At 46.7% G+C, this 121,900-nt stretch overlaps 1 protein-coding gene, 1 long non-coding RNA gene and 2 pseudogenes across 2 annotated transcripts; 2 read left to right on the forward strand and 2 right to left on the reverse strand.

Moving 5' to 3' along the window:
• The first annotated feature begins 20,250 nt into the window (after positions 1-20,250).
• Positions 20,251-21,864, forward strand: LOC146172275 (uncharacterized). Its single transcript, XM_084585877.1, has one exon. It carries the CDS (start codon positions 20,414-20,416, stop codon positions 21,614-21,616), a length of 1,203 nt encoding a protein of 400 aa, XP_084442003.1. The 5' UTR covers positions 20,251-20,413; the 3' UTR covers positions 21,617-21,864.
• Positions 21,865-36,833: 14,969 nt separating this feature from the next.
• Positions 36,834-40,610, forward strand: LOC146172276 (uncharacterized; annotated as a pseudogene).
• A 997-nt stretch (positions 40,611-41,607) lies between these two features.
• LOC146172277 (uncharacterized) lies at positions 41,608-79,652 on the reverse strand (annotated as a pseudogene).
• A 20,270-nt stretch (positions 79,653-99,922) lies between these two features.
• Positions 99,923-104,177, reverse strand: LOC146172278 (uncharacterized). Its single transcript, XR_014702438.1, has 3 exons — positions 103,486-104,177; positions 100,280-100,360; positions 99,923-100,211 (listed from the first exon to the last, which is right to left on the reverse strand). It is a non-coding gene; the product is annotated as an uncharacterized LOC146172278 (long non-coding RNA).
• Between the last annotated feature and the right edge of the window lie 17,723 nt (positions 104,178-121,900).

Here is a 121,900-nt window from a genome sequence, read left to right on the forward strand (position 1 = left end):
GTGAAACGCCCATCACAATTCCCCTTGTCTACCGTGAGGACAGCGGGATTCCGCGTGTGAAAGATACTGCGCCTTTCCTTTCCGGTAAACTAATTATCGAACGCCGGTGAACTTTGGTGCGTTCAATGGAATGCTGGTTGTGTTCGACAAGGGGCGCACGTTGTACCGTCACCATTGGTCATGATTCATGCATATACGATGCACCAGGCGATTCATGCATATACGAAGCTGACCCCGCTGGGCGTCCGATCCAGGCGTCCGTGCGGCGCCTTTCATTTGGCGCTTCCTCGAACGCCGCACCATAGAGCAAACAGACCCAGATGTCTAGGAAGCGTTAGTACGGAAGGCATCAGCGGCGTTTCAAAGGGATTTACAGGATAGGAAAGGCGCAGTATCTGTCACAATTCTCCGCAGACACATTTACCACGCCGTAAAGGAAGGGAGGAAGGTGGGAGTGAAAGAAGAGAGGGAGATAGAGGTGCCGTAGTGGAGGGCTACGATCCACCGCGCTATAATGGCTTTCGTCTCATCGCACTTTAATGGTCCAAGGCGCCCTCTACAATTTTTCGGACTCTTTCGTACGATAAATGCAAGCAAATGATGGGACGTTACTCCGTGTGTCGCATCAGCGCTTTTAGTTCACCTAATGAAAGCACGAACGCAAGTTGCAGTGGCAACAACTAGTGTTAAAACGACAAAACAGTCATTCTTTTTTTTTACCCAGAATCTAGAACTAGCCAAGTCGCGCCGACACTTTTGCCAGGGTTTTTGTTCCTGTGTTGAACACTGAGCTAGCACAAATAATTACACACTGATTTTACTCTGCGTCAAGTTTTGCACTGTCCTTATGGTGCGTACCGTTCACAACATATGCTCACGAAGACAAACGCATAAGCAGTCGAGCCAAAGAGATCCACGTTATAGCGTTGCGATGCCAACAAAACAACGCCAATTGCCGGGCTTGGGAACTGCTCAGCCGCCGCGCAAAACGAAAACAAACAAATAGAACGTATAAATCACTAACTGTTTATGCTGAGGTTACATGCGGCAAAGCGAAAGGTCCGTGTACCATTTATAGACATGAGCGCACCCAAGAACACTGTTGTGAAAGGGGCTCCAGCCGAAGTTTGGAGCAGATTATCCAGCAGCTGAAGACCGAGACGGGTCTAGCGGCCGCCGGCGTGCGACCGCTGCCAAATGCGTTGAAGCGGCTGCGACGGCGGTGGAGTGACGCTTTGTTTCCGGCTGCAGCGACCAACCCTTCCCGCCTTCCATCCTTCGGGATAGAGACGAGTTGCCTTTCAGGCCTTAATCCCCTTGGCGCCACGGCGACGACAGAAGGGAACCTATCGTTGTGCTGAATAGGCCAGAGGCGCGCCACGAAGCAGACTTGGCTGTTGACCCCGCTCGCCGAATTCTTGAAGATGGCGGGTGACCTTCCTGAAATTACGCGGGGGAAATGACCGCTGCCAGCGGGCGACTTCGCGGGATGTTTCACCTTGGTGCAGAAACTCCATCGCCCACACAAGATCGTCATCGACATCGAAAAATTTGCCCTCGCCACCGAAAGATGTGCAAGGAGGTTCGAGCACCAGCCTCGGCAGTGGGCGACACCTCCAGTGACCTCTTGTGCTCACTGATTGGACTGCACCGATTCAGCTTTGTTTCCCCAGCTAGGGAAGTGGGAACAACCGAACGTATTTAAGCCGTGGAAATTGCCTCCACAGAGAGCTCCGTTTTACTCTCTTGATCTGTACATATCCCATCATGTAAAAAGTTGTATAAAACGCTCTTCCTTGCCTCTCCTCCCTGGCTCCTTCTGCTCCTTCATCTCGGCTCTTCATGGTTCGACGGCGGTAAACCCTAGGCCCCCGAGTCCCAGCTACATCAACATGCTAACAAAGACGAATTTACACTGGAGCAGGAGGAATGAACGCGGTCATCCTGTCAACGCTAATTCTCCATCGTACGTAAGAGCCCGGCACGACAAACTCAAAATTTAGCGTACGCTTGCCGATCGTACGCGAAAGCTCGTTCTCGGCTATCGTATAGCCTGCGCAGTGTGCAGCACGATATTTTTGGAATGTGCTATATCGCTGCGTGTGTTTGTGCACTCTATACTAATGGTCTCTACTGTCAGTTGTCTGTGGATATTTTTTACGTGATATGGACAGTGAACGGTATGCAAGCAAGCTATATACGGGGCAGATCTTGCAAACGCTTCGGATCCGTAGAGGCACATTGACGGCGCAGAAGACCGCATGAATGCAGCCAGACGTGCGAAGAAAGCGACGCTCTCTGCTAACAAAGCGTGTCTCAGTTCGAACGCCTTGTCCATCAGATCTCCGAGACAATGCGGCAAAATTGGAGCCCAGGACGAAGCATAGCGACAAAGGCAGGCGCAGGCAATGCGGCAATGGCAAGATGAGGGCGAAGAACACCGACGAAAAATAAATACGTACAAAATAAATTTGCAGATATTTTGTACCGGGAACATTTCGCATTGTCACACGTAGGCGGTCTTAAGTGACTCTACTGATTTTGTTCTCAAATTTTATATGTAGTCCTAGTACGTGGGCAAGCTATCCCTTTTTACTTTCGATGGAATCAAGGATAAACACTCTCGCGAGAAAGCCCAGCGTTCAGGAACGCGTCGAAGAGCCTGACGAGGCTTGTGCAGCTCACTTCTCGAGACATTCGCGTTCCTCCGCTGCATCTGTACCGTACTAATAAACGCGAGCAGTGTCTCAGCGCTTCCGACCGTCTCAGTTTACCCTTGCCTCATGTGCGTGAGCAAAGGTGGATTTCTAGGCCCTAAAATTGCGTGCGTCAGGCGCCATTAAGAGGCAGTCAATATTACATTTTAGGCACCAAACGGAGAAAAACAGGCACTTCATACTTTATCAAGAGCGCACATTATATCCAATACAACCGCGAAGTAAAGAAAAAGGAGAGGTGGGTGGTTCGGGATTTTCACAAAGGCGCACCAGAAGAGGTTTTTATAAGGAGTCCCACAGCATATCATACAATTCATATGCATCACCAGAGTCGCGTTGGCAGAGCAGGTAACTGGTCGCTTTCTGGCATAAGAAATTGTTGTAGATAGAGATAACAACCCTATAACCTACGCTTGACCCACCCAGAGGCAAGCAATAAAATACACCCACGTTTAGAAAACACTTTTCCTTGCTTATAGATGGTTTGGTTTATGGAGTTAACGCCCGAAAGTGAATCAGGCTGTCAGGGCCGCCTTAATGGATGGCTCCGGAAATTTTGGCTACCGGGGTTTTTTAGCGTGCACTGAATCTTACAATGGGCGCCTTTCTTTTTGTTTCCATTAAAAAGCGAGTGCCGCGGCCAGTATTTCATTCGCATCCTTGGAGTCGAGTGCCCTAACCACTGCACCAAGGAGCGGGGCACGTATTAATATAATACGAGATGACCCACGTTTTGCGCGAGGAAAACACAAGTAAGAAATGCAATAAATACAAGCCATACTTTTAGTAAAATATAACAGTTACCGTGCATTTAAATGGTCTGAAATATGAGCTCGAAGTCTTCACTCGCATGCATATTAAACATTTTACTACGAAATACTCAATGCTTCAACATTAAAAATACGTTGTCATGCTTGCAAAACATGTTTACAGTAAGTAAACATGTTTTTTAGTTAGTGGCTTAAAGTGTGTAGAACTTCCCGTTTTTTATGATACCTTTGAACGGTCGGGACATCATAAATTTGCACTGTGAGAAAATGCAGCCGTACTGTGCTTATTGACATGCTTACAGTATGTGCTGCGCTTCTGCAAGTTCGTCCGTGTTGTGGATTCCTAATTGAGGAGCTCTGTGTTTGCCGATTCTAGACGGTCCATAATTTTTAAAAGAATGGTAACTGCATTTATCCTAATTTTAACCCTAGGGCTGTAGTGGGGACTACGGTGGACACCAGGGAAGACTCAGAAGGTTTCAATTACTTCGCTAATAAACTAAATGCGTTAATTAACGGTTCGAATTTTCGTTTTGTATGTTGTATTTGCAGAATTGTATCCCGTTTTTCAAATAGTATTGCCGCGAAAAATGACCTTGTTGAAAATTTTTAGCGCGCGTTACGAGATCCCCAAGCTTGACACCAATTAGTCAGCGTTAATTAGTATTAGGGTCTCACCTAAATTAAATAGCATTACGATTTTACCCGTTCACACAGCGCCAACGTCGCGTCCGGCGTGGATCGCGCGGCCTAGGCGCGATTTCAGGCCCGACTGCAAGCGCAAGGACTGCGCGCATTGGGTACCGACGCGGCGGCTATCAGCGAGGCCGCGGTCAGAACGAAACTTAATTACCACGAACCGTGGTGCCAGCAGAGTGACAAAATTTTTGGGTGGAGCGATCTATGTCACAGGCGCTGTGCTAGTGTGTGAAACTGCCTACCAGAGTGATATTTTAGGTCCTTTATAACGCGCGCTCTAATTATTGCATTGAAATCGTTTTTTTTTTTTTTTTTTTCACTGCTTTACACTATGTGGAGGAAGAGCTCTAAGTCTGCAAATACAACATATCCACTAAAATTAAAATTTGGAAATAAACAACGCGTTTCATTAAATAACGAACTAATTGAAACAGTTTGCCTGCGGTTCCCTTTTCTGTCACTGCTCTTCTTTGCACATGAAAGCTTTGATGCCTTCTCCATTGTTATTACGCTATAAAGAAAATTATCTATTTCAGTACAGTTAGGCATGTCGAGTTTATTTTAAGCATTAAAAGCCTGCTCTGTCCTATACACTTCTTTTCATTTCTTTGCTAGGCGTCCAACCTCCATTTTAAGAGCTAACAGGTCCCGGGTTGCACCTCCGCCCATATAAGCGGCTCGAATGCAACTCCAGCACTATGAACTTCTGCTGGTGACAATTAGCCTCTGGCTTCATTAAGGCTTTAAAATGCCAGCGGCACAGCTAGAGCTCCGGTTTCTACAAGCAGGAGACATCTTTTCAGATATTCCGGAAAAAGTACTTTCATTCCTGGTCATGATGATGAATGCCTTTATTTACACCCATCAACGAATCTTCCCTTTCAGCAGGCTAGAATTCCTTGAGATTCGGCGGCATCCATGGCCAGATGGATGACTTTCTTTTGGACGTCTTTGTTCTGGCTGATCATTGAAGCCTCCCAGGACACCAAATTCCTGTCTGGTTCACTGTATCTAGGGCATGTCCACACCATGTGTATCATGCCTGCAATTTCTTTACAGTGTTTGCACCGCGGGTGCTGTATCGCCAGATGCCATCTGCTTAGTGAGAGTAGGTTGGGAAAAACCTCCGCCAGCAACTTTCTCCATATAACCTCTTCCTTTCTGCTTAGAATTTTGTCTGCTCGAGGCAGTGTCTGTCTTTCTAATCTGTAATGATTGAGAATATCATGATGTTTTCAGCTCCTAGCCCTGAAGAGGCTCTGCTCGACGAGACCGCACTGATATTCTGGTATGTAAGTCCACGGGCCAGTGAGTGCACTGTCTCATTTCCTGCAGGCCCTCATGAGCCGGAGTCTAGACGAGGTTAATTAGCCCCACCGGTGGCAATCTGGCAGCCAGAATTTTAACTGCTTTGGCAGATACCCTGCCTGCATTGTAGTTTCGGACAGCCGATTGGGAATCGGTTACAATCACCCTTAAATTCTGTAGAATAAGGGCTGGCGCAATGGCCACTTTCTCAGCTGATGTTGCGTCCCTCTGTCGAATGCTGCAGCACGAAACCCTGTCCCCGTCCTCCCTGGTAGCGAGGGTTACAAAATCGGTTCTGCGTTCGTATTCCATCAAGTCCATGTAGATCACGTCCTGTTTGCTAGTTTTGTTTTTTTTTTTCTAGAGCGTTTGCTCTGGGGGGGGGGGGGGGGGGGGGGGGGGGGGTCTTTCTACTATCATGGTGCACCGGGTGCATGTTCTTCGGGAGTGGTGGGATGCTTATTTAGTTCCTTACGTTTGTTGGGATATCCTCAGTGAGCTTGAGCCTTGCTAGAGGTTCGAAACCTAGCTTTTTTAGCATTTTTAGTCCCGATCGGCTGCATAGAAGTCGCTGCTGTACTACTCTGGTAGCCTCACTGAGCCCGTCTAGTGTTTGAAATCCCCATGTTAAGAATTTGCTGGGTAGATAGATGTATACGGAGGGAGTCCCAGGGCTGTTTTGACATTTTCTAATTAGAATTTCAACCTTGTTCTTTTCTGCTTTTGCTAGCTGTAGGCATGGTGCCACGTATGTGATCCTAGTGATTTCGAATGAATGAATTAGTCTCAATAGATTCGTCTTTTTCATTCCCCCATTTGTTATTCTCTTGATTAGCCGATGGTAGGGGTAAATTAAGAGATAGGAAGCGTGCAGAGTGGGTCAGAGAAATAACTCAGGTTACCGACATTCTAGTGGAAATTAAGAAGAATAAATGGAGATGGGCAGGACATGTAGTCCGAAGAGAGGATAACCGATGGTCGCTTAGGTTAACAAACTGGATTCCAAGGGAAGGAAAGCGTAGCAGGGGGCGGCAGAAAGTTCGGTGGACGGATGAGATTGAGAAGTTCGCAGGGGTTAAGTGGATGCAGCTAGCACAGAACCGGGTTAACTGGAGAAATATGTGAGAGGCCTTTGCCCTGCAGTGGGTATAGTCAGGCTGATGATGATTATGATGATGATGATGATGATGATGATGATGATGATGATTAGCCGACACGTCTGGTCACCGACACCCATGAACAGTGCAACCTATGATATAGTGTGGTCCTACAGGGAAGTATGTATGATGCTGAGCTATAAACCTCTCCAGACTACACCACCCAATTCCCCTCTGGTTCTGATGCAGGCAACAATTAACAGAAATGAGTCAGTCAGCCTAGCCCGCCGGCAAATTCCGTGCCAGCAGGGCTACACTGGGAATTTCGGCGAGCACGTTCAAAAAGGAGTTGACATCGGAATTACGATATTCTCAGGAAAAACCACGGCCACAGCAGATATCATTTACCCTAATGAACTTTTCTATTTACAAAGTTGTGGGAAGGTATACATCGCCCCTCCTGGCTACACCGTGGCGGCGAGGGAGAGGCTCACAGCCTCTCCTTTCCAGATCAAGTGGCAGCCTTCTTCCCCCTCTCTCGACTGCTGTGGCGAGGGGGCGCGCGCTGTGTGTGTTAGCTGGGTGTGGAGACTGTGAGTGAGTGCGTGTGTGGTGCGTGCCCCGAGAGCAGTGCGGACCGGAAGGAACAAGTGATCGGACGCGTCCAGGGAGAGCCTGACTGCTCAGGTGAACACAGCGTTGCTTGATCGCGCACGCGCGGCCGAGGCAGCCCATTAAACGGTTAACCCTTTGGTCTTCGGTGTTCGTGTTGTTCTTGGGGCCATCACTGTGGTCTGAGCTAGCGGAGCGTTGTTTGCTCTGAGAGCGGAGCCGCAGCCCCGTAGAGAATCCCACAAAGTAAATTAACCATAACTCAGGGGTGGAAATGCTGCTTCATTTGCTCAATTCTGCTCCAAACTGCTTTTTAACTGGAGAAGCATGGAGCATAATATTTGGAAGTAAATTTAAAACGATCCACATCCATTGGTGGGAATGTTGAAAAAAAAATATTCTGTGCAATATTAGCAACTTCACCCATCCTTTTGACTCATTGATGGTGAGAGTAGCGAATGCAGCAGACACCACACACTGCGTTAGAAAACTTGTCCAGCTACAAAGAGCTACACAAATTGTTCTAAAGCTTTTGATGTCAAAACAATTCAGCGAGGTACCTCACCATAGTCTCTTTGTCAATAACGAGCATGTGCACCCGAGTGCCTTGCACGTGTCCGGTAATTCATATATATATGTAGTGATGCAAAATTGTATGTCTATAAGATAAGTACCATCTTGTATAATTTCACAGCTTAATTCCAAACATCAACGTTTACACGCAAGGTGGGCTCTCATGCAGTTGAAGTTATTTGCCACTACAAAGCTGCATGTTTGTGGGCGCGCGTGTGTGCAAATAGCTCATCCGCAGGTACTCAATGTATCTGCGGCCCCGCATAAGGTCAGTACTCTTGCACGTTTAGTGAGGAAGCAAACAATCCCTGCAGCACACTGCGAAGAAGCAGACTCGCGACTCGAAGTCCCTGCGTCGCTTCGATTATTATTATTTGAAACTTTAATGCCGCCGATGCAGGAAATTCCCCTACTCCCCCACCCAGGTAAGCAGACCGGAACAGGGGGCTGGGACTCCGCGACTAGAAGCGCGCAAGGATACATTGATTCTTCGCGGCTTCAGCCGCCAGGCGGACGACTTCTTTTTGGGTCTCAAGGGTTTCGCTTTGGAGAAGGGATTCCCAAGCTTCCGTGTCATGAATGTTGGCCACTGCCCCAGGCGAAAAGAGGCATTGCCAGATTATGTGATCTAGTGTACCTCTCCGTCCGCAGTGTTTACAGTTTTCGTGTTATCTGTCATCTACTTTTAAATGATGCAGCCATACCGGGTTGGGGTAATTTCCGGCCTGTAGTCTGCGAAGACTTTTGGCCTCTTCGTTGTTTAGCTCTTTATGTGGAGTGGAGAATGTTTTTCTGTTTAGTTTGTGGCATTCAAGGATCTCGTGGTAGGTGTTTAACCCAAGGAAGTTATACAGAACTTCTGGAGTGGCGGTCCCCCATGGACGCCAATGCAAGCGGGTGAAGCCGGCCAAGCCAGCGGCGGCCATGTTGCAAGGGGCAAAAAGCACGCGGCGCCGGCCAGCGCAAGCGCATCGCGCGCATTTCGCGAGCACTTGCTGGCATGTGTATTTAAGAAAATCTTAATGAAAACATCTTGTCGTCAAAATCCATTGTTTAGACTGCCAATTTCTTGTTTCGTACGTCTTACATTGTGATAAGAGTGGATGTAATCGGGGCCGAGCTATTGTAATGTTCTCCAGATTTTTTCACTGCTTCTTGGACCAAAAAACACTCTTGCGCTGCGGCGCACATAGCACATCCGTAAACTGAGTTTCAAAATTAGAGCACACAGTTGACGAACACTGTTTCGGGATGAGAATATGCCCTTAAATCTGCATTGCGGCACGTATGCTTCGCTGACAGTATGAAAATTTTTAGTCCAAATGAGCGGCATTCGTTGCCTGCATTAACAATGTTGAAGCAACTAAGTCTGTTACTTTAATGATATTAATAGCATTTCAAAACTATATTAACACTGCGACTTCTAGAACTAGTGCGACATCTTTCAAACTGTTTTTGGTAGCACGGTGAGAAAAAATGACAGCCTTTTAATAAAAATGTTTCAAGCTGCAAAAGTGTTATGATGCTACAGAAATTATCAAGTGCAGAAAAGAAACGAATGATCGTGTCTTCTTTCAGATGTTTCTGCCAATAGCTAACCGAGGGGACGCGCGTGCAAACGCCAGATGTTGGTTTCTTTCAAGCGGTCAAAAAAATATATATATGTCGGAAGCCCTTAGCACTCCTTACGTGCTGTGAATCTGTAAACATTGAGACAGTTTCGCTTCTATCACGCGTTTATTTTAACCGAGTCAGACACGCGTTAGTTTGGTTTTACATCGTTTTGCGTAGTTTACCATTTGATGTTGAATTCTACTCGTAGAGACCTTTTAAACGATATATGACTTGATGGTCAAATATAACACGTGGTGGAGGTGCGCTTTGATTTCCCCGCTGCTTCGTCACCTGCATCCACCTGGAGCTTCGTTCTGGCCGCCGTTTGACCCCGCACCTCCACCACGTGTAAGGTAACGCGAAGGTCGGACTTGGGGGATCAGGCTTTATTGCAGACCTGAAGCCTTGGTCGCACACTGCAGCCAAACACACTCCGCGATGACGATGGGTATCTACAAGAGGGAGCAGGATGAAGATGAAGCAGCACGTTCAGCCATGTGGAAGATGAAGCGCCACACAGTGCTCACACTATGATGTTGATCATCTCGAGTTATAGATCAATTCGCTCTCGCCCTGCCATCTGATTTGCTGACCGTCCTGGTTAGCTCAGTCGGTAGAGCGACTGCCCCGGAAAGGCGGTGGTGCCGGGTTCGATGCTGTTGTGCCAGTGGATCCCGCAGCTGCCACCAATGTTGTGCCGGTGGGGTTATCACACAGTAGCCCACCGTCAACAGGGTTGTGCCAAGGAGTTGGTAACGCAGCGCTCGTCACCCGTTTCGTGAACGAGGGCTGTCAGCTCCCTGGGCGGTAGCGATGAATCCGAGTCGGCGTTGGTGAGATGAAGAAAAGGCTTTATACACTATTTACAGGTATTTACACAACAAGATCGGCTCTGGGGCCGAAAGCTAACATAGCCATACGCGACTGTTCTCGCGCAGCGACAGCCGGGGAGATTCCGCCGCGTCCGCACTGTCAGGGGGCGAACTGCTCCCGATGGACGCTCGTGACGAACTCACACTCGGAGTCTGGAACGGAAGCACTTGAGACTCCGTCGCCGAGAACCGTTGACGCTCAAAATGGTCCAATCCGACGGCAGCACTCTCGCAGGGCCAATGGGAGAGCTTGCTGCACTCTCGCTTCAAATATGCCGCGGGGCGAGAAAGGGTTCACCGTCAGGGCCACGGCGCCGTGCTGTCTGGACGCTCAGCTCATGTTGAAACACGTCGCCTCTCTCCCTTTGGTACGGCTTGCCTCCAGTGCACTGCTGCTTTGCTGAGAAGTATCCAGAGTTTGTGAAGGAGGCGTTCGCCGAAGAAGTTTGGCGTCCGGCTGAATTTCTGGGCGGCTTTGGCCAGGCACAACAATGCCCGGATCAGGACGACATTTTCTTTATCTACGAAGTTTCTGAAAAAGCTGTATAGCTTTCCTTTGTAGCCGTATGGCTGCGCTTGGGTGGATGCCAATGAGTAATTGCTCTCTTATTAGAGAGATTTAGTTTACCGTGATCCGCGACCGCCACCGTGACTCTCTACCGCGCGTGGGCGGGGCGCTCAAGCTGATTGGCCCCGACACGGCAGGTCTGTGTGCCGACATCCAGTATGTGGCGCAATCTATCGGCGTCAAGGGGGGTCTGGCATGCGCATGGAACACGCGGTGGCGGATCACGGTAAGCTAAAACTCTATTATGACTTGATGTTGTAGCCTGAAGTTCAATTTTAAATGAAATCACCTAATAAGCTCATTAGCTAATACCAACAAATCATATAGTGCAATATCTCGTTCTCGATACCAGCTATTTAACGATATATGACTTGATGCTGTAGCGGAAAGTTGAATTTATTACAGAGAACTAATTTATTTTTGTTTATTTTATTTTATTATTCATAGCAATTAAGTCCAGTGCAATTATACTCGACATAAACTATTCAACGGCATAACACTTCAGGCTCCCATACTCGACAAAATCAACAGAGCCCATTTATACACATGGTATAAATGTGCTGTGCCATAGGATCCATTAATGCTGCTCATTAATATACACTTTTTTTTTCCAGAATTTTTTTGCTGAAGTTTTATCCCATGGGATCCAAAAGAGCGTGAAGATATCCAGACAAATGCAAAGTAGCGTAGAGCCGCAAATGGGACGCTATATATGGAAGCGCCCCTTGGCGATACCTCCTTCTTGCCCCTTGCAAGATGGCGGACGACGGCTCCACTTTTCACGCACCGTCTCCACTCCAGAAGTTCTATATAACCTCCTTGGTTTAACCTCTCCTCGGGTTCTGGGTTGTCGACCTGCTCGACGTTCGTCCGGTGGTAGATATCTCGGGCGAGTGCGTGAGCGGATTCGTTTCCAAACACCGATTCGTGGCCTGGGGTCCATTTTATTGTGATCCTCCGTGAGATCTCCCTGGATTCGAGAATTTTCTTAGCCGCGGGTGACACTCTTCCTTTTATCAAGTTCCAGAATACCAGCTGTAACCCCCCCAGACCACCGGAAGAAAGAGAACGGAAGCAAAAGACTGCGAACGCACAGAATCTGCACTCACTCATTCCCGGGGGGAGGAAAATTCTGTTTTTCTGCTGCCCATAGTCATGTCAATACTACTTGGAGCCATGGGTATAGTGCCCAAAACTGATTGATTTATACGAAGGGATAGGCGCGGTAACTGTCTCACTTGTTTTCTGTGGACACCTCAACCGCGCCGTAAGGGAAGGGAGGAAGGTAGGAGTGAAAGTAGAAAAAGAGAAAGAGGAGCCGTAGTGGAGGGCTACGGAGTAATTTCGACCACTTGGGGATCTTTAACGTGCGCTGACATCGAACAGCACACGGACGCCTCTTCGTTTCGCCGCCATCGAAACGCAGCCGCCGAGGCCGGATTCGAACCCGGGTAGTAGCGCCTAGATGCTATGGGGGAGGGACGAAGACTGAGCTGGAGGAGGAGCCATGGCGTGGACAAAACAAACAGCCGCGAGCGCCTCTTAAAAGAGGAAAAAAAAAAACTCCGCAGGATACGCGTACGTGACGTGTAGGCTACGTCACCCATGTGTCACGTGATTGCGCATCGACGATCTGCAGCACGGCTGGTCTCGAGGGAGAGCGCGCTTCTCTTCTCTTACGGCATCTCCAATGAGGGGAGGATATTTTTGCAGGTCCCGAGTGCGTAATCACGTGACACAAAAGTGACGAAGGGCCTACATAATTCCTGCGCGCCCTATGGGTGTTCTTTTTTTGTGTGTGTTTTACTGGAGGTTACTGGAGGGAATGAGAGGGTGGCTGAGGATGCAAGGAGGCACTTGGTCGTCGGAGCAGGGCTTCGAGCTGGAGGATGGGGAGCGCTTAGCCGTCATGCAAGCAAAGCACACAGCAACACGCACGCTTTCTGAAACGATGAAAGGAGAAGCGGGCAGGCTAGCCAACGTAGACAGCGCGGTTTCAAACCAGTGACGGCTTGGAGCTGCCCTCGGCAAAACACAGAGCAGTCCTATCGTTTATTTTATCCTAGCAGTTAGGTATGGGCTGATTTGGCCTGAGCGGCAGCTTTGGTCGCGCTAAAGAATTGACTGCTTCTGTGCGCGCGTATAGTTCTCAATGGGATGTTTTTGCATTTAAAGGAACCAACTACAGAGTCGAAAAATTGTCTGTCCATAAGTTAAGCAACATATTGTATAATTTCACAACGTAATTCCAAACGTCAACATTTACGCGCCCTTGGAAGATGTTCTCAATCTCGACAGTTATTTCATTTCTGCCACGACAAAACTGCATATTTGCGGACGCGCGCGCGCGTATGTGCAGATAACCCATGCTCGGGTACTCAAGATATGTGCGGCCCCGCATACGGTCAGTGCTCTTCAAGTTTTGATTACAATGAGGAAAGCAAACACACGATCCGTGCAGCACGCTGCGAAGACGCGGACTCACGACTCCGAGTGCTCCGAGTCCCTGCGTCGCCTCGAATACCAGCCATCCCACCAAACCACCGGAGGAAAAAGAACGAAAGAAAAAGATTGCGAACGCACAGCACCGGCGCTCTGGCTAGCCTGCCCGCTTCTCCTTTCATCCTTTCAGAAAGCCTGCGTGCGTGTTGCTGTGTGCTTTCTTTGCTCACAGAACGTGAGCAAAGAAAGCACTCCTCCTTCACCTCCGTCTCCAGCTCGAAGCCCCGCTGCGACGACCAAGCGCCTCCTTTCATCTTTCCCGCGCATTGGACTTAACACAACGCAACAGCTTGCAGCCACCCTCTCGCTCCCTCCGGTAAAACTAAAAAAAAAAATGAACACCCATAGGGCGCGCAAGTGACGTGTAGACCCTACGTCACTTTTGTGTCATGTGATTGCACACTCAGGATCTGCAATAACAGCTTCCCCTTGCCACGCCGGGGAGGGTATTTTTGCAGATAGTAATCGCGCAATCACGTGACACAAAAGTGACGTGGAGCTACTACGTCACTTCTGCGTGTCCTGTCGACGTTTTTGTTTTTGTTTTATTCTACTGGGGCAGTGAGAAAAGCGCTTGGCCGTCGGAGCGCGGCTTCAAGCTGGCGGAGGGAGAGCATCTAGCCGTCCGCACGCTTTCTTCTGTATTTTTTTTCCTAATTAGTAGGGACAGGTTGAAAGGAGGGGCGGGTAAAGCCCCTCAATAAAGGGGCTTTAGGGGCGGGCAGGCTAGCCAACATGGACAGGGGGGTTTCAAACGAGTGACGGCTTGGAGCTGCCCTCGGTAAAGCAGTATGCACACTTGCTTCCTTTCTTCTTTTTCGCTAGCTGTGAGGTATGGGCTGGTTTGGCTTGAGAGGCAGTGGAGGGAGTGCTGAAGATTTGCTGTGTCGTTTACTTGGCTCAATCAGCCACTTTTGCACCTATATATATATATATATATATATATATATATATATATATATGTGTGTGTGTGTGTAGTGACGTAAGCTAAGTAAGAGCTTGTATAATTTCACAGCTTAATTCCAAACATCAACGTTTACACGCCGCAAGATGCTGTAAAGTTATTTGCTTTTTGCCACTAAAAAACTGCATGTGTGGGGGCGCGCGTGTGTGCAAATAACTCATGCGCAGGTACTCAATATATTTGAGGCCCCGCATAAGGTCAGTACTCTTGCACGTTTTCATTGCAGTGAGGAAGCAATCACAATCCCTGCAGCGCGCTGCGAAGAAGCAGACTCGCGACTCGAGTCCCTGCGTCGCTTCGAATACCAGCTCGAACCCCGCCAGACCACCGGAAGTTAGAGAACGAAAGCAAAAGACTGCGAACGCACAAAATCTGCGCTCACTCATTCCCCCAGGGGAGGAAAATTCTGTTTACTGCTTGGAGCCATGGGGAAGGGGAGAAGACTGTGTTGGAGGAGGAGCCATGGCGTGGACAAAACTAACTGCCGCGAGCGCTTCCTCTTACAAGGAAAAAAAAGGAAAGACTCCGCGAGAACGCGTACGTGACGTGCAGGCTACGTCACCTGTGTGTCACGTGATTGCGCATCGTCGATCTGCAAAAAGATTCTCCCTTGCCATGCCGCAGACGACGGTGATGATGATGACCTCAGACAAAATGGCACATACTCACGGCGGGAGATTGGCCAGGGTCATTGTAGATTCTAATTATATGTGGTCAAGGACTAGTGATGTACATGACTGTTTAACTAGAATTTAGAAAAAAGGAAAAGAAAGAGTAATGAAGTCTCACCCGGCATAAGAATGTGCCTGGTGATGCCGTTGTCGTCGTCTTCTCTACATTCTTTAGGAGGTAGAGAAAAAGACATGCTCCTCGAGCATGTCCTCGAGACATGCGCCGCGCGTGACCAACGCGACGACGCGACCTCGAGGAGAAATTGAGCTAGAGCACAGCTCCCGAAGTGTTCAGAAGCCTCCATCCTGCTCTGAGAGTACGTACGTGGCACGGCTCTTCTGTCCAGCTCAGGAATTTCGGTCCAAGTAGTGCATGAGTCCCCGGGCGGGATCTCTCAGGACCGCCCAAGCATGGATCCCCAGGATGTCGTGATGGCAAGCGACAGCAGTCAGTTTTGGGAGGGGCGGCTACATGGTGCCGAAGCCTTGTGAGCGAGTTCCCAGTGACACGTCATCGCCCATTGCCACGGCTCTCATCAAATTTCCGTCCTTCGGAACCAGGAACTGCGCTGTGAGATTTTCTCCCACACAAGAAGAATCTGAATACCTTGTATTTCATCTGCCCTACTTTACGGAGAAGGGCAGCCATGAGCAGAGGTGGGCAAATGCCCTCATTTTGGCCTTTCCTCCCTCGCCCTCAATTTACAATCGGCAGCCCTCCCTCACCCTCACCCTCACTTAAAAAAAAATTATTCGCCTTCCCTCGCCCTCATCCTCACTTAAAAAATATTGCTGGTCCTCACTCACCCTCACCCTCATCTCATTTGCCCTCCCTCACCCTCAACCTCATGCCCAGCAGTTTGAATATTTTAGTTATTTTTCATTATTTTCGATCCATGGCAACGTTACAGCGAGTCAAAGTAGACGCAAACTATTCTTATCTGCGTCTGTTTTCGGCAGTGTCAAGCCGCGTTGATCATTAGCAATCCGAATTTTTCGAAGCTAACAATGCACTTAAATAAATGACGGGGCTGCGTTCATGCTGTAGCGTATCACTGGCAAGAGCCATCTGGTACTTGTTCCGACAGTTGCTGAGATTAAGATATGCACTGCACATGGAAACCAGAGACTGTGAAATGTGCAAAGAACAATTCTTGCAGTGCCCTAAGCAGGCCAATCAAGGGCGAAATTTCGAGGAGGAAGGAAAATAACCACTGCCATAGTTTACCGGGCAAACCTGCCCACCGGTTCACACTCCATGTGTTTGAAGAAGATAGAGTGATAAAATGCGTTTACACCGCGCATGAGGAAGGAGGAGGTTCTAACTTCTAACCAGCCGCAGACGGAAGGCATGAGGCATATACGGCATATTAGACAACAGAACAATGTAATCCAATTCAATTAACAGAAAAACGCTATCACACAGAAGCGTAAATTTCGAGGGAGTCAGGGGGTCATGACCCTCGATCGCTTCGCAGAGGGGGTTGGGATGGGGGGATATAGCATGCGAGCCCGGGACCGTGCGCGATAATTCCAGACATGTATATGTAGTGTCATTTGGGAAACTCCGCGTAAAAATGCTGTTGTTAGGACACAGCGCCGTATCGCATCCCGCTTTCGTCCAAGAACAAACCGAAAACGCAAAGTGAAACACGTACCTCTGTTGCGCTTCTGGTTTTCACGAACGCCGCCTCAGTATTGCGTAAAATCTTTTTTTTTTTTTCAATTTCTATTAAAGCTATACGAGAATAGGACCAGACAGCGCCTAACTAGAACAGTACGATGTGCAAAGTGAACAGGCCAGAATTTCATGCATAAGGTTTGATTATGCTTCCTGAATAGTGTGCTTAAATCTAGGATCACTTATGAAAAAAGCAGTGCTTATAGGACGGGAACAGAAGAGCAACACATATGCTCCAACTAGCCGAAATCAGCACTCTGCATTAATTCGCCTAAGTTCACATCTCCATAGCTGATCTGCTTCATTCCGGACAAACCCGCATATGCAAAAGCCGGGAAACGGATTGTCTGCATTGTGAAGGCAAGAGTGGCAAAAAAAAAATGACTCACCCGGAACCTGCATGACGTCCTACACACCTTTCACTTGGACCGCGCATTTCCCAATAATATCCGAGTACACTGTCACAATGGAAACTTATTCGCGCACATAGTACACAGACGTCCTTGAGCATATAGAATTTGCAACAGCGCACCAAAGTGTTGTTTCAACAAGCGTCAACAACTTGAGCGGTTCGATCGAAAGGACACAGCAACACAAACTGAAGTGCTTCCCCAGCCATTCCTGCAGTTCGCTGTTTCTTTTCTTTCCTTTTTTTTTTTTTTTTTTTTTGGGGGGGGGGGGGGGGACTGAGCTGAAGGAAGACACTTTCTTTGGACAGAGAGCGGGAAAGGACCGCTCGGGAAAGGACCGCGCGGTGGTGGACGCATGTGTATCCTTGCGAGAGCAATGCTGCCACGTCCATCCATGTCTCCACCCGGTGCCTCAGGGAGATCTGATAAGATCAGCCACAGCCGCCTTTTGAGCCCAGCCGTGGACCAGCGTGCGTGGTCTGCCCACCGCTCTGATATTTTTTTTTCTTTTTTAACAGCTTTCCTAATGACAGCTGCCCTCGCTATGGGAAGGGGGGGGGGGGGGGGGAGTCAAGCGCCTGTCGTCGGCGCATTGCCACAGGGTGCAAAGCTAGGCGCACACTGATTGTTTTGTGCGTTATCTGTCGCCCTCCCAAGAGGTCTTCAAACGAAGCGCCGCTAACCAAACCTCTCGGGCATGCAGGCTGAGGTGCACCCCGGCTAACAACGTTCCGGCTTACAGCCTTGTAGAATACTGTAGCCCGCCGAATGGAACATCTTCCCGCGGCCTAGTATGAGCAGTGGCGTTCGTTGCTTCGTTCACACTTCGCACTGCTTCGAACCCATTCTCGAACCCGTTCACTGCTTCACACGAGAAGCAATCAACCGCTTGCACAACAACATGGGAAATCCGCGGAAGAGAGGAGGCCTCTTTCCTTCCACAGAAATGGCTGAGCACAATCAGGTGCACAAAAATCAGGGCTGCCATAATTTCAACCTGCCAGCTGGAGATCCTAGGACATACCACGACTACGCGGAATTGGGCTTACTTTTATCTCAGCTGTCTGGTTTATTAATATTGAGTCAGTCTTAGAGTGAATGTGGGGCGCTGAAGATGAGAGGTAGTGTTGAGCGTTCGAGAGCAGGTATCACGCAAACCCTCGAAGCCTTCTTCCCAAAAGTCTTCCTTTTCTTCCGACCTGGTAGACGTTTTAACAGTATGCGAGACAGGTGCTCTCTGGTGCGAAATTAGCCTTAGCGGCATGCATCTCAGCTGGTCATCTTTATGTTAAGAAAATGTAGGGACACTTATTAAAACGTTCTCATAAAGTCCGAAGCTTTGGCTTTGAGGCAGTGGGTCTTACTCGAGGTCTAAGCGTCCTGGAGGGCTGGAATTCGGCGTCACCCTCTCATCGCATGGGTCAAAAGCACTCAGTGCGGACCTCTATAACCAAATGTGAATTGATGTTTTGTAGCTTTCCTGAAATCTAAAACCCCGCTTTACGTCCGTTAAAAATTCCAGTTCAGCGGTTGCCCTATAGACCCCTTGCAAAAATACGCCCCTTGTGGCGGCCACTGGCACTAAAGCGCGCCGCCGCCATGTTGAGGGCACGCCGGATTACGGAGGAAGGTGCGTTTCGGTGACCGCACGGATAAACAACGAAACGCCGCGCTTGGCTGTCGAAATCGCTGGAATCCGCTGGCTTTCACTCCATATCAGAATGGTCAACTCCTGCTGTGTTCCGCAATGTCACCAGCGTGGATATCAAGACGAAAATGGCGAAAAGGTACGTACTACGTCTGCGTTTTTCCTGCCGCTGTCAACCGATGTCAGTTTCCGGATATTGTGCTTCGTCGCGGATAACGATGTCGACTCACGTCGCTTTGTTTTCTGATCTACTGCAACGAAAGTTCTGGATTTGTGTGCCCCGAAAATGAAACAAATGCACCTGATTCGCGAAAGCATCAAAGATACCGAAAATAAACGGCTGACGCACATTGCCAACTGGCTGTGCAGGAACGTATTAGGAAGCAGCCATGCGGTACTTCACAGAAACATTAATTTGCATTTTAAACATAGCACACCATTGCGGTGCCGATGGAAACGCCGACTGAACGACCCTGCGCTCGTGCGCAGCCGAGTATACACATCGATGAAATCGCGCGCGTGACCTCTCGATGCGATGGTGTTTTGTTAAAGCATCCTCCTGTCTCGGGCGTCTCTCATAGCCTGAGTCGCTTTGGGACGTTAAACCCCATAAAAGAAAGAAAAAGAAATGTCTATGGACTCGCATCACATAACACTCTTGTTTACGTCTCGCTCGAATCGGCATGCGGTAACTGCAGGAAATATTGCCGAGGCTGCCCGGAGATTGCAGCAAGACGCTTTTGCCACACCATCGCCGCATGTGCTCAAGCGCGATTTCGTTTATGGTACTGGGTTTTAACATCCCAAAGCGACCCAGGCTACGAAGGACGCTGTAGTAGGGGGGGGGGGGGGGGGGGGCTCTGAATAATTTCGAACACCTGGTGTTCTCTAACGTGCACTGTATTTCTCCTTCATCGAAACGCGGCCGGGTTGGAACCTGGGTACTCCAGTTCAGTAGTTAGCGCCCTAACCACTGAGCCACTGCGGCGGGTACGGCCGATTTCATCGGTCTGCATTTATCAGCGTGATCGATCGAGTTAACTTGTCATAACCCATTTAACCATTCATATGAAGCCAGCAGTCATTGAAACTAAGGAAAGCATAAGAAATGCTCTTTTATTCATTAACATTTCTACCTGAAATATTTTAGGAAAATTGTTGCACTGCCAATGAATGACCCGTTGGCGAGCACCATAAATAAAAAAACACATTGCCTTACGCTTTCCTTCGTTAAGGGCTGACTTCTGTCATAACACTCTTTTGTCTACCATTGTCTGCATACCAGCTAACAAGCCAAGTCACTCACAGTGTCATTCATACCACCTTTTGCAGATCTCTTACCACAAGTTCCCAAGAGACAAGCTGCTTCTCAAGAAGTGGATAGTGGCTATAAAGAGAGATCCAGGCCCTAATTTTGTTGTAGATCAGTCGACTAAGGTGTGCTCCAGACACTTTAATCCAGATGATTTTGTCAACAACGTGGCAAGTGGAAGGCGTTTCCTGAAAGAAAATGCTGCTCCTTCTGAATTCCCATTTTCCAGGGCAGTGACCAAACGGCGGCCACCAAAGCAGCGCGTTCTGCGCGTCAACAGTGACCAGTCGCCTAGCACAAGCATTGCACAGTCAGAAGAAACCTGTGCTCATGGGAGTACTCAAGATGAGGATCTGACAAGCCATGACAACACTGCGGACTGTGACTCTGTACCCATGGAATTGGGAGAGAAACCACTGGACTCTCAAGATTGTTCTGCATGCCCCAACATAAGAGCAGAGCTTCAGGCCAAGTGTGAGGAGCTGAAGGGCCTCTATGCTTATGTAACACACCTCATGAAGTGTCTAAAAGAGGTGAAATGTGAACTTCAGGAAGAAAAAAAGAAGAGTTCTGAGCTATCAAAAGCGAATGAAAATCTCCAGCAGCAGTGCGAAATGGCCGTGCAGCAAGTGGAAGAACTTCGAGCACTGAACGAAAAACATCAGCCAAGAATATTCACTCTCGACAGGTTCAAGAATGACGACACCAGTATGCAGTTCTATACGGGACTGCTCAGCTACCAGCATTTCCAGAAGTTGCTGATACTGTTAAAACCGGGGGAAAATGCATGCAATGTGTATAACAAGAAGCAATGCCTGTCCAATGATGTCAGAGGTCGTCCTCGCAAGCTTTCTCCAGAGGAAGAGCTATTCCTCACACTGATGAAACTCAGGACAGGATTTTTCCACCCACACCTTGGGCACATTTTTGGCATCTCTGTTAGTACGGTGTCAAGAGTGTTTTCTAGCTGGGTGAGCCTCATGTATGTGCAGCTGGGAAAAATTCCTTTGTGGGTGCCTCGAAGTGTGATCGACAACCACATGCCTGCTGTTTTCCGTGACCGCTACCCCTCTACAAGAGTGATTATTGACGCCACCGAGATTAGGTGCGAGGTATCAAGTTCTCTCGTAACACAGTCAGGAACATATTCAAACTATAAATCCGCCAACACTTTCAAGGCGCTTGTTGGTGTAGCACCGGATGGTCTGTTGACTTTTGCATCAGAACTTTTTATGGGATCTCTGTCCGATAGAGAAGTAGTGATAAGAAGTGGATTTCTGGACCAAACATTTTCTTCTGGGGACTCTGTTATGGCCGACAAAGGCTTCAAAATCAACGACCTGCTTGAAGAAAAAGGCGTTGGCCTGAACATTCCCCCATTCCTGAGAAAGGGCCAGTTTGAAAAAAAAGATGTTCAAGAAACACAGGATATTGCATCCTGTCGCATCCACGTCGAGCGAAGAATACAGCGCATTAAGTGTTACCACATCTTTGACCGCCCCATTCCGCTATCCCTTGGTCCACTGGTAAATCAGATATGGGGAGTCTGTGCAGTGCTAAGCAACATGCAAAGTCCTTTGATTATTGAATGTGAATGATTTTTTTTCAAGTGTTTACTTCAAGGATATGCCTTAAGTAGATGCATTTATTCAGTCCTTCAGCTTCTTTACGTAGAAAGGCAGCAGAATGTTGAAATAGAAATTGTCCAGCACACTTGCCATACTCGTCCACTTGTGCTCACAGAAACGTAACCGTTGCACAATGAGGAAGTGTGGGCCAAACACCACAAAGTCTGCCCATTGTGTATGGGTTACACCCATTTGACCGTGAACCTGCATGAAGTAGTTGTGGTCCTCCTTGAGAGCAGGTGTGCCGTTTTCGTCAAACGTCATGAAAAAATCTTCACGCAGAAGGTCCTCCTCCTTGGCATCTCGCAGCGAATAAAGGCATTTGACTTCAACAGTGCCCCACGGGAAGGGCTCATGGGGGTCGAAGGCAATGGCATCAGGTGATGCACCAAGCCACGGTTTGCCTGGGTCAACGAAAATGCCGCAGTTCATCAGTTCCACTGGATGGCCTGCTGAAGCCACTGTTTCCTTGTATCGAAGCAGTGCGTCGCTTTCGTTTGCGATTCCATACCTGAAATAAAGCAGACAGGTTACATTACGAATGCAAACATCTTTCTCAGGCTACTTATGTTAACAGCTGCATAGGGCACATGCTCTGATAAGTTAATTTCAACATATACACATACCTGACAGCCCTAACACGAGACAAGTCCTTTACAGCAGTCAGATTGGCCAGCCCCTTCTCGGTCCACTGTTTTCGGTTCATCACCACTCCAAAATTGGATGCTGTCAAACGGAAGGAGCGTGCATGCATCCATGTTGGGCTTAGCCGTTGCTTTCTTGACGCCTTCTCCAGTTGCTGGGCCTCGGCTGGCGTTACAACTATTCTCTAAAAAATAAAAGAAAACTCTTAGCATGCTGTGTAAATACTACAGAGAAACCGCATGCCACAAATACTCTATTATGTGCCACATGTTTAAAAAATAGTGTCCAGTTTTTGAGAGACGGGACATTTTTATGTCAAGAAACGAAACAGAGGTCATAAGAAAAGTTACCTCGAGTACTGTTGCAGTAGGCCCATCCACTCCGCCAGGAACCACCCAAGGTATGACGTCTCGGAAACACTCAAAAGGTTGCGGCGTCTCCCACAGTTGTTCTCGTTTCTTCAGGTCTCCCGACATGAGAACCGAAAAGCCATGTGGTACCAACGACTGCTGGTAGCTCAGCAGTGAGCCTTTTACTCGTTTGCCATATTTCGTATCACTGGTCTCACTGTATTCGGCAGCCTGCAGAACAGCTGCAAAGTGTTCCATCCCATCCAATGTGCTAAGGGCGTCGGCAAATTCTTTGATGTCTCTCTGCTGCTGGTCGATAGGTTCACTGGCAGCATGGCCCTCGTAAATCTTCGAGCTGCGGGGAACAGTTTGCCCACCTTCTGTAACTTTCCTCCAGTCTATCCTCTGTATACTGGTTCCCCGCAGAGGATTTCGCCTCGGCACTCGCCATTGCTGAGGCAAATCGGTCGGAGACAGATGCTGTGGTGCTTCCAAGAACCCATTTTCTTGCAGCAGCGCCACAACCCTCAACACAGCTTGCAAGTGGTTGCAGGCATATTTTCCAGCAGCACACTCGCACTGCCCACCAAGCACGTCACCTTGCCGTGACAAGGCTGCAGAAACAGTATAGGGTGGCTCTGTTTTTCTCTGGCTCCTGTGGCAGCTGGCCCTCACGAATACCATGTTGTTTCTGAAACAAAGAGAATGGTACCTGCATCAACATTTGTTGTGTGACTAAAACAGCCTCATCTGAGAAGAGTCTCAAAAAATAAAAACTGAGCAACAGAACGGTGAGAACTAAGGGACGACTGCGCAGCTCGCAGTAATAGCTGCTTCGCGTTCTCGTCATGTTGCCTCTTACACTCGTTTTAATGCACTACCTGCTGCACGGAGCTTACGCTGGTCATACGTTATATAGAACGATCATCAGGACGTCGCAGAGCGCCTGATTTAGCAAGCATAGTGAGCCGATAGCGCTGCGGCGGAGTGTCGGAAAACAAATCAAGTGACATCGCAGCTGTTTCACTAGAGGTGCCGCGCGTGCGCCCGGTTCTCGTGCCCATTCGGCCACGTTTGAACGGATGTATCGGCAAAAGTCAGTCGTACCTGTTTCAGAACGTCGTTATATTTTCTACCCCCAGCGACACTCGATCGCTTTATGGGCAAGCATTACCGGGTCAGTACTCTATGGGGGCATGCTCTCGATAACTGCCCTTCACGGCGGGGCTACACAACGTTAGTACACGGCTCATTCCTCGTTGGCGTAACTTAACCGCGCCCCCAGCGACTCCGCGGTTCGTCGAGCTTTTCGCAGAAAAGAACTCGAAGCTTTCCAGAGCCGCGGTTGGCTTTCGAGAGTCGCAGCGTTTCGCTGGTCGACTTAAGTAGCCGCAACTCCTTGGTGGCCTCCAAATCATGCCGAACATCAAGCACTACGAGCACGAGCTTTACGCGCAGCTTGAAAACCCAGAGAATAGGAAAGAAACGCATACGACGCAGGCAAAACAAGTCAGCAACACCGCCAGCTTAATCGTATTCAATCTTGCATGTGCTTTTTTCTGCCACTCAAACAAACACGTAGGGAAAAAAAGGCAAACAAAACAGTCATACATTGCAACTGGTACAGAAACACGGCACGTGTTTCAGGGCCCCTCATCTGTTCGGTTTTAACAGCCGTTAACGCGCCAAAACAAAAGACAGGTTACTTACGTTGTGCTCGAATAGTTTGCCAACACAGAAGACGCGACGACGTAGCTCTCGGTGAGAAGCTTGTAGGCCCTTCGTTGACATTTCGTCGTCGCCGTCAACCGAGACACATACGCATCAATATGCGCACGGCGAAGCGGCGGCAAGTCCGCGAGGTTTTTTTCCCACGCACACACTGGATACACAATGTCGCTCATGGTGATGGACACATTCACAAAGTATCTTATTCGCAGCAGCAGCGGCTTAGCGCTAACAGCGGGCGGTGTATTCGACTCGGCAATCAGCAACCGGCGCGCGCAGGGCTAACAAGAGAAATGAGAGGCTGCCCCTAACATGGCGGAAGTCTTCCCAGAGTGCTTTTCGAATCGAAACCGAAACCGGAAATCACGGGTTGGTGACGTATTTTTGCAAGGGGTCTATTCTGCAGCATTGAGCCTACATCACGTTTTCGCTTTATATCGCGACGTACCAAGCACAGTAAATCATGCTTTGGATAAGGAGGTGCTGAAAGCCGACATAAGCGTGGTCCACCCCTCGAGTGAAGCTGATCTTGGCAAATTAAGTAATGGCAAAATAAGAACACTGGCACGTTGCCGTACGTGCGACTCCTTAAGTTATCGGATAAGGCGACGGAGGCTTCAATTGCTAACACAAGTGGTGAATTCCATCTTAATGTATAGTATGCTTCGTGTACTTTTCTGCTTGTTTCGAACGCGAACTTCTTCAAGATTGTCGTTTCGCAGAATGAAGGTGCACGCTTTTGGAACAGAACCACGACACTGACGACATAGACGGCCAGTTCCCCCCCACCCCGCCAGTGCGTCTAATCCTGCGTGGAGCTCTGAAGTGCGACGTTTCTGCAACATCCAATTTGTTCTGTGTAGCTTCTGACACGGGAGATTGGTATATGGTAAATGACGGCACTCTCCCTCGGCACGAACCTGCCTAAGTGTTTGATATTGCATCCTTAGCTGCTTGTGCTTTCCTTGCACTATATTGCACAAGCTAGCCAGTTTTTCGTGTACAGTGATGACTACCAATACGTCACCTTTCTGAGTCATGTTTTTTAAGCGGTGGTAAATTTGATAGTTATATGGAATGACAACGGATCTTGCACCTTGCGCTTCTTCAGCGCAGCAGTGCTGCTCTACATCCCTAGCATCCCTGGCAAGGTCCTCTAAAACAAAGGTGACCACCTCAGAGGCAAATCTTGCACTGGTCAGAGTTTGCAGCCAGACATCCACGCTATATGTGCCATTCCCCGTAGGCAGGATTTGTCAAGAGCGGCATACAGGTAGTTTTTAGCAATGCTCTTCTTAGGAACCTTTTAATGAGCTAACTGCTGGCTTAAAATACCTTCTTTTTTTATAGCGAGGCTGATACCTCAAGCATGGTTTGATTTTGCGAACAGCAACACATGTATCTAAGAACTGCAAGCACCCTTGCACACCCAATCCGAAAGCGCATTCGGCAAAGAATTAAACCTGGTACAGTATTGTCATATCCCCGTCATGCGTGAGTCTATACCAGCATTCAGCCTTACGATCGTCGGGCATTCCGATGCATTAAACTTATTCTGAATACAGAACAGATGCTAAAATCAAAGAATATTAAAGAACCTTCTCCGGTGCAGGACTTCAACAGGTTAGCACGAAATGAGAACACTCTATAGACTTTGAATATTGGAAAGGAAACAACTCTTTCGCGAAATTGTGCTCAATGCTCACACGCTGTAGTTATTACTTTCAAATCGATGCAATGTTAACATCCATCTCAAGAAAACTGTCTTAAGAAAATAGAAAAAGTAAAACTTAATGCTATTGAAATTGCGGAAAAAACAATGCGCTGTAATTACCGCACATATTAATGAACGATTTGACAATTTTGATAATTCACAACAAGGAGAAAATCGATAAAATAAACAAGAAAATTTTTCTTGTTCTTGCAAACACATGAGAAAGATTGCAACAGATATTGAACTGCGGTTTATTTTATTGCAACTATTATCAGCACAAATTCAATGCTGTTTGTTTATTTCCGTTGGTTTTGTTGCGAATTGTAATTTACACAACTTATGAAAGCTTTATGTAAAACCAAACAGTCAAGTAACACTGTCAAGAAACACTTCTCATACGTCGACTACTCATGCAAGCTATCTGGACGAGAAAAAAAAAAACATGTGGCAGGGTCCTAGCAGATAAGATCACCCCACCTCGCTCTTTTGTGTTCAACGTTTCTCTACGCGTCCCCTCTACTTTAGACGCGCTTTTTTTCTTTTTTTTCTGGGCGTGTTTTTCCTAAATGGCAAAGAAACGTTAGCAGTTAGAAACAGGGGTCCTGTGTATTTTGCCGGTCCTGTCGTGTTCTGTGAGGCTGGAAAAGGCGACATCGTTCTCGGTGACTTCCTGGAGCTTCCTAGGGTCGTTTTTAGACTTTTCTTCACCACGAGCGCCGGGGCAATTTTGTGGCTTTCGTTCCGGCATCTTCTATAGCTGCAGCGCCTGTGCCCCGTTCCATTACATCTGTTTTCTATACAACACATGCCCAGTGGAGGAGAAAGTGTGTTGCCCCTCATGCCTTTCGGGTTGCCGCGTGTTTTTTCTTACTGCAGAAACTACGCCTTTCGTGGAACATTTGCCCTCGCCCCTCAAACTCTGTATCTTTCCCTCCCTCACCCTCCCCTCACTGCCTCTGGCCTCCCTCACCCTCGTCCTCACGAATTTTTCAGCGCCGATCCTCCCTCGCCCTCACCTCACCGAGTCAGATCCTCACGAGGTGAGGGTGAGGACGCCCTCATGAGGGTTCACCCTCGTGAGGATGCCCATGTCTGGCCATGAGACATCAGCCTGTTGCCTGCTGTTTGGAGGCCCCGCTGTCCTTCCTCCATGCCCCGCTGCTACCGCGCTCAGCCATAGCGAATTCCCGCTTGTGCCGTTTACTGCTGGAAGGACCCAGGATCCGAGTGGGCCCTCACTTAGTGCAACGCCAACCTCCGCTGGATACTGAACCAACTTGGCATTAATTAGTCGGCGAGGTGATGGGCGCGCTGTGCAAACATTTGACGCATATCGCATCGAGATGTCGGACGAAGTTAAACGGGACTAATCCGTATAGTGGCCGTGTTTCTTTTTAAATTTGGTCAGACATAAACTTGTGTTTCTGTAATAAACCTTGTTGATAACGAGCACATGAGTTGTTGTAGCTGCTTCTTTCACTGTGTATTGTTTTCCTATTTCTGCGGTATTGATACGCCGGCTTCAAATATGTCGAGTTTGCAGGGCACAACCGCAGTGCGGGGAAACAATTTGGCAGGGGACGAAAAGGCAGGTGGAACGTACAAAACATAGGCACTGGAGGAAACTACAAAAACTGGAAGGGGAACGGAGAAGAGCGTACGCGGCCACGCACACAGGTCAGGTCTCGTGCTACTTTCGTTGTCCTCTTATGGGCAAGCGCGATCTTCTGATCACACTGTGCACGCGACCCTCTGCCTTGTGTCTATGTGCGACTCGCTGACATGGTTGGGGACCTGCGCTCGTATGATGTTTTCAAACACTTCCAAACGCCTCCCGGACATTTAGCACAGGCGGGAGGCAAGAGTTTGAAGCATGCGAGGAATTGTACCAAAACGTTCTGGGCTGAACACAAGATGGAAGCGCTCGCGACGCTGGGTGAAAACACGCTGCTCGATAATATATGAAAGTCTGTACATGCAAAATAACGGCTTGAGGGGCTAGTTGGTGCTGCATAATATTCAGAAATGTGGCGCAACAAACACAAACACAAGAGAAGAGACACAACACACGTGTGTTGTACGTGTCTCTTCTCTTGTGTTTGTGTTTGTTGCGCCACATTTCTGAATAGTCTGTACCTGCGCAGCACTGCACAGCCTACAAGGTACGTTTTTGATACAAGTCTCCAGATGATTCTATCCATGCTCTTGCTTTCCGCCTGTGCGAAGTGTCCGAGTGGCGTTTCGAAGCGTTTGAAAACGTCATACGAGCGCCATTATAGCGCTATCGCGCATTACTCTTGCAGGCACCGCTAAACACAATCAGCTGTCGGTTCAGACCGAACCACCATGTAACCCGCTTAAACAAATCTCCCCTCTTCGGCGAACACTAACTTGGGCACCTGAATCTAAACCGATGGGGCTAACACCCACCGCAATGCACTAGATATATGCTGCTCCACAACTACGAATGCACACAATGATTCGCAGGCTACTGCCTCTCTGTGAGCGACAATTGTGGCAGTCCTGCCCTGCCTGTATGTATGTGGCTCTAATTTTTTCGCACTGGTTTCGCAATGGGTTACCTACTCGTGCAGCATCATAACCAATAGTGCCCAGAACTGCGGTACAACGTACACAAACACAACACAAGCACACGCTACTGACTATATGAAACTGAACATGCACTTCCTCTTCAACACTCATCCACAACTTCCTCTTCTATTCCCAGGTACATCACACTCGCACTTCTCTCTGTCTGCTTGGGAAAGGAGAGGTGTGGGAGTGTGATGTACTTAGGAGTAGAAGAGGAAGGTGTGGCTGAATGTTGAAGAGGAAGTGCATGTTCAGTTTCATATTACAGTTGGTATGTTGTGTTTCTACCAACGTGTTTGTGTACGTCGCGCCGCATTTCGGGGTACCATGCAGCACTTACTCGCCTCTAAGGCTGTCATTTTATTATAACGGATCACTATTGCCACCGTGGTGGCATTCAGGGCGATCCTCTCTATCAAATCTACTACGGCGATCGCCTGCATGCTTAATATGTTATTATATTAGGCCGACAAAATGATCGTACACCCAAGCACGTTAGAGCTGCGAATTTTTTACATAGGGGATTAGTGCTCTCCTGTTGCCGAACGCAAATAGTTTCGATGGTTGTGGTGGTAAAACATTAATATCCAACAGATATATGAGGCGTTGGCCTATATGCACCTAGGCGTGCAGAAGTCTGGATCCCGGCGCCGTGTTCAGCCAGTAGGATTAGACCTAGCCGAGTTTGAGGGTGTGAGCTAAACAATAGTCTACCAAATCTTTTTTTGTCTTGATCTATATTTTGGATTTCTGTACATGTCCATAACACATGCGCCAGATCAGCATATATCTGAACTGTTCTTGGGGCCATTGGCTAAGGGTAACTGGATTCATAAAAGTCCTTGTGTATAATCACCTCCCAGAGCATACTTGGCTCTTAATTTTGTTGGCCTATCTGCTGGTGGGTATTCTACCTGCTTACCCGGTAGTTCTCAGTAATCTCTTTACAGCTTACTAGCCTACCCCTGGATCAGAGCCTCCCTAGGAGGTGAGAGGGCCTGCAAGCTTATCAGCTACATTTCCCTGAGGCTAGAAGTGGGCTGGGGCCTATTTTTTTTATCTGTGCAGATCTTTCCAAGAAAACAACCTCGTCACATTTTCTTTCATCCAAAATGTGATTCCAACCACGGCTTCTCGTATGCCTGCCACAAACATTAATGTCCCGAGTTTTTTTTAGCTCCGCGCCTTAGTTTATCGGTGTTATGGTTATGAATTAATCTTGCATGCGATGAACTCATTAGAGCTTTATTGCACTCCATATATATATTGCAGACTAGTATGTACACGGTTAAGAGAATCACCTCCTTGCACTTTTGATTTTTGCTTTATTGTGGCAATTTTTCCCACACTGGCAGCATTACCTCATTCATAAATTCAGGTAAAGTTGAGAGTGCACAGTGATTTATAATTTTATAAGTATTACTTGAGCCCCGCTTGCCCATGATATCACAGCACAGTAGAAATCACGATGGCCGCCACCGGCGACACAGCAACTTCTATGAATGCCACGACTTTATTTAGTTATCCCCGTGCTGGCCCATTGAGACCGCAGTTTGATTGATGAGCAGCTCTTATGCACAGTTTCGGAGATGGATGTCACTTTTAAAAGTGGCTTCAGTTGCTGCGGCATCTTTTATCACAAACTGTCCGCGCATGCAACGTGGCATAAAGAGAAGGTGAACGTTCTTTCCGGCGGTCTCTTAAGTGAGAAATGGCATCCAGGGTGAATAAACAGGCTTGAATTTTCTAAGGAAATCCGTCGTCAGCATTGCGAGCAAAATACCAAGAAAATGCCTCTGGCAAATGCTTAGATTACTTAACCTAGCGCTTATTGGTCGTAGGGTGGTGTGACGTCACAAGACCACATGACACATCCGAGTTTGTGGGAGCTGTTCACGGAGGATCAGAGGGAAACCGAACTTGGCACCCATGGATTCCGAGCCGTGCAAGGGGACCTTAAATTTCGTTTCGGGTGGTTCTTCACCTAATGCAGTAGCCTAAGGCTGTATTTCTTCCCGCATGAAGTTTGTTGTACGTGGGCAAATGCCCTCATTTTTGCCTTTCCTCCCTCGCCCTCACTTTCCAATCGGCGGCCCTTCCCCACCGAAACATTAAAAAATTTCCTGGCCCTCCCTCGCCCTCACCCTTACTTAAAATTATTGCTGGTCTTCACTCACCCTCACCCTCATTTCGTCTGCCCTCCCTCATCCTCAACCTCATGTTCAGCAGTTTTAATATTCCAGTTATTTTCATTATTTTCTATCTGTGGCAATGTTATTGAGTCGAAGTAGGCGCAAAATATTATCTGCGCCCGCGCTTTTGGTGGTGTCAAGCCGCGTTGATCATTTAGCAATCCAAATATCTCGAAGAATGGACTTAAATGAAAGACGGGGCTGCGTTCATCCTGTAGAGTATCACTGGCGAGAGCCATCTGGTTCTTGTTCCGACAGCTGCTGAGAATGAGATATACTCTCCACGAAGAAACCAGGAGCTGTGAAAAGTGAAATACCTTTTCTGACAGTGCCCTAGGCATGCCAATCAAAGGCGAAACTTCGAGGAGGAAGGAAAATAACCATTGCCATAGTTTATCGGGCAAACCTGCCCACCGGTTTACACTCCATAAGTTTGAAGGAGATAGAGTAACGAAATACTCTACACCGCATGAGGAAGGAGAAAATTCAAATTTCTAGCCAGTCGCAGACGGAAAACATGAGGCATATACAGCATAGTGGCAACAGAACAATGTAATTCAAGTAACAGGAAAACGCTATCACACAGAAGCATAAATTTCGAGGAGGTCAGGGGGTCTTGACCTTCGTTCGCTTCGCCGAGGGGAGTGGGATGGGGGGGGGGGCATAGCATGCAAGCTTAGGGCCATGCGCGACAATTTCAGACCGACATACGTGTCGTGTCATTTGGGAGACGCCGCGTAAAAATGCTGTTGTTTGGACACGGCGCCGCAGGTGCCACCGATAATGTGCCCCGATGCCATCCCCACTTCCCCCAGGAACAACCAGAAAAAGCAAAGTGAAACACGTAACTCTGTTGCGCCTCTGATTTTCGCGAACGTCACCTCAATATAGGGTCTAATTCGCTTTTTTTCAATATCTATTGAAGTTTGTGGGGCCCTGCGCCACATATCTCTAGGGCCCGTGGCGCGCCGCGCATTCAAAGGCCGCGCCACTTCCCAATACTCCCTGCGTGCTGCCTGTTTCCCTCTCCCCGCTCGTTCGGGGATAACCGGTCCCGCGCGAGGGGGCTATAAAGGAAGGCACGCGCCGCCGTGATCGCTCTCTTCGTTCCGGCTTTTCGTACCTGCTTCTTCGCTCCTGGCGCTTCTGGAGACGACCCGCAGCCCCCCGGACAACGACCCCGCACCGCCTTGAACGACCCCCGCGCTGACGTGAAATTAAAGATATTTGTTACACGGCCCGCTGTGTATTTGTCGTGCGCGTCCCTCGGGCAGAGGAATCGCCTATACTGAGAGAAATCGTCCACATGGGTGCTAATTCAGCCTCAGTTGGGTGCCAGTTGTGGGCGATTCCTCTGCCCAAGAGATGCGCACGACAAATACACAGCGGGCCGTGTAACAAACATATTTAATCTCACGTCAGCGCAGGGGTCGTCCAAGGCGGTGCGGGGTCGTCGTCCGGGGGGCTGCGGGTCGTCTCCATGGAGAAGCGCCAGGAGCGAAGAAGCCGGAACGAAGAGAGCGATCACAGCGGCGCGTGCCTTGCTTTATAGCCCCCTCGCGAGGGACCGGTTATCCCCGAACGAGCGGGGAGAGGGAAACAGGCCGCGCGCAGCGAGTATTGAGAAGTGGCGCGGCCTTTGAATGCGCGGCGCGCCACGGGCCCTAGAGATATGTGACGCAGGGCCCCACAAGTTATACGAGAACAGAACGAGACAGCGCCTATCAAGAGCAGTACGACGTGCAAAGTGAGCATGCCAGCAGTTCGTGCATAAGGTTTGATTATGCTTTCTCGGTAGTGGTGCTTAATTCTAGGTTTCCTTAAAAAAAGCAGCACTTAGAACGGGGACAGAAAAGCAACACATACGCGCCAACTCTGTATCAGTTCACCTAAGTCCACATCTCCTAGTTGATCTTCTTAGTTCCGGACAATAAGTACCCGCATATGCAAAAGCCGAAAACCAGATTGCCTGCACTGAAAAGGCAAGACCCGCAAAGGAATGAAACTCACGTCGAACCTGCATGAACAAACATTTCACTTGGACCGCGCATTTGCCCAAAATATCCGAGGACACTGCCGCAATGGAAACTTATTCGCACACATTGTACACAGACGTCCTTGAGCATATATAAGTTGCAACACAACGCACCAAAATGTTTTCAACATAATCAACAACTTGTGTGGTCTGATCGAATGCACACAGCAACACAAACTGAAGGGCTTCCCCAGCCGTTCCTGCCATTGGCTGGTGTTGTTTTTTTTTTGAAGACTGGACTGGAAGAAAGTCCCTTTGGATAGAGAGAGCGGGAAAGGAACGAACGGTGGTGGACGCGTGTGCACCCTCTTGCTAGCACTGCTGCCACATGAACCATTGTCTCCACCCGGTGCCTCAGGGAGATTTGATAGGACCATCCACAGCCGCCGCTTAAGGGCTATGGACCAACGCGCGTGGTCCGCCCGCCGCGCAGAAGTTTTTAGAAAGCAGCTCTTTGGCGCCCGTTTCTTAGTTTTGCGTCGAAGTCGTCGGCGTCGGCATCGTAACCAGCTCCGCCCCCTTTTAGCCCCCCTCCCCCCCAGTTCGAGCCGGCGCTTCGGGAACCGGAGCCTCGAAGGAAGAGGGGGGGGGGGGGTACACTCAGCGGCGAACGAGGGGGGTAGGAGTGCGCGCAGCAATCGGGAGGCAGCGCGTGGGCCCATAGGAATGTTGCGCGGTGAAGAGATATCAGCGACTGACTGATGCCGCTGACGCTGCTAGCGAGTCAAGACAACGTGACTACGTTTCGGCTGGTGATGCACGCACCGTGATTGGCTGATATAGAGCCGGCGCTGCGGCAACCGTAGAACACCATCGCCGCGCATGGCGGCGAGGGTGCCGAAACGCCGGCTCGCTATCATCGGATCACGATGCGTGCATCCCAAGCCGAAACGCTTAGAATAGGGGGACCCAAGGCTTGGGGCCCCCAAGGAAATAGCGTGCGGCGGCGCAACGTGCTAGCCGAGTGGCGTGTTTTAGAATAGGGGTTTTCCCGACGCAGCGGAACCAGGCTTGCGTTCGTCGATTGCAGCGCCACGACGGTAAACCAAGGAAAAGCATTTAAATATATAAAAGCTAACAACGCTAATTTATTCATCAGAAGTATTATTATTGTGCGAAACCTATCTTAAAACTACCAGTTATATAAACTGTTTTCGTCAGACAAGCCGAAATCGGCCAATTGTCAATCCAGGCCGAGGCTGGGAAACCTCATTTGAACCTTCCGCGCTTTCCGCCGTCTGGTCCCAATGGCAACCAAAGGAGGCGAACTCGCTGAGCCTAGCAGCTCGGTAAATCCGGAAGCAACCAGAAAATACTAAAAGTTCGTAGTGCGGGCATCATGAGACATAGCATAAGCTTCGTTGGCCTTTCGTTTGCCATGAACGCGTGACACCATGGAGCGGTGACGACGAATGTGTGCCGAGGCGAGCGGCCGCCGCATGGCCGAACGCCGCCAAGCTGCCGTAACCCAAGCGACCCAACGGCGGCTTGGGGCGAACGCTATTTCCGAAAAATAGGGGCCGCCTCTAGCGTTAACCCAAGACCCCAAGCGTGGCTTACGTTCTGCGCATGCGCATTTCGACGCCCCAAGCTCTTTGGGGGCCCCAAAGCTTGGGGCCCCCTATTCTAAAACTCTCTATCTTCTTTTCTCCGACCACAAAGCTTTTCATGACAGCCAAGAACGGTTAGTGGAGTGTTTCTTGAAGGAATACGTGTGAGAAATGAAAAACAAAGTTGTCTGTAATTGTACATACGTGTCTTGCTCGAAATCTTTGCCTCAATCTATCGAAAAGGTAAAACTGTTGATGAGCTGCGCTCAAATTTCGCATTAGAAAGTAACGTAATCGTCGGAAATTTTTTTTTCTTTTTCCAAACAGCTTTGCTACTGATAGCTGCCCTCACTGTGAAGGGAGTCTAGCCTGTTGTCAGCGCATTGCCGCAGGGGGCAAAGCCCGGTGCACACTTGCTTGCTGCTTTATCTGTCGCCTCCCATTCAGCGCCTAGTCAGTCTTCAAACGAAGCGCCGCCACCCAAAGCTCTCGTGTGTGCAGGCTGAGGTGCGCCCCGGCTAACAACGTTCCAGCTACAGCCTTCTAGAACACTGTAGCCCGATGAATGAAACATGTTCCCGGCCTATATAGTACGAGTAGTGGCTTTCGTTGCTTCTTTTTTAGTTTGTTTAGCAACATAGTCATGGTGTTTGCATGTGTTTGGCACAAGGCAGAAAAAGGGACCGGACGCCATCTGAAAGCAGTCATCTCGCTCACACAACAACACGGGAAATCCGCGGAAGACAGAAGGTCTCTTTCCCTCCACAGAAATGGCTAAGCAGAATCAGGTGTACAAAAAGCAGTGCTGTCATAATTTCAACCTGCCAGCTAGAGATCCAAGGAAATACCATGACTACGCGAAATTGGATTTAATTTCGCCTACGCTGTCTGCTTTATTGAGTCAGTCTTAGAGTGAGTGTGAGGCGCTAAAGGGTAGCGTTCGAGATATCACGCAAACCCTCGAAGCTTTCTTCTCGAAGTCTTCCTTTTCTTCAGACTTGGTAGACCTTTTAACAGTATGCAAGACAGGTGCTCTCTGGTGCGACTCTAGCCTTGGCAGCATGCATAAAGGTACTTCATCTCCTCGGGTCATCTATACAAGATTTTATAAAGGGCTGAAGGGTGCTGCTATATTGGGGAGCTGGGCTGCTCTCGATGCACAGGAAAGTGTTCACTTCCCCCCTTAGCAGCCCAGTCAAACCGGTTTCTCCAATGGTCGTCAAGAAATTATAGGGACACTTATTAAAACGATCTCATAAAGTCGTAAGCTAAAATTACAGCCCGTTTTAGCCAAACCCAACGAGCAGCGGGTCGCATTCAAGGTCCAAACGTCCTGGAGGGCTGGACTTCGATGTCACCCTCTCATCTCAATAGGTAAGAAACACTCCACGGCGGGTCGGGCCCAGCCCGTGCGGACTTCAATCACCGAGTGTGAAGAGACGCTTTGTAGCTTTCCTCGATATAAACCCTACTTTGTGTCAGTTAAAAATTTCAGTTTAGTGGTTGCGTTATTTCTGCAGCGTTGAACCAGCATCACTTTTTCGTTTTATATCGTGACGTATCAAACACAGGAAACTATGCTTTGGATAAGAAGCCGTTGAAAGCCGACATAAACATATGGTCCACCCCCCTACACTGAAGCTGATCTTGGCAAAGTAATGGCAAAGTAAGAACACTGGCACGCTGACTTGTGTGGGATATTTAAATTCCTTAAGTTATCGGATAAGGTGACCGAGGTCTCAATTGCTAACACAAGTGGTGAATTCCATCTTAATGCAGGATGCTTTGTATTCTTTTCTGCTAAGTTTGGACGCGAACTTCTAGATTGTCGTTTCACTGAATCGAGGCGCACTTCTCGGTTCTGCGGCTGTAGCGACAATATAGGTGCCCAGCGCCCCCCCCCCCCCCCCCCCCTCGCCAGTGCGTCTATACTCCTGCGTGCAGCTTTTAAAGTGTGCTGTTTGTGCAATATCCAATTTGTTCCATGTAGCTTTTGGCACAGGACAACGGTGTACAGTAAACGAAGGCCCTCTCCCTCGGGACGAACCTGCCTACGTGCTTGATGCTAAATCCCTGCTTATGCTTACCCTGCCCCACATTGCACACACCAGCCAGTTTTTTTGGTGCAGTGATGACTATCAGGACGTCACCTTTCTGAGCCACGTTTTTTAAGCGGTGGGAGATTTGATAGTAATATGAAATGGCAACGGGTCTTGTACTTAGCGCTTCTTCAGCTCAGCGGGGCTCCTCTACAATAGCATCATTAGCAAGGTCCTTTAAAACAGGGTGACCACCTCACAGGGCAATCCTGCACTAATCGTTTACATTGAAACATCCATGCTATGTGTCATTTTATGTAGACAGGATTTGTCAAGAGCGGCATGCAGGTAGGTTTTAGCAAATACCCTTCGAAGCTTAGAAGGAGCATGACTGGTGGTTTAAAATACCTTCTTTTTTAGCGAGGCTAATACCACCAGCACACTTTGATTTTTCGAACAGCAACAACTGTATTTAAGAACTAACTGTAAGCACCCTTGTGCTGGCACCTCATAACTGAAGCCAACAGGAAAGTGCATTCGGCAAAGATTCATAGAACCCGGTTCGGCATTATCATACACCCGTCATGCGTGGGTCTGTCATAACAAACGGCCTTACAATCGTCGGGCATTACCATGAATGAAACTTATTCTGACTACAGAACGGTGTTAAAATCAAATAAATGATATTAAAGAACCTTACTCCGGTACATGACTTCAACAGGTTAACACGAAATGCTAACACACCCTTTGGATATTGAAAATGAAACAACTCTTTTGTGAAATTGTGCTCGGTGCTCACACGCTATTACTTCACCAATGATATTAAAACCCATCTAAAAAGAACTATCTTAAGAACATAGATAAACTAAAAGTTAATGTTATAGAAGAAAAACAATGCATTGTAATTACGTGCCGCACATATTAATGCACGATATGATTGTGCTAATTCGCAACAAAGAAAAAAATGATAAAAGAAATACGAAAATTCTGCTTGTTTCTGCAAACACATGACAAAGATTGAACCGGGCCCTTGAACTGCGGTTTATTTTATTGGAGCTCTTATCAGCACAAATTCATTGCTGTTTGCTTATTTTCCTTTGGTTTTGTTGCGAATTGTGATTTACACTTTTTATGAAAATTTTATGTAAAATCTTGCTAACCAGATAGTCACGAAACACTGTCAAGAAACACTCCTCATGCGTCGACTACTCATGGAAGCTACTCTGAAGAAGAAAAAAATAATAAACGTGTGGCAGGGTCGCAGCAGACCACCCCACCTCGGTCTTTTGTGTTCAACATTTCTACTGCGCGTCCAATCTCTTTTGGACGCACTTTTTTTTTTCTGGACCTGATTTTGCTTGAATGGCAAAGAAACGTTAGCAGTTAGAAACGGCCGTCCTGTGTATTGCGCTGGTCCCATCGTGTTCTGTGAGGCTGGAAACAGCGACATCGCTCTCGGTGACTCCCTGCAGCTCTATAGTGTTGTTTTTAGACTTTTCTTCACCACGAGCGCCTGGGAATTTTGTGGCTTTCGTTCCTGCTTCTTTTAGCTGCTACGCCTGTGCCCCGTTCCATTACATCTGTTTTCTATACAACACATGCTCAGTGGAGGAGAAAGTGTGTGGTCACTCGTGCATTTCGTGTTTCCGCGTGCTTTTTCTTACCACAGAAACTATGCCTTTGGTGGCAGGTTTGCCCTCGCCCCTCAAACTCTGTATCTTTCCCTCCCTCACCTCACCTCCTCTGCCTTCTCTCACCCTCGCCCTCCCGAATTTTTCAGCGCCGATTCTTCCTCGCCCTCACCTCATTGAACCAAATCCTCACTAGTTGAGGGTGAGGACGCCCTCATGAGGGTTCACCCTCGTGAGAATGCTCGTGTCGGTTGTCAGCATAAAAAGACGCACGCGTTTGTGTGACTGCTCCTCACCTTGTGATGCCCAGTAATAGCTGCTATCGCGCTATTTGTGCCAGTGCATATCCTCCCATACCCAGTAGCTGGCCCGCCGGCACCAAATGAGTTCCATTCCTCCAGCCGAAGGCGGTTGACGTACGGCGAATGGCGCAAGATGCAGCACTATAGAATTAGGGTGCCTCGATGCGCGCCCGCTCTCAGCGCATCGAGGCACCCTAACTAGAATTGAGCGCGAGCGCCATCTGGAGCGAAAGGCGCTAGTGTCGACCTAGGGGAGCAAGTGGGATCACGTGACTCCTCTTACTGCTGCTGAAGCAGACGCTCGACTGAATTTTGGCGTTTTAAAAGCTAATAGTCGCGTTTATTTCTATAGTTTGGGTTTATAAAGAGTTCCAGCCTCGCACTTTTTGATCTTGCATCATTACTGAGGCTGCTGAAGTTTATTTAGGCTGTTGGTACGGTCTGTTACTGCTCTGTACCCGGACGTAAGCGAGGGAACCCGGCGCAGCTCCCATTGCTACCCGAAACATATATAAGCTCACAGAATCTTCCTTAATCAAGATTTGAATGGGCAAAGAAGGGAGTAATCCTTCCCATGATGTGCGCAGTAGATATTTCAGCGAGCAAGATTTCGTCTATGGAATTGGCCCTAAACAGTTCGGCGAACGGGAGAAGAAATGGCGCGCGCGTTTTAATTTGCACTTATCACTTGTGAAGCTAACGATACTATTGCTGCAAGGATGGAAAAGATCCTGGCTTCTGCATGGAACAGTACGCTCCCAAAGAAAGGAAGGATCGTGTGAAAGCCAGGGTCTCAAATTATTCTAAATGAACGCGTTGACACGGAAATTCCACTGTGAACTAGAAGACTCTGCCACCTCGGGCAGCGGTGAGCATTGTGAGAAATGACAGTCTGTGAATAAACGAAAGATAATGCATTGCACGCATGTTGTGATGTGCTGATCGAGGTATTCGTAAAAAAAAAAGAAAAAAAAACTACTGCGCGCGGGGAAACCAAATATCAGCTCTACACAGTGCCACTGCCGGTAGTCAGTGAGCAGGAATTCGCTGTGTGGAATGCACGTCTTCACACTTGCTATAAAAATTAATCAACGTCATCCCCACAGTCAAAGTTGTCGGCTCTACTCCACCAGATGTGTAACAGTTGTGACACAGAAACAACTACTGTGGCCGCTGAGCGAGAGCACTGAGACAGCTGAACCAGCGAACGAGGGCACCAGGAACGGGGCCCACACTTCAACGTCGTCTACTTCGTCCCATTTCGCTCCTTCTTCTTCTAGCTCTACACGGGTCAATACGTTCTATATTTATATTAAAAGTTCTTCGCAAGTGGAAACAGCTACCAGTTCCTGGCGTACAGCTTCAGGGTTGGGAGATCAACCATATCACAGCTGGTTCGTGAAGTGTGCATTGCTATATGAAAGGTGCTCAAACCAATGGTGCTGAGGCGGCCAGATCATAGACAACTGAAGATTATTGCCGATGGATTTATGTGGAAGTGGAATTTTCCAAACTGTGTTGGTGATATCGATGGGAAACCTATTCATTTGGATGCAACGCCAAATTCTGGCTCTGTGTATTTCAACTATAAGCGCAGCTTTAGCGTCAACCTCATGGCATCCTGCGATGCTGGCTACAGATTCACAAGTGTTTATATAGGGGTATTTGGCAGCGAAAGCGGCGGTGGTGTTTTTTCAGCGTGCGCGCTTGGCGAAATCGTTGAAAACGTACCCCAAGCTGCCTTGTCCAATGATGGCGCTGAGCTCCCGTTTGTAATGGTAGCAGAAGACGCATTTCCCTTAAAACATAACCTAATGAAGGCTGGTGTCCAACCACTAAACACACTGAAAAGGGTGCACAACTTCGAGCACGGCGGTGCGTCGAAAATGTTTCCGGAATTTTGTGTGCACGTTGGAGGGAGTCTGAGAATGCGGTTGCAGTCTCAGCTGCTTGCTGTTGTCTGCACAATTACCTGATGCAGGAAGGGAGGCAGCCAGCTGGCTATTGTCTACCGCAGTTTGGAAATACTACGAACAGTGCAGGTGCAGTCATCCCAGGAGAAACAGCACTGAACCCATGCCACAAATAACTATACAAGGCTCTAATGATTATTCCAAGAAAGCGTCGGAGACTGCTTTGGTGCTTATTTTCATGGGCAGCGTTCCGTGAGCTGGCAATGGGTTTAAATGCAAGTTGAGCCGCTTTTTTTTTTTTTTTCTGTGGCATCCAGTTCAAGCGACATATGCCTTGACAACATCGTGATTTGCCTTAATTGTGCGCTGTACTTTTGCTATGACTGTATTGCATAAGTGTTGATGCATCACTAATAATGATGTAGATGTTTTGCGAACGCAAGCGTCGTTTTGATAAGGATTACTTCGGTCGCAAAGGAAATTTGCACTGCATAAAATTTTTGTAACAAGATTGCTCGGTAATTTACGTGAAATAATAATAAACAGAAAATTTTCACTTCAATTATTTTCTCGATCTTATGAACCTGAGGGGCACTGTGTACAGATCGAGAGGTAGAGTAAACATATGGAACGTTTCTGGGATATGCTAGGAAAAAAGAGCAAAATACAGCACGAAAAGACAATAGCAAAATGAGCAAAATTACAGCACGATGCAAACATAAATCAAGTGATATAACAGCAAACAACATATAACAACATGTAAAGCAGAAAGTAAAGCAAAAGTTGCATCTAGTAGAAGGGCATGAAGTGTTCAACAATTTCACTTTCATACATTATCTGGCGACGAGCTTGATTTTTGTGCTGTCCTCCTACGTTGAAAAAAAAAATAAGACAAATGCACTCATTTAATCCAGGCTCTTATAGGAACTATTACCTATATATGTAAAAAAACAAAAAGAAATCTTCCCAGCATATTGTTTTCAATCTGTCCCACAAGCTGTTTGCACAACACATGGGAAGCATGGCCCAATGAGGATCATGCACACTGCAATAGTTAATTGGGCTGCTGCTGTCGCTCCAGCCATTTAGTGGAGAGGGTGATGCTTGTAGGCGTTATAGTAACTGCACAATTATCTTTTGTAGTGCATATGATCGTCATTGGGCCAAGTTTCCCCTGTTATGGCAGTGCTGCCAACCGCCTCCGAGACGGAGTATATTGCATCACACGGAAGAAAAAAACACATTCCAAAACTTTAGAGCTTCTCCTCCTTTAAACATCTGTATCATTCAGCGGGAATGCTTCCTCAACCAATAGTGTGTGGATTTTGAGTTTTAGATGCTCTTTTGTACGCTCATCCACCTAACCGAGGAGGCCTTTCAAACTAAATGGGAAGTATTCGTCCTCATCTCCTAACACGGCAGTTGTTTTTAGATCATTTAGCCGATAGCGATTCGCTTGGAGCATTGACAACATTAAATCATCCAAGTCGCTCTTCTTGTGCGCTTGTTTTTAGCCGATGCAGCCGTTTCTCCTGAACAGGAAGATGCACTTGCGGCAGACCTACTATCTCCCTCGTTACTTGGCTCTCTTGATGCTTATGGAGGGGGCGACACTTGCATAATATCGTCAGGAAGTGAAGTCTCCTCCTGAGTGCTGTCAACGTAGAACGTGCGGCATAGTCCAACAGATGCAACCTCAAGTGGCTGCAGAGTCAGAGGAACTACAGCTGCAGTTTCGTCTCTTTTCGCCAGGCTGCATTCAGTAATGACAAAAACTCATTAGACGCCCATATTCACACAAACTAAGGGATGATTGAAATTACGAAGAGAACAGTGCAACGCAAATCTGTATCACATAGGGCTGTCTTTAAACTTGCTGTTAACATTGACAAGCCAATGTGCCCAACTGTACAGGCTGGTTTTAGCTTGTCAATATTCCACTCTTGGTCGCCGTTTGTAACCGTACAACTGAGCATAAATGCTAGAAATTTTCTCTTGAATTAATTAGGCTCCGATGAAAAAAAAAATTCTCCGGCACTACATGTGACGGTACATACTGTTTTTTTTTTTTCCTTCAATAAAAACTATAAACTACAGCAGAGCAAGGAACTCGAAATGTGAAGGGATTGGGTTCGAGCGCATGCCTGTCCACCGCAGGCAGTGTGACAGTGGCCTTGCACGCCAGTTTGCGTCCTCACTCTTCCCCAATACTCTGTCGGCAAACGTTGGATGCTGCCGCTCACAAGGGTTCCCCAACATTCGGTCAAAGGAGCAAGGCGGTGCGTGATGCCCGCGGGGAGTTCCCATCTGGCCCGTAGCGGAGGGAGTCTTTTTGTTTCGAGGCGAAGGCCCCATCTCAGTCGGTACATCCTTCTTTTTCGACAACCTCCGTTCGCACGTACTCCTGGCGCGCGGTCCTTCAGTAGCGCCTCTCACGTGAACCACTTTACGAATGTCGAAAAGGGATCTTCGAGACGTTTCGGTGCGGCGACTGAAAAGGTCGTGCAGCTGTCTCTAAACAATGAGTCAAGACAAACTATCCACGGAACGTGTCCCATTAATCCCCCTCCCTTCGGCAGATGCTGTTTTCATTTCCTCTTTTACAGCGGTCTTCTTAAAAACACCAGTGGTCCGCGCCAGCTCGGTTCTACGGTCCGACCACAACCTTGCCAAGCATCGGCATTTTGCTGCAGGGCAACACTGTTGTCAACTTGTTGTCAACGAAGAAAGTCCTACAAATGCCTGGACGCGTCCGACAAAGCACTAAAAATATCTAAAACCAAAACGGAACAGCGGGAGCGGAACAGTTGCTTCAATGTGCTGCCCTCCTGCAGCCCAGCGCTTAACTGCCTGCATTTCTTCGTCAAAATACGCCCGCTGCATCTAAAATTATCAACCCATGCTTAGCAGCAAAATTCCACAGCTACTGAGTAGAAATAAAGCTAATAATTCGCTCTTACCTTAGGTGGTGTAGCACGTTTCCCCGTGTGGCGGTTTCCGCGTGTCGGAGGCAATGGGCCATCTATCCCCGTAATGCCGAAATCCCGTGAAGTAAGCGCCACGCGTGTGTTTCCCCGTGGACGAGCTTGTGCGCGTTTCCTTCTTCTTTCTTTTTGTGAAGGGCGCTGGACCAGGCGACTGGGTTCTGCGAAAAGGGGGAAAATGGCCTTTTCTTCCCCATTCTTTCTTCGAGCGTTGTACAAATAATCTCTATGCTTAAGAAACAGCAAAGCCTTTGATTTTGACAACATTTTTTGCTATGTCGAAAACAGCAGCTGGTGGTTGTTAACCAACTAAGTGCATATAAGTAGTGGTGGTCCATGGCGTGTGAATACTGCAACAGAAGATACGGGAACATATCATGCGGCTACTACAGGTGTCTAATAAGCCTCCCGGCATGTCAAATTTCAACACGCTTTGTTTTTGTTTGTTTTTTAGAGAGAGTGCAACTGGATAAAAAGCAAAATAGCAAAGCCCAAGGTTTTTGTCTAATCTTTACGGCACTGTCCGCTGCAATGAATAGAAGCTATCTTGAGGCCAAGTTAAGAGGTTTCTTTTTTGTTTCGAAAAGCGCCAAATGCACCTTGGCAGAAACAAAGCAAAAGGCAGCGTTAATTTTTTTTTTTTTTTTATCCACAGGAACACATTGGAAGGCTATAAGTGACAGCTTCGAAGATCTTTGAGCAAACTAAAAATTGCAGCTGAACTTCACCTAATTCTGTGCCCAGATTTGGCTCTTTTCAGGAAAAAGAAATGCGTTCTTAGTAGGGTCTTTCTATTTTTTTCCTTGCTTTTCTTCGCGCTTTAAAATTACAGACAACTCGCTTTGCGAACACTTTTGCTTGGGAACAAAACTGTGTATCTTAGGAAATGACAATTATATACGAATCGCATATTTGACGATTCACATTCCTTGAACATTGGATTAAAGCGCTTGTTGAAAAGTAGCTACCGCTTTCTTGAGTGTGACATGGACACCAGGCCATCATACAGCCGCACCAATGGGCGCTGCAGGCTCTCCTCCGCGAGCGCTCTACGGCCGCATGATCGAAAACAAACCAAGGCTAACAAAAGGCAAAAAAGAGTAGCACGCCCTCCTTACCCTCCCTCCTTCTCTCCCCACCCATCCTCTTTCAACCCTCTCCAATGTTCCAAGAAGTGAGGAGGGGTGCCTTGTCAAGAGAGGTTGTCCGCAGTGGGAGAAGGACAAAAGGATTCTAAAAGCGGGGGGACTCGAAGTCGGGGGAGAAAGTGACAGTGACCTGGGTTTCGACACTTTCTTTTTCGTGCACACCCCGCGTCAACCAGGAACATCCATAAGAATCCATGCTTTCTTCACGTCCGCTGCGCCACTTCCAGACTTTACGTACACCTTTCGTAGTCGGAGGAACCTCTGTCCGAGATAGTTCCAGCGGTGCTGTGACACTGCCGCTGCATTGAGCATAGAAAAAGAACGTGTTTACACAATACAAACAACACATTGCACACGCTTAAAACGGCGTACGCCTAAAGGAAGCTGGCTGCTGCCGTATTTCTAGCCGAGCATGATGTTTATATCTACACCGACGTAGAAGTGAGCTATATGAACGTTAATTACGGCCTGCCAGTTGGGCAGGGTAAAACCCTTCTATCTGGAAAGTAGCGAAACTCTCCTCCCTTCGGCTGCTTTCCTCCTCAATTCTCCTCTGATTTCACTCTCCCACCGGCGGGAGCGCTGCGCACGGCACGCTGAACCTGCCTGCGCTCGAGGGGCGCCGCGGAAGGGTCAATGACAGTGAATGGCGGGGGCTTTTTGCGCTGCCCTTTAAAGCGTTCTTTTAAATCTGCTTTGCACAGGTAACTACTAATCGATTTGAAAATGTTATGTTTTGTTTTAGCGGCACATATTGTTCGCAATAACAAAGAAGGAAGGAGAAGACATGCTCAAAACGGCAAGAAATGTTTGCACTCAGCATCGCGCTCGGGTACTCTGAAGAATCAAGAACGGGAAATAAACTGAGCAGGCAATTATGGTGTCATCTGTGTTGGGTGACAGATAGATGACCCTGAATGAGAGCCAATGGCCCCTTCAGAAATCTTCTGCATCTTTGCGCGTGAGCGGCAAACCGGCGAATTCTAACATCGATCGCTTCTGGCTAACCTATAAGCAAAAGCGCCGATTGTTGTATGCTTTCATTTTCAAATCACATCTTTAAGAAAACGATGAAGCAGTGTTCCTACAGCTGCTAACCAGAGGCAGTGTAGGTGAAAAAAGTAGCTTTTATTTCTTCGCAAAATAAATTGATCGGCAAAGTGACTCAGGCAAAATAGGGTCTTATTTTATTGTCACAATACTGGTTTGCTTTAAAGGTCGTATGATGTGGCACATACAAAATACACAGTTCCAAATACAGAAGAAATGTAGCGATAAACACTGTTGCACATTGGAACCAAGTAGCATCTTTGATTGTACTGACAAGCACTGGTCGCTTTGAAGAGGGTCCTAAGACTGGCGCAGGCACATTAATTGAAAACACACATTTTCAAATAAAAATAAATGCACAGAAAAACACTGTTAGACAATTGGAAGATGCTGAGAAACCTTGACGAAATGAAAAGATATGAAAACGAAGTGCAAACAAATAATTTTCGTAGAAACATTTTTCACACACGCTACAATCCAATTTTAATTTCGATGATTATAAGCTTCAGATATGCACGAGAATATCTTTAAAAAATGCAAGCAGTTACCAGAAATTTTTAACAATTTACAGATTCATTCAGGCGACAGGTAAAATATTAATTGTATGCAGATTTTCAAACCACAACTTTCACAAATGTTTCAAATTAATGAAACATGAAATTACGAATGTATATTGTCACCGAAACTGAGCTGCAGCGACCCGCATGCCTACGCCTTTGCTACCGCATTTACTACTATTCACTGGAGATATTTTGGAGGCTTCATCTCGGACAAAAATCTGGATCCGTACTTTCACGAAAACACTCACAATCTCTTTTACAACATCGTGGCAGGCTGGGAAGCAAGATACCAATGAAATGCTATCTTTTATCCGGGCCTGCAGTTGTGCAGTACTGATTGAATTTTTGAGGAGACCCTCTCTCTTACTGCGGAAAAAGTTCTCAGGAATTTTTACAGTTTCGATTACGGCTGGCGATGGGTTCGTCAGTGACATATGAGACTGTGAAAAGTTCTTCAACTCAATTAACCTTGCCGGTGCCGTGTTGGTAATCAGCGAAGCGCGGCAGTTGTTCTGTTCTACTATTTTATGTTCTGTTTCTGTTCTACTTGAACACTGAAACGCGCAGCAGCACGGCATCGCGTGCTCGAAACTGCACGCGCGCAAGCCACAGGAATGGTACGACGAGGCAGTTTAATGGCGGCAGCGAGAAAATAAAAAACAAGCAAAACAAGATTTTGCGCGCGCTGATGACGTGTTTGTCACGTCAGGGGGCCCGGCAGCAAACGACAAACCAGAAAACCCGCCCTCACTCTCTCTTTGGAGAGGGGAGCGTAGAGGAGCGAAGAGGAAAGCGCTGGGAGAGGGAAACGGCGGCAAAGATCTTACAATTTCGCTACTTTCCAGAGATAGAGGGGCTTTAGGGCAGGGTGGTGACAGAATCAAAAGAGGGCAATGGCTGATTATGTGTTACAAAGTGATAGCATAGTCCGTCCTCATGCATAGACACTCCTGCAGACTCATAGTACGAACCGTTCCCATAGACAGCCTTGAATGTGTTGGTTTACGGTTCGACTCTACACCGACGGTTGTCACATGTTGCGAATATCACTTCTGGGCTACATCTCATGCTGATTTAAACCAAACCAATGACGCACTCGTGCGAGATTTCGGGAGCCCACCTCTGTACCAGAAATCGCCGCTTCACAGAGTGTGATAGCGACACAGCAACAACGCCCTGAAAACACCTTGGCAGGGTCCTTATCCCACAACATAAAAGCCTTATTGCAGACACATCGGTAATTAATGGCACGCCGGTATATCCGATGGGCTGCGAAAATGCACTGCAACAAACGGGCAGCCCATTACCGTCAACATTATCAACACGACAAGGCATTCGATCGTTGACAGTTTGTCCACAAATTAAAAATCGAAGATCACTTACTGGTTTGATTCAGTGCACAGGCTATTTACAACCATGCATCATTTTGCAGTTGCTTGTCACGGTGCGACTTCAGCCGCTGATCATAAAGAACCGGCCTCTGCCGTACTTCTTCGATGAGCAGCTCATCATTGCACAGCGAAGACACTTCTGCACTGCACAGTGTACGTCAAGTTGTGGACAGAATCACTGACACAAGACGAACACTGGCAAACGAAACAATCTAGCAGTGTTGAAACGTCGAATGGTATCCGTATGCGCGCGAAGTCTGGGAGGACCGGAAGCCTCATGACCGGAAAGGGAAAACCGAAACGACTGTGCTCATTGGTCGCGCGGTAACAGACGCATATGTAATAAGTCCAGCCCACTTATAACGAACTTGATCGTCACGCGGCATTTGTTCGTTGTATACAAAGTTCGTAGTGGACCACCTATAATACGGGCAAAAAGAGCAAGCGAGACGAAAGTTAACTTTATTTTTGAAAAAAGTCCGTGATGCATGTCTGCTTCTTCAAAGCTGATCGCATCACTGCCGTTTCTAATTTTTCCAGCACGGTAATATAATCATCGCCAAGGCATCTGCTGCGCACGAGTTCCTTAAGCGACGCGATGTAACCGATCACGGTTGAAGCGTTCACAGCGACCGGCGGTAGAGCAGCATCCTCGTCATCGTCCTCGTCGGCCTCTGGGCAGTCAGGAAGGGCTCGCACTTCACGCACAATAGCTTCGTCAGTGCATGGCTCCGCAATGTCGGCGTCGGCATCAGCAGAAACGAAATCGTCCCAGGCAACGTCAGGTCTGGCCATCTGCGTGTCAACGACGCGTTGCCACAAGTCCTTGTGCGACCGGCCTTCCGGTGGATGATCTATGGCGTCCTCGGTGCCTGGGCCCATAAAACCCGCCTTGCGGAAGCAATTTGCTATGCACTATCTATGCACTCCGCGGTGAGTTCCATCCACGCCGCTTTCAACATCTCCACGGCGGCAAGCAAGCTGATGCGAACTGGCATGGCAGCATCAATCGCGATCAACAGGCGTTGGATGACGCGCCGCCGGTAGCACACCTTGAACGCATGAATGATGCCCATATCCAGCGGCTGAATTTTGCCGGTTGCATTGGGAAGCAAGAAGAGCACTGTCACCGCACTCAAGGAAGGCTGCACATGGTGCGCCGCACAGTTATCCAGCACGAGCAGGACCTTCCTGTTTTTTCGTGCCATGTCGCGGTCGAACTCGACAAGCCACTCGGCAAATAAGTCACGACTCATCCAGGCTTTTGTATTGCTCCTGTAGCGTACGGGCACGTAGCTTCCAAAGCATCGCGGCTTACGTGACTTGCCAATGACAAAAGGCAGCCGCCGGTCACTGCCGTCCATATTGACACACAGAAGAACGGTTATGCGCAACTTGCTGTTCTCCCCTCCTGCGCACTTGTCACCCCTCAAGGCATGCGTTTTAGATGACAACATCTGATAAAAAAACGCAGTCTCGTCGGAATTGTAAACGTCCCGTGGAGCATAGCTCGTGATTGTTGGGAGGTTGTCGGAAAGCCACGCATCGACGTCCTCGTTGTTCACAGACGCGGCCTCGCCGACGACCGCCTTGAAAACAATTCCGTGGCGAGCCTTAAACCGGTAGAGTCATCCACTGCCTGGGCTGAAATCGGGAAAGTCCAAAAGGGAGGCGAAGTCTTTAGCCTTGGAGAGCATCAGCGGTCCACTGATCGGAAAGTTACGAGACCGGGCGTCAGCGAACCACTTCAGCAGTGCGTCCTCAACGTCCGCGTAGGTCGCCTTCCGAAGGCGATTTCTAGTCGTCGGGTCGGCATTCACGGTAGCACCAAGAATCTTTTCCTTGCCCTTAGCATAGGCTGAAATGGTCGATTTCGACAGTCCGTGCTTCTTGACCAGTTCGCAGTTTTTTTCACCTTGAGCAAGTTCATTAACAATGGCCATCTTCGTTGCGATGTCGACAGCTTTCCTTTTAGCACCTGAAGAGGTCGGCTTACAGTCCTCCATCGCACCAGGCGCAAGTCAAGCCCTTGGGCTCACGCGTTGAAGCAGCCTTCAATTCCCCGATCTGGGAAAGGCACGGATGCGGCAACGATGTCAACGCAGTGCCATCGCACAGAAAGAATCGACGGCGCAATGCGCTCAGCGCGGGGTTACGGGGTGGCAACGGAGCAACAAATGGAGAACCGGTTTGAGCCGGTAGAGCAGGGGCCAGATCCCGCGACGGTTCCGTTCGGGAACTGGTTCCTTTCGCCGCTCCAAATTGGTTGCTGCGTCACGTCCGGCGTGACCCCCAAAACTTCCGGAGGCGGCTCCACGTTTTTCGCCTACGTCACGGAGCGGCACGGGGCGGGGCCACCGCTCCGAAAGGAACCTTTTTGCCGGCCGGCGCAGGAACCGCGACGAGTTGATCTGCTTCGAGATGGAACCGCTCTGCGCTCGCTGTGGCGCCTCATGGCCGTAGTCGAGCGATGGCGCGCGCCGCGCAGCTGCTTGAGTACGGCCGTGGTATCCTTTTTTTCTTTGTGTGTGTGTTTTTTTTTTTGGTCAGCGCTTTGCGGGTTTAGTAAACTGACGCAGTAAAAAAAAGAAAAAAAGAAAAACGAGACAACGCCAACAACGCCTTCTACATGTCTCAGGAGGTTTTGCGGCAACACTGGCTAAGGCTGCGTGCCGATCGCGAAGCGAAGTGGGGACGAAGGGGTATGCCGGGCTGCCGTCAGAAGCAAAGGTGCTCTACGCGCTTCGATCGCTACTTTACGATCGGGAGCTCTCGGCCAACAGCAGTGCGACCATTTGAATCCGGCAGTCGTAGAGACAAATAATTCGCGTCCGTAAGTGCGGGCTGAGTTTTCCCTCCTTCTACATCAGCGGAAGGGGAGCAGACGGTGGCTGACTGGGTTGAGTGCAGTCGGAATCCATGTGTCATCGGCTGCGTCCTACATTGACAGCTATTCACTGAAAGGTCGCGCATACTCACGACGCTTGAGCGGCCGATAAGGCTACGGACGCTGCCCCGCTACATAGGCAGGCGCGGACGCGCCGGCGCGGTGCCGGTATCAAGCAGCTCGTTCGTACTCGCAACGGCGGCAGCAACTCCTCCGTCAAAGAGCTAGCGTGATTCGGACTGCATACTACGGGCGTTTTAGACATCGTTATTAGGATATTTGCCACTCTGTGCGAAAGGCAGAACTTACAAAAACTTCACAGCGAGCGAGAAAGCAGACGACGACGCCGCGCGCGCAACACTATCTAGCGGCGAAGAAAGGTACTCATGAGCCAAGATAATTGCTTGGCAGTTGTTAACAGGATGCTTCTAAGAATATTTCAGTCTATTATTCACTAGTTTGCATTACTATGTAATTATTAGATTTATTTCGTGCTTAACACCACTTTGGTACAAGTATTTGGTACCAGAAAAAGCCACATGCATGGCCACATGCTCGTGATGGACACGCCTACAATCTGGGGCCATCGCTAATTGGCCGCTGTCTTTCCCGTCTTCGCCGTGAGGTGGCACCCGCTGCCTTGCTGACGTCAAATTGACGTCATCTTGAAAGATAACGGTTCCCGAAAGGAACCTCCGCTGGATACGGCCCCAGGCGCCTGACTTTCCGGATTGGCCGACGCAGATCACGTGGATGCATCACAGCTACGCGGGCGGCGCCACTTTCTCTTTCGTCACCGCGCGCGCGCGCTTTATCGTTTTCATTTTTCAACGCGCGCTTTTTCTTTTTTTACTTTATTTTACCCTCAAAGGAGCGCCGGGGGACGCTTTGTGCGCTCTGTGTTCGGGTCGTGTCAGGGGAACACAAAGTGCGCGAAATTCGCCTGCCGCGGGTTCGCAGTCGAGCGAAACCGAGTGTTGAGGCCACAACAGTTCGTTCTATGTGAGACACTGTGCCATTGCCCCAATATATATTTTGACGGTAGCACCGCCCTCGTTCGTACTAAGAGAGCGTTCGTTATATCTGCGGCTGTTATAAGTGGGCTGGACTAGTGCGTCTCCTCTTCTTTTTAGTTCTTTCAGTCCTCTTGCCCACCCCTATTTTTCTTTTCTTGTTTTCGTTGTTTGTCGTCATTTACCAGTGCCCCCTTTCGCGCTCGTGCACCCGTTTACTCGCAACCACTGTGATGTGCCCGCTTTTCTGTGGTACGGCCGATCGTCACCCCCCACTCCCCATCCTAGAAAAACAAAAACAAAAGAAACAACTCTCAGATTCTTCCTCTTGCGACGTTTTTCCTTTCTATTTTTTCGTCTCCTCTTCTTATTAGTTCTTTCAGTCCTCTTGCCCACCCCTATTTTTCTTTTCTTATTTTCGTTGTTTGTCGTCTTTGACCAATGCCCCCTTTTGCGCTCGTGCACCCGTTTACTCACAACCACTGTGATCTGGCCGCTTTTCTGTGGTACGGCCGATCGTCACCCCCCACTCCCCCTCCTAGAAAAACAAAAGAAACAACTCTCAGATTCTTCCTCTTGCGACGTTTCTCCTTTCTTTCTTTTTTTTTTTCTTATTTGGTTTTTAGTTGCGCTTTTCCCTGCGTCTGGCGTATTCCTATTCGTCTAAAGAAATATAAATATAAGCCCATTTCGCTTCTCGGAATGCCGCCGCCGCAGCGCGGTCTTTTGCCGCTTGTCGACCATGCAGGCATCTCATCGTTTTCAGGGCTAAGGGAGCCTGCGCTGGAGTTTTCCGCGTACCGCCAGCGCCGCCTAGAGGCAGTCGCACCAGTATCTCGGTAGGACGGCTTAGACTGCTGCGGCTGGAGGCGCATAAGAGCGGCTAATTTATCGCGAAACCAGACATACTGTTACGTTTAGAAGCTCTCGGTTGCGACACAAAGATTGCTTTGTATTCTATATTCCACCGCAGCCGTACAAAACACAGTGGCGGTAGAACTCAGCTGGATTCAGGAGGCTGGATGAGTACGGAGGATGAGCTTCTCGTTTAACGCTACTTATTGCGCTTCATGACGTGGCTTCGCCTGCCGTAGCTTACATATGGAGATCTATATATTCGCTTTCATCATTTACGCAGTCTGATGAGAACGTGTCGTGAAGGGCGCCTTTCATAGTGGGCGTGAGCTTGAGGTTTACGCGCGGGTATCGGATCGTTGAGCGTTACTCGTGCACTTGAGGGGGGCCGTTACAAAGTGGACGGCAACTCAAAGTCAATAAAGGACAAAAGTAAGTGGAACCCTGGTGTGCATATTGTGATCATCTATAGATGAAAACCCCAGAGAGTTAACGACCTAACCGAATACGCAGTATTTTGTAGGAAGCGCAGAGTCAGGTAATGTCCTGACCGGCATGCTTTCAGACTTCTTCCTGATTTAAACTATCGCAAATGCATATTGACCCTCCAATAATTTCCCGATGGGTAATTAAAGTAGCCGTGCTGGAAAAGAACTCCAAAATTAGAGAACTAATTCATTCGTTGTTTGCTTCAAATAAAAAATGTATTCCTTCATGAGCCCAGAAAGCGCTTTTTGCGTTTAAGTTGGATATTTTAGTTTGGTGGCTGACGCATCGCTGAAAACATTCGTTCCATATATTTGGTATAGCACATGTACAAATATTCAGGTAGATATTCTTCATGTTCAATCCAGAACAACTTACCTATTGTAAATATCCCGCTGTACGACCTATCTGCTTCACGATTATTGATTGTTGTATAGCACGTATGCTGCGAACTCACCGTGATTGCTTGAGTCTTTTATTTGGCCACGAAATAGGTACGAAATAGACAGGCCGATAGTCGCAGTCGGCGCACAGAGTGGCTGAAGTGGATGGAGGGGCGGAGAGGGGAGGGGTACGTCAATGTAATCACACACATCACACCGTGAAATGGTGCCTGCTGTAATTTTCATACTGTGTAAGGAACAAAGCATATATCAACTTTTTTTTCAAGCTCGCACTGATTTTCTTTTTTGCATTGACCATCATCGATACATACACCATTATTCGATGTAGTTCATTCCTGACTCTTAGGATAAAGAGCGCGAGTTTAGACTAAGGAAATTTAAGGTATGGCAACTCTCCTACACGCTCTCACATTTTAGGGCATCGATAATTTCCGCCCAACATTGATCAACGGAACAATTGTGGACACTTAACTATTTACAGTCGTAGCAGTGTTAGACTTTACATCTGTGTTTCGCAGCGAATCTCGGTGTTATTCGCTTCGAAGAATGAACAAAATACACTTAAAATCACCAATTGCTAGTCGCTCGCTGTCGTAAACAGGCAAGTGTCGAAACGCTACTGCAGGCCTTTGTTTATCTATAGATGCGTTCAACAGCATCACCTATTATATTTCGCGACACACGAGGCACTTTTTTGGTCGACAAATTTTGCCATCATGAAGCTGTTGAATCATAACTGTTCCTCAAAAGGGCAGTATGTAAGTACAGCACGAGTTCAATAACGCGCACAGTATTTCCAAATCCTACCGAATATTAATTTAGCAGGGAGGTCGTTTAATATCGCTGTGATGTATTTACCCGCTACTGGCGACGCTTCAACGCAGGTGAATCTGAATTGCTAGAAAAACGCACGTAATTCACAGTGCAGGGACGCTCCACTCTGCAAGCGCCCCATACAATAAAAAAATTGGAAGGTTTCAACGCTGCTGAACCGACTGTTGAGCGAAAGCATTAGCTGCGGGTGACCGCGAGCGTTCTTCTTCTTCTTCTTCTTTCACACACACGGACACGGCACACAGCGACGAGCGGTTAGACCTGGCGTAGTATTGCTTTCGCAATAAAAACAAAATAAAATGAGGAGGGTTCAACGCTGCTGAACCGAATGTTGAGCGAAAGCATTAGCTGCGGGTGACCGAGCGTTCTTCTTCTTCTACTTTCACACACACGGACACGGCACACAGCGACGAGCGGTTAGACCTGGCGTAGTATTGCTTTCGCAATAAAAACAAAATAAAATGAGGAGGGTTCAACGTTGCTGAACCGAATGTTGAGCGAAAGCATTAGCTGCGGGTGACCGAGCGTTCTTCTTCTTCTTCTTCTTTCACACACACGGACACGGCACACTGCGACGAGCAGTTAGACCTGGCGTAGTATTGCTTTCGCAATAAAAACAAAATAAAATGAGGAGGGTTCAACGCTGCTGAACCGAATGTTGAGCGAAAGCATTAGCTGCGGGTGACCGAGCGTTCTTCTTCTTCTTCTTTCACACACACGGACACGGCACACAGCGACGAGCGGTTAGACCTGGCGTAGTATTGCTTTCGCAATAAAAACAAAATAAAATGAGGAGGGTTCAACGCTGCTGAACCGAATGTTGAGCGAAAGCATTAGCTGCGGGTGACCGAGCGTTCTTCTTCTTCTTTCACACACACGGACACGGCACACAGCGACGAGCGGTTAGACCTGGCGTAGTATTGCTTTCGCAATAAAAACAAAATAAAATGAGGAGGGTTCAACGCTGCTGAACCGAATGTTGAGCGAAAGCATTAGCTGCGGGTGACCGAGCGTTCTTCTTCTTCTTCTTTCACACACACGGACACGGCACACAGCGACGAGCGGTTAGACCTGGCGTAGTATTGCTTTCGCAATAAAAACAAAATAAAATGAGGAGGGTTCAATGCTGCTGAACCGAATGTTGAGCGAAAGCATTAGCTGCGGGTGACCGAGCGTTCTTCTTCTTCTTTCACACACACGGACACGGCACACAGCGACGAGCAGTTAGACCTGGCGTAGTATTGCTTTCGCAATAAAAACAAAATAAAATGAGGAGGGTTCAACGCTGCTGAACCGAATGTTGAGCGAAAGCATTAGCTGCGGGTGACCGAGCGTTCTTCTTCTTCTTCTTTCACACACACGGACACGGCACACAGCGACGAGCGGTTACACCTGGCGTAGTATTGCTTTCGCAATAAAAACAAAATAAAATGAGGAGGGTTCAACGCTGCTGAACCGAATGTTGAGCGAAAGCATTAGCTGCGGGTGACCGAGCGTTCTTCTTCTTCTTCTTCTTTCACACACACGGACACGGCGAACAGCGACGAGCAGTTAGACCTGGCGTAGTATTGCTTTCGCAATAAAAACAAAATAAAATGAGGAGGGTTCAACGCTGCTGAACCGAATGTTGAGCGAAAGCATTAGCTGCGGGTGACCGAGCATTCTTCTTCTTCTTCTTTCACACACACGGACACGGCACACAGCGACGAGCAGTTAGACCTGGCGTAGTATTGCTTTCGCAATAAAAACAAAATAAAATGAGGAGGGTTCAACGCTGCTGAACCGAATGTTGAGCGAAAGCATAAGCTGCGGGTGACCGAACGTTCTTCTTCTTTCACACACACGGATACGGCACACAGCGACGAGCAGTTAGACCTGGCGTAGTATTGCTTTCGCAATAAAAACAAAATAAAATGAGGAGGGTTCAACGCTGCTGAACCGAATGTTGAGCGGAAGCATAAGCTGCGGGTGACCGAGCATTCTTCTTCTTTTTCTTTCACACACACGGACACGGCACACAGCGACAAGCAGTTAGACCTGGCGTAGTATTGCTTTCGCAATAAAAACAAAATAAAATGAGGAGGGTTCAACGCTCCTGAACCGAATGTTGAGCGAAAGCATAAGCTGCGGGTGACCGAGCTTTCTTCTTCTTCTTCTTTCACACACACGGACACGGCACACAGCGACGAGCGGTTAGACCTGGCGTAGTATTGCTTTCGCAATAAAAACAAAATAAAATGAGGAGGGTTCAACGCTGCTGAACCGAATGTTGAGCGAAAGCATTAGCTGCGGGTGACCGAGCGTTCTTCTTCTTCTTCTTTCACACACACGGACACGGCACACAGCGACGAGCAGTTAGACCTGGCGTAGTATTGCTTTCGCAATAAAAACAAAATAAAATGAGGAGGGTTCAACGCTGCTGAACCGAATGTTGAGCGAAAGCATTAGCTGCGGGTGACCGAGCATTCTTCTTCTTCTTCTTTCACACACACGGACACGGCACACAGCGACGAGCAGTTAGACCTGGCGTAGTATTGCTTTCGCAATAAAAACAAAATAAAATGAGGAGGGTTCAACGCTGCTGAACCGAATGTTGAGCGAAAGCATAAGCTGCGGGTGACCGAACGTTCTTCTTCTTTCACACACACGGATACGGCACACAGCGACGAGCAGTTAGACCTGGCGTAGTATTGCTTTCGCAATAAAAACAAAATAAAATGAGGAGGGTTCAACGCTGCTGAACCGAATGTTGAGCGGAAGCATAAGCTGCGGGTGACCGAGCATTCTTCTTCTTTTTCTTTCACACACACGGACACGGCACACAGCGACAAGCAGTTAGACCTGGCGTAGTATTGCTTTCGCAATAAAAACAAAATAAAATGAGGAGGGTTCAACGCTCCTGAACCGAATGTTGAGCGAAAGCATAAGCTGCGGGTGACCGAGCTTTCTTCTTCTTCTTCTTTCACACACACGGACACGGCACACAGCGACGAGCGGTTAGACCTGGCGTAGTATTGCTTTCGCAATAAAAACAAAATAAAATGAGGAGGGTTCAACGCTGCTGAACCGAATGTTGAGCGAAAGTATTAGCTGCGGGTGACCGAGCGTTCTTCTTCTTCTTTCACACACACGGACACGGCACACAGCGACGAGCGGTTAGACCTGGCGTAGTATTGCTTTCGCAATAAAAACAAAATAAAATGAGGAGGGTTCAACGCTGCTGAACCGAATGTTGAGCGAAAGCTTAAGCTGCGGGTGACCGAGCGTTCTTCTTCTTCTTTCACACACACGGACACGGCACACAGCGACGAGCAGTTAGTCCTGGCGTAGTATTGCTTTCGCAATAAAAACAAAATAAAATGAGGAGGGTTCAACGCTGCTGAACCGAATGTTGAGCGAAAGCATTAGCTGCGGGTGACCGAGCGTTCTTCTTCTTCTTTCACACACACGGACACGGCACACAGCGACGAGCGGTTAGACCTGGCGTAGTATTGCTTTCGCAATAAAAACAAAATAAAATGAGGAGGGTTCAACGATGCTGAACCGAATGTTGAGCGAAAGCATAAGCTGCGGGTGACCGAGCGTTCTTCTTCTTCTTCTTTCACACACACGGACACGGCACACAGCGACGAGCGGTTAGACCTGGCGTAGTATTGCTTTCGCAATAAAAACAAAATAAAATGAGGAGGGTTCAACGCTGCTGAACCGACTATGGAGCGAAAGCATTAGCTGCGGTTGACCGTGCGCTCTTCTTCTCCTTCTTCTGTTAGGCGCAGCGCATAGTGGAGGACCTCCTGGTCTAGTGTTGGAAATTATCCGGTGCCATGCTGGCCGTTCTGATGACTGATTGATGAATAAATGACACGATGTGGCTTGACTTATCGGCAAAAGTTCTGGGGGTGTGGTCATATTCACGGCAAGTTTTATATGCCATGTCCTGTGTTGATAATGACATGAACATACACTGCCGCCCCCCCCCCCCCCGCCCCCTTCCAGAAAAAATACAGTAAAATACTCTAAGAACGTTTTACGTTAGCGGTTTGTTTTAACGGCGTTTTTACGTATCAGGTGCCTGCTTTTCATGTGTCGAAAAATGATGGATGGTTAACATATAGCTAAGCGCGGAATGTTATACGATAGCACCACTTTCCCAGGGTTAGCATTACAGTGCAGTACTGCAGCTTGCTCTTGTTTAGCTTCGCGTGGCCTGCTAAACCGCAGCCTTATACGATCTGCTGGCTTGTCGCTGTTGTCTAGTCCGCTTCTTCGGACAATCCGAACGAGCCACGGTTATCCAACCGAAAAATGCAGGCACAGCTTGTTTAGCTTGCGCTACAGTGGCGGGAGTTTGTCCAAGATAGCTAGGCAGGAAAACTTGTCTTTGTTGTGCCCTCCACACATCCGCGAGGAGGATTACCACTTATGTAAGCGACAGAAACAGACTGCGTGATATAAAGAGGGGAAAAATTATAAAAGGCACTTTGGACCACTAAAGTGCGATGAGGCGAAAGGCATTATAGTGCGGTAGGTCATAGCCCTCCACTACGGGCCCGCAGGGGCACCTTGTGTAATGAGGTGTTGGTGCTTGGTGCCACCACGGACCCTGAGCCCCCATACTGAAGCTGTCATCCGTACCGTGGCGAAAGGTTGAGAGGTGGAGGGAAGAAATCTTGAACAGTGGCGGTCGAGGCCATGGTCAAGTCTCGGCCGATGGGCTCCTCGCCTGTCCACCAGGCGAGGGGCTCCGGGACCTTCCTCTGCGTATAAGGGTGAACCAGAGGCGACATATATTAGGACCCCTTAAAACAATCCATACTGCATGGAAAAACTACCTTTAAAAAAACCGGATCGACCCCCGAAAAGGAGTCGCACCGAAGTGACGCAAAAAATCAGTACACCAACTGAGAACTTTCCAAAATTTCTTGTCTTGCACTCTGTAACCGAATCTCGACCAGTAAATGAACTGTCAGTCTTTCTGATTGCCAACTCGCTGATGGCCATCATTGGGGCAAACTATAAAGCGAAAAAACTAGGATCTGGTGACCTGCTAATAGAGGTATCGGACAAAAGTCAGTCTGACAACCTCCTCATAACAAAAATATTTGCTCACCTTGACGTTCACGTATCACCCCACCGCAGTCTTAACAGCTGCCAGGGAGTGGTTTCTGAGCGACACCTCCTAAACGAAACAGAATCAGACCTCCTTGAGGGCTTACAGAACCAAGGTGTAACAGCAGTACGAAGAATAACAATCAGGCGAAAGAAGGAAGAAATAAAAACGAAACATGTTGTTCTCACCTTCAACCGGAGCACACTTCCTGAATTCATCAATGTGGAATTCATCCGATGCAAAGTTAGCCCGTACATACCAAGCCCCCGCAGGTGCTTCAAGTGTCAGCGGTACGGGCATGGTATACCCAGACATGCCGAGGACGCCTTATATGTGCAACATTAAAGCAGCGCTAATGACCATGCAACCGATAATTGCAGTGCAACTGACTACAAATGTGTGAACTGTGAGGGCACCCACCCTGCATACTCACGGTCCTGTGCGGCCTTTCAGGCCGAAAAGGAAGTGATCAATCTGAAAGTAACCGAGAATATATCATACGGTGAGGCGCGGAAGAAACATAAAGTTCTCTCTTCTGCTCCCTATGCTGACGCAGCCTGTAGAGGGGCCAGGCCGCGTCTAGTAACGGTGGGCACGCAGTGCAATGCTGCTGACGTGCTCCCACCACGGCTCCTCACTAAGCAGCCACCGGCTGCACCAATCTTTGCAATCCCGGAGGTCACTTTCTCCCAGACGTCCGGGACACCAAAGGCATCTGAGAGAGACTTGGTTCCTCTTGAAAAACCTCCTGCCTCCATGCCTTCACCAGAGGCGATGGAGGTGAGCATGGACTCCGCAGCGTCAGCGGCGCCTAGGGAGTCCGCCAATGAGAGGCGGGGCCTACCAGACCGCCTCAAATAAAAAAACATACACCAGTTAAGCCTCCTGATAAGGGCCGCGGCGAGTCTTAACCCTACTCTATATTCTTTCCACACCTACCAAAATGGATACCGAGAGCATCATTTATTGGAACTGTCGAGGACTCCTAAAAAATCTGGATGACGTATATGAAATCCTCGCCCAACACCAACCAAACATAGTTTGTCTGCAAGAAACGCATTTGAAACCAACAGACAAAAGTTTTCTCAAGCAGTGTCGTGTATTCAGGAAAGATAGGCAGGGCAGTATTCACCCCTCCGGTGGCGTTGCCATTATAACACAAAAGTCAATCGCTTGTCGAAACATCTCGCTTAACACAGACCTAGAAGCAGTGGCAATACAAGCCTTAATATTCGGTAAAATAACAACGGTATGTTCGCTGCATATTCCGCCAGATCATAGACTATGCAACAAAAATTTTGCAAAGCTGATTGACCAACTCTCAGAACCATGGCTGCTGGTCGGAGACTTTAATGCTCACCACCCACTATGGAGATGTACAAGAACGGACATCCGAGGTGCACTAATTGAAAAGTTCTTGTTGTCCTCAGGATCATGTTTCCTCAACTCAAAACGGCCAACATATACTACAGCTCAGCTCATAATACGTACACAGCCATTGAATTAGCCATTGGCTCTCCGATGCTCTTGGCAGCTACAGAGTGGGTTGTTATTGACAATCTATATGGAAGCGACCATTTTCCCATCTCTGTGAAGTACACAGGCAATAAAAATGTAAATGCGTCTAGTCCCAGGAAATTTAAAGAATATGCGGCCAACTGGGAGATGTTCAGGGAACACTACGCTCTGCCCTGTTCATCAGTTACTGCCTTAGGCGTTGACGAATCTCGACTCTTGATCACGCTGCACATTACAGATGCTGCAGAAAAACACATTCCACAAACATCAAGTAAGCCACGAAACAAACGAAGGCCGTGGTGGAATGCAGAATGTAAGACTGCCCGTGAAACACAAAACAGGGCATGGTCGAAGTTACGCCGATACCCCAGGGCTGAAAACCTAATAGGATTTAAGCGCGCAAAGGAAAATGGCAAACGTGTTCGACGCATCTCCAAGCGAGAAAGCTGGTCCTTTCTTCTGTGAACTCTTATTGTGATGCTCACAAAGTATACAACAGAATAAGAGCACTCAAAGGATATAGCACTCTCCCAACACCCCTTGTGAGCACTAGTGGTGACTCTCTTGAACACCAAGCAGACACACTAGGGCAACACTTCGCATACGTATTCAGCTCAGCGCACTATACAGATTCCTTTTTGCGGCACAAGGTAGCTGAGGAGAGGAAGCCTATATGTGATAAAAGACCGTGCACAGGAGGGTACAATAGCCCTTTAACCATGCAGGAGCTGAAGATTGCACTTGCCACATGTGGGAATACAGCACCAGGTCCCGACAGGATCACATATGGAATGCTCAAGCATCTGCATTCGGACACGCTTGAAACCCTACTCTGCCTGTATAATAAAACATGGGCCACAGGACGCTTTCCTAAAGCATGGAAGGAAGCGATCATTATCCCGATATTAAAACCCGAAAAAGAACCCACTCTTGCTGCCAGTTATCGGTCTATTGCTCTAACCAGCTGTTTATGCAAGCTTTTTGAAAAAATGGTAAAACGTCGTTTTCTACATTTCCTTGAATACAATGGTCTTCTTCATCAAAACCAAGCTGGTTTTAGAGCTGGGCGGTCAACAGCTGATCAGCTCATTGCATTTGAGTCATATGCAAGGGATGCTTTTGTACATAAACAACATTGTTTATCTGTCTTTTTCGATCTTGAAAAAGCATATGATACCACGTGGCGCTATGGTATCATCCGCGACCTCTCCTCTCTTGGTATCACAGATAACATGTTGAATACAATACGAACTAACTTGTCTGAACGATCCTTCAAAGTTCGTGTTGGCAATGCATACTCAAAGCATTACATACGGAAAATGGTGTCCCTCAAGGTGGTGTTCTCAGTTGCACACTTTTCATAGTCAAAATGAACCCTTTAAAAAGCGCGCTGCCAAAAACCATTTCTTGCTCAGTATATGTTGATGACATCCAGATAAGCTTCAGATCTTGCAACTTGGCCATCTGTGAAAGACAGATTCAGCTAGGTGTTAACAAATTGTGGAGGTGGGCTACAATGGGTTTAAATTTAACTCTGAAAAAAGTGTTTGTGTACTTTTCTCTAAGCAGCGTGGCGTCAGACTTCAGCCCAACATTACACTGAATGGTCAGAGCCTAGCCCATTAAAAGGAACATAAATTTCTTGGCGTAGTTGTTGACTAAAAACATTACCCACATAAAACAGTTGCGACTGAAGTGTCTCAAAGCAATGAATCTGCTAAAAATTCTCTCTCACTTTTCATGGGGCACAGACCGCGACTGCCCTCTGAGCTGTCTGAATAGTGTTGTTCTATCACGCATTGACTATGGCTCGATGGTCTATGGGTCCGCATCATCCTCTTCTCTAAAATTGCTTGATCCCGTGCACCACCTCGGCCTTCGCTTCGCCACGGGCGCTTTTCGAACTAGCCCAATTGCTATTCTTTATGTCGAGGCGAACCGGTGGTCACTGCAACGAAGCCAATTTACTTGTGTAACTTATGCTATGAAGGTTCTATGCCAACTGGACCATCCATGTCGCCGGCTCCTGCTTGACAAAACTAGCACAGCACTTTTCTCAAGAAAACCATCTCTGACACCACCATCTCCAATCAAATTTACCAAGTATATTGAACATCTGGACGTTCCAGTTACCAGTCTTCATACAACTACCATAAAAAACTTGGTTCCTCCTTGGGAAATGCACACTGTTAATTGTGACCTGTCGTTTCTTGAAGTGGGGAAACATGCATCCCCTATTGTCATACAGCAGCACTTCATGTCACTTCAGGCGAAGTACACTTGTGATGAATATTACACTGATGCTTCAAAGTCTGCTCAAGTCTCCTGTGCAGCACATGGACCACAGTTTTCACAGTCAAAAACACTGAACAGACATACAAGTATATTTGCCGCTGAATGCCATGGTATCCTTTTAGCTGTGAGACCACATTATAGAAAATAAAATACAGACGTCGATCATCTACACAGAATCCCTCAGTGTTTTAACGTCCCTATCCTTTTGGAAATGGCATAATAAGAACCCAGTCCTGAATTCTCTTTATAACACCCTTATGTTTGCTCATAAACTAGAAATTAAAATTACACTGTGTTGGGTGCCAAGACACCGCTGTATACCGGGTAACGAGGCAGCTGATAGGCTTGCTGCATCAGTTGCCCTTCGAAACACTATAGACATTGACAACATATCATATCAGGACCTCAAGCCACACATCACAAACATGATCCGACAACAATGGAAAGAGGAGTGGGACACAGCAACTGAGAATAAACTTCACACAATAAAACCAAGGATAGGCAGGTACACTACAGAAAAACGAAACAGACTCAAAGAAGTAGCTCTGTGCAGGCTGAGCATAGGTCACACATATACAACACATTCATACCTTTTAACGAACTCTCCTGCACCACATTGCTCGAGATGCGGTGACCGAGTAACAGTGATCCATGTTTTAATTGAATGTCCGAGACATCAACAGCAAAGGAGACATCATTTTCCCGAATTACACAAGCAACATATACCCACACATCCGTCCATCTTTCTTGGTGATGATCCAATGTTCTCTTTAGATTGAGTTTTTAAATATTTATTAAAAGTAGGCTTTTTATACGAAATTATTCATCAACATGGGCGTAAGCCCGTTTCTTTTACTTAGATAGCTTTCTTTTTCTTTTTACTCAGATCGCTATACATCGCAATTCAATGTTTTAGGCCCTATACACCACTGTTTTTAGACTATACACTCCGAAAGAACTTTTAGGCCCTATACACCACCGTTTTTTAAGTACATCATTAAACACCACACATCGGACATTTTATTAACTTCAGTCGACATCTCACCTTTTGTTTGGCGCTCTTTGGCCTAAGATGCCCTTGCGCCGTAAAAATCAGTTCATCATCATCATCATCATCATCATCATCATCCCTCCACTACGGCACAGGTACTGCGCCTTTTATATCCTGTAAATCAACTTGAAATGCCGCTGCCTGCTGTACTTCTGTAAAAAATGTTCGCCACTTTAACGGCCACCCTCTTCTCAGTTTTGATGGAGCGCCGACGCCAACAGAAACACGGCGCCGCGGTGCGGGGGAACAGACCAGGAGTCCTAAAAAACAAGCACAATGCGCGCAGCGATATGGTGTGATCATTCGCCGCCGTTTGGGTTACGTCACATAACCTGTGATCCGCACTTGGCCTATCGCAATTATAGTTGTATTTTGCTCGGCGTCGGGCGACGAAAACCAGCGTGCTTCTGCCTGCGAAGTCGACGTCTCCTGCATCGTCTTCGTAGGCTTCCCGGGTTTCTTTGTGTGTGTTGCGCCATTTTGTATTGAGCTATGCACAAGGACAGCGTGGTTCATAGTCGGCCCCGCACACGAAGCTGCACTCTCCGACCAAGTCTGCCTGATTACGGTAAGTGTACTGCGCGTTTTTTTATTTGCTTGAAGAATTGTGGAGCTTGTGGTGCAGGATACACGCGCGTGCGCCGAGCTTATGCGAAACATGCATCTGAAGGCAGCCGGCGTGCGCTCGTATTGTGCTCCACATAACGACAGAAGGCTGTCCGCTAGCATTCGGTAAGGGAAAGTTGTAGGCACGAGGTATTTGTATAGAGAACGTGCATTTTTCGCGCGTGTTTGTGCAAAGTTTGTTTGGTTTGGTTTGTGCAGCTTGACGTCACAAAGCGACTTGGGATTTGGGAGATGCCGTACGTATGGAGTGCTCGGAATAATATTGACCACCCGCTCTTGATTAATGCGGTCACTGGCATTGTACAGTACACAAGCCCCTTGCTCGCTTTGCCCCCATCGAAGTGTGGCCGTTGCTACTGCGCCTGTGGCATCGAGTGCGTTGCGCTCCCGATAACTTCCTGGGCGTTGCTATTATTTCTTTTTCGCTGTTGCAAAATAATTACTTCGTTCTGCTGAGCTGTTTTCGACAAAAGTGGGGTTCTGTGTTGCGATTTGAAGAGGTGATTTAGGAAGGAGTTGCTGTGGAGATGAGGTTGCTGAATGATTGTGCGAATGGCATGGCTGACGGTCAGGGTGCTCACGGCGCATTGTGCAAGTAATTTTTGAAGCGCGCGTGGACCGTACGTTGGGCGATACAGGCGCATAAGTTAAATGGTACGTTGTTCTTGGTGATTAAAGAGCAGTAGTCACAGAGGGCTCTCGCGTGTTCAAAAGCACAAAACACAGCAGCAGGCTGAAATATTATGTTGACCGGAGTGATGTCACGCGGCTCATATTTTCAACGTGTGCATTCGCCTACTAAAAGCACAGGACAACGCTGGCTGTTCTTTTTTTTTTTCTGTGCCGTTTTCTTTCTATCACAAGGCACGGAGCATCTGTTGAGTGTTTTGTTACTGTTGGTGTCGATGGCTGGCGGAGCTGCCGTCTGTTTGCTTGGCACGCGGTTTTTTCCGCGCGTACATTCGCCTACAGAGCAAAGCTGGCTGAGGCTTTCAGCGAACATCCTCCCAGCAAAAAGCAAAAAGAGACGGAAAGTATTGCTATCAAACACCTTTCTCTGCGGACTGCAGGCGGCCATGGTAGACGAAAGACAAGCTGGGCGACGTGGCCGCTCTGTGGCCCGCAGCGGCGAGTTATACGATAGCTCACAAGAGCAGCGCCGAAGGACGGCAGGTGTTCAGGCAGGCGCTAGGCCCCGTCGCTTGAGCAATTCGACCCTATGAGCATCAGCAAGGCGCCACCTTCCAACCAAATTTTCCGCGCACGCCACATACCCTGCCATGGCGGCTAGGCGTACACGACTCCAGTCAACATCACTATAGTGCCTAGAATATACTGGCTAGTGTGCCGTGCGGAGGGCTCTCTCAATGGGAGGTGGTGTCCGCGCCGGCGATGCCTTCCAAGTTTGGCCGCCAGGGGCGCTGCTCATCGTAAAGGTGCCGTCGACGCCGTCGGCCGCCGGCGCGCCCTTGATTTGCCGCAGCTGCGCTGGCCGAGCCATCAGTGGGTTCGAGCGCTTTGGACGCGTCTACGCTGTTCTTTTGTTTTAGTCGTTCTGTTTCTTGCATTCATATGAGATAATTAAATTTGCAACGACTAATGATGCTAAAAATAAAGCATCAGGGCAGGGAAAAGACATGTTTCGTGTCGCTCTGTCGGAGTGGCTACCGCTCAGGACTAGGTTTCTTTGTTCGGTGTGCCATCGGACCCTGCGCAGCTTGCGTAGTGGAAGCGGTTGATTAAAAGACAGGACCGCAGGTTGACTTCAACGTGTGTTGTCTGCGAAAAATATTTTGAGGAGAGCTACATCGAGAGAACGTTCAAAGTGACAGTAAACGGCATCGTCAACGAGCTCGCTAGAGATAGACCACAAATTAAGCCCGAAACCGTGCCAACGCTATTCGACCATTATCCGACCCATCTTCTGCCTAAGAAGACATAGAAAAGAAAATTGAGGAACCTCTGTGACCAACCGGCCGCTAAACGACAAAAACGCAGTGCCGTAATGCCAGTGGTGCAGACGACAGCCATGCACGCACCGCCAAGGATGTTTGACAATGCTTCCAAGGAGCTGGCAGCAGAAGAGCCGAGCGAGAACTCATGCCCGCAGCAGCAGACGTGCAGCTTTGAGCCTCGGGATCCGTTTGACTCAATTTAAATACCTGCAACTTGGACCAAATTAACCGAAGCACCTGCTGGATCTGTAGCCTACGCGCTTTCGAGCCTAAAAAAAAAAAAAAAAAAGAAAAAGACCTTTGTCACTTTGTACATAGAAAAAGTGATAACTTTTGGAAGCCTGAACGCAGTTCTGTGGACACAATAGTGTATATTCTCGGAAAAGAAAAAAACAAGCGCGTATAATACAACAATATATAAAGCTGAAGATAGAGCTATATAGGTAGAGTGCACTGGAGGGTCTTTGTTCCGAATGTGGCCTGCAACCAGCTGATTCAGGAAGCACATATAATTCATGGGAATATATTTTGCAGAAAAAGTGTCGTTTGACCGTCACTTCTGAAGGGGTTAGCTGCGCTTAATGCAAATACCAGCGGAGGCTTACACAAGATGCGCATAAAGAAGGAAAAAGAATGCAACTAGCCAAATAAATGGTGCAACATTTCTCGCGCTCTGAGAAGAGCTAAGAGAAAACTGGTATGGAGCGCAGAAAAAGTGGCTCTATTGAAAGCGCAAAATGAGGAGCTAATAATTGTGAGTCTGCGGTTGAAGTTTTTTTTTTTTTTTTTTTTTTAATCCCGCGCGTGACCTATACAATTGTGACCGTACAACAACCGCTCGGCTGCTGAAACAGCGAAGCCGAAACTGGTGAAGAAAGTAAAATTAATTATAAATTACTTAGCGGTGGTAAACGAGAAACCACGTGGAGAATTAATCAGGAATATCTAGCGCATCATTAGCAAGTGAAAAAAAAAATACCACCAAAAATTGGTATCAGACTACTTTAAAATTATTGCGGTGTCATATGTGCGGCCTTTCTCCAAAGCCTTTAGCGGTGCATTTCTATATTTTTACTTGTTTATTGTTGCTGCGCCTTTTTGCTCAAATTTTACTATATTGTAGACTTAATAAAAAAAGAATCAGTGATACAATCACCACTTTTGTTTCTTGCCTTTCCTTCTGTTACAAAAGAAAGCACACCGCATAATAATCATTTATGTATCAAGCAACAATTAAGTGACTTCCTAATAAAACAAATGAATAAAGAGTAAGAACAAAAACTGAAGTCAGATTCAGACTGCTTGTGTTTATTGTCGCATATGCGATCTTTGAAAACATGCGCGCGTGCAATATATGTTACGAAAAAGCAAGATCGCCCTTCTTTTCTGTAGCATAAATGTGACGCTATAAAACGTCACTAACCTGATTATATATCACCTTAGCAATAAGCATGACTGAATTGCAGAAACGTCGACGTAACCTATCCGAAAGCATGAGGCCCGTATACGTATTGACGTTCGTAGCACTTGACTGCGGCATCGCGGTATACCATGGACCATAAGAAAAGACCGAATAGTAAATAAAATTCAAAGTTGGATTAATGAACAGTGTAAAATATTAAGGGTATTTTCTGATACCTGTGTCACACGGACAATAACAGTCGTCGTCGATCCGTTCCGGGTTAGATCGCGATTGAGAATATAGTTCCCATAATTCGGGACAACCACCTGGGCTGACTGAGCGCTCACTCAGAAGGAAGAAGCATACGATACCTTACATCCGCAATCGCGATGCGTGGATCGCAATCGAGTGGCTCTAGATCAAATAAAATCGTCATCGGAATATTTCGTTGCAATATATTGAATCCGTCCCGGACTCGATCGTTTAATCAAAGATTAACAAACTATTGCAACCAACGTGTCAACTTTAGGTGGTTTTCTCAAATTTCTTCTCTAGCTGGATATCAGGAATATGTGTTCTGCTTAAGACCTTATCCGGTTCAGCTGAATAAATAAAACAGATATAGCAGACATGGACCAGACAGTATTTGTTAAACGCTTCCTCGAGCGCTATTTGAGCGTATGATTTTCTCCGCACAGTACTAGGACGGTATGAATGCCTTCCACCAAGACTGTTTTTAGACACAAAGTGCGCTTAAACCGTCAAGAGACAGGTTTCGCAGTGAAAAGCGCAGCGCGCTATCCGGACCTATATGCCGCCTATGCTGCCGAGGCCGCGAACGCGGAGCGATAGCACCTTAGCTATTGGTAGCGCCGCCCCGCGGTGGCGGCGGGAAGGCATCACCGCGGCGGACACGCCAGCGCGCGCCCTCGGCACACTAGCCAGTATATTCTAGGCACTATAACATCACAGTAGAGATGCCCGCTGCTGCGTTTTGCCTAGTGAGCCGGCGATAGCCGTCTGCGTGGCAGCCCCGCCACCATGGTCGCATGCGCAAAGAAAGGTGTTCGATAACAATATTTCGTCTTTCTTCGACCGCAAGGGCACCTTCTCTTGAGCCAAAACACAGTCAAATATGGTATGAGTTCGGAGTGCCATTACTTTTAAATAATTTCGTTTCTAGAATTGGAAGATATTGTAAACATTTTTTTAAGATTAGCGAAGCTATAATTCTTATGGTCTGTCAGTAATCTTTTTCCAATCGAGTCTATTTTGTGTACATATATTATTATATTTACTTGTGAATAGATAGCCTCATTTTGCAGAAGCAGTGCTCTTGCTAGAAAAACTTTTTCAAAATTAAAAAGGCAGGTAGCACCATGCTGAGAGTTTTTCCTCATCTTACAGCTGGACTGTTTATATTATTATAGAAACAATATTCCTCTATGTTATTATTGCACAGAAACAAAAGTAACTAGCACAATGGTCCACCAGATTCATTTCATATTTGTCAGCGCACTTATGCAAAGTATGTTGCAACTCATAATTTTTTTTTTTGTGTACCCGTGACGATGCCTTACGTGAAGTGATTTGGTTTTCACATGCAAGCTCAGACATGGGGGACACCCATCGAGTTGTGCTGGCAGTAGATGAAGAAGAGTGAATTAAAGCACTGCAAGCATAGAAAAAGCAATTTCACTACTACTTGGAGCGTTTTCTTTTTTGCTACTGGAGATGAAGGGCGCTTGAGGGCGAGAGGAGTATCGAGGGGGACAAGGCGACTGGGTTCTGCGAAAAGGGGGAAAATGGCATTATCTTCTCCATAACTTTCTTCGAGCGTTGCACAAATAATCTCTGTGCTTAAGAAACAGCAAAGCCTTTGATTTTGACATTTCTTGCTACGTCGAAAACAGCGTAGTGGCGGTCCATGGTGTGTGAACACTGTAACAGAAGATACGGGAACATATCATGCGGCTACTACAGGTGTCTTATAAGCCTCCCGGTGTGTCAAAGTTCAACACGATTTTTTTTTTTTTTTTAGATAGAGTGCAACTGGATAAAAGAGAAAATAGCAAAGCCCGAGGTTTTTGTCTAATCTTCGCTGCACTGTCCACTGCAATCAATAGAAGCTGATCTTGAGGCCAATATAAGAGGTTTCTTTTTTGTTTCGAAAAGAGCCAAATCCATGTTGGCAGAAACAAAGCAAAATGCAGTTTCGTTTTATCCATAGCAACAAATTGGAAGGTTATAAGTGACAGCTTTGAAGTTCTTTGAGCAAACTAAAACTTGCAGCTGAACTTCACCTAATTCGGTGACCAGATTTGGCTCTTTTCGGGAAAAAAAAAAAGCGCTCTTAAAAGGATCTGTCCATTTTTTCAAACTAAAAATTGCAGCTGAACTTCACCTAATTCGGTGACCAGATTTGGCTCTTTTCGGGGAAAACAAAGCGCTCTTAACAGGGTCTGTCAATTTTTTCCTTGCTTTTCTGCGCGATTTAAAATTACAGACAACTGGCTTTGCGAATACTTTTGCTTGGGGATAGAACTGTGTATGTTAAGATATTACAATTATATACGAATTGCATATCTGAGAATTCACATTCCTTGAACATTGGACTAAAGCGCTTTTTGAAAAGTAGCTGCCGCTTTCTTGAGGAGGAGGAGGAGGAGGATTGATGTTCTGGTTGGGGATGGGAGAAAAGGGGGTATCGTGGTGCTTTCTACTGTCTCCTCTATTGAGGGAATCACCGCCGTTGCACCACGCGGGGAGTGGGAATTAAAGAAAAGAAGGGTTGGTCGTGGGAAAGAGGGCAAAGGCAAGGAAAAGAGCAGAGCCGCGCCAGGAGCCCCGCTTTCTTGAGTGTGGCCCATGGACACCAGGCCATCATACAGCCTCACCAATGGGCGCTCCCGGCTCTCCTCCGCGAGCGGTCTACACCCTCACGGGTGAAAACAAACTAACAACACTAACAAAAAGCAAAAGAGCGTAGCAAGTCCCCCCCCCCCCCCCCCCCCTTCGCCTCCCTCCTTCTCCCCCTAACTATCCCCTCCCAACCCTCTCCAATCTTCCAAGGAGTGAGGAGGGGGTGTCCTCAAGAGGGGTTGTCCGCAGTGGGAGGAGGACAAAGGGATTCTGAAAGCGCGGGGACTCGAAGCACGGCCGGTCTCGAGGGAGAGCGCGCGCTCGGCCTTGTCAATCGCCGCGGGAACAATGGGAACTTTTCTCCTTGAGTTACCCTCTCCGCCGCCGCAAGGGGCGCGACCTGCTCACTGTTCGCTCCGCGTCTGCTTCAGCGGTGGCGGGGGGCTTTTGCCTGGTTTCGCGCTGTCGCTCGCGGGTTTTGTGGTGAGTACAGCCCCGAAATGAAAGGACACAGCAGGTAGATGCTGCAGCGGCATGTCGTCATTTACTACACCTGTGAACGGAGTCTTTATTATATTTACACTATCGCTCAGCAAACGTTGGACAAGCATATGACATACATTGTGGCACATGGTAGCTACTTTTGTCCATTTTAGTCCGAATTTTCCCCAAGCCTGTACAAGAATCGGAATATAAAAAAAAACTGAATGGGCAGTGAAGCTTCTTGAAGGCTAACATGACAACAACTCGTCTGCAACAGCAAAACCGTCTTTCAGCGCTAGATGCGAAACAATCCATGTAACACCAAAGATGAAAATAATTTCATAAAAATGTAATGTAAATTGCAAAATGCTTGCATGATATAAAGTATTAGTATAACAGTCAAAGTAAACGCGGTAGGGTTGAGTGTTAAATGTTATTACAAGTAATATATTAGCCAATGTTGTATTATAAGCATTATTTTAATTTTGCAAACAAACCTTATTTTACTGAGATTTTTACATGATATTTAGCTTATTATGAAAACAATCAAAAATAGTTTGATATTCATGACACCACTTGTGCTGGAAGTGGTAAAAGGAGGCCAATAAATGATGAAGGTGATTTCAGTGACTTACTAATGAGTTCACCTGCTATATCGAAAGTATGCAAGAAACTTCTAAAGCGTTAAAGAAGGACATTCTCATTGAAGGCACATTTCAAGCCCTATATAGCGACCCATTGAAGCTCTCTTCGGGACAGTAAGGCTAATGTGCGGAAGGGAACGACATTCTAGATGCAAGGGCCGTAACAGCTAGCGGCACATGACTACATTGTCAAGACGGACGTTTCATATGAGAGCAAAATCAAGGCACCTTGCGGCGATGCCAAAAAAAAAAAAAGTCATTTCTGCTGTGCCGCAATCAGTAACCGAGGAATTGAAGAAAGTGATGGCATCTCCTGCCATCCCATTTTCCACTGTCACATATTCCGGTTTAGCTTACATCGGTTAATATATTGTTAAGCTAATCCACTTCGGGTGTGACGCTTGCGCTATTCTTCTTGAAACTAGCGAAAGAAGCAGCCTCATGTAAGTACACTCTTCTACGAGAACAATATTCTAGTGGACCGCATTATCCGAAACCAGAGCTTGTTGTCCTGTTGGACAAGCTTTTTCTTTTTTTTTTAGAAAAAGCTGCCGTGCACCTACTACACACACAAATGTTCTCGAAGTACTTAAGATCCTGATTCAGTCAGCATTTCAGAATTCAACACTGAGTGGCCCGAAAGAAATTGACAACAGCCATGTTGTTAGGTCCGCTTCTTTTATATTTGAAAATTTTCTCAGAATCCTTCTTCTCAATTAATTATACCAAGAAAGTGACGGAGAAGAACGAGAGGCCAATTAACTCCTTGTGTGCACAAGCCGCGCAGGAAGATTTTGAGACTGAATTTTCTAGACGCAGGTACCATTTTGATGAATTGGTGAATATGAAGTGCAATTTTATTGTTTGCCGCTCTTTTCAATTCTGATTAACTGTTTATGCCCATTTCCTTGATTAAAAGTAGTCGCGGGACTGCATATACATCTTCGGTCTTTCAACTGACTGATATGTTTTGAACGAAGCTAGAACAGCCCACTCCACCAACCAAGTGAAATTTTAACTATATGAGTAAATTTTTGTTCTTTACTCTGAATCTGAGACGCGCCATGAATTTTCGCCGATGCCTCTTTTGATCTAAACGGAAATGGTAGCGGTTGACAGAATCTCCACCCAGCAGTTCACCATACACTCACGTCAGGTCGCGCTACACCTGCTTACAACATTCAAAGGCACATTGCATAGCCTGGTAAATTTATTTTTTTGTACAAACTTAGGAGCAAGAAATGTTGAAGTGCACCCGAAGCTTCATTCGACCGTGCACGGCCGCACTGACGAAGGCGCGCGCGCGCGTGAGCTGATTGTTGACTGTATATTATTCCTCGTACGCGATAAATGTTCGATGCTGATTAGGGTCTTTGTATAAACCATAAGGGGCGAAATGTCATGACCTGCCAGTTGCAACTAACGCGGGCGGAGCAAAGAGCGAGCGCGCGTTTCCCTTGCGCGTGAACGGCTGTAGCGGAGGAGCAGCAGTGCGGTGGCGACCCCACCGAGGCGCGGCGGGCGGTGGAAACAGACCACATTGGAGAAGCCGTAAGAGAAGAGAAGCGCGCTCTCCCTCGAGACCGGCCATGCTCGAAGGCGGGGGAGATTTACAATACTTCATGGGAATAGAAATCTGGGTTTCGACACTGTCTTGTTTCGTGCCCACCCCGGTTCAAGTACATCCCGATGGCGCTCAAGAAGTCACTACAAATTAGGGGCCTTGCTGCTTTTACTGACAGGTGTAGTGAGTATACAGTTGGGCTTTGCGACTGATCTGTCCTCCGTGAGCTGGCCTTCTACACCCCCTCCCCCCCCCCCCCCCACACACACACAAATAATAACCGCATACAATAACATTGTCTATAAGGCAGTCTTGTGAGCATTTCGGCCCAGATTCAATGGCAAAGATCTGATTACAGTTAGTCAATAACAGATTTGATCAGCGTACACCTCCGAAAAGCTATATAGCTGAACTTTCTCGCTTTTCAAACACTACAGCGCTCGTGAAAGAAGCAGCAGAAATGCCACCACGCCGGAACGGAAGGCAGATGCACTTTTGCCCATCCCAATTAAGTGTGTTAGTGGCATATTCGCAAGGTGCAAATTTTCCTGAGTAAAATGCTAGCCCTCTACATGTACTCTATGGCAGGCGGCACAATATCAGGGATGGAATTGAAACGTTTATCATTACTTCTACAACAGTGCTGAATTTATGAGACGTGAGATACGCACTGCAAGTGTTCTATAGCAGCGATTTAACATTGAGATCCCAACCAGTATGAGTTAATTTTCTATCTGTTGTCTCGGATCTTTTATGCTCATAATCGCTGCGTCGATCCGGTGACGTCGAGCAGGAAATGAACTTGGGACCTTTTCCCACTGCATGCACCTTATTACACGTGTTACAACCACCAGTTACACTAGGCCAGATTGGTACTGACACCGTCTTGCCTCTCGCAGTGCCCTGGCTCACCCGTTCAACTTTCGCCTGAGAGAACTCCGTTCGTAGCTCAGCCCATCCCGAGTCATTCCGCCCAGTTCTTTTTTTTTTTTTTTGCGCTGTACACTTCCCTATCATCCTGACGACCAGCCCTGAAGCCATCTAAAAAATAGCTGCATGGAGCCAATGGAAGCGATTAATTAGAAATCGAACTAGCCGGCACGTCGAGACCTGCGAGGAGGTTCCGTCGTACTTTTCACAGTCGTCCACGCTTTCTTCTCGTGGAGATGACAGACATATACTCTGACAAAGTCGGGAGCGAAAAAAAAAAAACGAAAAAAAAAAACCGCTTTCACCAAGGTTAGATGACAAGAGATACACAGGGGCGGTACCTAGGCCCCGCTGGTCGTAAGCAAGGTGGGGAATGAACGAACTAACCGCTTTTAGAGTGCAGTCAGTGTAGTCAGTGCGCGCAAGTGGCCCTACACGTCAGCATCCCTCCACGCGCTTCCCCAGAATTTTCCCGGTGAACCTTTGATGCCTCCGCTCACAGGGGTCACGGAACGGCTAGATCAAAGGCTCAAGGCGGCGACCACGCACGGGGCGTATACCTTTTTGTTCCAAGCCGGCAACCCTTTCTCTCCGACAACCCCGTTCAAGCGTACTTCCGGGCTATCTTGGAGACGTTTCGGAGTAGCGACTAACGTATACAAACAATGAGCCGCGGTGCGTGACGCACTCGAAAACGTCCTCGGAACTCGTCGTATTCGCCGATTCAGGGGTTTTAGACATCAGTAGGTTCGCGACGGCTCTTCCCTGCAGCCCGACAACGCGGCTCGCGAAGTCCCATCCCTCCGCTGCGGGCCAACCATTATTCTTCATTTGTTTCCAACTAGGCACCTCCCAGACACGGGCATGAACGCGTCCGCTGAAAATTAAAGAAAAAAAAAAGAACGACAAAAAAAAAAAACGAATAGGGGTCATTTTCCCTAATGTCCCTAGGTGGGAAGTGGCACTTTCCCACTCGCGCATTCGTGGACAATCCGCGGCAGATCTTGACTGAGGGTGAGGAAGACGCTGCTGAGGTGCCGTAGATGGCGGCCTCCGTCTGTGATGTCCGCTGGTGGTCGCAGTGGGCGGCCTGCGCCTGTGCGCAGCAAACCCAACCGGTGCTGTCGCCATCTGAGGTAGGCAGTAAAAGCTCAAACTGCCCCTCTTGACGTTCGGCACGTAAAGAGGCATCGGGTATCGGCCCTTTCCTGTAGATGTCCGCTCATCCAGTAGTTGACGCCACCCCATGGTAATTGCAGCCGGAGGTCAACAACCCCCTGCCAGGGTGGCGTTGGTTCCTGACGGCTCTCACTCCCTGACGCCGTTCTTGACACCGAACAACAGCGCGGTGCTCGCCGACTTCCGCCGCATGCTAAGCCACTCCGATCCGGGTGGTCTGTCCTGGCAGGTGCGTCCGAGACGGGCTGACGCCGACCTCAAACTCCACTGGCACAAATGGTTGGCCTCGAGAATGCCCTTACCGCCATCTATCCCCTCTGTGCTTCTCCCTGCTATTCTCCTCCCCCTTTCCTTTGCGCCGGCCGCAGCTATCAGATAGCAAATGCCACAGCCGGCAACTTTCTTTGCCCGCCTTTTTGAACAACAACAACAATAATAATGATAATAATAATAATAATAATAATAATAATAATAATAATAATAATAATAATAATAATAATAATAATAATAATAATAATAATAAGCCACAACCACCTCCATCGAGGGGACTGTATCATCAGGTGTACAGCGTGCGCCAGCAAAACAACATTCATTAAATCCTGACTTGAGCTTCCAGTTGCAGCAAATGAGGCCGCGACAAATACCGAAAGAGGACAAGCTGTCGGGCTAGTTGGTTTTCCAACGCTTTTGCAGCGCGTAGCCGGACAAGGGCAAAGCACGGAGAAACAACTAGGACACACAGGCGCTTGAATTCCTCCGTGCTTTGTCCTTGTCCGGCTATGCGCTGCGAAAAGGATGAAATACCGAAAGTGGCGTGGATTCACATTTAGTCCCTAATACCGTACCAAATAATACCCTATGGTACCGTTTTGTTACTATGTCGGGTACCAAAACCTGCCCGTTGGAACCCTCCACATTCAAAGCAATTAAGAGGAAGCGACCGCGCAAGGCCCTTGAGCACCTCTACAATGGAAGAGAGGAACGTTCCCAGGAACAGGCGTGTCCCATTCCCCCTATGCCGGAGCAGTTATCGAGGGCCATGCAGACATTAGTCCGTCGCCTCGCAAATAACACTTCATTAACCCCGTCTTTATAGGCAAAAACTATTCCACAACGACCGCGACGAAGGGATGTGCCGTCACTGCCGAAGTTCGGACGACCGATGCCCATATAGTATTATATGGTACTGTCAAGAGTATTCTGACATTCGAGTAAGGGCTCTCGCCGAAATTCTAGTTGCCATCCACCCCGCCAGCTACATCGCCTGGGTCCTTCCGCTGTTTCTCTACAACGCGGCCATCGCTATGTTCTGGGCAAAGCTCGGATAGTTTGTTGACTTAGGCCCCAGAGCCAAGCTTTATGGCAGATGTCAAAGACAATCAAACCAGCATCCGCCGTGGCCACCGTGACTGTACAGATGCCAGAAGCATAAGTGCACGACTCAGTACTGTCAGTAAACGCGTTTCCATCAATCAGTCCCTAATACCGTGGCATACTGATGATAATCTAGCAATACAACACTCACCTATTTGATCCTCACTCAATGTACATGTTTACCGTGGCATACTGATGATATTCTAGCAATACAACACTCACCTATTTGATCCTCACTCAATGTACATGTTTTATGCGATAGCGTAAGGATCTCTTTCGGTTGAAAGCCGGGCGGAAAAAAGTCCCTTGAGTTTCAAGCAAAGCTAACAAATTGTGTGAGGGTCTAAAGAAAGCCAAATTAGCAACGGGAATCTTCTAATGGGAGTATTTCGGGAAATAGAAGTAATTTAATGGAATAAAGTTGTCGCCATGAGGTTCGAACGCAGGAGGCCACTTTTTTGTTTTGTTTTCGTCCAATAAGGGTCGTCATACCAAGCGTGTTAGAGGGACACCTGGTGAACGCATTGTGGTGCGTATGTGAACTTACTTATGTGCATTTAGAATGTGCACTGATGTTAGATTAATAATAATTGTAAGTTTTTAGATAATTGACGTGAAAACATCGCGTAATTAAAAGACGATGTTAAAGGCGATATCGCGTCCACTCTTTAGGCCCCGCTTTAACATGCCGCCAATTTTTTATACAATTCTAATTCAAAATTTTACAAACGTCATTTCCACCATGTTGCAGCGCAGCGCCTACGCATTCAAACTGTTATGGAATTCCCGTTGTCCTTTTTCTCGATACCTTTCGAAGCGGCACATATTCGCACAGAGTAATAGTATCGTTTCAAATCGTATAGTTCCTTTGTAAGAAAGTATAATCGATAAACTTTGACAGCTACAAGGTTCCGGGCTGTTTGTTGCGCTGTGTTCGTATTATCCGGACTGTATATTAACAATCGGAACAACCGTTCGGAAAACTCGTTTGGCCCTCTCGAAGGGGAGGACCGTGATCGTTGCTCTGGTAGCGGCCGTGGCTGTGCTTGCACGCCGGATACACTCCGCTGAGACCAGGGTGAGTGGAAAACCATAACCAGAAATTTTGTCTAACAGAATACCTCGAACTCGAGGTTAGAGTTAGGGCGTGCGAAAGATCCTATTTTGTGCATGTATATACTTTTTCACGTGCGGAAAAACAACGCGAAACACGCGATGGTGGTGGTGGTGGTGAAAAACACGCGATGCTCATCGCGAGAGCCAGGCACGCGGACGACCGTGCTTTCGAGTAGCGGAGAAGTGGGGTCGGCAGAGCGAGTGTCCTTCCTGCACGACATGGAGCGGCGAACTTCTTCACGGAGAAACAACCATCATCACTACATCATTTCTTACATTTCTATTTGTTTATTTGGGTTGTAGGAGCGTCATCGTATTTGGAATAGTGCTCAAATTTTACTTTCTGCACTCAGTGACGAATTTTAATCTGCTGATGCACAGGCTATCCATTCTTCATTTTTTTTTTTATTCAACACCGTTGAGCGGAAGACTCTCGTGTATTTCAGTGGGCAGGACGATTTTTTTTTTTCTCCCGTTGGTACAAATGGGGCTTGCGCGCTTGGCTCTTCCACTGCAGCGTAGGCAACACGCGTCCGGCAAAGGTGGTAAGCAACGTGGTGAAGTTGACAGAGCCCGTGGCTTGCGCGATCATCTCATCGAAGTTCTCGACGATGATCCTGTCTGCGAAGGAAACGAACAGGCAGCGACCCGCACCAGGCACTAGCTGTGCGATAATTCGCGGTCCTGTTACGTATGACGGAGGAAGTGAGGGAGTTACCGAAATTATATTAGGTTCTTCTTGCTCACATCACAGGCAAATGGTTAGATTAGTAGATGACCTCCTATGTTGGTAAATTTTAGTACATTTGCCGAAAGGCTCGACGAGGTAGTTTTTCGTGGTGCTCCGGGAGAAAAGAGGCAGCCGCTTCTTCATTGTGTGGGTTCCACCAAGGTCACTTGCATGTCTTATTGCTCACAAAGGCGTCGCTATTGAATTGGAACACCAACAAGAAAGATGATGAGCGTCTTAACCTGACGACAGCTGTTATCTTCAACGAACCCTCAGCTACCGAATGCGGCTATAGCTCGTGTTCATCGTGAGCATAAATGCCGGCCGGTAATTGTGAAGTTTGCGAATTTTAAGATCCGAGAAGCTGTTTTTACAGATATAAGCAAACTGAAGAATTGGGGGGTAAAGATTACGGAAGTCTTTTGCTTAGCAACTTGAAACGCGCGTAAAAAACTGATTTTGGACAAGCAAGCAGAGAGAAGTTCGCTTTTCGTCAACACAAATTGTTCATAAAGAATAGGTGTTATGTCTATATTTCGGCCACAGATGCGAATATCACACAAATAATGAAGCATCATCGCACTGCCCTGCTGATGCGCCCTCCGCGTAGCTATCTGCTCGTGGTCACGAGCCTCTAAATGACATATGTGTTTTGTTCACTAACATTCGTAGCGTTGTTAATAAACGTGATGCTCATCGACACGTGCAGTGCCGACATTGTGGTTCTCTCCGAAACCTGGTTGAATTCAAAGATATCGAACGACGAAATACTAAACTGCGAAAAGAATTTCGTTACCTATCGATGTGACCGTGGCGACAGAGCAGCAGGAGGTGTCCTGGTAGTAGTTGCAGACGACCTGCATTCTTCACACGTGCTACTTGTTTCTTCTTTGGAAATCGTATGTGCCTGTATAAGCATTAATCACAGAGATATAATCGTCTGCGCATGCTATCGCCCTCCAAACGCTTCATTGTCATTTTGTAGCGACCTTGCTTAACCGAATTTTGATTATATTTCCTTCTGCGCCACTTTTTTTAGTTGGCGATTTCAACATGCCGAAAATAAACTGGTCCGACGCATCGCGCCTTCTGCTCTCGATTCGTCATCAGACGCAACAGGTTTCACGAATTCGTGTGCAGATTTCTACTTCTCTCAACTAATTATCCAGCCAACTCGTACCACACCTACTTGTGCAAATATTCTTGACCTGTACATTTCCTGGGCTAGTTCATTCATTGACATTTCTGCCGAGCCTCATCAGTGACTACTCCTTCATTCAATTTGAGCTTAAAGGGACTACGTATTCTACCTAACTCTATCAGAGATTACTCAAAAGCAGATTTTGTGTCAATAAATGCGATGCTCCAAACGTTTTTAGATGAGTGCATGCCAAACTCTTCTAACCGAATTTTGAAGTGAACGGCCGCCTTTTCAAAGAAAAGGTTAACCTTCTCATTGAGCAATATATACAGTTACGTGTCGTATCATGCAAGCATCGTTCCCCCTGGTTCACTGCCTCATTGAAACGTCTTTTAAGTAAAGAAAAAAAAAAGACAATATCACAAAGCAAAATTCAGCGGTTTTTCTGATCACGCGGATTTATACCAAGCCATCGCCTCTGATTATCGAAAAGCATTAAAAGACGCCAATAAAGTTTTTTTCCACATCACGCTTCCGTCATTGTTCATTGACAACTCCAAACAAAATTTGGAACATCATCGCTAGTCCCAAGCATAAAGAAACAGCTCTAAATGACAGCAGCGGCGCGGCTATCCGTCCATCACAGTGTCCTCAGGTGCTCAATGATGCTTTCTCTAAAGCTTTTTTTACAGCAATTGCCCGTTTCCCTTGCGCAATCTTGGTGTGCAAAGCGTAACTGATAATTTAAAGGTTCCATCGCCTTCAGGAATCGACAACATAAACTCAAAGTTTTTTAAAGAATACAAGTTTTTATTCTTCTGTTTGCCTCAGTGCACTGTTTTCACAATCTTTGCATTCAGGACAGCTGCCCGGGGTCTGGAAGGTGGGCAAAGGGGTACCGATATTCAAGTCTGGTGATGCTCATTGTGCCCTTAACTACAGACCCATATCAGTAACTAGTGTCCCATGCAAACTGTTTGAACGTGTTATATATTCTAACTTGCTTAAATTCCTTGAAGATAATTCGTTCTTTTTTCCCCATCAGCATGGTTTTCGTAAATCATTTTCTTGTGAGACTCAACTCATTTCCTTCACCCAAGACTTATTTGATGAATTAGATAAAGTATTTTTCATTGATTACGTATTCCTGGATTTTAAAAAAGCCTTTGACCTTGTTAACCACCAGCTACTTTGCTTAAAGCTCAGTAAACTGAACATAGACCCGAATAAATTTTCATGGATTGAGTGTTTTTTGCGTAACAGAAGTCAGTTCGTCACTGCAAATAACACCGATTCTTCATCATGTTCCGTAACTTCAGGAGTACCTGAAGGTTCGGTACTGGGACCATTATTGTTTTTAATAACATCAATGATCTACCTAACTGTATTAACTTTACAATTAGGCTCTTTGCGGATGATTGCGTAATTTACAGAGCAATCAGTTCCATTTCAGACCCACCCATACTTCAGTGTGACTTAAATAAGGTATGTAGTTGGTGTAACCGCTGGCACATGGCACTAAATACTAATAAATGTATGGTTATGTGCATTTCACATCGGACTTCTACTGTTAATTCTAGTCGCTACCAAATCTCACGCTCAGTGCTAAAACACGTAACCACGTATAAATATTTAGGCGTTCATATAACTGTTAACCTATCATGGCATACGCATATCGATTATATTATATACAATGCTAACCACATCCTTGGTTGCGTATTTGCGTCGTAACTTTTCTATGGCTTAATCTTCTTTAAAGCTACTACTCTACAAACCTCTTGTGCTATCAAAGTTAGAATGCGCGTGCTCTGTGTGGGATCCGGGGCTCGAAACTCTAACCAACCAATTAGAATCAGTGTAGAATCGTAGTTTTATTTTGTCTAACTTTTCCCGTACTACTAGCGTAACTGCAATGAAAAACACTTTGAACCTGCCTAGCCTTTCCCTTCGTAGAAAACTCTCTCGAATCCTAACATTTCATAATATTTACTATCATAATCACCATTTAAAGGGGACCTTCTTTCAGAGCCTAACATCACCTCTCACAGATCATCGTCATAATAGGCATTCCGTACTACCGGACAAATGCATATTTGAGCTAATTTCTACCGAATACGGCCAGCGATTGGAACCACCTGCCTACCTTGGTTGCCTATATTTCTGGCACGTGTTTATTTAAAACTGCCGCTGAAAACTGTGCGCTTGAGTAATAATCGGCCTTGTTATTTAGTCTGATCTTGTATTTTGCAAAGACTGCAATCAAGCAAAGGATCAAGCAGGGTTTCGGAAACGGTACTCTACTATCGATCATATCCATACCATCAATCAGGTGATAGAAAAATGCTCGGAATATAACCAGCCCTTATACATAGCATTCATTGATTACGAAAAAGCATTTGACTCAGTTGAAACCTCGGCGGTGATGCAGGCATTGCGAAATCAGGGGGTAGACGAGCCGTACGTGAAAGTGCTGGAAGATATATATAGTGGCTGCACAGCAACCATAGTTCTACATAAAGAAAGCAATAAAATTCCCATAAAGAAAGGTGTTAGGCAAGGAGACACAATCTCCCCAGTACTATTCACAGCTTGTTTAGAGGAAGTATTTAGAGACTTGGAATGGGAGCAGTTAGGGATAAGGGTAGATGGAGAATACCTCAGTAATCTGCGATTTGCTGATGACATTGCCTTGCTAAGCAACTCGGGGGATGAACTGCAAATAATGATTGATGACCTAGACAGGAAAAGTAGAATGGTAGGCTTGAAAATCAATATGCAGAAGACTAAGGTAATGTTCAACAGCCTCGGGAAGGAACAGCAGTTTACATTAGGTAGCGAAATACTGGAAATAGTAGGCGAATATGTCTACTTAGGACAGGTAGTAACCGCAGATCCAGACCATGAAAAGGAAATCTCAAGAAGAATAAGATTGGGATGGAGCGCATTTGGCAAGCACTCGCAGATTATGACTAGCAGCTTACCGGTATCGCTCAAGAGGAAAGTGTACAACAGTTGCATCTTGCCTGTACTCACCTATGGGGCTGAAACGTGGAGGCTAACCAAGAGAGTTCTACTTAAGTTGAGGACAACGCAGAGGGCTATGGAACGAAAAATGGTAGGGGTAACATTAAGAGATAGAAAGCGTGCAGAGTGGGTCAGAGAAATAACTCAAGTTAATGACATTCTAGTGGAAATTAAGAAGAAGAAATGGACATGGGCAGGACATGTAGTGCGAAGAGAGGATAACCGATGGTCGCTGAGGGTAACAAACTGGATTCCAAGGGAAGGAAAGCGTAGCAAGGGGAGGCAGAAAGTTAGGTGGGCGGATGAGATTAAGAAGTTCGCAGGGGTCAAGTGGATGCAGCTAGCACAGAACCGGGTTAAGTGGAGAAATATGGGAGAGGCCTTCGCCCTGCAGTGGGTATAATCAGGCTGATGATGATGATGATGATGATGATGATGATGTATTTTGTGCACCTTCAACTTTGTTCGTATAGTTGTTGTATTACATTCTCCTTTATTTTGCTGCATTATGACTGTCGTGACGCTGGGGCTATGTCGACCCGGCCTTCACTTGGTAGCGTGCAGAGACTCGGGGTTGAAGTAGGATTGAATCTTCGAAGTTGGTGAAATATGTACAAGCAGGTTTAATGGCACTTTGAGAAAACTTATTTACAATATTTACACGAAAAAGAAGGGTACATCAGCAAAATGGCAAGCGTTAAGAGTTCATAGCGAGAAGCGACTGGATGAGCCGTTTACCCAGGGCCCAGAGCGACATTTCGTGCTCTGCAGCGTCCTTAAAAACCCCCTATGTCCAGCCCCTCTCTGAAGATGCTGACCAACCAAATCCAGGGCACGCCCCTCAGGTATCGGCATCCAATCGAACACTTCACTGCACTGATGGTCTGAAGCACTGACTGGTCCGGCATTCATTCGTTGGGCGTGATCACTTGTTGGCGGGAAAAGCTTGGGAACGGCGAGGAGAGGAGGTACATTTCTATTCTTCAGCAAAGAAACCACAAGCTGGTTCTGACAAGGGGTTTTACTTCTCAGAAACCCGAGTGCACGTGGCGCCGCATAGGGCTCCCAACATGGTCCCTTTTCGACAATTGCAAATCTTTCCTGCATTCCCGGGAAATCACTTAATGGCCGTATGAGTCATGCTCCTTTCTTGTCCTGCACGTCAGCGGACATGTCACTCTGTCGTCTCCTTTGGACAGGAGGCATTCATCACTGGAGGATAGCACTTCTCGACTGGAAGGGTGAACAAAAGAAAGAAAGCACTTCCTGCTATTTCCCGCAGGGGGACGTTTCTTTGTGTTTTTCCAGACGTTCTCTTGACAGGGTCAATTTGGCATTTGCAGGTTGTCCACAAAGCAAAACATGCTTACAAAACAGGATTCCTGGAAACAGGCTCACTTAGAGCCATTGGACCATCACCACATATTCACAAAACTTATCCATGCCCACAGGCGAACAATAGAGCGCGCAATTGCGGATGCTTGGTCGTAACAGCCTCCTCCCCCGCCAGAAGAGTCTCGGAGGGCAGCAGTCCCAGCTGCTGCATGAAGAGACGACTTAATGGCCTGCACGTGAACGCTTGAAGCTCGCTGTTGCTTGTCGCGTTGTCTTGATTGTTGTAGGCCAAATTGCTCGAGCTGTCTGAAACTCAACCACATGTCGAAGCAAGCACTCGGCTCCCGTCTGAAGAGACCAGGTCAAAAGAAAACTGCCATTGTTGTTCGAGAAAAGCCCACACTCAAGACGTTAGGACCTACGTATTCCTAGAAAACCAAACGTGCTGCTTTACATAGTCACACATATACAAGCGCACGAAAAAAAAAAAAAAACCTGATTATCAATTTGGATACATGGTGAGGAACATCTCGGACCGCTTAGAAAGAGCGGCTAAGCGCGTCCGCATTCCCATTTAACTTCCCTTTTTTGTATCTTATTTCAAAATTGTACTGCTGTAAAATCAAGCTCCACCTAAGAAGGCGACTGTTCTTCGATGTCGCAGTTTGCAGCCAAGCTAGGGGACAATGGTCCGTCTCTACGGTGAATTTGGCCCCTCCAAGATAGCACTGCAATTTTTGAATGGCCCATACAATGCAAGCGCACTCTTTCTCTGACGCGCAATAAGCCCTCTCTCTAGAACTCAGTTTTCTGCTCAAGTAGAGCACGGGGTGCTCATTACCGTCGTCATCTCTCTGGCAGAGAACAGCACCTAACCCTCGATCACTGGCATCACACTGGACCGTGAATTCTCGGCCATAGTCTGGAGCTCGCAATACCGGACGGCTAATCAGCACAGCCTTCAGGTTTACGAAGGAGGCTTCCTTTTGTTCGTCCCAGACTACATTTGTCGGTTCTGTCTTGCGGAGAGCGTCGGTCAGAGGGCTAGCCAAAGCTGAATAGTTAGGGATGTAGTGATTGTAGTACCCAGTCAGACCCAGGAATGCTCGAATTTCCGTCTTCGTGCTCGGCCGCGGGTAGTCTGCTACCGCAGAAATCTTAATCTCGCTGGGTTTCCTGAAACCTTGACCTACATTGTGACCCAAGTAGTCCACGGTCGCCCTTGCCAGGCAACATTTCTCGGCCTTTACGGTTAGTCCAGCTTGACGCAAAAGGCTCAGTACAGCTCTTAGATGTACCATATGGTCCGCCCATGAGTCGGAAAAAACCGCAATGTCATCTAAATAAGGCACCGCGAATGTTTCACACCCATTTAAAACCCTATCCATGAGTCGGGAAAAACAAAATGGAGCATTTTTGAGCCCGAAACTCATCATTGTTGGCTGGTAGCTGCCCGTCGGAGTGACGAAAGCCGCGTATCTGCTGGCGCGTTCAGTGAGCGGTACTTGCCAGTATCCTCGAGTAAGGTCCAGCGTAGTCACATATGCCGCTCTACTGACCCGTTCTACTCTCTCCTCAATATTCGGAATAGGATACACTTGATCCCTGGTGAGAGAATTTAGCTTTCGGTAGTCTACCACAGGCCTAGGGTCTTTACCTGGAGCTTCTACTAAGATCATAGGCGAAGCATAATCGCTTTCCGAGGGTTTTATTACTCCCAATTCCAGCATGCGAGTTACTTCCCTATCCGGAATTTCTCTTTGCCTTGGAGAGAATCGGTAGCACCTTGATCGCACTGGCACGTCTGAAGTCAGCTCAATATCGTGCTCAGTCAAATCAGTCCTGCCTGGCCTGTCCACGAAGCAGGCCTCAAATTCTGTTATTATCTCGCCCAGATCGGACAGCTGGGATTTCTTTAGTTCTCCTCTCTGCTCCGTCTTTTTGAGAAGCTCCTGAGCGTTGCTTCCTTTTCCGCTGAGGCAAATCAAGTTGTCCCCCATCTCCTCGGGAAGGTTTAACGTTAGATTTACCACGGCTTCCCTCTGCACATAAGGCTTCATAAGATTGCAATGATAAATGCGCACTTCTTTACGCCTATCGGGGATTTTCACTGCGTAGTTAGTGTCAGAAAGCTCTGCAACGACTTTAGCAGGTCCTTCCCACTGTACTTCGAGCTTATTCTTGGGATCATTGGCTTGCTCCATAGCTAAGTCCTCTCGGGTTCCACTTAGAAGTCTCGTGAGATTACTAGACACCGGCGGCAAGATGTTACTCTCAAGAACGTCCTCATTCCGCTTCTCATCAAGCTCACTTTCAAGTAGACTTATCTGAGATGCCTCGTTCTCAAAGTTTTCTGACCTGCTATCTTCCGCATTTACCACTGTTTTAACTGCCGTTTCCTCCGCTGTGGAATTTTCTGGTATGAGCAGTGTAGCTAGTTCTCGCGCCTTTGAACGTGTTAAGGCTTGCACAACTCTGTCTCCGAAAAGGATGCCCCTCTTTCGCAGTAGCATGTCCGATTTGTTGGAGAACAAATACGGATAGCACTTAGGAAGCTTTCCTGAAACGGCAGCCTCGGTTATTAATTCGCCGAAAGGGCCCTCGATGACCACGTTCGCGATCGGCAAGCACACACTCTGTTCCTCAACTACCTGTCGGATCCATGCACACTGTCCTGTATAGTCGGAAGGCGACACATACGCCGGATGGACAACATCCATCGTTGCGGCCGAATCGCGCAGTACCTTGCAAGGCTTCCCGTTGACTACTAGGTCATGCAGGTAGGGTTCTAAAAGCTGCATATTTTCATCGCAGTCACTGACATACGAGAAAGCAAACTTTTCTTTCCGGCAGTTGACGGCAATGTGACCCTGCTCATTACACCTAAAGCATGTGAGCGGCTTCCTAGCCTCAAACTTTTTCTTTGTGTTCTGCGCGTTGGTCACTTCCCCACTTTTCTCACTGCCGTCCTTTCTAGGGCGTTTGCCTGAAGAAGCCTTCCTTTCTTCGTTTGCAAATCTAGCAAAGTGCCTTTTCTGACGGTTATTCACACTCAACTTGGGATTGCGGAGCCTATCCACTGCTGGGTTGCTGAATTGTCGGCGCGAAGCGTACTCCTCAATGAGTTCGGCAGCTTCAGTTGCCGACTTAATGTCGCCTCGGTCCTGTAACCAATTTCTTTCTTTTTCTGGGAGGCAGCTATAAAACTGCTCCAAAAGAATTCGCTCGACTACAGCGTCCCTATCACTGTAGGAATCAGTGCTCTTTAGCCACTCGCCCAAATTAACTCTTAAATTGTACAGGAATTCAGGGTAACTCTCGTCCCTGGACTTAGTAGCGTTCCGAAAACGTTGTCTGAACGCCTCGGCGCTAAGCCTATACTTTCTCAGAAGGCAAGCTTTGACCTTCTCGTAGTTGTCCGCGTCCTCCTTGCTTAGCCGCGCGACAACCTCCGCTGCCTCGCAGGGCAGAACCGTCAATAATCTCTGAGACCAAGTGTCTCGCTGGAAGGACAGTTTTTCGCAGGTTCGCTCAAAGTTAGCCAGATACAGACCGATATCCCCTGATATCACATATGGCTGCATGTACTTTGACATCTTGAAATCTGCCTCCTTGTTGAGAAGAGGTACCGCTAGCTGGGGACAATTGCCCGACCTCTTGCTCAACTCTAGTTCTAATTTCCGGAGCTCAATTTCTTGGTCCAGCTTTTTTGCTTCTCTTTCACGCTTCTTTTCCTCTTTTTCCCACTCTTTCTGCTGTCTGAGCTGTTCCTTTTTTTGACCGACGAGGTTCCATGCTTCACTGAGCTCCTCATCATCGGTTCCCAGATCAGTGATTGCCTTTATAATCAAGGGTTTTCGTGCCAAACCACTTGTATCAATTCCCAATTCCTCACACAATAGCAACAGGTCCGGTTTCTGCAGCTTTTGTAGGTCCATGATCGCTCCGAGTGTCGGCTACTTCCAAAACAACAGTGCAAACTACCAAACCTAAAGGCGTTTCAACACTTTTTACCAGTTCTAAATTCTAACCCTGTTCTAGAACCTGGTCCACATCAGAAGAAAGCCAAGCACTCACCCACACATGCGATCGATGTTCCGAGCTGCTCTCTTGTTGGCCGATTGTTGCTCCTGCTTGTTGCTTGAGATGCCACCTCCGATCACCAGATGTTGTGGCTTGTAGCTTCAGATCCACCTCCAATCACCAGATGTTGTGGCTTGTAGATTCAGATCCCAACGCTGGTCACCAGTGTTGGGGCTTTACCCCACCGCTGCCACCAGTTGTCGTGACGCTGGGGCTATGTCGACCCGGCCTTCACTTGGTAGCGTGCAGAGACTCGGGGTTGAAGTAGGATTGAATCTTCGAAGTTGGTGAAATATGTACAAGCAGGTTTAATGGCACTTTGAGAAAACTTATTTACAATATTTACACGAAAAAGAAGGGTACATCAGCAAAATGGCAAGCGTTAAGAGTTCATAGCGAGAAGCGACTGGATGAGCCGTTTACCCAGGGCCCAGAGCGACATTTCGTGCTCTGCAGCGTCCTTAAAAACCCCCTATGTCCAGCCCCTCTCTGAAGATGCTGACCAACCAAATCCAGGGCACGCCCCTCAGGTATCGGCATCCAATCGAACACTTCACTGCACTGATGGTCTGAAGCACTGACTGGTCCGGCATTCATTCGTTGGGCGTGATCACTTGTTGGCGGGAAAAGCTTGGGAACGGCGAGGAGAGGAGGTACATTTCTATTCTTCAGCAAAGAAACCACAAGCTGGTTCTGACAAGGGGTTTTACTTCTCAGAAACCCGAGTGCACGTGGCGCCGCATAGGGCTCCCAACATGGTCCCTTTTCGACAATTGCAAATCTTTCCTGCATTCCCGGGAAATCACTTAATGGCCGTATGAGTCATGCTCCTTTCTTGTCCTGCACGTCAGCGGACATGTCACTCTGTCGTCTCCTTTGGACAGGAGGCATTCATCACTGGAGGATAGCACTTCTCGACTGGAAGGGTGAACAAAAGAAAGAAAGCACTTCCTGCTATTTCCCGCAGGGGGACGTTTCTTTGTGTTTTTCCAGACGTTCTCTTGACAGGGTCAATTTGGCATTTGCAGGTTGTCCACAAAGCAAAACATGCTTACAAAACAGGATTCCTGGAAACAGGCTCACTTAGAGCCATTGGACCATCACCACATATTCACAAAACTTATCCATGCCCACAGGCGAACAATAGAGCGCGCAATTGCGGATGCTTGGTCGTAACAATGACCTTGTTTTTATTTCACTCCCTTCTGTAACGTCCCCCGGGGCCACGCCCGGAGCCTTGAAGGTATTGTAATAAATAAATAAATAAATAGATAAATAGATCAGTCGTGATTTACGAAAACTTGGAAGAGGTGAAAGAGGTTTAAATGTTCTGAAAATGAACTGATATTTGGTGACGAAATGAGCGCCCAGTTGGCAGTGGCGCACCTTTACAGAGGCTGATTTAGTTCATCGGAGTTTGTTTACTGTCCCTCCTCGGGAGAAGTGCGAAGCACCTTCCCGAACCGAATATGCAAAAACAAGGTGGATCTCTGACCGTTATATTCAGTCAGGAAGGAGTATAATACACCTAACACAACACAATATACGCGGGGAAGGACAGTAGCGATTATGAGACTAAAGTCAGGCATCCGCTGAACACAGCCAGATTAGAGACGAGAATCTACAATCGGCATTATTTTGACTGTAATTATTATTATTTTCGTTTGATTGGTCGTAATGAACATCATTTCACGCAGCATAATATGAAAACGAGATCGGTGCAAAGTTAGCTAAAAATGCTTCTGACTCACTCGCACTGAGCGAAAAAAAAAAAAAAAAAACGCGAGTGCTCCCAAATTCTGGCCATCCATGAGCCCCCGCTGCTCAAAGTATACGAAGGCGATTGCGGCTACGGCAGTACCACCGGGAGGCGGATGCACATAAATCGACCGTCGGCGTAGACGCTGCTAGTGCAGAGGGAAGCGATGGCAAGAATGGACAGGCGAAGCTCTACAATATTTAGAAAAAAAAAAAGACGAGCTTGCGTCGCTCGCACCCAAGTTTCCGAGCATTTACGACTGCGCACGAGCGGCCACTGCGATTATTTACAATACAGTGTCTGACTCTGTTTTTCGCTCACCATTAACTATTACATTTTGCTTGAATCATTGAGCCAGTGTCTAAAGCCCACGCTAAAACAAAGATAGGGTACACTGCAAGTGGCTTTGAAGGTACGAAGTGATCGAACATGAATGCTCTTGAGGTGAAAAGAACTGACAACAGGGAGCGTTTGAATTGCGCCGTTGAGCCGATTAGCAACCGCCAAAGCAGTTCGAAATTCAACACTGATCACCACGTCAGCTCTTCCAAGACCCAGTAAAGACAATTGCTGGGCTGGTTGGTGCATCTGAACGAAAAGAAAAGGTTCCGCAGTTCCTGTACGCTAACATACGCTTATTTGCTGACGATTGTGTTGTTTAACGTCTTATAATTAGAGTGATCGCCAGCTTCTGCAATCCGACATACGTCGCGTTTTAACTTGGTGCAGTGAATGGTTAATGTCTCTTAACGTGAAGAAAAACCTATTTAATTTCATTTTACTGTCGTCTCTCTGAACCATCTTCAAAGCGCATAATCGATAACTCAGAAATCGCAGCTGCAACCACAATATACCTCGTCCTTCATTTAACACATAGTCTTATGTGAACATACGATGTATTAACACGAATTTCTAAAGAAGCAAATCAAGTTCTGGGGTATTTTTGGCGAAAACTACGAATAACACCACCATCGTTAAAAAACTGGTCTATGTAACATTTGGACGGCCCAAACTAGAGTGTGCATGCGCTATTTGGGACAATAATCAAAATAATATTTCCAACAGAGATACAAAACCGCGCCGCTATATTCATCTTCTCTGTCTATTCTTATTATGAAAGCCTCACCAAACTAAAATGTAATACTCATCACTCGAATTTAGCTAACCAGAGTAGCATCTCAAGGCTATGTCTATTTCATAAATTCTATTATCATGTTCCGCATGAGTCTTTCATCGTCTCTGCATACCGAACCTCGAGCCGCACGAACCACGGAAAGACCGCCCATCCACCGCAAGGCCGTACATCTGCGCATCTGTATTCGTATTTCCAGTCGGGATCCATACTGACCCATCACCATTCAAATCATGAATCGAAGCAATATTATTTCCTTTAACTCACTAGAAGTCTGGCACCAGGAAGGAAAGGGAGGATTGTGAGGTTGATGTCAGCTGCTCGCTAGAGCACTGCACGGGCTCGGGCCCTCTGGCGGCCCTATTGCAAAAACCAGTGCCACTGGGAGCCAGCGCCCCAGCGCCATACCTGATTATGGTCCCAGTATGACGCCGGACACTGGGCGCACTGGGACGCGGCATACTGGGACGCTCCGCGCTGGCGGCACTGTTCGCCCGGAAAAAAAAAAGGCGTGGGATAAAAATTAAAAAGTAAAAAGTAACGAAACAAGTTAAGTACATAAAAAAACCTAAAAAAGGTAAAAAAAAAAAGAAAAAAAAATTTCTGCACCAAGCGTGCCTCGAACTAACTCCCTAGGTAGATACCAATCACTAGCTCAGCACGCTAACCACTCGGCCACGCTGAGAACTGGTTTGTCTGTAAACATTTTTGCGTTTTATGTCATGACCCGCATTTATAATGTTGGGACTTCATGTTTCGCAGTCTACAGGCCATTGCTACCGCTCTGACAATTGCAACTTCTTGTTCATTTTAGCTTGCTGTCTGCTCTCACGACTTGCAACTAATGTTCTGGGTGCCTATGCGCGCTATTTTGTGCACTGCAATCATTTTAACATGGGGAGTTTGACATCGCTGGCAAATTTACCAACGCCGGTTCTTGGGTGGTGCTCTGCTAACGTTGGCGTAATTTTCGCTGAACACGGAGCTTTAGTAGAAGCCTTCAAGGAAAAACGTGCGACCAAGCTTCAATACCGGCAAGCGCCGCAGCGATGACCCTAATTGCGTGTAACTAAACCTTATTTGTATGTAAACATTGCGGGAAGCGTTGCGATGACCGAGGGCTTGGCTGCTTCATACGCAGAGTAAGAAGGAGCGCAAAAGCTTGACAAACACGCCAAATATTATGTATTACAAGCGCTGTATGTTGTTGCTTTTTATCTCATGGACCCATCGCTCGGTAAACTACTCTCTTCCTCGTTTTAGTTTTTCTTTCTGCTGTTGATACTGGGCCTTGGTGCAGGCTACGCTCGCCTGCGATTGAGCCCGCATTGAACATTTTGGCAGTAATCATTGTGTTAGAGTGCCCTTAAGATCAGCTGTGAAGTTGGTTATGCATGATAGCCCACATTATTCAATTCCAGCTTTAGTAGTGCGTTAATCGTCAGTCTGTCATGAGATCGAGGCGCGGCGATCGTTGTCGCTCTCGAAACGCTCGAAACGACCTATCGAAACATGGAAACTAGAAAAAAGATACTGCCTTTGTTTTCTTACAAATGCGCAACGACTTCGCAGCAAAAAGCGCTTGCTTGAACCATATTTTTCATATGCCCCCCGATGGTCGATTGAAAGTACGCTGTTGCCCTGTTGGCCCCTGAGGGATGCTACTCCGGCTGCCGCCGCAGGCCGCACCGGCTATACTGGGGCACTGGGACCAGTGCGGCCCAGCGCACATACAGCGCTTCTCCCAGTGCATCGCAGATGCCAGCGACACACCCAGCGTCAAAAGTCTAATCCCAGCGTTTTTCTCCCATCGCACCAGTGCAGCCAGTGTCTTCCCGTTACTGCTCCAGTGAATATCGCAGACCTCCAGCGTGCCCAGCAGATCCAGTGCAAAACCAGCGCAAAAATATTACTGGTTTCGCACTGGAGACGCTGGTTTTTGCAATAGGGGGGGCCGGAAAATATCTGTTTTCCCGGGCCCGGGTCGGACTTGAAGCTGCGGGCCTGGCTTGGGACCAGGCTTGAAGTTGCGGGCCCAGGCCTGGATGGGGCTACCTGTGTACGGCTTCATTCGGAAATGAAGCAGTTCCGCCGCTAAATTCAGGGTGGGCACGAAACAAGCCGAGCAGTTCGTTCAGGCAGGGCTGCGCGGTGACACCTGCTGTGGGCGGAGTTTGAAGGAATCGGAGCGTGCCGCCATGTTGGTAAGCTAACTCTACGAAGCGTTAAAAAGCAGATCCCCTAAAGCGGTCGCACGCGCAGATGCTGCCATCCCAGTCGTTGGACTTAAACACGGTAACGATATGATACACTCTCTATTCCTGAAGGTTCCGTTCTTGGTCTGCTTCTTTTGCTAATCTTTATTAATGTTCGTCCGGTATTTCATCCGCTATTCGCTTATTTGCATATGATCGCATAATTTGTCGTCGAATCCTTACTAACAGGAACCAAGTGCCACTTCAGAACGACTGATACGTAATTTAACGGTGGTGTTCCATATTGCATACAACGTGTACACGGGTTAAATATAGCATTTAATAAATATTTTCTGCCAACCGCAACAGAAAGCTGGAACTGGCTATCCGAATACATCGCAAACGAGCGCGACCAAACTAAATATGGGCAAGTATTAATCAACCTTTGCACGGAATAAAAGATATTGCGCGTTTGTCTCCAGCTGCTAGTTACACTTCTCATTTTATTGTTCTTACTTCATTTCTGCCAGTTTGCATTGACTAGCTTAGTAAAACAAGAAAAACACTAAACTGCATGAAACGCTAGTACACGTGTGCATACACAATAGAAATAAATAAAAAGTGTCAATAAAATTCGTGTCTGCGCTAGCACACGTGAACTGGCAAAACATAGGGCAAGAAAAGCGAAACTAAATCACATACGCGGACAAACTTCACGCGATCCAACGCAATTGCGCAACTATACTGAAAGTACAAGCGATGTCGGGGACGACAGCATCTGGTGGTGTAAACTGCCAGTAAAATTAATAATAATAATAATAATAATAATAATAATAATAATAATAATAATAATAATAATAATAATAATAATAATAATAATAATAATAATAATAATAATAATATATTTGTCAGACATTAATGGGCTTCTTTTCGTTGGCTTCGTGATGTGGTCGTCAGACCGGCCGTGTCTCGGCGACTTCCAAATTGCAGCTCACCGTCCGCAGTTGTACCACAGGTTCGGAGCGGGTCACCGCAGCCTCCCATTGTAGTGGGTTAGATAATCGCCATTCGGCTTTGTGTTGGAGTTCAGGGCACCTGTGTAGGATATGCTCTTAGTCGGCCTTTTTGGCTTCGCAAAGCCTGCTTTCGGGGGTGCACAGCCCTGGGTTAACCAGGGATAGTTTAAAAGGGTTAGCGAAGGTATCCGATTGGAGCTGCCACCCCGTCACTTGCTGGGTTTTACTGAGGGATTTATCCGGGGGCGGGTATTCTAGTCCGCTATTTCTATAATGCATAGTGATTACTTGGTACGTTATCATGCGTTCACTCGCTCCCTCGCAGGCATGCATGATTGGCCCACTGCCCGGTTGACGAACCCTTGGTCATATTGTGGGCTGCTTCGTTTCCCGGGTGGGACGAGTGCGCAGGAACCTATACAACGTTTCATACATCAAGTGCAACACTGCCAAAGCTAGAGCTCTTGTTCGTGCTCCCCGCATCCGCGATGAAAAATAGTGCCTGCTTGACGAGAAGAAATAATAGTTGTTTTGTCTGCAAGCTTAATACATCTTACATTTGCCATCAACTCCATAAAAAGCACCTTTTTTAGGGAGAAAACGTCGGATTCGGGTAATTTGTATGTTTTGTTTGTCGTTTTCGTTCGTGTCGTGTTTTCGCTGCCCTGCCAGCGGTGCCCTCCGCACTGGGCAATGTAGCGACCGCGACTGCCTCGTCGGAGCGGATTTTGTCTATAAGATCCACACTGCGAAGTTGTCCAGGCATGCGAAGGGGGTGTGCACGAAAAAGAAAGTGTCGAAACCCAGGTCACTATTCCCATGCAGTATTGTAAATGCGTTATCTCCCCCGCCTTCGAGTCCCCGCGCTTTTAGAATCCCTTTCTCCTTCTCCCACTGCGGACAACCCCTCTTGACGACGCACCCCTCCTCACGCCTTGAAACATTGGAGAGGGTTGGGAGAGGATGGGCGGGGGGAGAAGGAGGGAGGGTAAGGAGGGCGTGCTACTTTTTTTTGCTTTTTGTTAGTGTTGGTTAGTTTGTTTTCGGCCATGCGGCCGTAGAGCGCTCGCGGAGGAGAGCCGGGAGCGCCCATTCTTGCGGCTGTATGATGGCCTGTGTCCATGTCACTCAAGAAAGCGGCAGCTACTTTTCAAAAAGCGCTTTAATCCAATGTTCAAGGAATGTGAATCGTCAAATATGCGATTCGTATATAATTGTCATTTCCTAAGATACACAGTTTTGTTCCCAAGCAAAAGTGTTCGCAAAGCGAGTTGTCTGTAATTTTAAAGCGCGAAGAAAAGCAAGGAAAAAAAAATAGAAAGACCCTACTAAGAGCGCATTTATTTTTCCCGAAAAGAGCCAAATCTGGGCACCGAATTAGGTGAAGTTCAGCTGCAATTTTTAGTTTGCTCAAAGATCTTCAAAGCTGTCACTTATAGCCTTCCAATGTGTTGCTGTGGATAAAAAAATAAAACTGCATTTTGCTTTCTTTCCGCCAAGGTGCATTTGGCTCTTTTCGAAACAAAAAAGAAACCTCTTAATTGGTTTCAAGATAGCTTCTATTCATTGCAGTGGGCAGTGCCGCTAAGATTAGACAAAAACCTTGAGCTTTGCTATTTTGTTTTTTATCCAATTGCACTCTCTCTCTCAAAAAAAAAAAAGCATGTTGAACTTTGACACGCCGGGAGGATTGGTGTAGCCGTATGACATGTTCACGTATCTTCTGTTACAGTGTTCACACGCCATGGACCGCCACTACTTATATGCACTTAGTCGGTTAACAATCACCAGCTGCTGTTTTCTACATAGAAAAAAAATGTTGTCAAAATCAAAGGCTTTGCTCTTTCTTAAGCATAGAAATTATTTCTACAACGCTCCAAGAAAGAATGGGGAAGAAAAGGCCATTTTCCTCCTTTTCGCATAACCCAGTTGCGCCCTTCACAAAAAGAAAGAAGAAGAAAACGCGCACAAGCTTGTCGCCAAGGCGCCCGCTAAAAACCATTAACTTCTGTGGGGGGCGGTAAGGCGCTGACCCCTGCTTTCCGGCTTTTTCGACTGCCAACAAGAAAGGTGGGGTGAGAGGGGAATGGAGCAGGGGGAGCCGACACACGGGGAAACACACGCGTGGCACTCACTTCACGGGATTTCGGCACTGCGGGGAGATGGCCCATTGCCTCCGACACGCGGAACACCACACGACTGCCCCCTTGCCAGGGTATGGCCGTCATCCCAAAACAAATACCTCCGCCTCCCGGACATCCGGGAGGGGGGGGGGGAAGTGCCGGGGATGATGTATGAATGATGATGGGTAGATAGGTTATGTGAGACCTTGAGGTGCGGCGCCTTCTGGTGCCAAACCTCCTCCCATCTGACAACGGCACCGCCACACGGGGAAGCGTGCTACACCCATGCGAAGCAAGTTATTGCAAACGTGTATGCTCGGAATAAGGACCGTTTCCGCAGAAACCACTCGGCCACGAAAAGAGCGCGAAAGTGTTAAGCCTCCCTTTTTTTTTCTTGCGGACTGCTTGCGTAGCTTTCGCTGCGTTGCACCTGATGTATAAAACGGAGTTTAGATAATATGCACGCCGCAGCGAAAAGAGAATTCTGGAAATCAGCGAGCATCGGTGCATTTACTGCCTTAGCGAGGCAGACACGAGGTGAATGTCGTGTATGTTTTCGTGACAGAAAAAACTTCGGTAAACTTAACTGGTGTATTTGTTTATAAGTTTAAGAAGAAAGGTAGTTTAACATGAACTTGGGCGAGATGGCGCATAGCTGTTGGCAAGGGAAACAAGCGCGAAAAAGGCACACTTTTTCTTTTTCTTCCTTGAGTGGGTGTCTTTTGAGCGCTTGTTTCCCTTACCAGCATTTAAGAATAAAACTGCACAGAAGTAATCGCACGGACGACCGTTTCGTTCAGCGTTGTTGTTGTTTTGGACTTGGGGATATCTTCGGGGGAAGGGTAGCGGCGTCACTCTGTTCCCAGGGGAAAGGGCAAGGGGTCCCGTTCGGCGCCTCGAAAGCCATTGTTCCTGCCGTCGCTTGGCCGTGTCCCCTTCTCCAGGCCTTCCTTTGTCTCTTTTTTGCCTCCCTTGTACTCGGGAGGCCGCTTGTGGTCTTGGAAGCTCGGAATCGCGGCGCCCATATGTTCCCGTTCTTGAACGGCGGCGGAAACAGGCCCCATTCTTCTTGTTGCCTCTTCGGCGCCCGCGTCCACATCGGTTAGGCCGCCTGCGCGTGCACACGCACGCACACGCGCACAAACACACACTCACAAGCAGCCGTTGGGCCTGCGTTCAGGGCGACGAAACTGCGCGTTAACAGGTGCCGTTTCAGAACGCCCCTTCGACTCTGGCGTGCTTCTTTTTGTCCCCGGCCATAACACTTTGGAGGCTCAGCGAGGGACGGCATTCTTTTAAAATCCGCGGCAAGAGAAGAGTGCACACGCAGTGACGCTCCCTTGGCTACTCTCAATCAGGCCATCGGGTGAGCGGGAAATAACAGCCTAGCAACAAAACAGCACGCTCAAGAAAAAAAAAAAAAAAAAAAAGCAGTGCAGCACAGGTAGTGTCATAAGTAAATCGCAGATTGCCGAGATATTCTCCATCGACCTTGATGCTTAACTGCTCACATTCCACGTCTTTCAATACACCCTCTAAAGCTCGGTTCACACTGCGGAAACATTTGGTCGACTCTGTCTGACGACAGCGTACTCGCGTAACGTCAGCTACACAGTAAAATATTTTACATCCTTAAGGGTGCTCCTGCAAAATGCACCCACTAGAGCACCCTTTTAGCACTCTAATTTTCATATATACACCCTTCATTTCTGTCCAAAAGGGTGCTTTTGCTCTAAACACCCTTGATTTCATGTAGGCTGTAGCAAAGGTGCTCAAAGGGTGCTAACAGCCTGCTCAGAAATGAGTACAGATTGGATTTCAGTACTTACATATACCTTATAAAAAATAAACGAGCCCGGAACCGCGGTTGAAGAACCGCCAGTGAAGTGCAGTTTTCCGAAAGCGCAGCTCTAAAGGGTAATTTGTCTAAATTACCTGCACGAATACTATCTTCGCAACATAAGCTTTCCAAGATCGCTCGCCATAATGAGCATTCCGAACGCGCCATCTTACCGCATTATGACATGGAACAAACTATGCCAATAACCATCCACTTTATTAGCTCTCTTCTCTCTAGCGCGATATTCGTTATGTATATATATTCAAGTAAGTTGCAGTTATTCTTCCATCAATATAAGAATGGATTAAAGTGGTTCTCGTATTTGATGATTAAATTTACATTTTTTTTTCAATTCACCTAAACAATCAGGCGCAATGGAATGTCTTTCAACAATGACTATTTTTTTGCTATGTAGTAAACCAATGCATAAAACATGGAAATAAGGATGCCTGAGGAGACAGCCCGGCTAAAACATCTCACAGCCACACCTACGATCACGAAAAACAAAGTGAAAACCTGGCATGTGCAAGGAAAAAGGGCCGTATTTAAGTAGTACTACTTTTATACCGCCCTTCAAGGAATCACACTGTAGGATGTACAAACTATTTCAAAAAATAATTTATCTGCGAGAAAAAAAAAAAAAAACATACGCCATCAAAGTTATTATCCAGCCTCATCTCCACCATTTGCGCAAGTTGAAGCCGGAGAACCTGTTCGTCCACTGCAATTAATTTCTCTAAATCAAACCAACGAGCTGGGATACAACATTTTCGGTGCAGGGCTACACTCTTAAAAAAAAGGTTGGTGAATTCACTAAGGAACTACTAACCTTTTACTTGTCCCATAGATCACTACCTTCTTAGTAACTCGAGGTAGTAAAAATACAGCTAGTGAAATTTACTACCCCAGGAAGTTAGTGAACAGTACTAGCGCCACTTAGTAGTAGGTTGGTGAATACCGACACCTTCGTGCATTATAGTTTGCCTTTGAAGGGTAGTGGAATATGCTACCTTCTAGGTTGTACGCAGTACTACCTAGAAGGTAGTACTGCGGCAGTACGCAGTACTACCGCACCTAGAGATTCGTACTACATAGGTCGTAGTACTTATTACAACATATACCTAGTTCTTATTATGGGTTACCATTGAAAAGATAGTATAATGTGCAACCTTTTCTTTAGTATAAAATACTACATGGCCTAGAGGTTCTCACGACATAGGTCCTAGTGCTTACTGCGGCAGAAACCTAGTATCGATTGCTACCTGTATGGAGCTAATATATGCATCGATAGGTAAATTATTTCTGAAAATATTGAATATCTTAATAAAGATTTGGTAATTAAAATTAATTATATTATTCGTAATATGTGGTCAATTGTCATCGGCTTCAAGTTCGGTGCAACATTGAGCTGATCTACAAACAAGGCGCTAACTAATTTTACCTTGTTCGCACTAGTCTTCAAGCAATGATGACAAAATTTGCGGACAACAAATACTCACTTTATTCGTATTTAAAGGCAGTGTGGCTATGCCCTTTTCAATTGAAGAAATGCATAGTGGCGGTGAGCTTCTTAGGCTGCATAAATACTCTAGCACTGCGCAAACGTTTTCGTTGCGCGTTGAATGCCTGACAATAAATATCCAGTAGCTCTCAATGGCATGCGTGAGTCCCACGATGACGTCCAGCATTCGACCTTGATATCTTCAAACCCAGCATATATTGCGTCGGCGTCATCAGGGTTCATCTGGACGCACTCCAATGCTGGGTAGATGTCCTAAAATGCAACATAGAAAGTAATTAAATTAGAAGGCACAAATGAATTTATAGCAAATTTATACTTACTGGCCTCACCCGGAAATGTGGCTTTCAATTCTTTCACAACCATGCAGAGGCAAAAGTTCCACCATTCAATAGCAAAGTGATCTGCAAGTATTACAGAATTGACATATTTTAAAACCACTTCTTCAATGACAATAAAAGGGAGCAATAGAGACTTAGAACTTATGAAATTGTTTTTTTTTTCAAATAATGAAGTCCGCAGTTTATTGAACACGCCTAAATTCCACAGAAAATTATTACCTTTATTTCATATATTCCGGTGCTTTTAGATTTACAGGCTGTTTTGTTTTTGCTAAACACAAAGCAACATTCATAGAATTATGATACCACACACAGGTAAAAATTTTGGGATGGGTATTTTATACAATCATTTCCAGAAAAGAAAAGATTTACAGCGCTAACAAATACACACTCACATAGGACAGGCACTGAATATCTTTTTTTTTTTCGAAACACCACAATGAAACTTCTTGAAAAAAAGAATTCTATATGCAGTTCAAAAAATTGCTACACCTTGTCGTGGACTGGAAATGATTTAATCAAGTAAAAACAATTGCTAGGCTAGTTGGTTCATTTCACAAAATGAAATTTTAAAAATAAATGCAGATACACAGATATACATTTTGAGATGGGTATTTTATAGAATAATTTACAGAAAAGGATAAATTCACAGCACTAACAAATAGACACTCACAAATACACACACACAAAAAAGGCGCTGACTCCATCTTCTGTTTCGAAAGGACACCAAAATGAAACTTCTTAAAAAAAAAAAAAAAGATCTGTATGCAGTTCAAAAACGTCCTACAACCTTGTCGCAAACTGGAAACGATTTAGTCAAGTAACACCAGATGCTAAGCTAGTAAGTGCCTTTCACCAAAACGATGCTTCTTCCAAAAAGATATAAACACACAGATATAAATTTTGGGATGTATATTTTATACAATCATTTCCAGAAAAGGGAAGGTTCACAGCGCTAAAAAATACACACTCACAAACAGACACACACAGGACAGGCGCTGACTCCAAACTTCTTAAAAAAAAACATACGTTTCATTTTGCTGTCGTTTCGAAAAAGAAAAAAAAGTTGGAGTCGGCGTCTATTCTATCATTCCATGTGTGTCTATTTATGTGTGCGTACTTGCTAGCGCTGTGAATCTTTCCTTTTCTGTGAAATGCACCAACTAGCCCAGCAATTGGTTTCACTTGACTAAATCATTTCCAGTTTGTGACAAGGCTGTAGGAATTTTTTGGACTGCGCACAGATTACAGAAACATATTTCTAAAGACGCGCGTAGCTCGAGCAGATGCACTAGGATCCAATAATTGTATACAAAACAAAGCAGAAAAACTCAGCTCATACGGTCTTGAAGTAAGTTCGTGACCGAGTTATATGTTCCCAACAAATAACAAAAATGTCAGCAAAACTTTTGGATGAAGGCAGCAGATCCGTTAACACCAACACAAAGCACAAGAGGCACACACACGCACACAAGGACTACGCTGCACTGACAACTCTATTAATTGGAAACCGCACATCTTCTTCCTTCACTTCTTGCTTCACTTTACGTCAGCCAACTTCCTTCTTGTCGTTAAAGTCTTGCCGGTTTGCGCAAAAAGTCTACTTCCTTCTTCAACAAAACCACCGATGGCGTGCTGACACATTGGTCTTCCAAGTCACAGATTGCATATGCTTCATAAATCTCTCTAGCTAACTTATCCTTCGTCCTTCTCATAACCTTAACATTGTGAAGGTCAGCCGGACATTTTTGGTCTCTACAATCAACGCAGTCTTTGCAGTGCACAGCCAGATTTGTGCCAGACGTGTCTGATATTGCCTTAGCGTGCTCTCTAATCCTTTCATTGAGGCATCTTCCTGTTTGTCCAATATCTTTCTTTCCACAATGCAAGGGAATCTCATAAACAACCCCCTGAATACACTTAGAGTACCTAGACCGGTGCGAAGTTTTGCATCCAGAGTTGGAGTCCTGGTTATTAACCTGCACACACATCCCTTTAGCCCTGTTTGGTGCCGTCGGAATGCAGGTTAATGACCAGAACTTCAACTCTGGATGCAAAACTTTGCACCGGACTAGGTACTCTAAGTGCATTCAGGGGGTTGTTTATGAGATTCCCTTGCATTGTGGAAAGAAAGATATTGGACAAACAGGAAGATGCCTCAATGAAAGGATTAGAGAGCACGCTAAGGCAATATCGGGCACGTCTGGCACAAATCTGGCTTTGCACTTCAAAGACTGCGTTGATTGTAGAGACCAAAAATGTCCGGCTGACATTCCCATTGTTACGGTTATGAGAAGGAAGGACGAGTTAGCTAGAGAGATTTATGAAGCATATGCAATCTGTGACTTGGGAGACCAATGTGTCAGCACGCCATCGGTGGTTTTGTTGAAGAAGGAAGTAGAATTTTTGCGCAAACCAGCAGGATGTTAACGACAAGAAAGAAGTTGGCTGACATAAAGTGAAGGAAGAAGATGTGCGGTTTCCAAATATAGTTGTCAGTGCAGCGTAGTCCTTGTGTGCGTGTGTGTGCCTCTTGTGCTTTGTGTTGGTGTTACCTGCTCTGCTGCCTTCCTCCAAGAGATGTGTGACCAACTAGCTCATCTTTCGACTCTATTAATGTCAGCAAAAGTTTAAATTTACTACAAACCTACAGTTTGCTACAAAAAATTCTAGGACTGCGGGTGCCAAAAGATAACAAAGATGTCCACAAGGTTTGGGTTTATACAAACCTACAAATTACTACAAAAACACGATAGAACTGCGATGTAATCACGTGCGAAAAAACATGATTTAGTTATACTTGCGCAAACCTGATTTGAAAAAAAAAAAAAAAAAAAAAAAAAAAGGACACATTCTTTCCTTCGCACGATGCATAATTTTTACTGTGTTAGGTTCGTTTTACTTTCAGCGGTGTTTATGATCAACAAAAACAGCATTTTCACAAGAAAAAGAAAAGCGACAACAGGACATGTCGTTTTCGTTGAGCATAATGTTTGTAGCAAATGGCTCTGCAGCTTACTCTGTTCAATTTCACTTCAACAGAGTTGGCATTATTTCTACGGCGTTTACTTCTTGTCAGGATCAGGAAACAGTCGGCAACAATTTACTAACAATGGCGATAAATAATTACGTTTGCAATACGCAGGTCTTTGCATTCCAAGCAATGAAGATAAAAACGGGCAACTTACCTCGAAGCGCACGTTTTCTGCACCATCCCTAAATCGCCATCCAGCAAAGCATTTATCAGATCTTCCTGCCGATGCTGCCCGCTGGCTTGAATATTTCTCTTTCGGTCTTTCCAAATCACTAGACATGGGCGACGAACACAGCGCCTCGGCGTCACTCTTCCCGCCAATATCAGTATCGGTGGCAGACGGCCAGCACCTCGAAGCAGAACGAATGAAAATAAGCCAGTCTGACAAGTCGATGCTGGCGCAATGCGCGGCAAACGAGCGGCGGCGCTGCTGTCAAAAACGATGGGATCCTGGAGTCGATGTCTGCAAGAGCAACATTTACGTTGTGCTTGATGTGTGGACTTTCCGATGGCGCTCATGAACTTTAATATGTGGACCAGGACACGCAGACATTTACGAAAGTGTGAGATTCGACAACCACCATTCCACCAGCACAACGACGACGCTCCCGTCCACAGCGCGCCGTTTCGCACAGCGGAAAGCATGCGCAAAGTGAGAGGGGAATATGCCCGAGTATTAGCCATCGCCCCATTGTTCTTTTTATAGCCGCGCGTGAAACCGTTTCATATTTCGGCGTCTACCGTCCGCCGTACTTCGCCCACCTGCAGCGCTGGCACGTTTGGACGGTTTGGATGCCTGGATGAAATGTCGACGGTACAGCCCGTGCCAGCCGTCTAGCCCACGCGCATTCTTCCCGGCACCGTTCTGTGTATGTGTGTTTTTTTTTTTTTTTTGCTTACAGGGTGTTGATGCTTGGACCATACGTAAAGAAAATGGAATAAAAGTTGATTGCAGGCAACTACATGCGAGGTGGAAGGCATTGATTTCGTGTCGTTGTGCATTTCTGTTGCACTGGTGGAAAGCACAATGTTAAGATGAACAAAACAACAGCAGTAGACGCAAAAACGTTATGCTATGCAACGTGAATACAAATTATTTTCAATTTTTTTTTTAAATGTCTTGTTTCTGAAATGACGCCATCCGCACTTGAGCGTTTGTCCGTGACTGACTGCAGGTCGTTCCCACAAAGCGTCCCAGTTCACTATACTGCAGGCTTTTCCTGGAAGAGCTAAGTGTCGCTCTGACTTTTTTCGTCACCGCAATACGCTGTCAGAAGCTCGCATGGGGCACGAAAACTCAAATTCTGTAATGTTTTTCTTTAGCTTGAAGTGTGCACAAAAACATAGATTTCAAAAAAAAAAAATAAAAATAAAATAAAACGAACGCCATTAAATGATCGAAAGTAATGTATCTCGTTAATTTCAGAATAAGTTGTAATGTATGACTGGCAAGAACAGCCAAATCATGAATTTCTGAAAATATTGGTAAAGTTACGCTAGCAAGATACCATGGTAAAGTTGTCCAGGGATTCTAGCATTTAACTCGTCAAAACTACTAACAGAAACTCACTTGTTAGTAAAGGGAGCCGTTACTACCTCAAAAAGTTGCGAGTTAGTTCAAGGTTAGTAAAAAGGTAGTAAAACCCATTCGAAGTTAGTAACTGCTGCATTTACTAGCTTCTTACTAACCTTTTTTCTAAGAGTGTAGCGCTTAGTACTAGGCCAACGCTGATGTCGTGCTCATTGTGCAAGGACCGACCTGAATCAAGAGTTAAAACTGGGTCTGATTAGCTGCAGCTTCTTTAAGTCCAGGATTAAACAGATTACTTGCAGCCTTAACAGCATATCGTATCGAAGCCTGGAATGCATCTGTTAAAGATAAGAACAGAGCCGAGTCGGTTTAGTAGGTGCAAAACAACAGAAAGGACAGAACAGCGCTGTATAAGGTTCTTGAAAATACGAACTAAACTTACTAACAAAGTAAAGCCTCAATTCGCGCAACATAAGAAAACTAGAAAGTCACATGTCCTGGAAGCTGGGGCGTCAAGAGTTCAAGGCGATTGAACAGCCGATCATCGAGCGATAAAAAAAAAAACGGCCACTTGCAGCGCCTTCCAGAATGATTCATATATCCAACGGCTAGCTGCAACGCAATCCCTTGCTCTATGGCTGCAACGTGATAGAACAGGGGCGGAACAGCTTTGCTAAAACCGACAACGTGCGCTCGCAGATAGCCGATACGGTCCGAGCTGCCAAAGCGCATACGTGCGCCAGCAAAACACGCGTGGCGCTCGTGTTTCTGCGTTTCTCTACTGCCTTTTACTTTTGTATATTTCGCGGTTTCTGCAAGGCGTCAGGTGTACAGCAGAGAACGGTGGCGTGAAACCGAACCGATGCGGTAATCCAAAAGACGACGGTGACCCTATGCCGCCGTGCACAAAGGCCTCAAGTTATTCTATCCGAGTGAAACGCGTTCAAAGCGCCACGAAAAGCACTGCGCCCTTTCAGACGCTGGCCATTTTTTTTTTTTTTTTGTCGTTCCTTTCTCACACTCATGTTGGCTAGCTCTGCCTCCTCTGCTTGGGTGGAGAGGAGGGCGCCGCATGCCGCCGACCAGCCGACGCCTTTCCCGCTTTCCCTTACACATGTCCACGGCGCTGCGGGCGCTGCGGTGTTTATCTGAAGCGCTGATCACGCGATGCGATCCTTCCCGTCATTCCTCCGTTTCTCACACGTGCGCCGATGCTGAAGCCTGACGATTGCGCCAACGAGTTTCTTTGTTTGTCGCCGGCCGTTCTCAGTGAGAAATGTTGCGTGTGCGTTGCTTTGCTTGGTTTCTGCGTTCTATGTCAATGCGAAGAGGATGTTTATCTCTCAAGGCTGCTAGCATGCTTGACAGAAGAACCGCATCATGCACTGTGGAGGTTTCGTCAACCCGTCGTCACCGTCGTCGGTGAAATTTCAGGTAAGCATACCTATATTACGTCATCTTTTTGTTACATACCAATCTTGAAATGAGATAGGCTTATGTTTATGGAAATTTTATAAGTGCTTTGTGGATGTTTCGTTCAGTTAGGCACTCGCAAGTGAGATAGTTGTTCATGGCGCTTGTTGGCCGGTAGTGCAGTGGGTACGAACGACACTTGAGCGCTGTCAACGTATTTTCCAGACCTGCCGAAAAGTTTCTTTATTCGACATGGCTTTCAAGAACGCAGTACGCGACAGTAAATGCTTATAAAGGTAACACGTAGCACAACTGCGGTTAGCAATTGAGCTTTTTTTTTCTAGAGGCACTGCTTGTCCTCGTGAAGCTGTCACAGAAAGGAAATTAGGAGGGAATTCATAGCGTGTTAAGCGGAGAGTTATGCGTGGGAAACGGGTGGTATTATAGTTGCTTTGGGCTTCGAATAGCCGACCGTGCTCATAAATACAGGCGCACGGGCAGCGTGCGCGCAGCAGACACTGATCTCTACGGCGAGTGCGCCGTGCCGTTTCGTGCTTGCTTTTATGCGGTGACTACATGCAGAAAAAACAAAACTGCCGCTTTTGTTCCTGGTTTAGGTTCCGACAAGCAATAGGCGGCCACTAATTCCACGGCTCTACGCCTCTGCCGTTAATTCCGCATGGCTCACAGAGGGTAATACTGTAAGCCGCTTTGCTTACCTCTGCAAGTTTGTCTTAAACATTCGGCACTACCGCGGTAATACGTTCACAAAGCGCTAGCGAACATGACATAGGCTTTTCCAGTCGCTATCCCAAAGCCGCATCATATGTCCGCGAATCATTCCCGGAGATTGGACCTTTTTGTGGTGTCTCTCTGCTGGCTAAACATCATTGTGACTTCTGCACAACTTTACACAGCAGCAGTTTCACGTGATTCATTGTAAGGAACTTATCCAAGACAATTTATGCCTGCCGAATATGGAAATATTTTTTCGTTACGTATTTTTTAAGGGTGTGTTTCAGATAAGAAGACTAATAGAAGTTCCATGACCCTTTTTTTTTAATCAATTTTTTTGTATGTGATGGGCAAATGTCTTTGCAGAAAGAAATTGGCTTTAGTTTTGCAAGGTACGGCGTTGTTTTCTCGGAAACAAAATCCTATATCACTGTTCACTACAGTTGAAAAACGCATTTTTTGCCATTTCAAAAAGTTGCAAGTTTGGAGACCAGCGGTTAGCGTACTAAACTTTTGTGTTCTATTCTTTTTTTACCCACTAAATCTATGTAACTTTTACTTGTATTGGAGTTGGTTTTGTTGTTGCAGTTGGTTTAGTAAAATATCGCTAACATTGCTCCAGTAGCCACGCGCTACAAAAAATTTCATTTTCAACCTTAAAAATTGGCATAATGCATTATGTGTTTAGCATTGTCTTTTCTGATTTTTATTCAGATAATTGCGTAAATTTCAGGTAAAATTTGGCGTACGTGAGTGTGCGTACGTGAAATACTGATTTATCAAGACTGCGAAGCAGTTATACAAAATCGCGTATGTGTGCGCTCCGAGTCTGATTAGGATAGAGTAATTTTCTTTGGCAAAGCAGACGTGAAAACAAAGGTTGCACAGAACAGCCTTGAGGCAGGGGACTTCTCGCCACACGACAGCATCTTCTTCCCGAAAATCGTAATGTGCACTCAGTAATATCTGGGCATTTTTGGAGCTAACTGCAGCTGTCAAAAACGCAAATTAATATAACAAACAATACTATTGTGTACAGTAAATGGAGCACTAATTTTGGCATCAAAAGTGAAATACTCCGAAGGTAAGTCGGCTGAGGCTGAGCGAAAAGTTACTCTGTCCACCATCGTTAGCAATTACCTTTACATTAATGGCGTAAAAAATAAAAACTGCTCCATGTTAGCTTAAGATTGCTTAAGGAATTATTTTTGTCTTGTATGCACTTCCTGCTTGGGCTCAGGCCTGCAGTACTGAGTAAATAAAAATAATAAAATATCTGCAAGTCCTAAGGAACCCTCTGTCCAATCTAAAGCAGTGGTTGTAATTGGGCTAGTTCGAGCATGCTAGGGGAAAACATGTGCACTGTTTCGGTTTACAAAGACAGGGATAAAAGACGATGCAAATCTTTAAGCGCTTGCATGACCCAAATGCAGAAACGAGCGCAGAATTACACAGCCCATCAAATGATGCCCCAGTGAAATGAGTGCTTCTATAGTGAAAGAGCATGCTGCAATCGTTTACAGTATGATTTAGTCCCAAAATAAAATGGGTAAAAAAAAAGATGAGGCTTGAAGCAACAAGGTAGTAACACTCAAAGCAAATGGAAGAAAATTTGCCTTTCTTGTAAGAGGTCAGAGTGTTATACCCGACACAACAACCTGCTACTGGCCCCTGAACTGAGTTAATTTCGTATGTTTTTGACGAACCTTTTCCTCATGAAGCTTCTTTGTTATTGACTTTGCAAGGTGATGCATTCTTACATCCAGATATTTGTCTACTACTGCTCTCATCAAATGAGACGAGTGGCTCTCCAGGGCAGAATTGTCGAGCATATGCTCATCTAGACCTTTGAACAGACCTCTGCCAATGCAGGTGGTCATGGTGGCCAAGGGAACTTCTGCTGCAAGTCTTTGCGATGGCAGTGAGCAGTGCACTAGTGCCCTACGCAGCTGTTTCTCTGCTTTTCTGCAAATTACGAGTACATCACTTGAAGGATAATTTAGTCCACCTAATGATTTCCTTTGGATTAGAGAGTGTGCAGTGTACACAGGGCCTGACGCAGTCAATGCAGATGTGCACTCTGAGCACTTGATGCGGGCCTGCAAATGGCGAACAACAAAACCAGCGATGTATGCAATGATTGAATCGCCAAGTTCTGATTTTGCCTGGATCAGCGCAGTATGCGTGATCTTAAGAAAGAATCTCTGTTCTTGGAGGTGTTTCACTGTCAGCAAGACTTCTTCTGGAGGTACTCAGGTTAATCACATCCATCGATGAAGGCTTTGCTGTCGAACTCTCATACAAAATTTGTATGTGTTCTAATGGAAGGCAGTTCCCGGCAGAAACATCCTTCACCTTGTTTTGAACTATTAAACGTTTGTATGCTGCAGCAAACTGTCTTGCAGTGGGGTTATCATTGCATCGGCCAAATGAGCGAATGGCAGCAAAGAATAATTCCAGGTGGTCTTGGCTTAGTTTTACTGTAGGGAGGTATGCCAATAGCTGATTGTCACATATTAAGTGGTTATACAAAGAGATAACACTTTCGATGCAAATTATAAAGCCAATAAATCCAGTTTTTCTGTTCGTTTCAATCATCAGCTTTCCACCTACAGATTCTCTCAATGATGAAAAGTAGGACTTTAGTTTCTGCAGGTATGCAATGACACTAGCCGAGTTCTCAACTGTCAGTGGCTTTTTCCACCCATGCTGCTTTAAATTTCGGGAGTTAAGGATATCAAACATATCATTCACATACCTCAAAAATGTTTCTGTTGCAGAAGAATGACGCAGCCTTGAAACATTCTGAGCTCTGCATTGCGCTAAAGCATCGGCTACAGACTTGCTGAACACCTGTGCTGCAAGGGACACTTTCATGGGCTGGCTTTTCCAGTTAACATGTGATTGCCTCAACTTATTAGCCAAATGGAGCCCTTTAGCATACTGAATTTCATGGAGGTCCTCAATATGTTTCCAATTAATTACTCCTCCATTTTCATCTACAATAACTTTTTATCACAGAGTGTATTCTGCAGCAGTTTCAGCATGTGGCATGCATCGAGCATAGCAAAGACAGGTTTTCTGGTTACTGGATGTGGGAAGGATGCATCCAGTTTAGCTAGTTCGAGCTTGCAGCCTAGGCTGCGCAACATAGATAGGTTTGCTGCAGCGCCATCACAGGTCACGTTCACAACATGTGCTCCTTTTTTGTGAGCGAGAGAGAGAGCCTGTAGAACTAGGCTGCTTCTTTGCTCCCCTGCAAGTCCATCAACTATAAAATAACAAATTGGAAGTTTCCATCGTCCATTAATTGCTACCAGCATTAGGACAAATGCATCTTTGGCAATTGGGAAACAGTCATCATTTACTTTTGTTCCCATATCTACATATCCATGAGATTGTTTGCCGTCCCACTCTACATGCCTTCGAATCTCATTTCGTCGATGACCAAATTACAAAGTGTCGGATAGCCTTCATTTGAATTTTGGCAGACTTTCATCTCTAGTGCAACCAGGGCTTCTTTTGTGAATCCAGCAGCATCATCAATGCTTTGATACCACTTCGACAATGTTTTTGGGTGTGGCAAGCAGGTATCAAATACAGCTCATATGTAGTTATATGCCTTTGGGGAATAAAAATGTAAAGTGAGAGCAAAAGCCCTAAGTTCAGGTGAATAAACGGATGGCATTGCTGCCCCTGTCTTACGTGCCATTTGACGCATCAGAAGGTCCTTGTTAGAACCAGCGAGGCTTTCCAGCATGGAAATGTTCTGGTCAAGAAGGATACGATTTTTTTTTAAGTCCTTGATCACATCTTTGAGGTGAGCAACTTTGCGTAAAAGCTGGGTTCGAGACTGCTGCAAAGTTTTTATCCGCTTTTTGCTTGCAGTTTGGAGATTTGAATATCGTTTCACCTCACTCCGCAGAAAAGCTTTTTCAGGTGTGTCTTCTACAACCTGTAGCTGAAATGAAGTTTAGACTAAACATTATCTTATAGCAAACTCCAAAAAACACATAAATAGCTAAATACAACAGATCATTTCACTTCCAAATTTTTTCTTTTTTTGCAGATTTAGCAAATTTTTAACAAAATTTGCAAAAGCAGAAGTTCATATCTACATGTTGAGTTCAAGTTCTGGCTTGCGCATAATGTAATTTTACTTACTAAGTCAAGTCAAGCAATCCTATGGCAGTGCTCTACAAATACAGAGATACTGTTCTAAATTATTAATGCTAGAATTTGATTACAAAACTGTACTGTACAATTTCTTATTTTGGTTTTTACAAGAGCTTCAACAATGAAAACATGCACGCACGCACACATAATACTCTGGTATGAAAGGTACTGCAAAAGATATGTCTCATTAATTTATAGATGGTTTTTATTTACATGCCTTCAGAATTCACCTAGGCAAAAGAAAGCATCTAATAATTAAGACTTTAATATGCTTCCAAGATAATGTTGCCTTTTTTTTTTTTTTTTCTTCAAGCAGGGGTGTGCAGCCTATATGAAGGAGCAAGCCCAGTGGCTCTAACTAATGACATATGCAATGCTTACAAAAGCCCTCCTTCTTTGTGGACTATCACTAAACACATAAAAATGAGTATTTCCAATAACACGCCTTCCTGAAGTTTCCTTACCTGTTCGCATCGTGAAGTTGGTCTTTCTAAAATGTGGCTTTCTTGCAAGTGTGGTGATGGAGAGGCCTCCATGTTTGCATCAGGCTGACTTGAACTGCCTGGCTATAAAAAGCATAACCACAGTGCATGCAAATAGAGTAATTGGTCTTGTTGCAGTAATCAACTTGAAGTCCTTATTACAACTAGTGCAAGATCAGATTAAATTGCATAAGCAGATCAATTAAATATATCAATCATAAAAAAAATCACATATTTTTTTCAATAAATTGAGTTGAATATCATTTTTTGGTGCTCATAAAACTTGAACCTAGCTTTGTTTTTTCGTGCTTACTATCTAACACATCGTCACTTTTGGCAGGTCCCAAAATACTGATGGCTACACATATATGGGTACAGCAAAATACACAGCGTGTTTTTCTTTCCGAATAAAAAAAAAATGGCTCTCATAGAGATAGATTTTGGGGCTAGTAGCTTTTAATAGGGGCCATAATTCCATTTCTCAGCCTGGATATATTTAATTGCTGGAGTAAACTATCCATTCACTGATTATTGCGTATTTATGCTTTTCAAAATACCATTTTGCAACATTCTGGCAAGATTAAAATTTCCAGTTAAACATAGTTTAGAGGCCATCTTTGTGAACTTGTCCTTAGAAAATGCAGCCTGAAGTAAGCTATGGTATGATAACAATTTTCAACACTTGCTGTTTTGCAGGCTTTCCAAAGTACATCTCCAGACTCACCTAGCAGCAGTATATTCTCTGTTGATGCACCCATCTTAACTATGCAGGCAGGCAAAGTGGGAAATTACACAATATGCATAGTAGTAATACTAGTAAGGCCATGTCAAGGCAATATTATAACAATTCTTAAGCTCTGGGCTTGGAGCCTATCACTTGGGCTGGCTCTAGGAATATGTTTTGGTCCTAAGTACAAATTGGTCTTAAATATGTGCTGGTTTAGCAAACTTGCAAGTATAATATCACAAGCAAACATACCAACATTTCTTGACTAGCTGTTTGTTCAGCAGTGGTGTCTGTGACTAATGGAAATGAAGCAAGCAAAACTTCTACTTCCTGGGAGGCCAGCTGCATCAGGTAAAAAAGTAACTAATTTCACAAATTTGCCATCTTCTGACAGTAAGAAATGTGCATGCACTTCTAGGAAAATTGGCAACAAGCACTGCTCTTTCTTTGCTCATTAAATATTCACAGAGATTGTTTTACTTGCCAAGACATCTTGTGATGCTGACAAGTCAGTCAAAGTGTCCACAGTAAGGATTAGCTCATCTGAAATGTCCATGGGCTCTGACGCCTCCTGAGAAGCTACCTGTAGAGAGACAAACGACACATCATGTCCAGTACAGCTGCATATTTTCATTGTTCTTTTTTTTTTTATAAGAAAAATTTGAAACGTTCCACCTACAGGCTCATCTTGGGACGTTAGCACCGCTTCGTGGGGGGTAGGTTCTGCTCTGCTGGTGCTCAGCAGCACAGCACTTTCCCTCACTGAAGAACTCTGGAAAAAAATAAGTCAGCATGCTTCCATAAATTAAGATACTGATTTTTTAAGGGATAGCTGTAATTAAAGGAGTAAGAAAGCCATACTTTGCTTCCTGCTTCGACTATATGGTATGGTCCAAGCAGGAAATGGTTGAATGTAGCTCGTCTTCCGAAGATTACCCATTATCATCCGTAGACTAGCTGTCATGCAATTCTGCGAACCCGGAAATTTATACTCATATGTTCAAAGCAGGAAATGGTGCAATGTAGCTCGTCTTCCGAAGATTAACCATTATCATCCGTAGACTAGCTGTCATGCAATTCCGTGAACCCGGAAATTTATACTCATGTTCAAAGCAGGAAATGGTGGAATGTAGCTCGTCTTCCGAAGATTAACCATTATCATCCGTAGACTAGCTGTCATGCAATTCCGTGAACCCGGAAATTTATACTCATGTTCAAAGCAGGAAATGGTGGAATGTAGCTCGTCTTCCGAAGATTAACCATTATCATCTGTAGACTAGCTGTCATGCAATTCCGTGAACCCGGAAATTTATACTCGATTCCTGAGCGCCAATCAATAACCAACCAACCAACCAACCAACCGAAGAAAGCGACAATAGCACAATATGGGACATTTCTTTTTTTACTTCTAAGTGATGCCGAACCCAATTACTGTCTCCAATTTGTTTCTCCATTTTGTTTCACGGTCTGTGCAAATTTGTTCAATAATATATTCGGCAATAAAAAATTATCACCCGTTAATTGGCGATAAAGTACAACAGTTTCTGGAAAAGAACTTGTATTGCTTATATGCAGCATTTTGTCGCATAGTGCCGCAATCAAAAAGGCGCATATTGTTAACTTGGCTAAATAGTTTCATTCTCGGGCAGCTCAGTGTGTTATTTTCACATATATTCCAAACTCCGCAAAAAAAAAAAGAAAAAAAAAGAGAAAAAGAAAAAAAAAACGAACGCAGCATAGTAACGGATCGAAGTTCTCGCGGGCGCTATCTCGCACAGTTAACAAACCAGGCACGGGCAGCTAAAACTGCGCGCTTTTTTTTTGCTACCTCGTAAACCATCGTCATAATAGTTCAACACGTCTCTCGCGGCGTCGGGGTGCTATGCCAGAAATAATATCGGACATAAGGAATAAGAATGGGGTAAATAGCTGGGTCTACAAACCTCGGTATGTGAAAGTGACGGTACAGCTCTTGGTTTCAGCCGACGTGAACCACCCATAAAATCCAAGTTTTATCGCGTTGTAGCGCTTTTATCCAAAGAGTTTTCACTTCAGGGTCTTTTGGAAACCTGTTGCAAAAAGGGCGAAAAAAAAAGCAGCATTCGCCAGCCATATCATCATTTAATTTCCGGAAGAAAATAAAACAACTTCAGTATCAAACAATACATGCACATGCCCTGATCGTCAAAAGTTTTGTTTCTCGTGGAGCGCATAGCAACATGTACTCACCGATGGAACGAGAGTCTTCCGTGTAGTTCTTGCACCACGGCACGCAGCATTTCATGGCGAAGACTGAACCACGCTTTGCGAAATACACGGGCGGAATGCGGCCGTGGCCCTCGCGCATCGGCCCATCCAAAGGTCCAAGTTCCAAAGTTGCATCGTCTGCTCGGCGCTCCCTCTCCGCATCTCGGGTTTCGAGCGCAGGCATCGCGTAGCGGAGCATGCAAAACCGGAACCGAAACTGGATAAGCGCTAGCGCCTACCGCGTGCTGTGTCACGTGACGGCTAATTTCCCATGATGCTTTCCATTATATTTTTTATGACTAGGCTTCACTTTTCCGCCGCGGTATAGTGCCGCTCCCTCCTAGCTTTTTCTTCCTCCATGGTTGTCGGGTTACATGCGGCGCCATGCAATTCAAGACGCACGCTCCACCTGTGGTTCAAGGTGCACACGGCCGCCGCCCAGGAGGGAATTTCCGATGCAATAGCTCAACCGCTAACACCGTAACACGTGGGCTTATCAGTGTTGCCAATTTAGCTACTTTGTAGCTAGATTTAGCGACTTTTGGACTCAACTAGCTACCAACGTTTTTCAACATATTCGCTTTTTCGTTTGAGTTGTACTTGGTTATATAGTTATTTATCTAAATATCTCACAAAACTTACGAATTATGCGTTATTATTTCCTGCCTAGGAAGACTCTCATATGGGGCAACTTTCTTCAGAGCGCCGCCATTGCGCAGTACGGTGGCCATCCGTATTTGTGAGAAAACGATTGCCCGACACGAGAGATTGATGATATGCATGTGGCAATGTATTTTCCTTTGGTCTTTTTCCTATTTTTTTTTTTTTCAAGGCATACGTTTTCAATATGGTTGTCATGTTGGCGGTGTGCAGTGGCACTTCGGAAATAAGCGACAAGAACGGTTTACAAGCAGCGATCAAAGAAAAAAAAAAGGATGACTGTAAGCTGCCAGCAAAAGTTGGTCGGAATCGTATTATGAACCGTTTTGTAACAGTTCCTCCGATATGTTCCGGTTCGGGCTCAGTTCCAGGATAGCGGAAAAATTCGGGTTCGGTTCCGGTTGGATTCCCGGAAACTAGTATTTTAAAAATTACGAGAGGTAGGTGTGCACGCTCTTTTCAGGTGGGCTTCTGAGCAAAGCAGACATCACGTATGAGAAAAGGGCTTGCTAAAACAGATTATTATATAGCTAAATACAAAACCGATTAATTTTATTTCGATGCTCAGTAGTATAATGCGACATTGTAGCCAGTCAGAATCAAAGGTACGACCCGTTTCTATAGTTTCTTATCGGCAGTGTGGGTCGAAACACTGATGGTTAAAAATACGCACCTGAAAGCTCGTTGCGCTGTCTTTTCGGCTAGTCGAAACGAAAGCAAAGTTTTCTAATACCCTAGTGAGACGGACACGCTAACCGCGGTTATGCTTAACTACGGTTAGCCGGAAGAAGCGTGGTTACAGGAAACCGTCATCTCGTCGCTGCCACACGGGGATTAGGCCCACCGTTCGGCGGTTTGACAGCGATCACGTGGTTTCCAAATAAACAACCAAATTGCCATAATTTCTTACAATAAACGACTTAATAACACTACACGGTAATGTTTTTATCCACAAGGTATATGCACGTTGTGCAGCTACACGTGAATGCGCTATAGGGCCCTTGCAGGCCAGCGTTGAGGTCGGCAGCAATCGCCGCATAAATGCGTGCGTTTCTCGTACAGGCCCGCAAAGCGTGGAGCCTCTCCTCCCACAGCCGTATTAAAATCATCGTTGCTTCATGCGACCACAGAAGTCTCGTAGCTGCAGCCGGAGATGCCAGAGATGCAGGAGGCTCAACGCACGTACCACTCAGAGACGCCGCCATCTTTACTCTGGTTCACGGTTTGAGCGATGAAACCGAGGTTGCCAAGCTCGGTTCGCGCCAACCGTAGTTAGCGGGCTAACCGCGTTCGGTTCCGCCGTGTGAACAACCGTAACCGCGGTTACCGATAACTACGGTTATTGTAACCGCGGTTAAGCATGCCCGTGTGACAAGGGTATAACTCGTAATGCCGCTGAGTGCCATATGGGTTGCCCTTTACCCTTCACCACCGCAGAACACGGTACCTCGCATGGGACGACACTTAGGGCCAGGCTTCAATTTTGCACCGCTCGCTGCCGTACATTTTAGTGACGGAGCTCAAGAAAATAACGTCTGACATCCGGCGGGTGGTATGCTATAAGCAGACAGCACTTGAATTACTGAATGAAATTGCTGTAATTTCATTACTTTTTCTGGTATTTGGTAATGCCATGAATTACTTCTCTTGTCTAATAACTTAGTATTAATGTCTTCAGTTCAGTTCAGTCGTGTCCGACTCTTCGTGACCCTGTGGACCATATCACGCCACGCTTTCCGGTCTCTCACTATCTTCCTAACATCACATAACTTCATCTGCAGCGCCTCGAGGATGCCATCTAACCATCGCGTTCGGCTATAGTTAGAACTTGCTGGCTTTGCTTGAAAAGTTCACAGACAGAACGACCGTTCTTATGAAAACTATTGCAAAGTTTGCAGCTGCGACAACTCTTAAATTTACTATTTACCATTAAGAGCAGTTGATCTGTATTTCACAGTTTACAAATGAATTTCACTAAACGTGCATCTAGACAAGCTCGCAAGTGTACACGTGCGAACGAAAATAGAGCGGCCGGTGTCTTACACCTGCGTAGTGTGTTCGTGCGTAATCTTTATTAGGAATCCATTCTGGGGTACAATTTCAGTGATGTTGGAGCGCGTGTGCACTTGTACGGGCGAACTAGAATGTCGCAGCGAGCTGACATGTGCTCAGGAGCCAAATGTAAACGCATGTAATAAGTCCGAAACCACATGCACTAGAAACGGCGAGCCAGGCTATTAATCCTCGTGCCAAGCATGCAGAACCTGAGGCAGCATTGTGCGGAGAAACCTCAACAGTTTCCCACTAGTGATGCGAGTCTGTTTATAGCATCAAAAACACACTTCGTTTCCTCAAAGAACATTGTTGTCTTGTATGACTTGTTCCACACAGTACACGTAGAAAGCAGTCTTTCCCCTTTTCTAAGATTTGCACACCGAAAACGTCCTTCAAAGCTGCATATTTTTTATAAACCGTACTTTAGCCGGCATATTTCGAAATGAGGTGCTGATCGCTTGCTCTTGGAGCGCCGTCTGGCCAAGGTTTGGTAGCCTATAGCCAGAGTCGCTTTGAGACCTTAAACCCCACAAACCAAACCAAAACCAAACAAACCAAAATATCTCGTATGCGCTAGTCGTTTTAGTGTCCCGATATTCTACAGCGGTCAGAAGAAGGCGCGAAAGCGCTCCTCAAAATGCAGCAGCCAAGTTTTTCTGTGGTTGTATCTATGACAATGTTCTGTGTCATTTTTTGTTTTGCCGGGACCTCTCATACATCCCTCTCTCTCTCTCTCTCTCTCTCTCTCTATGCAAGTCCACGGTCATAACATACGTTTTAACCAGGGTTCACTAACCTCGCCAGCACCCCACCTTTTTTTTTTTTGACCCCTTCCAGCTCTCTACCATTAGTTAAGAACGGCGACAGCGGGTCGCGCCTGTAAGCAGCCTTTGTGGACCACCCACAGATGGACTGGCGTCGGCTGCAAACCCTGTGTGGGCCGTGTCAACAAGTTCTCGAGCGGTTAGACGAAAAACGCCCTATCTGCGGTGGCTCATCAACGGCCGAGCCAGCTACGGCGGGCGAGTAACCCTCCCGGGAAACAAAGGAAGTTTCCGGCTCGTCCCTCCCTTCCCCTCTTGAGTGCCGGCATCGCGTGTCAGGTCTGATGTGAAGCACAGGTGTGGACCACGCACGTAGACCACCGGCTGACTTCACCGGCGGGTGCCGCCGTCTAATAATGCCATCTCGACGACAACCTCCTCACCCTTAAATCACAGCCTGACAGAAGGGCATGTCCACGAGTGCGAGAGGGCGTGAGAACTCACGAAAGGAAGGCTATCAAGTCGTTTCCTCTGTGATTGGCTCACCCTTCGCCTATGGGGAATGTAACACAATAAAACTCATCGATTGAGTGTGCCCGTGTGATCCTTCTCTTAAAGATTGTAAAAAAGTGTAAATAAGCACCGTCCTATTGATCATACCAACGCCAAAATCCTTCACTTAACGGCACTCCTGTCCTGGGTGAAACGGGCGTCGTCTTCGCTTACCGTCGAGCGCGGCACCAAAGCCTCTCCTCTAACACCACCGCCTCTTCCTAACTCCTCTGTCTGATCGCTTCCTTGTGTATGCATGCGTGCCGCGCCCCATTCGGAAGGCGTTCCCTGGCAAGTGAGGGAATGTTTCATTTTATTACCTCAAAAACCCCGTTGGGGGTATTACATAGGGGGTGGTACAAAAATACAGCTAACTTTGTTATACATGATGCGCGGTAACACTTTGTCGGAACATCAAGGGACACGTGATGCCAACGATGTGATGGGGAAGGTCGTTCCAGTCAACTGTGTTCGGAAAGAATGACTGAAAATGTTTCAGTACTGGAGCGTGGACGTGGAACTTGAAGAGGATGGTCGGTGCGATAAGAAAAGCGTGAAAAAGGCGCGCAGATGTAGGGTTCCTGATGAAGTGCAGAATAGTAAAACTTGTGATAAAGACAGAGACTGGCGATGCGGCGGCGGAGTGAAAGATGCTGTAGATCTGATTGATTTGTTAGGGATGAAATGCTGACATGGTGTGAGTAGCATGAATGTATAAATCTAGTGGCTCTGTTTTGAACCCCCTCGAGGGCGTTAGCAATTGGTGTAATTGATGGGGATTCGAAACTGCAAATAAATATTATAATTTCGGTCGGACCAATCTTGCGGAAGCAAGTTGTCTTACATGAGGGGAAGCACTATGGAGGTGACGCTTTAAGAAACCTAGTGATTTATTAGCAGATGAGATTATGTTCGTTACATGTGCATGCTAGGCTAAATCAGAAGACGGAAAGACACCCAAGTACTTATACGATATGGTACTAGATTAATCGGGACGCCGGAAACGTGATACGAAACTAACACAGGATTACGACGGTCATGAAAGGACATAGTTTTACATTTAGCAGGGTTAAGAGTCATTAGCCATTGTGCTTGTATGTTGTTTAGGTTAGTCTGTAAATATTTTTGGTAGGACGATTTAGTGACAGGTTGGCAGATAACACAATCGTCGGCAAACAAACGAATATGGCATAACACTGGGAGAGGTAAGTCGTTTATGTAGATTAAAAACGTTCCCTTGGGGAATGCCCGACACTACTGATAATGGGTTTGAGGTGGCATCGTTAATTGAAACAAACTGAGAATGGTTAGTAAGAAATGATTTGATCGAGGAAGGTACCTCTTTGCTGATCGACGATCTCGCCTTTGTTCACATAGCGCAAATCTGGAGGAGTTAACCTTCATGGTCTGCACACGCTTGTTCAGTATAAAAATGAAGAAAGTTATAGCATTCAAATTAAGTTAATCGTTACTCCGTCATTCTATGTGCCAAGCATACTTTTTTTTCCGCTGTTTTACTGACTAGAATTAATTTTGGCATATGCAACGCCCAAAAGGAATATTCGAGCTTAGTAGAGAAAAAATCAAACCGTCTTTTTGCGCAAACTGATAGTTCCCTTTTCATGCTGAGTGACCGTGTGCGAAGTTCCACGCGCGGAGAGCAGTGTCGGAAATCGAGCAGTGAGCGCAGCTCGAAGACGCCTAAACGCCTGCGTGCTTACTTGCATTTTGTTTTTCCTCTTTTCGTTTACAATGGCAAGTCGTCAAGACGACTTTTTGAAACCAAGCGGCATCAAAGTATTTTTAGGGGGAGGGAAGAAGGGCGTGGTACCCCCGAGCACAGCCTCCTCGAGACTCCCCGAGTCTCGAAGCTGCCCATCTGCGGCAGTTAGGAGTGGAGGGAAAGAAAGGAAAACCAAAAAAGCATACATGCCCAGAACGCCGGAGCACCCGTCGCTAGTGCCCCCCCGCCAAAAAAAAAAAAAAAAATTGCCGAAGAAAAGCGTGCAGAGGACATCAAATCGGCTGGGAAAAAGCCTAGAGGGGAAAAGTTTAAGAAAAAGCGTGTTGAGAGGAGAAGGAGGGACGAGCAAAACTCGAGTTCTCGACAAAGCTGCCAAAGGGGGAAGATGACGCATGACGGAGGGGAAAGTGAGAAGCGCTCAGTGGCATTCGATCCCCCCACACCTCTCTCCAGAGTTGCAATGCGGGAAGACACGGCATGAGGAGGAGAAAACAAGGGAGGAGAAAACAAGGGAGGAGAAAACAAGGGAGGAGAAAAGCAAGGGAGGGGAGAGGCGGGCAACGTTTAGAGGGGTCGTAGCCAATGGAAGACTGGCAAAGGAATTTTGAAAAGGCTGGGAGTCGAAGGCGGGGCACATGAACTGCATGGGAATAAAGAACCAGATTTTGACACTGCCTTGTTTCGTGCACACCTTGTGCGAAAGCGGGAGGGAACAGGAACAAACGCCCATAGCGCGAAAATTACCTTCCTCGATGGCTTCGAACGACGGTCGGCAAGCTCTGGGCAGAGTGGGGATTAGGCAGAGTGAGGTCTGAAGCACTATGAAGGTGTACGCGTTTAAGAAGTGGATCCGCCAGCGCAGATACTCATCTTCTGAAATTAGCGACCGTGAAATCCGTGACCAAGTTTCCCTAGCAAATGGTGCCCCGTCGACATTCTGCCTGGCTCCTAAGTACTGCGGCTCTCCAGGATGCCGGTGCAAGTCAGTAGAAAAGTCTTATTGTTTGGATTCCATAAATTAAATTGATAGTATGCGCTGCTTAAACTTTGTTCTATAAATTCCGTCGGCATTCACTTCTGCATTATCTGTGTTGGGCACAGTTTCGTCATGTGTACCCATGCTCCCAGTGTTGGTGATGATGGCTATGCCGTTTGTAGCGGGTCGCCGCTGCCTGGTCGCGCGGAAAAGTAACAGAAGTAAAAAATAAAAAAGCACAGAAAAAACCAGCGCCCGTATTTTCTCAGTTGGGCCAGACCAATCAGCACCTGCTGCCAGACCAGGCTCAGTCAAGTCCGCAAGACGATGCCAGTTTCTTTCTTCCTCTCTTCTCTTTTTCATGCCTCCTTCTTTATATCAGCCCCGTGCACGGCCCGCCGCGCCTCTTTCGCCCGCGGAGGTACGCGTTGCTCGGAGCCAACAGTAACGTTGGCTCGGAGCGGCGTCGTCTCTTTCTCTCTCTCTTACTTTTTTCATTTGTCCTTC

The sequence above is a fragment of the Amblyomma maculatum genome, unplaced genomic scaffold, assembly GCF_055883805.1.
Source record: "Amblyomma maculatum isolate TAMU_Amacu unplaced genomic scaffold, ASM5588380v1 scaffold_13, whole genome shotgun sequence".
In the NCBI taxonomy this organism is placed as follows: domain Eukaryota; kingdom Metazoa; phylum Arthropoda; class Arachnida; order Ixodida; family Ixodidae; genus Amblyomma; species Amblyomma maculatum.

What these genes read in the sequence shown, in the direction of transcription:
- LOC146172275 (XM_084585877.1), top strand. Translation starts at nt 20,414, where the DNA reads ATGGAATTGGGAGAGAAACCACTGGACTCTCAAGATTGTTCTGCATGC.